This window comes from Bos indicus x Bos taurus, chromosome 7 (assembly GCF_003369695.1).
Source record: "Bos indicus x Bos taurus breed Angus x Brahman F1 hybrid chromosome 7, Bos_hybrid_MaternalHap_v2.0, whole genome shotgun sequence".
Lineage (NCBI taxonomy): Eukaryota > Metazoa > Chordata > Mammalia > Artiodactyla > Bovidae > Bos > Bos indicus x Bos taurus.
This window is the reverse complement of record NC_040082.1, coordinates 90,109,315-90,231,087: the sequence shown is the minus strand read 5'-3', so window position 1 is coordinate 90,231,087 and position 121,773 is coordinate 90,109,315. Positions and strand designations below refer to the sequence as shown.

Genomic DNA, 121,773 nt, shown 5'->3' with positions numbered 1-121,773 from the left:
AAGGCAGAGGAACCAGAGATCAAATTGCCAACATTTGATGGATGATAGAGAAAGCAAGGGAATTCCAGAAAAACATCTACTTTTGTTTCATTGACTACACAAAAGCTTTTGACTATGTGGATCACAACAAACTGTGGAAAATTCTGAAAGAGATGGGAATACCAGACCACCTTACCTGCCTCCTGAGAAATCTGTATGCAGGTCAAGAAGCAACAGTTAGAACCTTGCATGGAACAAAGGACTGGTTCAAAATTGGAAATTGAGTATGACAAGGCTGTGTATTGTCACCCTGCTTATTTAACTTCTATGCAGAGCACATGAAGCAAAATGCTGGGCTGGATGAGTTACAGTGTGGAATCAAGATTGCCAGGAGAAATATCAAAAACCTCAGATATGCAGATGATACCATTTTACTGGCAGAAAGCAGAAAGGAACTAAAGAGCCTCTTGATGAGGGGGGAAGAGGCGAGTAGAAAGCTGGTTTAAAACTCAGTATTCAAAAAACTAAGATCATGGCATCCGGTCCCATCACTTCATGGCAAATAGAAAGGATAACAGTGGAAGCAGTGACAGATTTTCTCTTCTTGGGCTCCAAAATCACTGCAGATGGTGACTGCAGGCATGAAATTAGAAGACTCATGCTTTTTGGAAGGAAAGCTATGACAAACCTAGACAGTGTATTAAAAAGCAGAGACATCACTTTGCCGACAAAGGTCTGTATAATCAAAGTTATGGTCTTTCCAATAGTCGTGTATGGATGTGAGTGAAAGTGAAAGTGCTGGTTGTTCAGCTGTGTGTGATTTTTTTGTAACCTCATGGACTGTAGCCTTCAAGGTTCCTCTGTCCATGGGATCTTCCAGGCAAGAATACTGGAGGGAGTTGCCATTTCCTACTCCAGGACAACTTTGGGAGGGGGCGTTATTTACCCTGCCACATTTTTGGTTTTGGCACTGTTTTGTATTATGATTGCAGTGGGCAGATACACAAATTTACACAGTGATAAATTTGTATAGAACTTATATACCCACGGACTAATGACTACAAGTAAAACTAGTGAAATCTGGATTAAGCTGGTATATTGTTGTCAATGCCAATGTTCAGTGACGATATTACACTAGCTTTGTATGTGTGTGTTCTCACGTCAGTACTTTAAATATTATGCACATCAAATTATGGTAAAAAGATGACTATGAACAAGATGCATTTGTGCTCAGTCACTTCAGTCGTGCTCAACTCTGCTCCTCCATTCATGGGATTCCCCAGGCAAGAATACTAGAGTGAGTAGCCATTCCCTCCTCCAGGGGATCTTCCTGACTCAGGAATCAAACCTGGGTCTCCTGTCTTAGCGGGCAGATTCTTTACCATCTGAGTCGCCTGCTGCTACTGCTAAGTCGCTTCAGTCATGTCCGACTCTGCGCGACTCCATAGACAGCAGCCCACCAGGCTCCCCCGTCCCTGGGATTCTCCAGGCAAGAACACTGGAGTGGGTTGCCATTTCCTTCTCCAATGCATGCAAGTGAAAAGTGAAAGTGAAGTCTCTCAGTCGTGTCTGACTCTTAGCGACCCCCTGGACTGCAGCCCACCAGGCTCCCAGGTCCATGGGATTTTCCAGGCAAGAGTACTGGAGTGGGATGCCATTGCCTTCTCCGTGAGTCACCTGGGAAGCCCCTTAAAACACAGCCCCTCTATTTCCATCAGCACCCCACTGCATTATAGCCGACCAAGTTTATCTCCAACCATCAAGTGGGGTTCTTCCAGTAGTTCACTTTGTGACAGGTCATTAAGAATATCTTCTCGAATCTGGACTTCCCTGGTAGTACAGTGGTTAAGAATCTGCCTGCCAACACAGGGGACATGGGTTCGATCCCTGCTCCGGGAAGATTCCACATGCTGCAGACCAACTAAGCCTGAGCACCGCAAGAACCGAGCCCATGCCCTAGAGCCCGTGCTCAGCAATAAGAGAAGCCACGCGATGAGAAGCCCATACATAGCAACAAAGACCCACCACAATTAACATAAAAAAAATTTTTTTTAAGGGATATCTTCAAATCCAGTCATCTGATTGTTACCTCTCATAATATCCGGTGAAAGGTTTGAGCTTGGAAGAACTGGAAGATGCTGAGCCTGTGCTGCTTCGAATTCCATCTGCAATTTTAGTGGAACAAAGGGCCTCTGGATGTTTCTTAGTGTGGAAAAGTTCATTTTATCTTGGTTGGGCTGGAAAGTTTTTTCTGGCCATTCAAGAGGATAACCAGGCAAAAGTTCATTTTTTCACACAAGGAAAATCCTGTGGAAGAAGATCATGACTTTCAAAAAGTCCACTTGCTGGAAACTCAATAACTGGAATCCTGTCGTTTGGCTGAGATTCAAGTCCTCTGGCAGGAATCTTCCACTTCCTTGGGCATAGCCTCCTTGTGTATGTGTGTGTGTTTATTTATTTATTTATTTTCTTTTTGGCTGTGCTGGGTTTTTGTTGCTGTGCACAGGCTTTCTCTAGTTGCAACAAGTAGGGGCTACTTCAGGCTTGTCATTGTGAAGCGCAGGCTCTAGGTGGGCGGCTTCAGTCACTGCAGCACGAAGGCTCAGTAGCTGTGGCGCACCGGCTCAGTTGTCCTGTGGCATGTGGGATCATCCCGGACCAGGGATCAAACCCATGTCTCTCGCAAGGCAGATTCTTAACCACTGGACCACCAGGGAAGCCCTTCTGTGTGTGTTCTGCATGCAGTTACAGTCAGGAACAACTGGGTGAAGGGCACACTGCCATCTTCCATATGATTTCTTACAGCTGCATACGACTCTGCAGTCATCTCAATGCAAATGTCTATTTTTAAAAAACTAAAAAAAAAAAAGAAAGTGACCACACCCTTCTGCTTGTGGGACCTTAGTTCCCTCACCAGGGATTGAATCCACAACTACTGAAGCCTGAGCGCCTGCAGCCTGTGCCCTGCAACAAGAGAAGCCACTGCAATGAGGGGTCCTCACACTGCAACGAAGAGTAGCCCCCGCTCACTGCAACTAGAGAAAGCCCAGGCAGCAACGAAGACTCAGTGCAGCCAAAAATAAAAATTAAAACAAAAAAAAGATAACCAACAAAGACCTACTATGTAGCACAGGGAACTATATTGAATATCTTGTAATGATCTGTAATGGAAAAGAATCTGAAAGAGAATATATATATGTATAACTGGAAAAAGAGCTATAGGTATATTCATACATACAAATGGACTTCCCTGGTGGCTCAGATGGTTAAGTATCCTCCTGCAACGCAGGAGACCTGGGTTTGATTCCTGGGTTGGGAAGTCGCCCTGGAGAAGGGAATGGCAACCCACTCCAGTATTCTTGCCAGGAGAATTCCATCCACAGAGGAGCTGGGTGGCATATAGTCCGTGGTGTCACAGAGTCAGACATGACTAAGCGACTAACTTAACTTTTAATACATCCAAATAACTGAATCACTTTGCTGTATACTGGAAACTAACACAACATTGTAAATCAACTGTACTTCAATTATTACAACAACAACAAAAAAAGGACCCTCAGAGCTGAAAGTGGGTTGGGTCCGACTCAGCACAGACTGCCCCCTGGTTATCAGTCTCCCCACAAACCTGCATGTTCAAGATTCCAAGTTCACAGAGGTACACAGGCCCAGCTTTTGGGCGTGGCATCCGTTATCTGCTTCCTTCAGCCCTGGGTCTATCTCCTCTCACTCCCAGAGCTTCCCTGGGGCTGCTCACACCCGGCATGCAGTCCCAAGCCTTCTGGAGTCAACACAGCGCCTGGCCCACGGGGCAGCTCAGTGTGTGTATAAGCCCGAGCCACCCAACATGGTTGTTGATGGTGGCCCGCAAGCCAGGCAGGTCCGCTGTTAAGCCAGATCTCTGGGATCAGCTTTTGAACACGCAGGAGGACAATGGAAAAGTGCTATGTATTTATACTGTGTATGAGATAGGACTTCCCTGGCAGCTCAGTGGTAAAGAATCCACCTGCCGTGCAGGAGCCACAGGAGATGTGGGTTCCATCCCTGGGTCAGGAAGATCTCCTGGAGGAGGGCATGGTAACCCACTCCAGTGTTCTTGCCTGGGACATCCCATGGACAGAGGAACCTGGAGGGCTATCGTTCATAGCGTCGAAAACAGTCAAACACGACTAAAGTGACTTAGCACACTAACACACGCCAGGGTTCAATCCCTGCTTCTCTGGGAACTAAGATCCCACAAGCCCCAGGGTACAACCAAAAAACAAAAGATAGGGCTTCCTTGGTGGCTCAGTGGTAAAGAATCTGCCTGCAATGCAGGAGACAGATTTGATCTCTGATCCAGGAAGATCCCACATGCCTCAGAGCAGCTAAGCCTGTGCGCCACATCCCCTGAAGCCCACAAGCCCCAGAGCCAGTGCTCCACAGGAGAAATCACCACAATGAGAAGTCTGCATACTCCAGCTAGAGAGTAGCCCCCACTCACCGCAACTAGAGAAAGCCCGAACAGCAAGGAAGACCCAGCATAGACAAAAATAAATAAATAAATTAGTTTTTTAATGTCTGTTTTTTTTTTTTTTAAGATAACCAAAAAATATTTACTATACAGCACAGGGAGCTCTACTCAATATTTGTAATAACCTGTAAGGGAAAATAATCTTAAAAAGCATGAAAATATGCATATGTATCACTGAATCACTTTGCTGTACACCTGAAGCTAACACAACATTGTAAATCAACTAGACTCCAATAAAACTTAAAAAATGAAAAGTAACAATTGGGATATCAGCTCCAAGAGGCCAGAGACTGCTCGTTCTCGGTGCCTGCCATGCAGCAGATAATAAATATTTGCAAAATGAATGACTGAATGTTTACATCAGCCATTGGCCTATCAAAGAGACTTCTCTGCTGTGCGTGGTATGTTGATGTTTTTCATTCACGGACCTCATGCTTGTTTGTTTGTTTTTGAATAATTATTTATTTTTTATTTTATTTATTTATTTATAAATTTTGTTTTATTTACTTTTGACTGTGCTGGGTCTTCCTTGCTGTGCAGGTTTTTTTTTAGTTGCAGTGAGCGGCGGCTGCTCTCTAGTTGAGGTGCACGGGCTTCTCATTGCAATAACTTCTCTTGTTGCAGAGTGTGGGCTCCAGTTGTGACTTGCAGGATCTAGAGCAAAGCCTCAGCAATGTGGCTTAGTTGCTCCAGGGCATCTGGAATCCAACCCATCTCATGCACATGCAGGCAGATTCTTTACCACTAAGCCATGTGGGAAGCCCGTATGTAATTTACATATCTAAGTCCATTTATCTAAATTGTGGTGTTCAAGGGGCAAAGGCTCAGGTGGTAAAGAATCTGCCTGCAATGCAGAAGACCCAGGTTCAGTCCCTGGGTTGGGAGGATCTCATAGAGAAAGGAACGGCAACCCACTCCAGTATTCTTGCCTGGAGAATCCCATGGACAGAGGAGCCTGGTGGGCTACAGTCCATGGGGTTGCAAAGAGTCAGAAACAACTCAGCAACTAACACTTTCACTTTTCAAGGGACATAGGAACGGGATAAGCCCAAAGGGCCTCAGAACAGGGGACAGAAAGTACCAGGCCCTTCTCGCCAATTTGTTTGCTCCCCAGCTATAAAAACAAGCAGACAATCCTTGTTCAGCGTTACCTCGCCCTGGCTCTCTGGAAGCTGGCCTGCTGCTCCAGTTGCGACTAATAAACTCTATTAAACTCTAATTAACTCTTAACTCTAATAAACTCTCTTTCCTTCTGTGTCTCGTCTGAAAATTTGTTTCCAACTCTCACATGACATAAATGAGAGCACATTATTGAGTCTGTGCCTTGCTTTCTTCGTTTTTTTTTTTTTTTTTTTTTTAATTCAGTCCTGTATTTATTTACTTTTGGCTGTGCTGTGACTTCCTTGTTACGTGGGTTTTTCTCTAGTTGTGGTGATCGGGGGCTGCTCTCTAGTTGCAGTGCCTGGGATTCTCACTGCAGTGGCTGCTCTTGCTACAACGGGCTCCAGGGTCCTCCGGCTTCAGTAGTTGCGGTGCATTGGCTTAGCTGCCCCTCAGCATGTGAAATCTTCCCAGACCAAGGATCAAACCTGTGTCCGCTGCATTGGCAGGCGGATTCTCAACCACTGGACCACAAAGGAAGTCCTTCAGCATCTATTTTGTGCCAAGCATGGAATAGCAGTTGGGGATCCACTTAGTGAGTCAATGCATATTGACTCACAAGAGACACTATCAGGAATTTTGTGACCGGGCCATGACGGGAATATTTACACCCCAAGAATTGGCAAACACTGCAAATCAGGGTTTTAAATTATTTTTTCCAGGTTGTTCATTAACTGGCACACCATTGTATCTCATCATGGAGAACAAATTAGACATAAACCCCTGCTCTCATGGTGCTTATATACTAGTGTGTCCTAGTGGCGAAAGCAGTAAACAAAGCAATTAAGTAAAATGTACAGTAAAATATGGGCTTCCAGGGTGGCTCAGTGGGAAGAATCCACCTGCCAATGCAGGAGACCTGGGTTTGACCCCTGGGTTGGAAAGATCCCCTGGAGGAGGACATGGCAACCCACTCCAGTATTCTTGCCTGGAGAATCCCCATGGACAGAGGAGCCTGGCAGGCTACAGTCCATGGGGTCACAAAGAGTTGGACATGACTAAACTGAGTGAGCACCCACACACAGTAAAATATAGATGCTATGGAGAAGAATAAATCAGGGGACTGGGTAAAGGACTGCAGAAAGTGAAAAGTGAAAGTGAAGTCGCTCAGTCGTGTCCGACTCTGCGACCAAGGGGATTGTAACCCACCAGGTTCCTCCATCTATGAGATTCTCCAGGCAAGAATACTGGAGTGGGTTGCCATTTCCTTCTCCAGGGGATCTTCCCGACCCAGGGATCGAACCCAGGTCTCCTGCATTGCAGGCAGACACTTTAACCTCTGAGCCACAATTTCAATCCAAGGACTGCAGCGGCTGAGGTAATTAAAATGCTCAGGTAGGCTTCCTGGAGGAAGTAACATTTCCGCGAAGGAGCAAACACTTGCACTTGAAAGAGTGAACAAAGGTGTTTGGAGGAACACGTCTTCCAGGCAGTTGGCACAGCATACACAAAGGCCTCGGGGCAGGACTGTGTCTGGTGTGTTGGAGGAACAGCGGGGAGGCCGTGTTTCTGGAGCAGAGTGGGCACGAGGCAGAGAGGGAGGAAAAGAGGGCTAGGAGAGGACGGGCAGGTCGTGCGAGGGCTGCAAGAGGACTCAGGCTTTTTACTCAGGGAGGTGGGAGCCCTGGAGGGCTGTGGGCAGAGGAAAGGCGGTGCCTGACTCAGGCGCTCACACGCTCCCTCTAGTGGCTGGTGCGGGGAAGACAGACTGTGGAGATGAGGATGAGAGCTGTCGCTGGTGCTCACAGGCGCCCTCAGGTGGCTTCCTCGGGGAGGACAGAATGTGGGGGAATGGAGAGAGGTTGGGTGGGGGTGTCCAGGGTGGAGGCCACTTTACTGGTCCAAGTGAGTGATGATGAGAACTGAACGCTGAGGGAGGCAGAGGAGGAAGTTAGTGGTGTTTTTTTTTTTTTTTTTGCCATTTCAAATAATGTGGAAATGAATGCTTTTTTCACTTTTTTTTTTTACTCTTAGTGAAATTCCTCAAAATGGATTTGCAGACTCAAAGATTCCTCATTAAATAGTTAAAAACACTTTTCAAATATTTAAGGATGAAATGCTGAAACATGGAGAATAGAAATTGTGCTCATTTCCCCCACCACCTATTTTTTGAACAGTTTATAATGAAACCTTTCAAGTACACAGAAAAATTGAAAGACTTTTACAATGAATTGTCATATGCCTACTGTCCACTTTCTCAATGAACACTTTGCTATTTTGCCCTATTCTGTATTTATCCATCCTTTTATCCATTCATCAGTATATCTCACTTTTTAATGCATCTCCAAACAAGTTGCATACGTCACATCCATTAGGATGGCTACTATCAAAAATAAAATAACAAGACTTCCTGTTTGCCAAAAGTTTTACTTTCCTTTTAGGTTCAAAGGATTCCTTAAGAAAAGAAACCACTTGTCAAACACACAATAAACAATTCCGATATTTAATAGAGGATTATTTGATTTAATTTCAAGATGCAGCCATTAAAAAAGGGAAATAGAGGGCTTTGCTGGTGGCTCAGTGGTAAAGAATCTGTCTGCCAATGCAGGGGACATGATTCAATCCCTGATCTTGGAAGATCCCACATGCCTCGGAGCAACTAAACTTGTCCACCGTAGCTCTCTAGAGCCCAGGAACTGCAGCTACTGATGCCTGTATGCCTAGAGCTCTGCAACAAGAGAAGTCATTGCAATGAGAAGCCTGAGTACCACAACAAAGAGTAGTCCCTGCTCACTGCAACTAGAGAAAGCCCATGCAAAAACAGCAAAGACCCAGGGCAGCCAGAAATAAGTAAATAATTTTTTTTTTTTTCAAAGAAAGGAAATAGAAACAACAGAGAAAAGTAACAGCACACACATCACCAGATTCGGCTGACCAACGTCCAAACTTGAACAGCGTTAGGAAGTCCCTTGTTAACAGGATAGGTCCCAGGTGGTGGGTCCAACCAACTGGTGAGATTTCAAATTGCAGTTTCAGGCACATCCACTTCTAATCCCAGGCAGAAAATGATATCATCATCAGTTTGAGCGCAAAATTTTAGCTCCAGTTTTTCTTTGAACTTTTGCAATGCTGTTTGTTTCACCTCGTGAGTCATAGACTTCTTAAACCCCAGGGGGTTGACCAGATCCTCAGAAGCTTAAGAGATTCCAGGACTCACTTCCTTTCTTATCTAAAGTGCTGTCTGGCTTGCTGTGCTTGCAGGAAGGGACAGAATCCCAGCAGTGTCTAGGCAGGTCAGAAGCAGGTCAGAGGCCTGCTCCCCTGCTTCTGAAGTCTGAACAGGACTTCCTCCATTTTAATTTCCCTAACACTTCCCTGGTGGTCCAGTGGTTGCAACTTTGCCTTCCAATTCAGAGGGTATGGACAATTCAGAGGGTATGGGTTTGATTCCTGAGAAAGAAAGATGCCAGATGCCTCTTAGCCAAAAAAAAAAAAAAAAGAACCCAGAACATAAAATGGAAGCAATATTGTAACAAATTCAATGAAGATTTAAAAAATGGTGTACATAAAAAAACAAAAACAAAAACAAAAAACAACACCAAAAAAACACAAAAACCCAGAAAATAACAAGGGTTTCTATGAGAAAGTGGAAGAATTGGAATCCTTGTTTGTTGCTGGTGGGAACATAAGATGGTGCAGCTATAGACAACAGTTCAGCAGTTCCTCAAATAGTTAAACATAGAACTACTATATAATCTAGAAATTCCACTCTTGGGTATATGCCCAGAAGATTTGAAAATAGGCAATCAAAGAGGTACACCTCTTTGTACACCAATGTTCATAGCAGCATTATTTACAATAGCCAAAAGGTGGAAACAATCCAAATGTCCACTGATGAATGAATAGATAAACAAATTGTGGTCCACTCATGCAATAGGAAGGAAATTTAAAAAGGAAGGAAGTTCTGACACATGCTACAGTGTGGATGAACTCTGAGGATAACTATGCTCAGTGAAATAAACCGGGCACAAAAGGACAAATATTGTTTGATCCCACTTGCTAAGGTTCCGAGAGTAGTCAAATTCATAGAGAGAAAATATGCTAGAGGTTACCAAGGTCTGAGGTCATTGTGAATAATGCTGTGATGAACATGGGTGTACAATTATGGAGTCCCTGCTTTCAATTCTCTCTAGGAGTGGAATTGTTGGATCACATGCCGGAGATCCTGGTTCGATTCCTGGATCAGGAAGATCTGTTGGAGAAAGGATAGGCTACTCACTCCAGTATTCTTGGGCTTCCCTGGTGGCTCAGGATGGTAAAGAATCTACCTGCAATGTGGGAGACCTGGGTTTGATCCCTGGAGAAGGGAACGGCTACCCATTTCAGTATTCTGGCCTGGAGAATTCCATGGACAGAGGAGCCTGGCGGGCTACAGCTCATGGGGGCCGCAAAGAGGCAAGAGACTGACACGACTGAGCGGCTTTCACTTTTTTGATGCTAATTTTATGTTTAACTTTTTGAGGAACTACTCTTTTGACATAATCCCTTACAAGCTCTCTTTGAGGCAGCATCCTGGAGACAAAGCGGTAAAATGAATGAAGTGACTGAATTCCAACTCTATTTCATATTTCAGAAGTAGAGTTAACTGGATGGTTAGTATAGGGAAGTTAATAGTGCTTGCTTCTTGGAAGAAAAGCTGTAACAAACCTAGGCAGTATATTAAAAAGCAGAGACATTACTTCACCGCCAAAGTCAGTCTAGTCAAAGCTATGATTTTTCCAGTAGTCATGTATAGATGTGAGAGTTGGATCATAAAGAAAGCTGAGTGCTAAAGAACTGATGCTTTTGAACTGTGGTGTTGGAGAAGACTCTTGAGAGTCCCTTGGACTGCAAGGAGATCCAACCAGTCCACCCTAAAGGAAATCAGTCCTGAATATTCATTGGAAGGACTGATGCTGAAGCTGAAGCTCCAATTCTTTGGCCAGCTGATACAAAGAACTGATTCATTGGAAAAGATCTTGATGCTGGGAAAGATTGAAGGCAGGAGAAGGGGAGAACAGAGAATGAGATGGTTGATGGCATCACTAAACGGATGGACATGAGTTTTAGCAAGCTCTGGGAGCTGGTGATGGACAGGTAAGCCTGGTATGCTGCAGTCCATGGGATCACAGAGTCCCAAACGACTGAGTGACTGAACTGAAGTGGATGGTTCATGGTGGCTCCATTCACTTTAGGTGTCAAAACCTTGTGCTTATCCTGATCGGAACTCTTCCAAATGCCATATGCAATCCAGCTGCAAATCCTGTTTGTTCCACCTTCAAAATTAACTCAGAATCTGAATACTTCTCTCTGCCTCCACCATCCCTTCTGTCTGTTTTCTTTTTTGGTGGGGAGGAGCGCCATACAGCATGTGGGATCTTAGTTCCCTAACCAGGAAGCAGACCTGTGCCCCCTGCACTGGGAGTGTGTCTTAATCATGGGACCATCAGGGAAGTCCCATAAAGTGTTTGTTAAATGAATAAATAAGTAAATGAATAAATGACTAGGTCAAGTCCTTTTTTTTCATTCCTTCCTATCTTGAGAAACCTATATGCAGGTCAGGAAGCAACAGTTAGAACTGGACATGGAACAACAGACTGGTTCCAAATAGGAAAAGGAGTACGTCAAGGCTGTATATTGTCACCCTGCTTACTTAACTTCTATGCAGAGTACATCATGAGAAACACTGGGCTGGAAGAAGCACAAGCTGGAATCAAGATTCTCAGGAGAAATATCAATAACCTCAGATATGCAGATGACACCACCCTTATGGCAGAAAGTGAAGAGGGACTAAAAAGCCACTTGATGAAAGTGAAAAAGTTGGCTTAAAGCTCAACATTCAGAAAACGAAGATCATGGCATCTAGTCCCATCACTTCATGGGAAATAGATGGGGAAACAGTGGAAACAGTGTCAGACTTTATTTTTTGGGCTCCAAAATCACTGCAGATGGTGACTGCAGCCATGAAATTAAAAGACGCTTACTCCTTGGAAGAAAAGTTATGACCAACCTAGATAGCATATTGAAAAGCAGAGACATTATTTTGCCAACAAAGGTCCGTCTAGTCAAGGCTATGGTTTTTCCAGCGGTCATGTATGGATGTGAGAGTTGGACTGTGAAGAAAGCTGAGCGCCGAAGAATTGATGCTTTTGAACTGTGGTGTTGGAGAAGACTCCTGAGAGTCCCTTGGACTGCAAGGAGATCCAACCAGTCCATTCTAAAGGAGATCAGCTCTGGGTGTTCTTTGGAAGGACTGATGCTAAAGCTGAAACTCCAATACTTTGGCCACCTCATGCGAAGAGTTGACCCATTGGAAAAGACTCTGATGCTGGGAGGGATTGGGGGCAGGAGGAGAAGGGGACGACAGAGGATGAGATGGCTGGATGGCATCACCGACTCGATGGACGTGAGTTTGAGTGAACTCCGGGAGATGGTATTGGACAGGGAGGCCTGGCGTGCTGCAATTCATAGGGTTGCAAAAAGTCGGACACGACTGAGCGACTGAACTGAATTCCCATTTAATTGGCCACGCCCCTGAGACTTGACCACGCCCCAGGAACAAGCTGCGTCGCGTGCCGGCCTCACCTCTCGGCTGAATCGGGACAAACCATTTCCATTCGTCGTATCGGGTGGGGAGGCCGGAGAGAAAATCTCTTAAGTGGAAACGATGGAAGCTGCCCTTTTATTTCCCTGAGAAGTGCCCGTAGATTCCTCCTGATGTGTGAGTGAGCTATGGCACCGTTGCTAACTCGCGCTTGCGGGGCCACTCACGCTGCGGAGCCTTAGATTGGATCCTCCCTCAGTGCTGCGTTGGTGCCGTCTGGCCTGGTCACGTGGGCGGCAAGATGGCGGCCCCCAGAGCGCTGTAGCAGTGTCGCGGTTGGTGAAGTGTTGGTGGCAGCGGCCGCGGAGCGGGTGGGTCCTGTAGATCCTCCGATCTGGTAGCTCACTGGGGTGTTCTGGGGGCGAGGGGGACGGGGAGGACGCCTCACTGGGGTCCCGGCGCTGGGATTCTTTCGCTGGGGAGTAGAAAGGCCTCCCTTCTGAGAGGTCCCGGCGAAGTATTTCGCTCCAGTTCTGCAGACCCTGTCTCCGGGGATGCGCGTAGTGAAGAATCAGCGCGCGGGGGAAGGTCCCATGTTGGGTGACCTCTTTCTCGGGGTTCTGGGAGAACCAAACTGTGAAGGATCAGGTACTGGGGGACACCCGTAAACGTGTCTTGTTGTTCAGTCGCTCATTTGTGTCTGACACTTTGCTGCCCCATGGATTGCAGCATGTCAGACTTTCCTTCACCATCTCCCGGAGTTCGCTCAAGCTCATGTCCATTGAGTCAATGATGCCATGAGACATCAGTTCCTGGGAGTCTCTTCCATGGAGCTTTGGGGACCCGGTCGTCGCTGGGGGATCCTGGGAGCAGCCCCGAGGGATGCCGTGTTGGGGCGACTTGCCTCTTAGCGGCAGCGGGGGCGGGGGTTTAGTTTATCGAAGGTCTTTTTGTTGGGAATTCTTGGTTTAGAGGGGGCGGATTTCGGGAATTCCGAACTTCCCTTCTTCCATCCCTTACTCACTCTTCATTGAAGTCTGTCTTAGTTGTGGCGTAGGGGATCTAGCTCCCTGACCAGGGTTCAAAGCCAGGCCCTGCATTGGGTGCTCACAAAGTTAGCCACCGGGCCACCAGGGAAGTCCCTGATGATCCCTGTTTTGAGTGCCACCTCCTTTGATGGTCACCTGTGCTCACACAACTGCACCTCCCTTATTATACCAGGTTGGCCCTAATGACTCCGCTGGGAGCCATACCCTGCTCGTAAGCTTCACGAAGTGTCCTCACTGGTCTGGAGGATGAAGACCAGCCTCAGCTGCATCCTTTCATTTTAATCCTTCCTTTCAACCCCGAGTTTGTGGTTTAGACCTTGACTCTGGAGCCCAGCTGCCGGGATCTCTAACTCTTCACTGGGTTCCTAGGCAAGTGCTTCACCTCTCTGTGCTTGGCGGCCCCTCCTGTAAAACACTGACGACCGCGGTGCTTGTCTCAAAGGGTTATGGAAAGGATGGAGCGAGTTTAGGAATGTAGGGGCTTAGAATAGATGACTGTCAAAGTAGCACATCCTGTGTAAATGTCAGTTGCTATTATTGTTATGGTCATTGTTCTTTAAAAATTTTTTTTTGGATGTAGATCATTTTTAAAGTCTTTGTTGAATTTGTTAAAATATTGCTTCTGTTCTGTGTCTTGGCATTTTGGCCACAAGGCATGTGGGATCTCAACTTTCCAACTAGGGATGGAACCTGCACCCCGTGCGTTGGAAGGTGAATTTTTAACCACGGGACAGCCAGGGAAGTCCCTTACGTTTCTTTTTTTTTTTTTTTAAGTTATTATTTATTTTTTGGCTGTGCTGGGTCTTCGTTGCTGCGTGCAGGCTCTCTCTAGTTGCGGTGTGTGGGCTTCTCATTGCGGCAGCTTCTCTTGTGGAGCGCAGGCTCTAGGGCACTCGTGGGCTTCAGTGTGGCAGCACTCTGGCTCAACAGTTGTGGCTCGCAGGCTTAGTTGCCCCACAGCATATGAAATCTTACCGGGCCATGGATCACATCAGTGTCCCTTGCATTGGCAGGCAGATTCTTAACCACTGGACCGCCAGGGAAGTCCATGGCCATTGTTCTTATTAATGAATTGTGTGCTGGGAGTACAGGGGTGACTAGCACTCAGTCCCTGCCTTCAGAGTTTTAGCAACTGAACAACAATAACATAGGATCTTAGCTCCCTGACCAGGGATGGAACCTGCGTACCCTGCACTGGAAGGCGGATTCTTAACCACTAGACCACCAGGGATGTCCTCAGCAGCTCTATAAACAGTAGTAACACTATTTTTCAGTTTCTGTGGGTCAGGGGTCCGGGCCTGGTTTAGCTGGGTGGCTGTGCCTCTGATCACGCGTGAGGTTGCGTGCAGACCCTGGCTGGGCTCCGCCATCTGAGGGCTGGACTGGGGCTGGGGGAGCTGCTCTCAAGCCGCCGCTCTCACCTGGCTGTTGGTGGAAGGCTTCAGTTTCTCCACCATGTGGGCCCCTGGAGCCACAAGGAGGAAGCCACAGGGTCCCTTATGACGCTCCCAAGTCACAGTGCCATTTCTCCCATATCCCGTTATTCACCCGGGTCAGCCCTATCCGCTGTGGGGTCGGGGGCAAGGTCCACACGGTCCACAAACACCAGGAGGTGAGAGTCCCTGAAGGCCATGTTGGGAACCAGTCTCCACAACCCCTCTGGCTGCTGTGTGGCGAACAGACCAGCAGAAGTCATTGGTGAGGTAGATAGAGGCCACAGGCCCAGAGAGGAAAGTGCCTTAGGGAAGGCCACACAGCAGGTAGGCAGGGCCGGACCCAGGCACCCAGGCTGTTCAGCAGTTTGGAAACCACCCTGCTGAGGTCCTAACTCTGAGATGAACAAGTCAGCTAGCAGCAAACGGCACCTTGACCTGGCATCTCGGTTTCCCCTCCCATCAGGTTCTCAAGCTTGAGAGTCCCCTGGTTTAGCCCAAGGAGGAGGAAGGCGGCATCGCCATGGTGACGGAGGAGGAAGTGGAGGCAGTGGGGCAGACGCTGGTTGACCCCGGGCAGCCCCTGCAGGCCCGCTTCCGGGCACTGTTCACACTGCGTGGGCTCGGGGGTCCAGTGGCCATCTCCTGGATCAGCCGGGCCTTCGATGATGACTCAGCCCTGCTCAAGCATGAGCTGGCCTACTGCCTGGGCCAAATGCAGGACCGACGGGCCATCCCCGTGCTGCTGGACGTGCTGCGGGACACCCGCCAGGAGCCCATGGTGCGCCATGAGGCAGGTGAGCAGACGGGGTGCGGGCTGTACCTGGTGAGCGCTGGAAGGGGTGGGTGGTGAATGCCTTTGACCATCTCTGCCCCATGTCTCAGCTCTACTGCCGAAGCACGAGAGCCAGGTAAATCCCAGGTAATGGGTGGGTGTTGCCTCGAGCCAGTCTGGCTTTATGGGCCCTGAGATGTGAATTTCACGAGTCATAAATTGTGATCCCTTTTTGTTTTTATTTTTTTGGTCGCTCCATATGGCGTGTAGTATCTTAGGTTGTTCACCAGGGATTGAACCCGCACCCCTTGCATTGGAAGCTCAGAGTCTTTACCATTGGACTACCGGAAGTCCCTGATCTCTTTGATTAAAAGAAAATACACAGACAATGCGGGAGACCTGGGTTTGATCCCTGGGTCGGGAAGATCCCCTGGGGAAGGAAATGACAACCCACTCCAGTATTCTTGCCTGGAGAGTTCCATGAACAGGGGAGCCTGGCGGGCTACAGTCCATTGGGTTGCCAAGAATCGGACATGACTGAGTGACTAAAAAAAAAAAAAAGTTAAAACTGGAAATACCATTCTTTGCTCATACAAAGACAGGCAGTGGTCATAGCCAGCCAACCCAAGGTTACTCAGTCACTTCACTTACTGGACAATTTTTTATGGCCACTCCAGACGGCCTGTGGGATCTTAGTTCCTCAACCAGGGATCAAACCTATGCCCTCTGCAGCGGAAGCGTGGAGTCCTAACCGCTGGACTGCCAGGGAATTCCCTGGACAAATGTTCATGGACCATCTACTGTGGGCCAGGTGCTATTCTCACAAGAGGCTCAGATAGCCAGTGAGGGGCTATGGTTCCATTTATGATTGTTCTTGGTCCTTTTGAATATTCCCTGAGATAATCTCCAGCTTTGCCAGGCTGCCTTGGACTCCTGTCAGGATCCCAACCATTGACTCCTCTGGGAGCTCTCCGTATAGAGAAACATTTGAGCCCAAACCTCAATTTCATGTGTGTGATTTTCTGGAACACCCAGTCATGTTATGGTGCAAACGCTTACCTAAGTGTTAAGGAAGAAAATAAAGCCTGGGAGAGGGTGCCAGAGGTGTTGCCTTCTTTTTTTTTTTGGCCTTTCCATGGGATGTGTGGGATCCTAGTTCCCTGACCAGGGATTGAACCTGCGCCCCGTGCATTTGAAACTTGGAGTCTCAACCACTGAACCACCAGGGAAGTCCAGCATTGCTGTTTTTAATTGCTGGAAAGAGATCCAAGTGGAGTAAGGGAGTTGTCTGGGGAAAGGGGTTCTGGGCAGTGCAAAGGCCCTGAGGCAGGATGGTGCCTGTCTGCTGACCCTCCTTGCCCACATCACAGCTTAGAAACCTCCCCCGTGTTTTCAGGGCTCTCCATGATGGACTCGACTCAGCGGACTGTTCTTGGCTCTTGCCACCCATGTCCCCAAGTTGTAAGGGCATGCTAATCTGCATCTCCCCTCTGGGCCATGAGCTCTAGGAGTGTGGGCCAGTGTGGGGTCTGAGCCAGTTTCCAGCAAAGTCTGATATCTGGGGAAGGGACACTCATTGGTGCAGATTCATTCAGGGATGGACTGGTCCCTGCTTCAAAACTCATGGCTGGGTGGCCCACCCATACGACACAGGCAGGGGCGGTGAGGGGGAAGGCATCTGGGGCGTTTCCTAACCAGCCAATGTACGCTCTCTGCCATGTTCTTCTCAGGGGAGGCCCTGGGGGCCATTGGGGACCCAGAGGTGTTGGAGATCCTGAAGCAGTACTCTACTGACCCTGTTGTTGAGGTAACACAGCACCCCCCCGCCCATACCCACCCCCATCTCGGGTCCAGGAACTGGCCTCAGACCCTGTGTCTGGTTGCCAGGGTGACCACCCAGGGATGCCAAGAGAGGGCTGCAGTCAGGATGGACGCCGTCCACTGCCCCTTTGGGCAAAACTGAACTCGATTCACACGTGACACCCACCCTGCTCCACTGGCGCCAGCACAGCCCCCACTCGCCTCTCTCCTAGCCTCCCACAGGCAGTCCCTCCATCGTGTAGATCTCCCAACCCACCCACCTCTCCACCTCCACCCAGCCTCATCCAGTGTCTCCCTGCCGCCGTCCCTATTTTTTCTTTAAACAACAGCTTTATTGAGATGTGTCACATACCATAAAACCCACTCCCTGAAAATGTGCATTTGGGTGGTTTTTAGTACATCCGTGGGCTTCCCTTGTGGCTCAGCTGGTAAAGAATTCACCTGCAATGCGGGAGACTTGGGTGTGAACCCTGGGTTGGGGAGATCCCCTGGAGAAGGGAAAGGCTACCCACTCCAGTATTCTGGCCTGGAGAATTTCACTGGACTGTATAGTCCATGGCGTCTCAGAGAGTCAGACACGACTGAGCGACTTCGTACATCCATAGAGTTATAGAACCATCACCACTGTCTGATTCCTAGAACAGTCCATCCCCCCAAAAGGAAGCCCTATCCCCATCAGCAGTCACTCCTCCATTCCTTGCCCCAGCCCCTGACCACCAGGAACCCACTCTCTGTGTCTGTGGATCTGCCTGCTCTGCTCGTTTCCCGTCAGTAGAATCACACCCCGCGTGTCCTTCTGTGTCTGCGTCTCACTGAGCACCGTGTTCTCAGGGTCCATCCGCGTGGTAGCCGGTGTCTGGGCTTCTCTCCTTTTCAGGGCTGAGTGATGCTGCTGTGTGTGGAGCAATCACATTTATTTATCCATCATCTATTAACTTATTCTGTGCCTCAAGACTCATGGTTTGTCATCACCTTTGGGACAGTAGTCTTAAGCAGTCTGGCCTGGCCTCCTCAGGCCTGGCCTCAGGTCGTGTCTGTTGCTGGCACCCCCCGATGGTCCTGCCTTGGGGCCTTTGCACTGGCTCATCCCACCTGATGCCTTTCTCACCGGTCACCTCCGAGTGACTCCTCCTGACCCACTGTTCCCCTGTCACTCCCTGATCACAGCAGTCCATGCCGGTTGTTTCCAGCCTGGAAGGGTCAATTAGTCCAGAGTCTGTGGGCTGTGTCCCTGCTAAACCGGGAGCCCTGGGGGCTGGAGGGGGACCTGGCATGTCCACTCCCTTCCCTTCCGTCCCCAGCGGCCGCCTGTGTGCCCCTCTCCCTGCAGGTGGCTGAGACATGCCAGCTGGCTGTCCGGCGGCTGGAGTGGCTGCAGCAGCATGGTGGAGAGTCAGCGGTCCGGGGGCCCTACCTCTCTGTGGACCCAGCCCCGCCCGCTGAGGAGCGCGACCTGGGGCAGCTGCAGGAGGCGCTACTGGACGAGGCCCGGCCACTCTTCGACCGATACCGAGCCATGTTTGCCCTGCGCGATGCTGGAGGCAAGGAGGCTGCCCTGGCGCTGGCCGAAGGTGAGGAGGGGCCTCGGGGGTCAGGCTCGGGGCCCCTTGGCCCCTGTGGCCATAGTTGTCACACACAGCTGCATAGCATCCTGGGCAGTGCATCCTGGGGCAGGTACTCTTATTACCCCCACTTCTCCGTGGTGGGAGCCTAGGCCCAGAGAGGCAGAGGGACTTGTCCAGGGTCACACAGCAGTCTCAGCTGCAGTTTGGGTTTGACCCCAGGGTCCCCCGTGACCGTTACTGGTGGCATTTTCATCTCAGCTGTGCAGGGAGCCCTGTGCAAGTCTGAGGGGCTGTGGCTCCTCTAGCAGAAAAGGAGAGGAGGGGCCTCCAGGAATCCTGGGGTCCCTTGATCCCCTCCCCCACGCCTGAGGTGGCTGCTTCTGGTCCACAGAGTGCTCAGAGTCCCTCTGCCTTCCTGGAGCTTCCTGTCTAGCCAGGGAGATGCTGGGACATCACCACCACGTGGACCCCGCGGCGGGAGCGCAGAGGGGGCAGGTGTGGGTTTGTCCTGGGCGGTTAGCTGCAGTGTCAGGCGGGCTGGCCTCAAATCCCAGCTCTGCCTCCAGAGGACATCGGATCACAGGCAGGTCACTCCCGGGTCCAAGGCTGGGCCCCTCTCAGGAGAAGTGTGGCCCCTCTGTGTGGCTGTGCTGGTGAAAAGCCTGGGACTCTGCCTGTCAGGGTCACTAAGACTCTATGGAGTGTGGGGATCATGCAGGAAACGACCCAGAAGCACAAATGTATAAGATGCCTGCAAATCGCACTGGCAGTGTGGGCACAACACGGAGTCGGGGTGCGGGGGACAGGACGGGAAGGAGGCGGCCGTGCCCAGTCTGGCCTCCGGGGAGTGGGAAGGGAGGGCCGAGTTTCCAGAGCCCGATGGGCCCACCCTGCTTCCCCAGTCCCTCTGGTGGCTACGGTCCCACCTCTGAACTCCATGATTGGCGGTGGGGGTGTTGGGGAGTGCTCCCGGATTCGGGAACCTCCTTTCGTCCCCTCTCGGTCCCTCTGTCCCCCGGTGCCCCGCGCCAGGCCCCCTCCTTGCTCTGTGGTGACCCCAGCCTTCTTCCCCTGTAGGCCTGCGCTGCGGCAGTGCCCTCTTCCGCCATGAGATCGGCTACGTTCTGGGCCAGATGCAGCACGAGGCGGCAGTGCCCCAACTGGCGGCAGCCCTGGCGCAGCCCACTGAGAATCCCATGGTACGACACGAGTGTGCCGAGGCCCTGGGGGCCATCGCCCGGCCTGCCTGCCTGGCCGCCCTGCGGGCCCACGTGGCCGACCCTGAGCGTGTGGTGCGGGAGAGCTGCGAGGTGGCCCTGGACATGTACGAGTATGAGACGGGGTCGACCTTCCAATATGCAGACGGGCTGGAGCGGCTGCGCTCACCCCTCTCCTAGGGCCTCCGCGGGGCGGTCCCCCGTTTGGACTCGGCGCATAAACCATGCTGGAGTGAATCGGATCTTGCTTCCCTGTCTTCCAGCCCCTTTTGCATCTTGATCGCAGGCTCCCGGGGGCTACGCTTAAGTCACTTCTGCCACTGAGCACAAGGGGAGGGGGACCGAGGGGTTGCGGGAACAAAGCTGCGTCTGGGGGGTCGGGAGGTGGTGGCCCCGCTTCTCTAGGAATGAAAGAGCGTGGGGAAGGCACTGTGGGGAAACCCAGGCCCCCAGGGTTGGGGGTGTTGGAGCTGTGCTTTGTGGGGTGGGGTGGCCTGGAGCTAAGGGCTTAGGGAGGGCAAGCAGGTCCCAGGGACACAGCCTAGATGAACTATTAAATTATTTTTGCCAAGCGATGACTCTCAGAGTGTGTTGTGGGGCGGCTGAGGTGAGGGATGGCAGCTCTAAAGGAAAGTGTGGGGGACAAAGGCATGTGGAGAGCTCAGCTCTGACGTCTGCCCTGCCCAAGACTGTGTGACCAACCACAAGCCAGTGCTCCTGTTTCCCCATCAATTTCCTGGGCAGGAATAAAATCTGCCCAGCCAGTTCCCTCCAAGCCAGACCTCATCCTCTCCCAGCCTTTATTGGGGACATAAGGGAAGGGGTTTTGTGGTATGGCTAAGAGCTCGGGCTATGCGTTCCCATTCCCACCTCCGTCCCCTACTTCCTCCACCTGCAGTCTCCAGCAGCCCATTTACCGCTTTGTAAAATGGGTGTTAACAAGAGAACTCATTTCATGTGTGACACATTTTCACACCAAGAAATTCTCAATTTCTACATGGGCATCAGCTGGGTGTCTTACAACTCAGTTCAGTGCTGACACCATCTGCCCAGAGTAAGTGCAGACCCTCCAGGTTCAGGGGTCAGACCTGCAGAGTTGCCCCACTTCAGACGCTGGTCTCGAGCCTGGACCTCCCATACTTCTGATCGACTGGTTATAATTTGGGGCTCCCACCACCCCCTCAAGTCAGGAAAACAGTTTACTTAACTATTTATCATAAAGGAGGCATATGAACAGCCAGATGAACAGGCGCAAAGTCCAGGAGGGTCCCCAGCACAGGAGCATCTGTTGTCCTCGTGGAGTTTAGGGCGGATGCTCTCACCCGTCCGGAAGCTCTCTAAGCCCCTTCCGGTAGGGTTTTCAACATGGGCGTGGTCTGTTAAATCATTCGCCATTGGCAATTAGCTCAGTTCCCAGCCCCTCTCCTCGGGTATACTCAGTTGTGTCTCAGTCGTACCCGACTCTGCGACCCCGTGGACTGTAGCCTGCCAGGCTCCTCTGTCCATGGAATTCTCCAGGTAAGAATACTGGAGTGGGTTGCCATGCTCTCCTCCGTGGAATCTTGACCCAGGGATCGAACCCAGGTCTGTTGCATTGGAGGCAGATTCCTTACCATCTGAGCCACCCCGAAGCCCTCTCCCTGGGGTGGTGGAGCTGAAAGTTCCATCCCTCTATCCCAGAGTAGGTTCCCCATGCCACTGGGACGCCCCCCCAAGCCAAAGCTGCCCCACCTCGTCTGCATCAGCTGACACCCAGGTGTGGTGGAAAGAGGTTGCTTACGAACCTCAGAGGAGGCATCCTTCATCCCATCACTCGGGAAATTACAGGTTCTTGGGAGCTCTGAGTCAGGTGCCAGGACGAAGAACAAACAGATTTCCTGTTATCCTACAGCGTCACCCTCGGGTGCTAGCTGCGAGCCCTCTCCCCCATTTTTCCCCAGGACCCCAGCCCGTCTCGTCAACTTGGCCCTGTGGCATGTGGGATCTTAGTACCTTGACCAAGGATCAAACCCATGGCCCCCACACTGCAAGGCAAATTCCCAACCTCTGGACCACCAGGGAAGTCCCTGTAATTTAAGAGCAGAAAAACAGCCACCATCACACACAGTCCTGACCCCATGCCTTCCAGCTCTGGCCCCCATAAGCCCTAGGAAGTTGTCAGACCCTCGCCAGCCCGTTCTCTCCCAAACCGGCACCAACTAGGACTGCCCCTCAAGTCCCCAGAACTGTCCTTGCCCACAGATGACCTGTGTGTGCTAAGTCCCTTCATCGTGTCCGAGTATGTGCGACCCTATGGACTGTAGCCTTCCAGGCTTTGTCCATGAGGATTCTCCAGGCAAGAATGGGTTGCCATGCCCTCCTCCAGGAGATCTTCCTGACCCAGGGATTGAACCCAGGTTTCCTGCAGCTCCTGCTCTGCAGGGGGATTCTTTACTGCTGAGCCACTGGGGAAGCCCACAGGTGGCCTCCCAGTGTCCAAATCTGGTTGTCACATCACAGTCTACACTCTCCCCTCTGCTCCTGGGAATTTCTCAGGGACCCCGCCTCCTGCCCGCCTTCATCTGCCGTTCCTATCCTTCATTGGCCCAGGGCTGGGTCCTCAAGCACCACTCACATCCCAGCCTGGCAGCTTCATCCACTACTGGGGCTTAAATCCCATCTATGCTTCAATGATACCCACCGTTCTGACTCCAGCCGTTGGGTGGGGGTGGGGGAACGTCCTCGGAGCTCTTGACTCAGGGTCCAGTCTGCTGCTGCTGCTAAGTCGCTTCAGTCGTGTCGGACTCCTAGCGACCCCATGGACTGCAGCCCACCAGGCTCCTCCGTCCATGGGATTTGCCAGGAAAGAGTACTGGAATGGGTTGCCATTGCCTTCTCCGCAGGGTCCAGTCTGGATATCTCCAATTAGCTGATGAGGCTTCCCAAACTTAGCAGTCCTTAGACTTACTACCTCCTATAGTGGCTCCTCCTAGAGGAAATGGAAACTCCTGTCATTCCAGGTGTTCAGCCTGCCAACACCAGGGCTTGATCAGTTTAAAATCTGCCCCAGCTCTGCCTACTCCGCCTCACTTTTCTGCCTGCACCTGGTCCAGCCTCATTATTGGCCATCTGAACCAGCGCAATCCCTCTGGCCCATCCATCCCCTGGCTCCCAATCTCACCTCCAGGATCTGTCCTCCCCACAACAACCACCGGAGGGCGCCTGTGAGCACCTGAGTGAGAGCCCACCCTCACCTCCACAGTCTGTCTTTCCCACAGCAGCCACCGAAGGGCGCCTGTAAGCACCCGAGTCCGGTCATGTCCAGCAAGTCCAAGTCGGTCCTGCTCCAGGGCTTTTGCATCCAATAAACTTCTTCCATCTGGGAAGGAGATCAGCCCTGGGATTTCTTTGGAAGCAATGATGCTAAAGGTGAAACTCCAATATTTTGGCCACCTCATGCGAAGAGTTGATTCATTGGAAAAGACTCTGTTGCTGGGAGGGATTTGGGCCAGGAGGAGAAGGGGACGACAGAGGATGAGATGGCTGGATGGCATCACTGACTCGATGGACGTGAGTCTGAGTGAACTCCGGGAGTTGGTGATGGACAGGGAGGCCTGGCGTGCTGCGATTCATGGGGTCACAAAAAGTCGGACACGACTGAGCGACCGAAATGAACTGAACTGAACTGAAACTTCTTCCCTCTGGTACTGCCATGGCTGGTCCTTTCCTCCTCTGGGTCTCTGGTCAAATATCAGCTGAACATGACCTTGGCTGCCCTATTGCAAACTTTAACTTCCCTCCTAGCAGCCCTATGCTGCCCTCAAACCACTGAGGGCAGGGTGGTCTTCCCGCCCACCCCACCCTCAAACCACTGTTCACTTTCTCTTTTTTTTTAATTTAATAACATTTATTTTGGCTGCACTGGGTCTTTGTTGCTACACACAGGAGCTTTCTCTAGTTGTGGGGAACAGTGGCTTCCAGCCGCAGAGCACGGGCTTTAGGGCGTATGGGCTTTGGTAGCTGTGGCACATGGGTTCATTAGTTGCAGCTTGCAGGCACTAGCATGGGCTTACTTGCCCTGTGGCATGTAGAATCTTCCTAGACCAGGGACTGAACCTGTGTCCCCTGCATTTGCTGGAGGATTCGGAACCACTGGACCACCAGGGCCGCCCCACTCTTCACTTTCTAACACAACACAATCATTACTCTACGGTTATGCTTTTCTCAGAGTCTGTCTCACCATGTGCGCGCATGCATGCATGCTAAGTCACTTCAGTCACGTCTGACTCTCTGCAACCCTGTGGACTATAGCCTGCCAGGCTCCTCTGTCCATGGGGTTCTCCAGGCAAGAATACTAGAGTGGGTTGCCATGCCCTCCTCCCGGGGGATCTTCCCGACCCAGGATTGAACCCACATCTCCTGGATCTCCTGCAGTGCAGGTGGATTCTTTACCACTGAGTCACTTGGGAAACCCCCTATCTCTCCATCTTGACCATCAGCTCCAGGAGGGCAGGAATTTTCCCAGAAGAGGGAGCAACCTGTGCTAAGGCCCTGTGGGGGGTGATGGATGTGCAGGGTAGCACCTGGCAGTGGCTGTTGCTGAGCGAGGGAGGGGGGCAGTGGGCGGAAGTGATTTGCAATGTGATCACCCAGGCAGATGGTGGCCACAGGGGAGCCCCAATCCTCTTACCCAAAGCTCCTTAATACTTCCGCCAGGCAGGTCACCTCCGGGCCTCTCCTGCTCCGGGTGGCTGTCATGCCGGGGCTGGCAGCTGAGGAGGGAATGGACGACTGGAGCCCAGCCCCGCCACTCTATGAGGAGTACCGCCCGCCACCACTGGACACCATCCGCCTGCCCAGGTACGTGCTGTACCTGCTGCTGGCTGCGTTCCTGGTGGTGGCCGTGGCCTACGCCATTGTGGGCCATCTCATCAAGGACCTTGCCCACGATCTGGCTGGTGAGCCACTATCTACCACACCTGGCGTGGGCTAGTGCAGGATCGTGGGGGGAGGGAGGTCCCAAGGGTCTCCCGTAGCCAGGGAAGAGGGCGGAAGGTGGCCATGTCTGGGGACGCTCCTCATCACCTTCCTGTCGCAGACTGGGCTTTTGGCCCGAAGCCGGACCAGGAGGACGCCCCCCGGGAGCTGCCCGAGAGCCCCGAGGGTGAAGACCTGGAAGAATTGGACCTGCAGCTGGCTCTGGCCTGGCGAGGCGAGGAGGACGCGGGTGGGGGTGGCGAGGGGGCCCCCGCAGAAGCCCCCAACCGGGCCCCCCGCCGCCCCTCCATTGCCTTCAAAGATCCACCAGTCCGGAGCTCCTTTTGGAAGCTGGGCTGAGCTGGGCCCTGCCCTGGGGCCCAGGAGGCCAGCTCCAACCCCATTGACGGTTGTATTAATATAAAGTGGACTCATGTCCATCAGAGCCTTTTCTCCACTGATCCGCACTGTCTTGACAGAAAATATGGTCTTTCTTGGCTCGCAGGCTCCAGTGGTTGGACACTGTTATTTGCATGCTCTGGCTTCCCCCATTCTGCCAGAGCCTAACCCAGCCCAGTTTCCACCAAGCCCTGGGCAACCTGTAAACCAAAAACACTAAGGAGATAAAAAAAAATAAAATCTCACAACAATAGCGGCCAACCCTTAGCTAGAGTTGTGGGATGCTAAGCAAGCCCTTTCTGTATTTTATTTCATTCAATCCTCTGAGGTGGGACTTGCTGCTGCTGCTGCTGCTGCTAAGTCGCTTCAGTTGTGTCTGACTCTGTGCGAGACTTATCCACCCATTTATCAGATGGGAAAATGGAGGCATGCAGCCCAGACGTGACTTGGTTGGAGCAGGGAGAATTTTTTGTGGGATGAGGCCAGCCCAGCCAGCAACCTGCCTGGGGAAGCAGAGGCGTGTCCCCTGGGCTCCTGCATCTCCAGGTCCTCTCAGCTAGATTATGGGGTGGTCTGTCTCTGGGGGTCCTGACTTCCTAACTAGCCTGAGGGCACCCCGAGGACAGGGGCCTCCTTTCCTCCTGAGCTCTGCATGGGGCAGGGTACACAGTACGGACTTCAAGTGTGCCTGATGGGCTGGGCTGACTGGCTTGCCTTGGGCTCCACTAAGTGGCCCTCTTGCACTGCGGCCATGCTCAGACCTCAGGAAGGGAGGAGGCAGTGATGCTGGAGGCCTGGAGAAGGGCCAGGCCTCCCCACCCCAGTCTTCCTGCCACGTGCCTGGGCCGTGGCTGTCCCATGGCGGCTAGGGGGTAGGGTCCCCCTTCTCCCAGACAGGGCCGTCTATCTAATCAACTTAGTGATCAGGGTAGACACACAGGAGAGCTTGGGGACTGAGTCATCGGCTGCTCCGGGCCCCGTTCTCCAGGGCTTGAAGGTGGACGGTGGCCCCTCCCTTCTTGCTCCTTGTCCTCTCCCTGGAGTTGGCTGTCCACAATGAAGCAGCATAAGCTGGTGATGAGAGAGACCCTGTTCACATCCCAGTGCTGGCTGTTTCTGCCCAGCCTGGCACTCCTGGCCTCCCTGTAAAATGCAGGTGGCAAAATCTGTGGTGTGTGCAGAGAAAGAAGTGTAATGAGGTGTAAAAGCACTGAGTCAGGAAGCAAGATCAGGGCCATCTCAGCTCGGCCCCTGTGGGGCGAGCCTGGGGGCCCCGCAGGCTGGCTGTCCAGGGGTGGGACACAGAGCAGAGGGGCTGGACTCCCGAGTTAATCGTTACAATCAGGTCCAGAGTCTGTCCTCCTGGAAGGCGGGGGAGAGGGTGTGGGATGCCAACCAGGTGGGGCAAAGGGAGGGGCCCTCACTTGGGGCCTGCCCCGCCCCCAGACCTGCCTGCCCCCTTATCAGGAGCTGGGCAGGGCCTCCCCTGACCCTGACGGGGGAACGGCACACTCCAGCGCCCCGGCTGCTGGCTCCTCTGCACGATGGGGACCTTAGGGATCCTGCTTCTGCTCATGGGTCTGCTCCTGTCGCCAGTTGAGGCCCAGAAGGGTAAGGCTCTGACCTCTGGTTTGGCGGATGGGAGGAGGGGTTGGGGGATGGGCTTGGACATGGGCTTGCCCCCTCCCCACTTGATGAGAAACCAAGGACCCTGAGAAGAGAGGGGACAGGCAGAAGAGAAGGGAGGCCCGCTCCCCAACTCCCCCACTCCCTTGGGGCTTCCCACCCCATCTCTGAGCACCCCCATCTCTGAGGCACTTCCCTGCTGTCCAGTGTTGAGGACTCTGCTCTCTCACTGCCCGAGGCCTGGGTTCAACCCCTGGTCGGGGGACTAAGAGCCCACAAGCTGCGGTGTTGCAAAAACAAGCAAACAAATTAAAAGGACTTCCCTGGCAGTCCAGTGGTTAGGACTCCACACCTCCACTGCCCTGGGCACGGGTTCCATCCTGGTTGGGGAACTAGATCGCACATGCTAATGTCTGAGCATCTCCTGCACTCTTCTTTCCCTGTCCTTTCGGGGCGCCCCCACCTTTCCCTGGTGCTTCCCTGGTGGCTCAGACGGTAAAGAATCCACCTGCAATGCAGGGAGACCTGGGATTGACCCCTGGGTCGGGAAGACCCCCTGGAGGAGGGCATGGCAACCCACTCCAGTATTCCTGCCTGGAGAATCCCACAGACAGAGAGGAGCCTGGCGGGCTACAGTCAATGAGTCGGACAAAACCGAGGGACTAACACTCCACTTTCCACCCTTCCCATTTCTGAGTCCCCACTCCCCCCACCTCCCCACAGAGCGCCAACTGAAGCCCTGGCTGGTGGGCCTGGCTGCGGTCGTGGGGTTCCTGTTCATTGTCTTCATCCTCATGTTGGCCAGCCGCCTCTGGTGCTCCAAAGCAAGGTGGGAGCCCCATTCCTCACCCCTTCCCCTCCCTACTCCCAAAGTGCTGGGCACCTCTTCCACTTCATGACCCTCTCTAGTCCCTTTCCTTGTCTCCCCATTTCCCTGCTCCCCTTGCACCCACAGCCCAGTACAATCATGCAGTTCCCCCCGCTGGCTCTTGCTTCCTGGAGTTCCTTCAATCTGGGGGAGACTGAGGCTGCCTCCACTTCCTGCCCTTTATCCATCCCCACCCCTCCGATTCCCATCTCTTCTGCAGAGCTGAGGATGAAGAGAGGCCCACATTGAGGATGAATCCCAACCCGTATGAGGAAGTGGATCTGAGGTACTGCTGTGTGAGCATGTGTGTGTGCATGGGTGTGCACTGATGACCTCTTTCCGTCCTTGAACACCTCAGCCACACTCTGGCCCCAGGGCCTTAGCACCTACTGTTCTGATTTGTACACCTTTGCCCATATCTTCTGGCTGGCTCTGTCTCTCCTCCAGTCCCTGCTCAGTTGGTTCCTCCCCACAGATGCCCAACCTGACCAACAGCCTTCCTGATGCTCTCTCTGACACAGCCCTGCATCTTTCTTTGCACGTATTGCCAAATGAAATTATCTAAGTCATTTACTGGTTTCTGAACAGAACTTAGCTTTGGTCCAGGCTGTGTCCTCAGGGCCCTGCCCAGGGCCTGGCATGCAGTAGGCACTTACTAAATACCTGTTGAACAAGATGGTGGTGTGGGATAGTGCAGGGACTGTGTGCGTGTGATTTGGTGTGGGTGACTCTCCTGGATTCAGCGTCTCCCATGATCCTGTTTCCAGATGTGACTCTGATGAGAGCTCAGGGATGCGGGCAGGGCTGGAGGCTCTTATGGAGCAAGCACCCCAACTTGGGCAAAGGTTTGGGGACAGGAGTTGGAGCTGGGAGCTGGGAGGAGACTATCCTGGCTGGAAGATTCTCAGCTGAGCCTAAAATGCCTGAGGGAGGGGTCTGGGATGGACTATGCTTTGTTTAGACCCAGCTCAGCCCCAGTAAAGTGTGGTTCCTGCTCTCAGGATGTGCTGGAGGCTCCAGGTCCAATAAGTGCTCCTAATTCATAGTTTGCTCCCTGCCAGGTTCATTCCTTCCCCATCCATCCATTTACACTCCCACCCACAAATCCTCCCATCCATTCTCCCATCTATCCATCCATCCATCCACCCATCCATTCTCCCATCCATCCACCTATCCATCTATCCATCCACCCATCCATCTATCCATTCATCCATTCTCCCATCCATCCATCCATTCTCCTATCCATCCATCCATTCTTCCAATGAACAACTGAACCTTAGTTTCTGCCTTTGTGAAATGGAAATCACAAGGGTGCCTTGTAAGGGCTGTTTTGAAGATTCAGCAAAGACTTTTTGTGAAGCATTGGCACAGGTAAAGGCCTGGCACAGGTGAGGGTCTGTTAAATGGGAATGACTCTGTTTTGTTACCATGGTTTGGGGTTTTTGTGTCCCTACAGAAAAGAAGACAAGAAAGGGAAGGAAGAGAAGGAGGAAAAGGCTGAGGAGAAAAAAGCTGGGAAGGGGGAAAAGGCCAAGAAGAAAGGAAAGAGAAACTTCGGGCTGGAGCTAGAGGAAAATGAGGAGCGCAGGGACTACAAGAAAGTCAGGAACACGGCCATGTAAAGATTCAGTCACCTCCTCCAAGAAACCCGCCAGAGATGCCCCTTCCACACCCTAGAAGCAATGAACTGAACCTGAAGCCACTGTGGTGACTCCATCTGTGGTTGAGAGTACGGGGCCCTGAATGAAGAGGCTTGGGACCCTACCCACCCCCCACCAAGGAGGGCTCTTCGTGTGTTATACAGTCTATATTGTTATGATTTGTTCTATCTGGTGATTCTTCTTGCACTCGGAGACCATTCCTGGTTCGCGAGAAACCCCCAACCCCTACAATCTCACCGCTCTACCTGCTTTTCCCCACTGCCTGACATCTATGGGCCAAAACCTCCTTCCTCCCGTTCAGCTTCAGGACCAGTATAGGCCAGGGACTGGGGGAGAGCCTTTCAGAAGGGCTTCCGTTGTCCCCTGGGACTCAGTTTCCCCAGGAGGAGACAGCTTTGGGGGCTGGGAGCAAGGCCTGGGCAGCTGTGGAAGACCAAACTCCACTGTGCCCAGGTGCTGGGCAGATCAGACGCTCCCCTTGCAATCTTGATCCTGCCGTCCTGAACCCTGAACTTTGAGCCCCGAGGGCTGTCTCCTGGGAAAGCCTTGCTCCCTCCACCCCCAGGTTTTTGGCTCACGTGACTCCATTTCCAGAAACTGGGTCTTGATGGGTGGGGTGCCCCTGGGTGCACCATCTTGGGAGGGGACAAGCCTCCCCTGCTCTCTTCACTTTCTTCAGGCCCTGGACCTTGCCCTGGATGTTAACCATTTCCTAATGAGAACTTTGATAAAGGCTGGTGTTTATCATTTTATTTATTTATTGGCTGTGCTGGGTCTCCGTTGCTGCGCAGGTTTTTCTCTAGTTGTGGCCAGCGGGGGCTACTGTCTTGTTGTGCAGGCTTCTCGTTGTGTTGGCTTCTCTTGTTGCGGAGCAGGCTTCAGTAGTTGCATTAGGGCTCTCTTGTGAAGCCTGTAGCTGGGGTGGTAGCCCAGAAGGCGGGGAGCTTCTGAGACTATCCCAGGATCGGCCACCAGGGGGCAGAAAAGCCGTAAATAAAAATATATAATCTCCCTAAAAGATGCTTCCACTGAACGCCTAGCATCCTTATGGTCTCAGTCTCTGTCGGTTTGCAATTCGTCCCATTTTCCAGCTGAAAATACTGAGACTTAGAAAGAAGGACGCCACCAGCCCAGGTCTCCCTGGCTGTTGTTGGCAGCGCTGGGATGGAAGCCTAGGCTGCCCAAGGGACGGGCACATGCAGGGGCTGGCTCAGGTCAGATTTGGAGGTTCATGTCCTAGGACGGGAGAGGGTTGGGGTAGGGGGTGTTCCTAGCTGGGAGAACTGTGTTCCTCTGGGATGCTATGTGGTCCCAGGGAAGTGGCCTAACTTCTCTGAGCCTCGAGTTGGCTCCTCTTTTGCAATGTGAGGACCAGAGTTCTGACCACCAGAGTGTGAGACTTGATGGAGGTGCTGGGACTTCAGAGCCAGTGCAATGCCTGGTGGTCAGGAAATGAGTTCCCCACCCTTCTCGAGCCGCCCCTGCTGTGGCTCTGACCGTGGAGAGTGAGAGTCAGGATGGGCCTCAGGGAGACAGGGACAAGGAAGCTCAGGACCCTGAGCCCCTCCCCATGGTGCCCGGAACTCAGGGAGGGGACCCCACCTCCTACTTCCTGGGGCACCGGCCACACCCTGCCCTGGGGTGCGCTGGGCAGGCCACTTCCTTCTCCCGCCGGGGCTGCAACCCCAGAAACTGCTGGATAGGGGCGAGGACAAGAGGGCGCAGGATGGGTAAATTCTGTACGACCCCCGGTCAACTCTCTCTTCTCGCAGCTCTGGTCCCAAGGCTGGTGCAGGCCCAACCCCGTAAGGCCTTGGGAGGGAGTGGGGGTGGAGTAGGGAAAACAGTCCTAACCTGGCGGCCCCGACGCTGACCCAACCCTGCTCCCGCCCGCAGTGGCCCAGCGGAAGTCGTGGCTGGTGGGGCTGGGGGCTGCGCTGGCCTTCCTCTTCCTCATCTTTGTCCTCACCTTGGTCTATGCCGTCTGGTGCCGGGAGTCCCAGGACAGGTGGGTTCTCATCCTTCTGAGCCCCTCCCCTTCGCTTACTCTTTAGCATCTCAGCTCCGCCCCTCTCTGAGTCCCACCCCTCTAAGCTCCTCCTCGTGCCAAGCCTCTCCCTTACTAGCCCCTCTTCTCTATGAGTCCCGCCCTTCTGAGCCCCGCCCCTCGCCGGTCCCTCCCCTATAAGCTCCTCCCCTACCGAGCCCCTCCCCTCTCTGAGTCCTGCCCCTCTAAGCCCCTCCTCGCGCCAAGCCCCTCCCCTCTAAGCCCCTCCCCTCTAGGAGCCCCTTCCCTTTCCGAGCATCCTCCAAGACTGGGCAGGACCAGCGGGGTAATACTCTGATTCTGAGAGGTCCCCAGGGGGGCCTCACAGGACCTCACTGGCTTTGCTCCTGACTACCTACCCGCAAAACAAGGGTGGCTTCCTCACAGAGATCCCCCATCCCTAGGATGTGTTTCAATAGGGGGGTCTATAAAGTATCACCCCAATGCCAACACCACCCATTTCTCCATCCACCTGTCCATCATCCATCCATCATCCCCCCGACCTGTCTCCCACCTTCTCTCTCTCCTTCCCTCCTTCCATCATCCATCCCTCTTATCTGTTCATCCATCCATCCACCCACCTTCCCACCATTCATGCATGCGTCTATTCGTTCATCTATCCACACACTCATTAATCCATCCACCCATCCGTCGGTCAAGCCCTTCATCTCTCTGCCCGTCCACTCACCCACAGTTCTGAAACCCAGGAAGCCAAAGAGGCCAGAAATTAAGAGCTCAGTTTTGGCTCATACAGTTCGAGCTCCTGAACTTCCTTCGTGTTCTAAGGGGGTCAGTGTCCTAAGCTGCCTGAGTCTCGTCCCCTTCTGTGTCATGGGAACAGTGAGGGTGCCTGCAGGACTCAGAGCTTCTGGGAGAATTGTCAGAGGCCTGGAGCACTGTCTGTCCTTATTAACTCGGATTATCTGGGCTCTTCTGGTCTCCACAGCAGTGAAGAGAAGGAAGAGGAGACTGTGAGAAAGGAGAAGGGAGAGGACGACTGGGGGCTGGAACTGGAGGAGACAGAGGGGCCTCTGAACCATGAAGCAATGGCAAGTTCCTCCACATGAAGTCTTCCCACTCATCTCCTCCAGGCAGTCCTCCAGGGATGCCCCAATGCCTTCTCCACACCCTATCAGCAAAGGACCTGGTCCTGGGGCCAGTAAGATGACTCTCTGGGACTCAGAGGTCTCAGAACCCGCCCCAAATCCCTCTCAGAGGGCTCTCTGTGTGTTACCTGGTAGTCCCGTACCCCTTCTCAAGCTTGGTCTCCACCTGATGATTCTTCTTGAGCTTGGAGGGCGCCCTTGGAGAAGGAGCCGCCCACATCCCTCCAAGAACCCCCCCGCCCCACTGTCTCCTGTCTCTTTACCCAGTCCACCGCAGGCATCTTTTTACGCAGCGCCTGATTTCTTTTCCCACCTCCAATTTCTGTCAGGTTTGGATTTCATCAGAGAAGGCAGGTCCTCCTGTTGCCCAGGTGTAAGCTCTTCCAAGAGCTTTCTTTGAGTCCCAGTCCCTCTCCTTGCTGCTGTTCGCTGTCCCTGAACATGAACTTTGAGCTGGCTCAGCGTGCAGGGCCGTTTCCTGGGAGATGAAGGCTTCTCCTACCCTGTGCTGAGTCTCAGCATTCTGTCCTGCACGCTAGCACTCCCAGGGGGTGGGTTGGGGGTGCAGGGGTGGGAGTAGGGGGGCGACACAGGATCATTATCCCCTCTTCCTGTCCTGCACTCCTGGTGGGGAGGCCCCATAGAGAAGGAGCTGGAGTCCTCACTTCTTTGCTGTGTATCCCGGAGCAAGTAACTTAACCGCTCTGTGCCCAAGAGTCTAGTTCTGTAAAAGGAAAGAATAAATCCTTCTTAAGTTGTCACGAGGAACTGAATGAAATACTGCCTACAAAACTCCGGAGCGCAGGACCCAGCACCCTAAAGGCATCTAACAAGCATCAGCTTTCTGTATGCTGAAATGGTGAGGATGGGGGTAGGGGCAAAGGAGCCTGCCGCCTCAGACTTGGGGGATCCGGAAGGTCAGAGGGTGTGTTTTCAGACGACAGTTCTGGGAGCGTAGTTCTCAGTCCTCCGGTTTCCTCCAGGCGAGGCCCGGGGCTTCCGCGTGGGTGGCCGTGCGGAGGGTGGGGCGGGAAGGGAGAAGGGAGGTGCTGTCTGGGCTCCTCCCTTTCCGCAGGGGCGGGACTTCCCTACTAGGAGGCTTCTGGGGGCATTTCGGGGGCGTTTTTAGGTTTGTCGCAAGCCTTCCCCTTTTATGGCATTCAGTGGGGAGTCAGTGCTGGGACAGCCCTTTCAAGGCCCCCAAATTGTTTTACCCCAGGGGCCAATGGATGAAAAAGACTCGGCTTTCCTTGAAATTAAAGGCTAGATTGAGTTCCCCCACCCCGGCTGAGCCTCGACCCTGGGATGAACCTCCAGCCTCCGGCTGAACCCTCCATTCCAGCTGAACCCCCACCAAGTTGAGCCTCACCCGAGATAAGAGCCCCATCCCGCAAAAGAAGCTCCTTCTAGATCCCCTCTTCCCTTCTTCCCGCCCCTTCCTCCCAAGCGGGACTGTGGGGTTGGGGGTCAGCTGACTCCTCCACGCGGGACCTGGTTTCTGGAGCCATGTCCTAGGTCTGACCACAAGGGGGCGCCAGAACCTCTTCGCTGAGAGCAGAAGCGACCATCCCTTCTGGGAATGCAGCAGGGGCATGGGAAGGGTGCGCGTCCACCCGGGGGTCCTGGGATCCCTCATCCCTGCCTCCCGAATGTTTCTTCTGCCCCTGTTACCGGGCGGCGGGGTGGGTTGCGTTCCTGGGTGTCCGCGTCGGCGCACCCTACCGTCTCGGCTCACCTTGCCGTCTTTTTGTGCCTCCGTTTCCCCATCAGTGAACAGAGACAGAAACGTCCCTCCCCGGTGTGCGGGGTGGCGTGTGGTAAGATGCAAGGAGCCTGGGCAGCTGGGGAGCTTTGATTACATGTCTTGGGGTCTCTGGGGGACTGCTAGGGGGTAGGATGGAAGACCTCCCCCCCAAGAAGGGGTAGTGACTGCCCCTCACAGGCATAGCGAGGTTCCCTGATGGCTCAGATGGTAAAGAAGCCACCCGCAATGCGGGAGACCAGGTTCAGTCCCTGGTCGGGAAGATCCCCTGGAGAAGGGAATGGCTTACCCACTCCATTATTCTTGCCTGGAGAACCCCACGGACAGGGGAACCTGGTACGCTACAGTCCATGGGGTCGCAGAGTCCGACACAACTGAGCGACTTTGATAGGCATGGTACTTCCTTACCGCCACGCCCCTGTGGCTCTGGGGAGAGCTGAACATGAACGGTTCTGAGTGGTCAGCGGTGGGGTTGGAGAGACAGGGATGCTGGGGTGCTGGGAGGGCAAGCCTGGCAGGCCTAGGCAGGTGGGTAGGGCCTCCTGGAGGTGAGGGTAGAGGAACCATGCCAAGCCCCGTCCCCTTCTTTGCCCACAGCCCTCCAGGGCTCCCACCTCCTTGGGGTTACAAGTCCCAAGTCCTCCTGTGACCCACAAACCCCTGAATGATCTGCCTTGTCTCCTCCTTGCCCTCCCCTCCCTTTCGCCCCCTCCCTCTCTCCGCTCAAGCCACACAGGCCGCCTCACTGTTCCCCCAACACACCAAGCACAGTCCTGCCCCAGGGCCTTTGCATGGTGTGTGCCCTCTGCCTGGAAAACTCTTCTGTCAGATTTTCAGGGGGCTGTTTCTTCTCTCCATTCAAACTTCTGTTGAAAGGTTACTTCCTCACATGTGGCCAACTCTCCTATCCCGTACTCTGCTCTATTTGTCTCCCTGGCATTTATCTCCTCTGACATACATTTATTTTTATTGTTTATTTTCTGTTTTCCCAACTTTGAACTGTGCCACGAAGGCAGATCATTTAGGGCATTTTGTTCTCCATTGTGTCCCAAGGGCTAGGTACCCAGAAGATACTCAGGGAATCTTTGCTGAATAAATGGGGTTTTGCTAGGTGGGGGAAAAACAAGGAAGGAAGGCAGTCTGTACATTTATGGAACACTGACTATGTGCCAGGCTTTGTCCCTGGAGCCAGGCAGGAGGTGGAATTACCTGAGCTGGCACAGAGCAGGTGCTCCATAGATGCCCATGGAACTTGTTGATCAAAGGTGCTGACGAATTCCAAGACTGGTTTTCTGAGGCTACCTCCCCTTCCAGCCTCTTCCCTGCACTTTGACAAGAACCTGGAACAGCCTGAACGCAACACAGAAAGTAGGACCCAAGACAGCTAGAAAGAGTCGAAGCATAGCTTGTTTAATTTTTATACATTTTTTCTTTTTTCTTTTTTTTTTTGCATTTTATTGAATCTTTTATGGAACCCCCCCTTTTCATTTTTTTTCATTTTTTTTTTTTGCATAGGGAAACAAACAAACAAAATAATAACAGCCAGAGTCACTTTCTGTAAATGGTACTTAGGTAGGCGCGTCCGCGCAAACTGAAACGACTGCGTAATATACAAGGTTATGAACGGAGTATGATGTGGGGGCACGGGGCAGAGGAGCAGGCAAGGAGAAGGCTGGGCCTGGGTCAGCCCGGATGTCCGGCTCCTTGTCCCCCATCCCTGCCTTGGGGAGGAGGAGAGGGGAAAGGAGATGGGCAGTGGGCTGGCCTGGCACCAACCTTCTCCTGACATAGGTTCATGAGCATGGTGTGTGTGTGTGTGTGTGTGTGTGTGTGTGTGTGAGAGAGAGAGAGAGAGAGAGAGAGAGAGAGATCCGGTATGTGTGGCAAGCAGAAAGCGAGAGACAGAGTAAACTATCCTGGTAATATTGGTAAAATACAAAATGGGGGGAAAAACTCAAAAAATATATCTCCGAGGCGACAGGAAATGAAACAGCAACACCACCAAAAAATGTGAGAGAAAAAAAGACAGAAAGAAAGAAAATTCAGAGAGAAAACGAGTTTCCCTCCTTTCTCCCTGTTGCCTCCCCCCGACCACGTGGTTCTGTCCCTCAGACACCCTGCTGTCTCGCCCTCCCACCACCACCCCCCGCCATGTGTGGCCCTGGCAAGGGGGAGAGGGTGAGAATGGGGGTAGGGGCCAGGACCCCTGGACTGGAAGGGGCTTTGGTTTCAGGGGGCCTGGCTGGGATCCAAGATGGGAGGCTGGGGTGCTGATGCACTTAGGGAGTGAGCTTTGGGGGCTCACAACCGGAGGGGGGCTGGGTAGCTCCTGGCCCCTTTCCAGCGGGTCTTCTTCTAGCCAGGTGGTGTGAAGGGCGGGAATTTGCGGGGGGAGTGGGTCTTCCTCTCCTGGAGCCCATGTTCCTGTTGGATCCCGCCTCCTCTTTCCTGAGGCCTGAAGACCCCCTGGGAGTCGGGAAGGAGGACCTCAAAGCTACACCAGCAGACGTGTGAGGCACTGCTTGGGAAGTCTGTTTTGGTATCGCTGGCAACAAGTCCTGCTGGGATTGCTTTGGGTCTCCTTGCTTCACCTGGGGAGCGGGGTGGGGTGGGGGTGGGCCTCCGGGGCCAGCTCTGACCCCACACACTCTGAAATGCTTAGGGATAGATCGATGGGTGGCAGGGGGAGAGGTGGTGTCAGTTTGGAGATGCGGCTCTCAGGGAGTGTCCGAAGGGGCAGAAAGACGGAAGGATGCAGGAGATGTAGGACCTGAGGGCGTGTCTCTGGAACCTCTCTCCCATCACCCTCCCTAACCCACCCCCCTACACACAAAAAGTAAAAATCAGGGGTCTCAAAGAGAGAGAGACTCCAGGCCAAAATAAAAAGTAGCCACTGTATAATCTGTATTATGAGAAAAAAATTCCAAAATTATACATATATATATAATGTATAGTATAGCCCTACACTGGAGGTCAAAGTACCATCAGAGAAGCCAGAGGGAGTGGGTGGCTGGGGTCCCGTCTCTCCCAGAGGGCTGGATGGCTGCTCCTGGCCCCGGGATCCTGCCTCACTGGTAGCTGTCCAGCCAAATGTGTCTGCTCCTGGAATGCTGCTGTCTCCGGGGACAGAGGGAAAGTTCCGGAGCTGGGGGTGTGGGGGGGTGCTGAGGCTGAAACTGCTGCTTGGGGAGCGGCAGCAGGGCCCCCTCCCTGCAGCCTCCCTTGGGGTTCCTTTCCAGTCTGATTGTCTAGCTCAGGGTGAGAATCGGGGCTCATAATCCAGCCAGAGTGTGGGTTCCAGACCTGGGCACTGGGGACCCTGGACCCATCCTCCCTCCCCAGGTCAGATAGGGTGGGGCTGGCTTGCCACTCCACACCTCCCTCTCCACACTGGTCAGGGTCTGCTACCTCCATCCAAAGAGAGCGATGGAGGTGATCTGCATATATTGGGGAGGTCTCCCTTAGTCTTTTCCACAGCAAGGACTGGACCCCAAAGTCAGGCTAGGGGACTCTGCATGGGATGGGCTATGAGTGAGGGGGTGACGGTGGGCTTGGGAGGGGATGGGGTTTGAGATGTCAGTTTCATTAAGTGTCAAAAAAAACCAAAAACACCCAACACCCTGCCCACCTCCCTCCCAGGGCATGAGCCCCAACTGCATTGGCAGGTGGGAGCCTGATTCCTAGTGTTTCTGCCTATTCTGATGCACAGCAGGCAAGGAAGGGAGGGGCTCTGAGGCCCAGGGTGCTGTAGGGTGCAGTCATGAGGGACACCATGGTCCAAGGCAAGCCTATGGAGGAGGGGTCCCACAGGGACGTGCCACCCACTCCCCTGTGCCACTGGCTGTCCCCACTTCCCTGGTGGCGGGGGTGGAGGGGTATGAAAGCCGGAAATGGGCCCTGTGGAAACTGACAAGCAGGGCCTTGGGCTCTTGGGCCAAAGGGCCGTTCTCAAGGGCAGGGTCAAGGCCGGGGCCTGGTCTCTCCCCACCTGGCCCTGGGGCTGGCTGAGGTGTCTTTTTGGAAGAAAACATGGCGTGAGCAAAGAGTGGCAGACGAAAGCCAGGGTCTGGCTGCAAGGCCCCACCCAGCTCTGGAGACAATTCTAACATCCAACGTGGTGGCCAGGGAGCGAATGGGGACTGCCCGCCAAGCGTACGCCAACAGGAGATGTTCAAGGGGCCCAGGGACCAGGAGGGCCGGAGATGGCGAGGAGGGATGGGCCCAAGGTTGGTGGACCCAGCCTCGGGGTCTCTTGCCTGGACACTTCACTGACTGCTACTGTCTCGGCTTTGGTAGAGTTAAAGGCAGAGAAAATTGGAGGAAAAAAAAGGAAGAGAGAAAGAAAAAGAAGGCAGAAAGGAAAACAAGAGAAAATAAAACCGAAGAAAAGACAACAGCAATGGCTGGCCCCTTGGACGGGGCCTGTGACGCGGTGCCCCCCGGCCATCCCTGCCCCCTGGCGTCAACCCCCCGGCCGGGCCTCCGTGGCTGAGCTAGACCTTACAGGTACAGACAGACAAATATTGCATATATCGGGTTTGGTTTTGTCTTTTTGTTTGTTTCACACCAGACCCCCTCTGCAGTCATAGCTGGAAGACATAGTAGAACTGGGGGGGTGGGGGTGGCAGGAGGGTCCTTCCTGCCACCCCAAGGCCAGTCTATGGGGATAGGTCCTTTGGCAAGAAGGAGGGGGCTGCAGAGGGGTAGTGACACAGCGATGCGACCCTGAGCCAGGGGGATGCCAGCCTGTGGGAGAGGTGGCGGGGGGAGTCTGGCTGTCGGCAGGGTGGCCACCCCAGGATGGGGGGGGTGAGAATGCGCAGGTGCATGCGTGGCGTCTGCGGGGGGCTGGCCTGTGGCCCAGTGAGGGGAGAAACCCTTGCCTGGGGCCAGGGCACACCCCTGAGGTCTGTCCGCTGCTGTGGGCAGGGGATGCGAAATGACCCCTCTGGAGCCCGAGGATGGGGCCGGGGGGGTTGCAGAGCACCAGGGGGCACCCCCAATGCAGCAGGAGATGGGGAGACAAGAGCCCAGGGCAGGCTGGGGGCAGGGCAAACTGTGGGGTGATTGTTGCGTGCATTGCTTTGTTTTTTTTAAGCAATGTGATTTTTAAGCGTGTGATTTTTTTTTAATTCTTAATTTTTTTTTACAAATAGAAATACATCCCTTTTCAATTTTTACTTTTTATTTCATGTCATTGTTTTGTCATTTTTTCTTTTAAACTACACGAGCAGTGCATGCAGCTATCTGTGTGCGCTGATATTGTTTAAAGGTAATACTTATTCTTGGAAGGCAAGGCACATCATGTGATAGAAAATTTCGTGCAAATTAGGAAACATGGAACTTTTTTAAGGGTTTTTTTTTTTTTTTCTGTATCTTTTTTTTTGTTTTCTTTTAAAGAGAAGGAGGGTGGTGGTGGAGGGCTGGAGTGGGGGGTGGCGTAGGGAGGGAGATAGAGCCAGTATCAATTGCCATGCAGTTTCAGCCGCCGTGAGCTGAAGTCAGGAGCCAGGTCACAGAAATCCTCGACTAAGCACCATGCAAAGTTAGGAAGCTGGGGGCTGCCGGGTGCCCCTTCCCCTTCCCTGCCTACCCGCACCCTCAGGTTCCCGGCTGACAAGCTTCCGGATACCCCAACTGCACGACCCACCCCTCCTGCCCTCCCCCAGAGCGGCCCATGCTTTGGTCCCCAACGGCCACCTGCTGGAGGGGCCCTGGGGACAGACGGACGGACCAAGGGTTCTCGAACCCCTCCGGACAGTGGGAGTGCGGCTGGTGGGGAAGGGTCTTGTGTGTGGGGGTGTCTTTCTCTTTATAATCGAGTGGGTTCGCCAAGCCCCTTGGGCTGGTTTGGGGGGGAAAGTCCGGTGTCTGGGGAGGTGGGAGGAGGCTGGCCAGGCCCGGGGCACCAGGGGTTTACCAGGAGAGGGAGGGGTGGGTCAGGCTAGGAGCAGTGGGCAGAGGCCCTCCCAGGGCCATGGCTTTGGCCTAGGCCGGGGATGGGGGTCAGCATTCCCCAGCGCCAGGCATGGAGACCAGTTGGGATTCAGACAGATGGCTGGAAGGGGTCTTTGTGTTTGGGCCTGGTGACCCCAGAACACCTAACACCCTTTCCCAGGCCCCCCTTCCCAAGATGGCCATCTCGGGGAGGAGGCATGGATGGGGCCGGGGAGCTGGGGTAAAGGGGCACCCCATGTCCCCAGGTTTAGTGTTTTTGGAGCGGCTCAACGGAAAATGTTTAGCAGATGGGAGGCCCCCCTACATGGCAGCAGGGAGCCCCAAGGCGCCGACCTGCCCGCCCCCAGCTGGAGCCCCCGGCCCTGTTCTGGACCACAGGTGGCCTGGCCCCTCTCCTTCTGGCCACCCAGCGGGCGACGCCTCCTGGCTGTGCCCCACTTCGGCAGGGGGTGGGGGATGAAAGTGCAAACCGTGGTCCCCCTTTGGGCCGGGAGGCACCAGGGAGGGGCTGTCGCTCCAGGATGTAAGGCACTGGCAGAGGAGGCGTGGGGGCAGAGAGGGCACACCAGCTTCTCGAGACCCCAGGCCCCATACCCCAGCGGGGCAGGACACTGGGAGGAGGCCCAGCTCTGCCCCTTGGGCCTGCTGGGGGCGGGGTTCCATCTCTCTAGCTCTGATGGGGGCATAGCAATGAGGGGTCAGCGACTGGAAGGGGCCAGGTTGCGGGAGAGGAGGGAGGGGGGAGGCCCACGGCCACTCTCGTCCCAGCTGGACACAGGGGAGGGGGGCGGGCGGTGGAAATCAGGCACTTAAACCACTCGCTCTCACCTCCCACCTCCACGGGCTAAGTGGGGGGGGTCCTCCCCAGTTCAAGGGTTGGGTGGATAGAGAGACCAGAGCAGCCCCCAGGCCTCTCTGCTCCACCGCCCCCAGCCCCTTCCTTGGAAAAGTGCATTTCTTACAGTGTGTGCAACGTGGGGCCCTCCCAGGGTGGGTGGGGGGGTGTGGAGCCGGTGGGAGGGGGGCTGGGGTGCGCTGGGGTGGCCTCCTATGCCTGGGGTGGGGCTGGGGGTCATTTGCATAGAGACGGCTCCCAAACCCGGCAGGTGCGGAGGGGCTTCACGTGAAAGAGCAGGTAGAGGTCCACGCCTGCCGGGCGCGCCTTCGCCGAGCATCCGCCACGTGCTGTGCCCTGGCCTTGCCGGGGTCTCCCTGCCACCCTCTTCTGGCCCCGTCGCCCCCTGCCCACCCAGCCGCCTCCGCTGCCTGCTGCTGGGGTCCCTGCCGGCCCCCCAGGGCCAGCCTCCCCAGCCTGGCAAACACTGTCCTGGAGGTGGCGGTGGGCGCGCGGGTGGAGCGGAGGCCTCACTGGGTGCCCTGCCCCGTGGGCCTGGCGCGGGCTCCAGGCTGCGCTCACCTGGTCCTGGGAGGAGGCGGGTGTGGCTGGGCCTCCCTGACCGGCAGCAGCAGCAGCGAGAGGAGATGAATAACTTAGGACGATCCCGAGCGTCCGGTCCGTCCGGCCGTGGTGTCCCGAGAGTCCGAAGCGTTGTCCTCTTTACCGTCTATCTTCTTGGTTGGGTGGGTTTATCTTTATGTATTGTAATTTTTTCCCCCGTTTGTCTTTTTTTTTTTCCGTTTTTTTTTTTTTCTTTTTTTTTCCTCCTGTGTTTATGTGTCTGTGTGATTTTGTCTTTCGGCCGGGCTGAGAGTCGGCGGCGGGGCGTTCTTGCTTGCTGTAGCTTTCCACCGAAAATGTGGGCCGGGGGCCGTCCATGCGGCCCCCTGGGATTCCTGGGACAAAGGAGCAGGGCGTGGGAAGAAATCTTTCTTATCCCAGATACCAGGACTGGGTGGCCGGAGGGGGACACACAGAGAGAGAGAGAGAGAGAAAGAGAAAGAGAGATGGGGGTCAGGCTCTGTGGGCCACAGCCTATACCCACTGCGGCCCCCTCGACCCCTGGAACCTATGACCTCTGTCCCAGACTTGTGTAACCTGCTAGGTGACCCTGGGCGAGTGATTGGGCCCCTAAGCAGGGCTGCTGGATAAAACTCAGGAAGTTCAGTTACACCTGAATCCTAGATAAGCCTTTTAGTGTAAGTATATCCCATGCAACTTTTGGGATATACTTGTGCTTAAAAAAAAATTTTCTTTTTTTTTTTTTTAATTCTTTATCTGGAACTGCAATCTACCTGAACTCTGTAGTTTTGTTTGCTAAATCTGGCAACCCCACCTCCAACCCTGAGTATAAAACACGGGAGGGGATACTCCCCCTCGTGGGAGGAGGGCCACTGGTGAATCTCTACAGACAGGCACCATGTTCAGGCCCTGTGACCTGGGTTGTTTGTTTCTTTTTTACTTTTAACATTTTCGCATTTAATGGTTCCCCTAGAACCCTCATGAAAGAGGGACTACTGCCCCCCGACCCCGTTTTACAGTGAAGAAGACAGGGGCTCAGAGAGGTAAAGTAACTTGCCTAAGTCCACCAGCGTTTGAGGGAAGAAGACAGAATTTGCACTAGGGCCTGAGAAGCTACTTGCTTGTCCCCCTGCCTGGGGCTGACCCCTTAGCCTGGCCACTGAGGGGGTCATGACTTCCACTTTACAGAGGAGGAGACCGAGGCTTGGGGTCAGGCAGCCAGGTCTATAGGGACAGCTCTGGCCTGGGTCCCCACAGGGAAGCTGCTGTACAGACCCTTCCCCTGGAAATACATTCAATCCACCTGGGGAGTGGGACTGGGGTAGGGACCCCCCTGCCCCATCCCACTGAGGTCACAGCAGCGCTGTGCCCCCACCCCTGCTGTAAACCAGTCACACTCCCTCCAACCGGGCGATCAATCCCACCAGGCCGCCTGCAGCCGCTGGGCCATCCCATCGAACTGGCGCCGTGGCTCCCAGCCCCCCACCTCCAGCCAAGTTCAAGTTCATCTTGGCCATTACCTCATGTCTGGTTTCCGTTGGCAACCAGACAGATTCTGGGCGTGACCCTCCCCTGTGGTGGCCGGCCTCCCCAGGCCCTTCCTCCCTGCCTCCTCCCTTCCTAAGCTCTCTGCCCGCCCGACTCTGGCCCCCGTAATGGTGGGAGCAGGGAAGGCACCCTCAACTCAACATCCTCTCCCATCAGCTGAGGGGGAGACTGAGGCCGCATGGTGCCAACAGTGAGGTCTGGGCTCTGTCACCCCCTGGCCTGGCTGGAGCCCCCAGTGTGGCTCTGGGCACACGGCTGAACCACTCAGGCCCTCTGCTCATCTGCTGACCAGGTGTGATGGGCAGAGAAGGATTGGGGAAAAATGCTAGGCCAGGCGGACCCACCCCTTCACACAGGGAAGCGGGGGAGGCGTCAGACCCCACAGAACCCTACTCTGGAGGCCAAAGTGATGGCTGGCTCAGGGCTGCGGGGGAGGGGTGGGATGGTGAGAGATGGGGGTGGGGAGATGAAGAGGCAGGCAATTGATCAGGGAGAGATCAATTGCCATTGATTAGAGGAGGGGCGCTGATTGGGGTCAGAGAATATTGATCAGGGGGCCAGGCGCTGATGAGGGTGAGGGCAGGAGATGGAAGTGGGGAGGGGAGAAGCCAATGCAGGCTGGGAGGTGGGGCGGAGGTGGGGGGCCGCGTGCAGAGGAGAGCCAACCCGCCAGGAACAAGGAAGGTGGAGGAAGTGCTGACTGCGCCAAAGAGGAGGCCTCTACGCTCTGAGCCCTTAGCACAGGGGCTCCGAGAGGGGGGAATGGGTCTCGCGGTTCCTTCCTCCCCTTCCCTCCCTTTGGGGTCTGCCGGGGTCGGGGGACCCCTTAGTCCAGGGACCCAAGGTCCTGCCTACACAATTCTGGCAGGGTCCTCCATCCAACACCTTTGCTGCCCCCTGACACCAGCCCCACAAAGTTCTTTCTGGCTGCCAGCCCTGGCTGTGCAGACCCCGCCCTCCCTCTAACCTTTTCCATTGCTCCCCTGGGCCCCCAGGCCAAGCCCACGTTCCAGGTCTGCCAGCTATGCTCAGGCTGCTTCCCCATTATTTCCAGCCCTTGGCAGCGCTGAGCCCCCTGCCTGGACATACTTATCCTCTGTCAGACGCCAGGCTCCAACCTCTCCCCTCCCAGGCAGGGGCCCAGATGCCCCCTCCCCGAGGGTCCTCCACAGTCCCGGTCCCACCCTCTCTGGTCCCCTGGCAGGGCCTGTTCACCAAGCAGGGGGTGACCATAGGCACAGAGAAACAAAGGTTCCCCCTACCTGCCTGCCTTGATTTCCCTCCCCTTCCAGGCCGTCCACTTGGGGTGGTCCCCTCTCCCCCCCATGCAGAGGCTGATGATAGGGGAGGTGACACCATGGATGGGGGAGACCGGGGCAGGGTGAAGAGGGCAGCCCGCACCCGTCCGTTGCTTTTATTAGCTTTGGTTTCGGAAGCAATTAGGACATGCCCAGCCTCCAGTGGGGAGGGCTGTCAGGTGAGAGCAGAAGAGGAAGATCCTGGCTCCCTGAGCACTCTGGGGGCAGGGGTGTCCACACTGGGATAGAACTCAAAACCCAATTGAAAGGGGGGTGGCCTGGGGCTGCGCCAGCCCAGTGGGTGACCCTGACCAAGCAATCCCTCTGTCTGGATCCTGGCCAGGGCTCAGTGAGGCGGGACACTTAATGTTTTGGGTATGCGAGGGGCGGCCCTGGCCTTTCCATGCCCTTTTTGGATCAAACTGGTCCCCTGATGCTCCAGACACTTCAAGGACTCCCCAGGAAGTACCCAAGGCTGGAAGAAGAGACTGAGGTTCAGAGTGGGTGAAGGAGAGCTGGGCACAAGCCCTCATCTCCTGACCCCAGGACCCCCAGCTAAAGTCTGTGAAGGGAGGGAGGGGGACTGCCAGGTTCCCCCCAACTCTGGACCCCCTGAGCTGCCAGCAGCAGCCGGGGGCCAGGCTGTGGCGGGAGGTTCCTTGGGCCTCCCCAGAGTGGCCGATTCTGATCTCAGCGGAGAAGGGGGACGTGGCTACCCGTCCACCTCACCCTCACCCCTGCCCCCTGCCCATGGACTCTGTTGCAAGAGATCACTCTCTCACGGTGGCTTGAGGATCCGAATGTGACCCCTGGGGACCCTGCAAATCCCCATGCTCTATGGTTACTGGGGAGCCCCAGGATGTTTCTCTGTGCATCTGGGACTCAGAGGGGCTGCAGCAGCCGTTTTACATCCCGTGATCCCCTCCTCAACACACACCAACCAGGGAGCAGGGCTTGGGGGTACAGCCACCACCATCGAACACCACCTGCCAGCACCTTCCTGGCCTGCACACGACACTGATACAGATGCCAGATCAAAGGTGGGAGTTGGGGACACACAGGGAGGGGCTGAGGCCACCTCCTGCTTCGAGAGATGCTGGGAGCCACGGGTCTCAGTTCCAGACACATTGAGGCTTGGCCCCGCAGTGCTGTGCAGCCTCAGGCAACTCACTCCTCCTCTCTGAGCTTCCTTGTCTTGTCCTCAGCCAGCCTTGGTCCCCCCAACCTGGTGCACACTCAGTGGCAGTGATGCCAACCCCACCTCTGCTGTCTCCCTCCCACCTCGCGGGCTGGAGCCTGGGGTGGGGGCCTGCGTGCTCTACCAGGAGGCCCCACCCCCCTGCCATGGGCTGCCTTGGTTTCCCCAGCTTCCTCTGGCATCCTGGGATCCCTTGCCACCCCTTGCCTCCCTCTGGCCGGCGTGGGAGAGGATGAAGGTTGGGGGTCTGAAAGCTTGGGCTGATGCAGTATGTGATCCTGGGCAAAGCCCCTCTCCTCTGTGAGCCTCAGTCTTCCCATCTGTACAAATAGGACTGGGGCAGTGACAAGCCCAGCCCCACATCCCCTGGCGGGATTTGGGGCTTTACCACATCCCCCGGTATGGGCTCAAGGCCCTGAAAGGACCTGGCAGGTGGGTCCTCCAGCCACGTTCAACAGCTGCCATGCCAGGGGTACAGCTGGGGGAAGGCTCCCTGCACGCCCGGCCGGCCCCTCTGCCCTGCCCCTCCCACCCCCCCGCCAGCCGGCCTCTTGGCCCCTACCTGTGCCTGATAAATGCCCGCTGGATCCCTTGGTCCTAATCCCACAAAGGAACGGTTTGCAGGGGACGTGCCGGGCGTAGAGTAGGCTGCGAGGAGGAGAGAGACCGAGAGCCCGTTAGCGCGGGGGTGGCGCGGGAGCACCAGAGAGGGTGGCCGCTGCTCAGGGTCAGACAGCCAGGCCTGCGCGCCCAGCACCTGGCACCTCTGAGCTGGCCGCCCTCCCCCGGACGGTCCGGGCACCCCGAAAAGCCCACAGGCTCAGGCCCCAGGGGTCGCGCAGGCAGATGTCTGCCGGGAGGGAAGGCGCGGGATGAAAGATTCATAATCCAGAAACCGCCTGTGAATTATTCAGAGAGTTCCAGTGCCTGGTCCATCCTGCTCCCGTGGCCTGCCTCCCGCCGTGTGGGGTGCCATGAATTATTGAGGGCGTTTTATTTATTAATTTCCCTCCTGGAGAGGGCTCGGGGAAGGCTGGGTGCACACACGCAGCATCTTTATATTTTAATCTCACTGATCACGCTTTGTGGGTGAGGCAATGATTCGAAATCCAGGCTGGGGTGTGGGGAAGGGGGTGGCGGGAGTGTCCCCATGTGGTCTCCACTCAAGCAAGGGTAAGTGGAAGGCAGTGAGGCTTGGGGAGCTTGCGGGGGGAAAGCAGGCTGGACCTGCAGTAGAGAAGTTGGTACAAGGCAAAAGAGAAGAAATCCACGTTCACTCCCCGTCTATTAAGTGTCTACTGTATACCACGCAGTGGGCAGCATTCCAGGGTTAACTCAGTGGCCTCAACACAGCAGACAAGACTCTTCTGCCCATTTCACAGATGAGGAAGTAGGGCGAGAAGGTGATGACCAGCCCCCCATGCCAACTCTGTGCCCTGCACCTGCCTCCTGCTAAGTGTTCTCCCTGATCTGTTTCACTGATTCGCTCCGCACCGCCCCTGGTGACTGTCCCATTTTGCGGCTGAGAAAACTGAGGCTCAGAGAGGGGAGGACAGTTGCCCAAGGTCACACAGGGAAGGAGCTTCAGGGGTGGGATTGGAGCCCAGCATTCCAGGGCTGCGTACTGGTGTTTGGAGAAAGATGTCTACATGTGAGGTGCCCTGGGTCTTGGCAGGCAGTGGATTCTGGGGAAGAAACACTAGGGGTGGGGGTGCTGTGTGTGGGGAGCGGGGCCGACAGGGCCCAGAGGGAGGGCTGGCCCCTCCTGCTGGGGCTGAGGAAGCTCCTTTGGGGAGTGAGGGAGAGAGACATTAAAAAAGATGGGGTTCAGGGAGAGACTGGGGGCAGAGCCATGGCTGATGGGGATACCTGGACCAGGGTAGGGGCGTCCACTGGGGGCTGGTGAGCTGTAATCTCTCCAGCCACATCCTGAAAGTGGAAAGCTCGGGAAGGTTAGGAGACCCGGCCAGGGCCTCCCACTAGGCTACCACCCAGACCTACATCTACAGGGCAGAAAGTTCTAGAAGGCAGGGCAGCCACCCCAGGCCTCCTGGGGACAGATGGGCAAGCGGGGACTGTCCAGCCTGAAGGTGTGGCCCAGTCTGGCAGCTAGGAACAGAGCCCGCTGTGGCCAGTTTTCCCTGAGAATCCAGGGGAAATCTGGAAATTTTACGTGAAACGTCCTGACTTTAAAACAGCAACCATCATAACAGAGTCCCCTTTTTCACAGACAGAAGGCACCTGGGGGCCGGGTCTGGCCCTCCCGCCTCCAGTTTGAGATCTTCCCTTACTGCTTGTTGTACAGAGGAGGGTTTGGAGCCTGGGTATGGGAGTGGGGGTGGGGTGGCACATATGGGGCCCCAGGCCACTCAGCCAGCGGAGGCAGACCCCAGACTCGCCCCCAGCCATCTCCTCAGGCTGCCTTGGCCCTGCATGGACCAGGCCTCCGTCTGGGGACCCACCAAACTCGCCGGCACACACCGGGTGGGCCTAAGCCCCCAACCCCAGCAGCGGGGCCGGGGAGGGGAGGGGCCCCTGGGGGACGCCTTCCTGGGTGCTTACAGGGCGAGGTCGGCGACGAGCTTCCTCCCTCGGAGGTGGGTTTGGTGGCAGGGGGGAGCGCCAGCCGCGGCAGCCCGGGGGGCGGGGGTGCCAGCATCTGAGCAGAAAGGCAGTGACTGGACATTTTGAGCTGGCCACTTCCATTTAACTGGGGGGAACAGAGAGACAGGTGGTTAAGGCGGCGGGTGCCCCCTCCGCCTCGGGCTGCTATCCACCCTGGGGCTGTGGATGGGCCTGGCCGGGACGAGTTTGGTGGGTGCCCGGGGCTCGCCTGGCCCCGCAGGCCTCCAGCATCCTGGGATGGCTGTATCATCGCCGCCTCCTCAAGCCACTTCATGCCCACTTTCTCCTAAACAAGATCAGCACCACCAGACTGCATGGGCGGCCTGGACACATCTCCCCGCGTTTGCCACGAGTACCCCTTCATCCATCACCTCTCCCACAGTCCCCAGGTCCAAAAGCCTCCGAACATCAAAGCTTTGGTGGACGTTTGGCCAAAGCCGGCCTGAGCTCAGCAGTAATCATGTCTGATTTCGGGGTCGTCCACTCAGACATTTGAAACAGACTTAAGTTCCCACTGGTCTGACTCCAGGAGCTGCGGACCCAGGTGTTTGCAAACAGAAGCTGCCCAGTTGGAGGAAGGGCCGCCTGACACTCATAAACGATGCCCAGGGGTCCCTGGGGTGGTCGCACCGCCCCACACTCACCGGTCCAGGCTGCTGACTGGCCGGGTCACAGGCCAGCGAGACGAGATCTTTGAGCGGGTCCTGGGGGTTGAGGTGAGGCGGGTAGCGGATGGCCGTGTGCGGGAAGTAGGTAGAGGCCGTCTGGGGCAGGATGGAGGTGGTGGGGAAGTGCAGGGCTGAGGACGGGTGAGGGCTTCGGGCGATCCCTGCAGAGATTGGGGGTGGGCAGGGGTCATCAGGGGCTCCCACTGGGCTGCCCTGTCTCAGAGTCACCGTGTTTATGCAAGTGGGTTACGCCTACATCTCCACCATGAGCCCATGGGGGCCTGGAACCACCCCTTTTACAATTTTTATTCATTTTTTAAAATTTACTATTGTTATTTTGCCATGCTGCGTAGCTAATGGGATCTTAGTTCCCTGACCAGGGATTGAGCCCAGGCCTCGGCAGTGAAAATGTGGAGTCCGAACCACTGGACCACCAGGAAATTCCACCGGCCCTTTTGTTAAACAGAGGACGACTGTAACTCTCAGAGGGACCGTCCCCTGTTCTAGCCACACAGCAGGCAGGTGGCAGACCTGGGGGTCTGAGCCCACACTGACTGGCCCCACAGCCCGCACCTTGACCCAGGGCTCAGCTAGCTCTTTCCATAAATGGAAGGTGGGCCCATTTTTTTAAAAAATTGAGATATCATTTGCACACTATAAAATACACCCTCTTAAAGTGTACATTCACTTTCTTTTTTAGCGCATTCACGGAGCTGTGCAACCATCACTATAATCTCTCTTAGAATATTCTCATATCCACCAAAAGAAGCCCTGTTCCCATTAGCAACACTCCTATTCCCTCCCCAGCCCCTGACCACCAGGAACCCACTCTCTGTGTCTGTGGATCTGCCTGCTCTGCACATTTCCCGTCAGTGGAGTCACACCCTGTATGTCCCTCTGTGCCTGCCTCTCTCACTGAGCATCGTGTCCTCAGGGGCCATCCACGTGGTAGCAAGTGTCAGGGCTTCACCCCTTTTTATTGCTCAGTAACAGTCCAGTGTGGCATTTGCTTTTTTTTTTTTTCTTGTTCTAAATAATTCAGTGACACTTTTAATTCCAGAACATCATCTTTCCCCACAAAAGAAGCCCTGTATCTATTAGTGGTCACTCCCCTTTATTCTCTCTCTCTGGCCAGACAGTAAATATTTTTGGCTTTCCAGGCCATAGGGCTTCTGATAGGGCTACTCAACTCTGCCCTTGTCACCTGAAAGCTGCCACAGATGATGTGTACATGGATGGGTGTGGCCCTGTGCCAATAAAACTTTATTTACAAGAACAGGTGGCAGTTGGGGGCCCTGCTTTGCTGGGTCCCAGTCTAAATTGCTGTACTATCTTGACTTTTGCCTCTGTCCTGTATACATACCTGCCTTTGTATGGCACTAAATCATTATTATCACAACCAAGGGACAACAGATGACATTCAGGTTCCTGTTTAACTCATTCTGATTTAACTCATTTGGTTCTACGGACAGCCTTGGGTGGGGGACATTTAGGAGCCCTGATGGACAGGTGACTGGCTTAGCTCAAGCCCCGTGGTGGCTAGAGTCCTGTCTCTGCTGCTGTGAGTGTGATGCTGCCCATGTGGGTGGCCAGGAGTGCCCATATTCCTGTGTGGCCTGTGTGCGGCCTTCTTTTTTTTAAACTTAAAAAAATTTTTTTTAAATCTTTTTGCCACACCAAGCATGTGGGATTTTAGTTCCCCAACCAGGGATCAACACATGCCCCCTGCAGTGGAAGCACAGAGTCGTAACCGCTGGACCGCCAGGGAAGTCTGTGTGTGACACATCGTGTGTCCTGTGTGTGACACACCATGTGTGCTGTGTGTCTGCCTCTTTTTGTGGCAGTCCAACCCCGGGATCTGTCCATGGGTCATTTGGACAGATGTGACCCATGACAGGTCATATGTCATACTGTATGGGGAGCAGATTGGGAGGTGAGCCCCTGGCTGCACCTCTTGGTACAAAAGGGGAAACTGAGGCCTCCAAAGAGTCAGGCCTGGGTGCTCTCTGCCACAGCACCTGCAGGCTTTCTTGCCTGGATGGGAGGCTACAGCAATAGGACTTGTGGTCAGACAACTGGTGGGACTTCCCTGGCTTCGAGGGCCCTGTTGAGATGGCCCAGCCACCCCTCCACTCCCGGGGCCCGCAGTGCTCACCACTGTGCACGGCGATGACAGGCCGGTGGTGCTGGGTGAAGCTGGAGAGGCGAGGTGAGTCCTGGGGAGATGGGCTGTTGAAAGGAGACTTGTCCATCTCTGTTTTCTTCACTGGGGATGAGATGCCTGCGAGGAGAGCCAGACAGTCAAGGGCCTGCAGGCAGGGTCTCTCCACTCCTAGGACCCTTGGGCCTCCCCGTGGAGCCTCTGCCCATCATTCCACCAGCCACTTGTGGGCGAGAGGCTGGGAACCCATTGCAGAGAGGGCAAACTGAGGTTCAGAGCGGGGCAGGGGGCCACCCAGGGTCATGTGGCCCACGGGGATGAGGGGCCTAATGCCCCATGGGCCCCTGGGTGACAGAGCCTGGCTCACATCTTCTCTTCTTCTAGACGTGGGTGAGCTCAGGGCTGCCCTCACCCCCTGGGGGACGCCAGAGCCCTGGAGAAGGCAGCAGGGTGGGCAGAGGGGAAGGTCTGGTCCAAAATCCGAGTGGCTCTGTGCTTGTGCCCCTGGCATCCTTCCTGGGGGTGCAGAACCTTCCCTGTGGGGTCATCGTGACTATTAAATGAGATATGACAGGTAAAGTCGTCAGACCAGGATCCAGCACAAACCCATGCGCTGGAATCACCTGCTTCCATTCCTCTGCAGAGAGTGGTCTCACTACCTACCCTGAATGCCCTGGGGGAACCCAGAAGGTCTCCAGCTCAGCCTCAGTGAATGAAACAATGGTATAAAGTAAGTGGGCCCTGTTTCTGCGGTCTCCTGCCCATCGTTCTGTGAGCTGACACCTGCATGTGTCCCTAGCGCTGTCCCATCTGGGACACCTGGGGCACCCTCTTCCCTGAGGCATTTCATCATAGGGCGCTTCTGGTTGCTGCACTAGCACCGCTGGGGGTGGGGGTGGGGGTAGGGGTGTGAGCCCGATCCAAGTGTCAGGCCCATTAAGGGCATTCAGGCCACCAACTGCTTTTGCAATTACAAAGACCACTGCTCTTGATGGCTCTGGGTGTGCACCTGCTGTTGTGTGTGTGTCGGGGTGGGGGGGGGGTTGGTGGCATGTCCTGGGATGGGGCTGGCGGTCCAGAGGGACCAGGCAGCCAAGCAGGGGCTTGGGAGCAGGTCTGGGCTTTCCCAGGGATAGGAAGAGTTGGCAGGACCCAGGGCAGGGTGTGTGTGTGTCCCTGCAGCCATGGAGGGGGTGTGTGTGCACACACGCATGTTTGCATGCACAGTGGGCACCTGGCTGGGGCATGGCTGTGGCAAGAATGAGGTTAGGGCTGTGAGACGCTCACTTAGGATCTCCTAGAACAGCCTGTCCCTGCATGGAAATAGCCCAGCCCAGACCCACCCCCAGCCGCACCTCTGCAAGGCCTTTCTAGAGCTTCCAGGGCTTGAGGGAGCCAGGGCGTGGGGTGGGGGCAAGGAGGCACCCGCATTGCAAGAAAGAGTCACCCTCATGTTCCGCACACCCCATCTGATGCTCCTGCATCTGAACATCTCTAGCTCGTCCAACAAACACACCGGGAACAGCCCCACATGTGCAACCGTGGCAGTCAACACGGTGCCTGGCCTGGGTGAGGACCCTAGGCGCCCCATCAAAGTAAGCATCTCTCCACTTAGCAGGTGTGCCCTTGACCCCTCCATCCTGATGCAACCAGCCAGCTTTCTGTTCAATACACATATGTATATGTCCTCTTTGAGCATCCCTATGCCGCCAGTGGAAGATACACACCTAACTGGAGACAGGTGCCAGTAGGTGCCCCGCTCCCCTCAGCATCTTTCCACATGCTTGTCACACATGCCTGTCTGTCCCCCATTTAAGCACACACTCTTCATCTAACAGGTAGGCCTGTACCTCCCCCATCTGAGACCCACAAACTAGCCCATACCTCTGCAGCCCACCGTGGTGGAGCCTTCTAGTCTCCAGGGCCCACAACACAGCATGGGCAGAGGGTGTGCAGAGTGGATAGGTGGGCAGGTGGAGCACAGTTCTGGTAGGAACCACCACCACTCAGTGGGCACTTACTATGTGGGATGCTCTCCCCAGCACTGCTGATCTCAGCCAGTCACCCTCTGTAGAACCATCCTGGGCTCTGTGGGGTGTGGAGCAGCCTCCTCGGTCCCACCCACTCAAAGCCAGGAGCACTTCCAGTCATGATGACCAGACATGTCCCAGAGATCACCCAGTGTCCCTTGGGGGCACAGATGACCTGGGTGAGGACCCTCTGTGAGACCCTGGGGAGCCACAAAGTGGTGGAGCTGGGACTCAAACCCAATCCATAACCACAGGCAATGCTCTGCCACCCCCCACTGCCCCCCTCCGCTGCAAAGTTAAAAAAGGGATGAGGTAAGCCAACCCCCCATTCCCACAATGGAATAACTGCCTGTGAAGGGCCTATATCCCCTGGCGAAGGGCCACAGAAGCAGCGAGAGCAGAGCACTCTGGGATCCCCTCTTTGCCAGGCTTGGCTGAGTAAGCAGGGAAGGCCTTGGGGAGGAGGTGGCCACGTGAATAGGCACTCTTGGCATTCCTGGCCTGGGCATGGAGTGTGCAAAGGCCTGGAAGCTGGTATAGAGGGCCTGAGAGATGTGGCTGCAGGGGTCTTGCCTGGGTGGAGAGGGGGGTCTTGCCTAGGCAGGGGGTCTTGCCTGGACTGGGCAGGGTGGTCTTGTCCTGGAGGGGCTGGATCCCCCTGCCACCCGCTGCAATAGGCCTTTGCTCTTTTAAGGCCCTGGAGTGTGGAGGCTGGGGTTGGGGAGTTAGATGAGCGCTGCCTGCTGCCCATGGAGGCCACAGCGGAGGAAGGGAGAGACTGCTCTAATCAGCTTAACCCCCTTAATGAACAGCTAATTGGGGGCTGTCTAGACAGGAAGCTGGAGGAAGTCAGGAGGAGGAGAAAGAGGAGGAGGCATTGTAAGAAGGGAAGGAGAGGAAGGGGGAGGAGGAGGAGGGAGGAAAAGACAGAATCCATCTCGCCAATAGACTGTGAGCACCAGGAAAGCAGGGACAGGCACACACTAGAGATTTGTGTGTTTGTGTTTGTGTGTGATGCCCACTGAGATGCCCACAGAAGGAAGCAAGTTTGTCATTATCTGAGGCAACCAATGGGAGCTCCAGGGGGACTGACCCCCTCTGGCATCCCCTTCTGGCTCTGTGATTCCCTATCACACACCAGAAGCTGCTACAGGCTTCCTTCTTGTCCTCCCCTGTCACGGCCATGTCATTCTCAGGGCAGGAAGGTCAGATCCAGCCCTAGGGACTCTCTCCAGTACTCCCTTCCTTTTAAAATGCTGTTTTTCTTTTTTGAGCATCCTGTATTGAAAGCTGGGCTCTTTATTTCCAGCCTTTCTCTTTTTTTAATCAATAGACTGAAGGCTATAATTTTTCCTCTCAGGACTGCTATGGCTACCCCAGCACAGGCTGTCTTTCAGCTCTATAAATAGTATACACTTTATATGTAGACAATCTCTTCAATTACAGAGTTAATGAGAAGTGCTTTTGAGTTTCCAATCAGGAAATGACAGGGCAGAAGTTCACTGTCTCCCAATATCTACTTTATCCTTCTTTCTTAGTAACAGAACCATTAATTTGAGATGGCACACGACTGCCCCAAGTAAAACTACATTTCCCGGCATCCATCACACAGCCAACTATGGCCTTAGGACTAACTCAGGGGCTCAAAGACAAGCAGAAGAGCTAAGTGAGTCTTCTGAGAATTATGTTTAAAGGGGGAGGACATGCCCATACTTGACCTTTCTTTCCTGATGGCTGGATATGATACATGATGGTTGGAGCTCCAGCAGTTACTCTGGACCACAATGTAGGAATAAAAACCATATTCAGTGCTGCATAATGCAGGAGACTAAAAGCCTCACATCACACTTGCCCAGGGCTGCTGATGGCTGGACATCTATTTGAGAGAAATGTACTTCCTTTTGAGTTTTCTATTATCTGCAATCAGACCTAAAGCTTATTGAATGCAGGTCTTTATAGAGACAAACTTGAGAGAGAGAGGGAACTCAAAGCGACAGAACCATAGAGACACTCTGATTCATAAATTAGAGCCTAATAGAGAGAGGTCCCCCCAGCATTTGGTACTGCTCTGGGAGCACACAGTGAGGAAGAGGGAGGACCCCTGGGACCTCAGATGTCACAACCAGCTGTGTTACAGACTGATTCAAAGAGATGGAATTTTATAAGGACGTGAACACCGAGAAACCCTCCTGTTTCCTGGTCACTTATCACATGCTAGATGATTGCTTTATTCACATTCCACCATGTCCTCTTTTCAACTCTCCAAAAGAATGATCGTTCTCATCTTCCCACTTTGGAGATGAGGCAACTGAGGCTCAGAGAAGTTAAGTCACCTGTCCAAGGGTACACAGCCTACACAGTGAGCAAAAGGCAGGGCTGGGATTTGTACCCTTGTTTCTCTGATGCCTGAACCTGCCTTTTTTCTTCCTTCCTTCCTTCTTTTCTTTTTACTGAAGAATAGTTTATTTATGATGATTCAGGTATACAATAAAATGATTCAATTTCATATATATATATATCAGATTCTTTTCCATTTTAGTGAATCTGCCCTTTTAATTGTAATCTTAGGTTACTTATCAAGGATCCTATAGGTATGGCACTTTGTATAGACAGATCTCTATAAGACATCAGGCTCTATGCAAGTAGGGAAGAGGGAAACAGGAAGAGGAGGAGGGAAGAAAATAAATTGTAAAGGTATACTGGGTACTTATTATGTGTCAGGCATGTTTTAGGAACATTAGATGTCATAAATTTACTTAATCCCCACAACAACCCTATGGAGTGGGTAATGTAGGCATTAACACCCCCATTTTACAGATGAAGAAACTGAGGCACAGACAGGTGGGGGCACCAGGAAGCTGCTAAGGGTTGGGGGACTCGAGTCCACCATTCATAACCACTAGGCTATATGATGGGGTGAACCCTTGATAAGGGAAAAGACATCGAGTAAAGCCAAGCTTCTAAAACTGGGGGACAAGAGAATCTGAGGAATGCCAGGGACGTCCTCTCCACAGGCCACTCTGCAAACCACTTCCTTTATGGCTAGCGCTAGCTCACTAGAGAGCGGAATCTTAAGGTGAAAGAAACTGCCTCTCTTTTTTTCCCCCTGGCTGCGCCCCGCGGTTTGTGGGATCCAACCAGGGCCCTCTGCAGTGAAAGCGCCAAGTTCTAACCACTGAATCGCTAGGGAATTCCCATAAAGGGATTCTTTAGACGACAACGACGGTGGAGATGGAAACGCCAAAGAAGGGAAGCCTTTGGAGAATGCCCTTGGGGAGACGGTTAGTAAACAAAGAATCCGGAGGAGCCAGCGCTCGACAGAAAAGAGCCTCTATGAAACAGCTGACCCTACAAAACAGGGGCCTCATGAGAGACACATTCTAGAGAGGACCCTAGGAAGACAAAGGAGCAACAAGAAAACCTGCCAGGAAAAGGATGCTATAAGAGAAGAGGGGCTCCTATGGAACTGGAATCCCCCATACCAAGCTCCCGTGGAGATGCGAATCTTGGTTGAGGGGAAGGAACTCCAAAAAGGACCCCCGTGAGTAGGCAACCTATATATCAGGACCCTCTAGCGGCGACCCTATATTGGAGGGTCTATGGGGAACCCCAAGAAGAAGCACCCTGCTGATCGAATCTATACTGAGTCAATTCTGTAAAGCAAGAAACTCACAGAGATAGCCTGTTTACAGGCAGAAGGCAAGAAAGCCGGCCAGAGTGGAACCAAAGAGCTCCGGGAATGCAAACCCGGAGTTTACGTCCAGCCGAACGCAACCCGCGCGACTACAATCCCCAGGAGGCCCCATGGCTCCAGGCCGACTCCCGACTCTCTGGCGCCCGCGCAGTGCCTGTCGGAATACGTAGTCCCAGCCGCGGTAACCCCGACCGGAAAGCCGGCCAGCTCCCGCCACCAGGCCCACCTCCTTCCATGTCCTCCGTCCAGTTGCGGCTGCTACTCGTGGGAGAACTGGGCGAGGTGTAGTAATCGCCGCCGGGGCTCGTGTCCACGTCTTCCTCCATCGAGCCGGATTTGTGCCGCTTGCTCCTAAAGGGCGAAGGAGGAAGCCAGCAGGGCGGTTACCACGGAGACGCAGGGGGCCCAGCAGACGTCGTTACTTCCGGCCCTTGGGGTGGGGCGGGGCGAAGAGGGTGCTATCGCGAGACTGCATGCGAGCCGCGGACTTGCCCCTGGCCCTCAGACAACACCTGTTACAATCTGCCCGTTACTTGGATGGGACACCTGGGACCAGAGACAGGGAGGGACTCGGCTGAGGTCCAAGCTAGAAAATTAGCAGAGTGGAGACTAAAGCCCAGAAGACCTGGCTCATCTCTTGAGCTGCTGTAATCCCCAGAACAACCTGGTAGGATCATGATCCCGTTTTACACATGAGGAAACCGAGGCAAACATAATGTGTGACTGGCTCACAATCACATAGCACATCTCAGCAAGAATCACTGGCTGTGTTCTCATCTCAAGGGCTGGGCCTGTAGGGCTCTAGGCTGCAGGAGTCTAGTGTGGGGTGTCAGGACTGGGGAAAAGAGTCACTTGGGTCCTGGATTTTTAAGGATAAATAAGAGTTTTCCAGGTGGAATGTGGAAACAGGGAAACGAATGAACCAGCTGGGGCTGGATGGAGGTGGGTGGGTGGGGTTATGGAATGCCCAGAGGTGGGGCCCGGGGGACATACCCGCTGGAGGATGTGCTGGGTAGCGTTCTTCTCATGCCGGTGCTGGCTGGATTTAGGTCATATGCCAGGTGTCCCTGCAGCTCCCCCAGGGAGAAGTTGGGTCCTGTTCCAGTCACCACAGGTGCTGCAGAAGGCGACAGAGAGGAGGGTGAGGGAGGGAACAAGGTCCAGGGCTGTGATTTGCCCTGGAGGGGTGGGGAGAGCCCTTTGGGGGCTGGCACTAGTTTGGCTGAAACTGCCCTAAATTCTATGTATCAGAAGAACAAGGCCATTGAGAGAGGCCAAGGTCACACTGTGAGGCAGAGACATAGCCTGAGCCAGAGGCCAAGCTTCCCAGCATTCTGAGGCCAGGCTCTGCTGATCTGGATGGGGAGGGAGATGGTTAGGGTTAAGGTAGGGTGCTGTGCTGTGCTTAGTCACTCAGTTGTGTCTGACTCTTTGCAACCCCATGGACTATAGCCCATGAGGCTCCTCTGTCCGTGGGATTCTCCAGGCCAGAATACTGGAGTGAGTTGCTGTTTCCTTTTCCAGGGGATGTTCCCAACCCAGGGATTGAACCCAGGTCTCCCACATTGCAGGTGGATTCTTTACCACCTGAGCCACCAGGGCTCCCTGAGGTGTGGATTTGAAATGGAGGTATCTGGGGGGTGGGTCCCGAAGCAGGTCCATAGGTAAGGCAAAAGGACAAGAGGCAAAGCGGATTGGGAAATCCTCTGGGGTCTCCTCCTTATGGAGTGAGGGAGGCCCCCAGAGGGGGGATGTTGGGGCGGAAGTTCGTTTGGCCCCTCCACCCAGCATCTAGAGTCCTTCCTGGGGAAGCGCATGTCAGCCTGACCTTGGACTCTGGAAAGGGCCTGGATACTGCCCTTCCTAGGAACCTTAGTTTAGTGATAGGGGTGGCTGGAGAGGACGAGGGGGAGTGGGGCAGGGATATGGGTTCCTTCTTCCTCCCTCCCTGAGTCCCTTTCCCCCTGGGAGCCCCCATCCCAAAGCTACGTCTTCTTCCTGACAGCTGCTCCCCTTCCCTGGCAAGTCCCAGAAGAGGGTGGGCGGGGACACTTACTCCGGGACACTTGGATGAGCTCAGTGACACTGAACACACCGGAGGTGACGAAGCTCTCCTGGAAGTCGGTGGTGTCTGGAAAAGAGACAGAGGACGGGGCTCAGCAGGCATCTGGTTGAACCGTGTCTGTTACCTGACCTTGACACCTCTGGGCTGCCCAGACTCTGGGGTGCCTGACCAGGCACCCCCGTCTCCCCCATTCTCCTTGACCGCAGGGAGAGGATGGCTGTTTCAACCCCTCCAGGCTGAGGAGGAGTCCTCTGCCCTAACGCAGCTGGAGCAGATCTTCTTTCCTGAGTCTCTGCTCCATCCTTCTCAGCGCAGCTGCAGCCAGCCTCCTGTCCTCCAGCCTCCCAGCCTTCCTCCAGGGTCTTTGTGGCATGGTAGGCTGCACACATGAGTGGAGGCCAGACCTGGGTTCACATCCCAGCTAGGGTTCCCACTTTGGTGTGTGATTCTGGACAAGTCACTTTACCTCTTTGGTCTCAAAAGTGGGGACCATACACCCCATCAGCTTGGGTGATTGTGAGATATGAATGCTACAACCCAAGAGGGACCAGCTCGGTCCTTTTGCCTCACTTATCGCCCCATGCAACACTGCAGTCTTTTAGCTTTCTGCTGCCAGGCTGAGAGCTCTGTGGCATTCCCAGTTCCTGGACCAGACCTAGAAGACAGCAGGGGCTCAGAACCATGGGCTGAATGGAGGGTCCACAGGCAGCTGTTAAAATCTCCAGTGTGCCTAGACCCACTCCTGCCTAATTTAAAGGCAGTTTCACTGTTGCAGGGGCTGTCTGGACACTTGGACAGCCTCCTCTCCAGGATGGGGTGGTTTAGACCCATTTCATGGATTTGGAAACTGAGGCTGGCCCCAAGAGGGCAGGAGCCCTGACCCACATGGAGAGCTGGGAGGGAACAGGCCTATCCTGCCCAGAGGCCCTCACAGGCAGGACCCACTCTCTCAGCAAGTGTTTCCCAGGCACTTCCTGTGTCTGCCTCCGAGCTGGACACTGGGGAAACCATGGGGAACAAGACTAACGGGCCACTGCTCTCCAGGACTCCCAGTCTGGAGTGGGCAAAGGAAGTCACATAAGAGCAGGAAGTCAAAAACCCTTCTACATGAATGTTCACAGCAGCATGATTTACAGTAGCTGAAATCAGAGAACACCCAAATGTCCATCAGTGATAATGGATAGACAGAATGTGGTCCCTCCACACATGGGAGCATCACTCAGCCATGAAAAGGAGACAAGCCCTGACACTTGCCACCACATGGACGGACCCTGAGAGGACCCTGAGAACACGATGCTCAGTAAGAGAAGCAGACACAGAAGGACACACAAGGTGTGATTCCACTGATGGGAGAAGATCCAGAACAGGCCGATCCACAGACACTGAGAGTGGATGAGTGGTCACCTAAGGAAGGGGAGTAGCTAATGGAGGTGGGGTTGCTTTGGGAGTAATGAAAATGTTCTGGAACTAGACAGGTAATGTGTGCACAGTTTGGTGAATGTACTTAATACCACCAAACAGTGCATTTTAATATGGTTAAAATGATACATTTTATGTGTGTTGTACCACAATTTAAAAAAACTTTTAAAGATCATTAAGTCAAACATGAGCTGCGTCAGGGGGTAGCGAGGCAGGCAAGGTGGGGGAGCCTGATGGGGAAGAGACCTATTTTGCACAAAGGGCTCAGAGAAGGCTTCCCTGGGAGGGTAACATTCAACCAAGACATCAGGGTAGGGGTGGAAAAGAGAAATGTGAGTTTAAATTTGAGAAGTGCCCAGACAGCCCCTGGCACAGTGAAACTGCCTTGTGAGAAGTTGGCTGCCTTGATTAGGATGATCTTAAACTCAATGTTTTGCCACCTGCCTGTGGGCTACAATGTTCCCGGCAGTGGAGATGGCTTATGTAAAGGCCCTAGGGTTGGAACATACGGCTTTTTTTTTTTTTGGATGCACCACACAGCGTGTTGGGATTCCCTGGTAGCTCAGCTGGTAAATAATCCACCTGCAATGCAGGAGATCTGGTTCAATTCCTGGGTTGGGAAGATCTGCTGGAGAAGTGATAGGCTACCCACTCCAGTATTCTTGGGCTTCCCTAGTGGCTCCGCTGGTAAAGAATCGTCCTGCAATGCGGGAGACCTAGGTTTTATCCCTGGGTTGGAAAGATGCCCTGGAGGAGAGACTGGATACCCATTCCAGTATTCTGGCCTGTATAGTTCATGAGGTCGTAAACAGTTGGACATGACTGAGTGACTTTCACTTTCACACAGCATACGGAAAATATCTGACCAGGAATCGAACCCGCGTGCCCTGCAGTGGGAGCGTGGAACACTGGACCATCAGGGAAGTCCAAGTCCTTGGGGTGGGGATACACTTGGTGAATTGGAGGCTGACAGGGCTGGAGTTGAAGGAGCCGGGAGAGCGGTCAGAGTAGAGGTGGCAGCTCTCGGTTTCGAGGCGGTGGTGGGAGCAGTTCTTGTCCAGGCCTCTAGGGGGCAGCACTAGCCGCAGGGAGCGCAGAGCCGTGGCGGGCTCCCCCGCTGTCCATCACTTAAGCCCCCTCCTTGCTTGCGAGCTTTGTGTCCACCATTTATTGAGCAATTACTGCCTGCCCAGGCCCATGATGGAAGGCTAGGACCACAACATTCCCGAGGAGGACAGGGCGGTGGCTCCCAGCGTCCAGGGGAAGTGGCCATGGCCATTTCCTGCTGACCCAGCTGGCCAGCTGCTGTCAGCACACCCCTCCCCCCTCCCCCCACAGGGGTTTCCTGTTTGTGCAGCGCTCGCCCAGCTCCATCTCCAGGGGACTCCCTGGCGGGCGGGGAGGAAGTGACTTCCTCCACCAGACGCTGGAGCTCCCCGTGGGACCCGGCCAAACGCCGCAGCCCCCGCCGCCTGCCTCGAACATCTGGCTTGGAAGGAGGCACGTGGGGATCACAGGAGGCCAAGGAGGACTCAGGTCACAGATGGCCAGTGAGATGTGGCCCCGGGGCCTGTGAACCTCCTGGAACCATCCAGCCTCCCTGTGCATGCCTGTGACGGATGTTCCATGGGGGATGCCCTCATCCACCGGGTGTTTCTTCCCCTCTCCCTTTTCATCTCCCCTCTGTCCTGTCTCCTGGTGTACTATCTCTCTAGCTTCCCTTTTCCTCTCTGCTTTATCCCTCCTCTCCTTTTTTTTTTTTTTTCTTTCTATCAATGTTTTTTGAGCATGTGCTGTGTACTGTGTCCTATTCTAGGTACTGAGGACAGGGCAGTGATCAAGACAAACACCTCTGCCCTTTAGGAGGGGATGTTCCACCAGGTGAGATAAGCAAACACATATGCAATCACTAAGCAGCTAAGCAAATACATACGCAATCACTAACTTCCTCTAAAGGAACTAAAACAGAGGGCTGGGATTGAGAGTGGCCAGGCGGCTTGAGCTAAGGAGCTCAGAGAAGATCTCTCTGAGAGGGAGGCATTTGAGCTAAGACTTGGGTGATCTGAGAGAGACAGAGCAGTTACCTGTCCAGACAGAGGGTACAGCCTGTGCAAAGGGCCTGGGACAGGCTGGTGCCTGGCATATTGGAGGAGAAGTGAGGAGGCCCCCTGTGGCTGGACCAGAGTGACAAGGGGCAGAGAAGGAGGAGGTGGGAGACGGAGGGCATGGGGCAGGTTGTATAGGGCCTCCTAGTCTGCAGGAAGGACTTGAGCTTTTACCCTGAGGGCTGTGGGTGGGGGAGGGGCAACACATGACTCAAGTGCTCACAGGAGCCCTCTGACCACTTCAGGGAAGACAACACTGTGACAGACAGGAGCCAGGGGATAGAGTAGAAGCAGGGCCTCTGCAGCTTCCAAAACCTTTCTGTCCTTCAGGTGTCTGCTCCCAGCCCTGAAGCAGGCAAATTCTCCTGCTTCCTATCCCCCCACCCCAACATGGAACTGACTTGTCCTACTTATTCATTAAACATCCTGTGAGACTGTTGGGGGAGCACCTCTGAGTGCAGATGCTGGAGTTCAGGGTCATGAGTTCCAACCCCAGCTCCCTGGATGCCCCTGGAAGGTTCATATGCCTCTTTGGGCCTCAGTCTCCTCCTCTGCAAAATAGAACAACAGCAGCACCTATTCCAGGAATGACTCAGGTACTCACACAGGACCACACAGAACCCACAAAGGGTGCTCCCAAAATTACTCCTAAATAAAAGATGGGAATGCAACCATGCCCTCCACCCCGCCACCTCCAGACTCACCCAGTGTGATGGGCTTGCTGTCCTCCTGGTCGGAGCCCATCCCTGCCCGGGGACTGCCACTCTGCTCTGCATCTGCAAAGAGAGGGAGGGGGAATTGGTGACGTTGCCACAGGGGTCCCCATCCCGAAGGGAGGAGGCGTCAGCCCAGCACTAGCTGGGACCAGCACCATGGAGACAATGGTCTGGAGCATGGCGTTCCCTGGCTGCTGCCACAGAGGGTCATGGATGTCTTTCGTCACTGGGGTCACAGGTGAGAACCCAAGTGCAGGAGCTGGCTCAGTCATAGGAAGTGCTCTCTGAGCCTCAGTTTCCTCTTCTGTCAAGTAAGGATAACTCATTTAATCCTGCCTCCACTGTATGAGGTGGGAACCCTCATGCCCATTTTACAGATGGGAAAACTGAGGGCCAGACAGGTGAGTCCTTGACCCCTCAGGCCCACTCCCATCTTCCTCTGCCTTCAGAGTCCCAGGAGCCCAGCCCATGGTCTTAGGTTGCTATTCAGGGTCCCCAGAGAGGGGGCTGAGGGGCACATTTCCGCAGCTGTGATGTCCCCCTCCCCTGCCCAACTTGGGGGCTCCCTCCCACTCCGGCGCCTGCCCCCCCATCTTATCTAAAAATAATCAGGCTCCTTGGCAGCCGGGTGAAGCAGACAGACGCTGAGCTCAGCGTTATTGGCTCCGGAGAACTAGATGGAGGGCGAGTCACGCCAGCCCCCTCTGCAGTCCCCACCCCCACCCTCCACCCTGGGTTGGGGGCAGGGGAGCACTTGACCAAGCCCAGATGGACAGAACCCCTACAGCCCTATTCATTTATGTCTCAGGTCAAGGACAAAGGTGGCCGGAAGCACCATCAAATGACGGAGAAAGAATCAGGCCCCTGCCACCTGCCATACTCCAAGCCCAGGGCTGTTCTCTGTGTGACCTCAGGCAAGTTGCTTACCTGCCCTGAGCCTCAGAGTTTTCTCTTTCAAATGTGTGAAAGCATTTCACAGGCCCGACTGGGTTGGCAGGAGGTGGCAAGGGGATATTAACAGTATATATTAAGCACTTAGGGCATATTGAGCTCTATATACACGGTAACATCTATCCCATTATTATTATTGTTATTTTTAAGTCCCTAAGATGACTGTAGATATGGTGCTTCGTTGTTCTCATTTCATACCTTCCCTTAAACCATTAAGAGCTACTTCTCTGGCATTATTAATGTACCCATTTTATAGACAAGGAAATAGATGGTTAGAATGACGAAAAAGTGCCTGCACTATGCCCCTTGTTGTTTTTTTTTTACGGTAGTGTATCATTTTATTTTACTTACTTTTTAATCCTCCCCCCCCCCCCCCCGCCAACCAGGGGAGCAACTTGTGGGGATCCTAGTTCCCTGGTCAGGGATCAAACACATGGTCCTGGCAATGGAAGCACAGAATCCTAACTACTAGCCCACCAGGGAAGCCTCCCCTTGTTAATTTAATTCATACTCTGCACATGTATCCAGACATGCAGCGCGACCAACATAAACTGCTTGGCATCTGCAGTTCGGTGCCTGAGTTCCCATCCCAGCTCTGGGAGCATCCGAGGCCACATGGTCCTGGGGAGGTCACTTCCCCTCCTGGGGCCTCAGTTCACCCAGGGTTGCTGGGGATAATAGTAATGATGACACTGCTCACAAGAGTTACTGAGCCCGCGCCATCTGCCTGGCGTGGAACCTGCAGCTTTGTACACACTGTGTGCTGAGCACCTGCTGGCAGCCAAGACCGTGGATGCTGTAAAAAGCCCAGGAGTGCCCCACCACCACCCCGCCTCCACGTCCCATCCACGACAGAAGCGCGTGCAGGCAGCCCTCCTTGGCTTGGCTGAGCAGCCCCCTGTGTGGCCAGCTCGGCTGGGCAAAGCTGGGCAGCAGCAAGGGGATTGTGCCCGGCTGGGCCCCACGCCCCATGGCAGCTCCCGGGCTGGGCAGCCAGCGGCCCCTTGGAGCCAGCCTATCCTGCTTGAATGGCCGCGTGGCTGGGCATGGGTGGCCACTGTTGGGAAGGGCCCAGCCTGGGCAGCCAGCCGTCGGGCTCCAGGCCTCGGGCACAGACCCTCTTCGAGAACCGGTGCCCATACGGACTCAGCGGGCAGCGGTGCCCGACTGGCACTCAGGCGCCTACCGAAGGAGGTGGGGGTATTTCCCAAGTGCTGTCTGTGTGTTCCTGCTTTGGAACCAGGCAGCCGGGCACTGCGGGCCTCTCCCTGTGCCTCACTCCCCACATCTGTGAAATGGGCACCATTACAGCGTCTCCCTCAGAGCTGTGAGCCCTTCACCCACCAGAGGAGAGTTTCATTACTGTTGTTACTCTCTGGTTGTTTCTGCCTTGGGTGCCTTTACTTCCTATGGATTGAAAGCCATGGCGCTAGGCTATGGCTGGCTCTAGTCTGGCGCCCTTATCCTTTGCTCTTGACCTCAGGCCGGCCATATCATGTGTCTGAGCCTCACCTTCCTCATCTGTAAAATGAGGATTTAACACAACCCACTTCCCAGTGTTTGTCAGGTCTCCATGTCAGCTAATAACAATTGTAAAATGTTGGTGCCAAACCGACATTCAATACATGGTTTGGGGGACCTAAATGAGAGTGTGTTTTTAAGTTTCTTTCCTTTTTTTTTCTTATGGAAGAAAAATTGGTTAAGGCCTTTCTTTCTTTTGACTGCACAGCATGCAGAATCTTAGTTCCCTGACCATGGACCAAAACCACACTTCCTGTAGGGGAAGCATGGAGTCTTAACCACGGGACCACCAGGGAAGTCCTTTTAATTTAGGTTTCTAATTGATCATTGCTAAAATTTAGAAATGGAATTGGTTTGGGGGTGTTAAGCTTGTTGGAGAAGGAAATGATAACTCATTCCAGTAGTCTTGCCTGAGAAATCCCATGGACAGAGGAGCCTGGCGGGCTATAGGCCACGGGGTTGCAAAAGAATCCAACATGATTTAGTGACTAAACAACAACAACAACATTTTGTATCCTGCAACCTTGCTGAATTCACGTATTAGTCCTAAGACTCCACCCCCTTTTTTTTTTTAATAGATTGCTAGGGATTATCTGTGTAGACAATTGTATCACTTGCAAGCAGAGCTAATTTTATTTTTTCCTTCCCAATCAGTATGCCTTGATTTTTTTTCTTGCCTTATTGCGCTGGCTAGGCCTTCCAAATGGAGAAGGAAATGGCACCCCACTCCAGTACTCTTGCCTGGAAACTCCCATGGACGGAGGAGCCTGGTAGGCTGCAGTCCATGGGGTCACTAAGGGTCAGACACGACTGAGTGACTTCACTTTCACTTTTCACTTTCATGCATTGGAGAAGGAAATGGCAACTCACTCCAGTGTTCTTGCCTGGAGAATCCCAGGGATGGGGGATCCTGGTGGACTGAGGTCGATGGGCTCGCACAGAATAGGACACGACTGAAGTGACTTGGCAGCAGTAGCAGCAACAGGCCTTCCAAAACCCTGTCGACTACAAGTAGTGGGAGCAGGTGTCCTCGTCTTGCTTTTAACCTTAGAGGAAACCCATTCAGTCTCTCACCGCTAAGAACTATGTTAGCTGTGGGTTTCTGCAAATTCCTTTACTGGGTTGAAAAAGCTCATTCCCCCGCCACCCGCCCCCCCTGCCACCCCCTCCCCTGCCTCTCTTTCTCTCTGTTTCCTATACTCCTGGGAGTTTTTTTTAATTTAAATAAGTATAGTTTCTAAATTATATGATGCTATACTTATATGACATCTCATTAAAAAAATTTTAATTGACTTTTAGATTGTTTTGAAATATACACTACATGTACTCTTCCATTTAACTGTTTCTCAGTGTACAGCTTAGTGGCACTAAGTAAATTCAGACTGTCTTGTGACCATCCCACCATCTATCTCCAGAACTTCCTTATCTTCTCAAACTGAAACTCTGTTCCCATGAAACACTGACTCTCTGTCCCCTACCCCAACCCCTGGCCCCCACCATCTACTTGTTATCTCTATAGATTTGACTCCTTCTGTGTCTGGCTTCTCTCACTGAGCATCACGTCCTCTGAGGTTCATCTACATTGTAGCAGGTGTCAGAACCTCCTTCCTTTCTATTATGCCATCTTATTTTTAACCATCCCTAAAAACCTCAAACTATTTCTCACCCACCTGCTGACCACTTGCCAGTCATTTGGCTTCTGGAAACTCCAAATCTTCTGGAGCTGTCCAGTGTGGGAGCCCTGAGCAACGTGTGACTTGAAATTTAAATCGGCTAAACTGAAATTAAATGCAATTTTCAGGACTTCAGCCATGCCAGTTACCTTTCAATACTGGACAAACACACTTGGTCAGTGGTGACTGAACTGGCCAGCACTGAACATGCCATCATCACAGAAAGTTCTATCAGGCTGAGCTGCTCTGGATATTTCCATGAAAAATCAGAAAAAGAGCACAGATAATTCTTCCACTTCCTTTCTACTTAGAGACCCAGAGTGGATAATGCCTAAAGGCTGGCTAATGTCTGACATCCCAGTCCCCAAGTGGGCAGCTTTCATTTGTTGAGCTTTTACTGTGTTATGAGCTTCATGGCACTATCTGACTAAATCTACCCAGTTGATGAGGTTTGTAAACTGAGTCCCAGCTCAGAGAGTCTATATTTCGAAGTTGATGTCTATGGAAAGAAATTGCCTAGCACAGAGGGACTTGACTAGGACATTCCTGCTCCCCAAGACGATGTCTGGGGACATCTGTAGTTGTCATGACAGGGGAAGGAGCTCCTGGTATTGAGGGGTTGGGCCAGGGATGCTGGCCTGGGAGAATCCCACTGAGAGTTGCCCAGTCTCTGATGTCTGGACTGGGGAGGGAGTCCAGTCCAGATCCAACCATTCTCAGTAGAAGCAAAAACTGGCTCTTGGGGCAGGGAGGGGGCTAAAAATTTATCTTTTTTTAAATAAAACACAGATATATAGACATAGATACAATATATAAATAAATATATAATATACCTGTGCTATTAAAATTTCATGAGGTTCACTGATTAGGGAAAAATCTGTCTAAAAAGGCTTTTTGTGTGTGTGCTAAATCGCTTCAGTCTTTTCCAACTCTTTGTGACCCCGTGGACTGTTGCCCACCAGGCTCCCCTGTCTATGGGATTCTCCTGGCAAGAATACTGGAGTGGGCTGCCATGCCCTCCTCCAGGGGATCTTCCCGACTCAGGGATCAAACCTACAGGTTCTTTACCACTAGTGCCACCTGGGAAGCCCAAAAAGACTCTTTAGGGGGAGGTAGTAATGAAAGAAAAGTGTCCCGTACAATTTTAAAGGGCTGTCAAAAGAGAAAGAATATGCAGCAGAAACCGGAAGTGACCTACGTGGTCTGAAGCATTTACTTTATTCAAAGTCTGCCAACTTCTGCTGTGAGTCCTCGCACAAGTGCCTGACATCTCTGAGCCTCCATCTCCTCATCTGTGAATCAGGGCTGAACTGCACTACTATTAACCTCTCTCCTTTGAGCACTTGGCAAATTGACTGCCAAGCACCTTTGGGTGCCGCCTGCCTGGGGGAACACAGCAACAAACAAGAGGAGCAAAATTCTCTGCCCTCATGGTACTGATGTCCTAATGGTGGAGTGCCAGGCAATCAACAAGGAAGCAGATTAACCAGGAGTATATAATTTCAGCTGGGTCAGGTGCAAGGGAGGTCATTCAACCCAGAGATGAGAGTGGCAGCCCCTGGTGGGTGAAGGGCTGTGACTGGAGCTCCTGGGAGGGTCATCAAGCCCACATCATGTGAAACGGTACATTCCAGTAATTAATACTTAGTGAGTCACCCCTTTAGCTGTGTTGGGAATGCATGTTTCACCTCCACTGACTCGTCTAATCTTTGAAACTCTCCCAGGAGGGATGTGTGGTAATCACCCCCATTTTCCAGATGGGGAAACTGAGGCACAAAGCGAGGTGGCGACATACGCAAACTCACACAACACCAGGTGGCAGCAATGGAACCTGGGGTCAACGCCCAGACACCCTGAGGCCTCACGTTTGGGTCCGTGGAGGGACTAGGAGGGATCCAGTGGGGGCCCTTGGAGGGGGGCTCAGAACAGACAGAACCCCTTCTTTGTTAGTAGTTTGGGGCGATTCCCCCGTGTTTGAACCCTGTTGTCTGACCAGATAAAGCCCCTAGCTGGGGGTCCCTTGATGCTCAGCTTTTTCCAAAGTTCTTTCTGTTACTAAATGTGGTGTTGGGACAGCTGGGGGCAGTGAGGAACAGCCATTTCACTTATGCCAACAAGCCCCTCATGGGAGAAGAGCCCCCAGACCCTAATGTCCATGGGAGCAGATGCCCCAGACCCTGCTGCATGGGTCAAGGAAATTTCAGAGCACCCTCACCTCACTGAGCAGAGAGCTAAGGTGTAGAGTGAGAAGATAGGAGATGATGATGCTAAATAATAATAATAATAATAAAATATTGGCAACAACCAAGCACAGACAGCCTACCAAAGGCCAGGTGGCAGGCTGTGCATTTGACAGTCCTGTCTAACACCCTGCAGCAATCCTTGACTGAGGCTGACAACCACACGTGACCCAGAGAGGGTAAGTAAGTTACCCAAGGTCACATAGCAAGGAAAGCCGATGGGCCAACCCGGATTTATGTGCTCCTCTCTTAAAGAACCTATCCGTAGAAAGCCATCATTTAAAGAGATACATGCACCTCAGTGTTCACAGCAGCACTATTTACAACAGCCAGTACAGGGAAACCGCCGAAGTGTCCACAGACAGATGAGTGGGTAAAGACCATGTCGGGTATATACACAAGGCAATATCATCTGGCCATGAAAAGAATGAAGCAAATGCCACGTGCAGCAGCCTGGATGGACCTAAAGATCATCACACCAAGTGAAGTCAGACACAGAAAGACAAATATCGAATGATGTCACTCACATGCAGAATCTAATATAAAAGATGATATAAATGAACTTAATTTACAAAACAGAAACAGATTTCAAAAATAAAATTATGGTTACCAAAGGAGAAACGTGATAGGGAGGAATAAATTAGGAGTCTGGGGTTAACATACACCGTGAGTGCAAGAGTGCTAAGTCACTTCAGCCGTGTCTGACTCTTGGCGACCCTGTGGACCGTAGCCCGCCAGGCTCCTCTGTCTATGTGATTCTCCAGGCAAGGATTCTGGAGTGGGTTGCCATGCCCTCCTCCAGGGGATCTTCCTGACCCAGGGATCAAACCAGCATCTCTTAGGTCTCCTGAATTGGCAGGTGGGTTCTTTACCACTAGCACCACCTGGAAAGCCTTAACTTATGCACGAGTATATATAAAATAGATACACAACAAGGACCTACTGAATAACACAGGAAACTGTACTCAATATTCTATAATAACCTATATGGGCAACAAATCTGAAAATAACAGATACATGCAAATGTATACCTGAATTGCTTTGCCGTACCTTTGAAACTAACACAACACTGTAAATCAACTATTCTCCAGTAACATTTATTTTTAGAAAGAGGGGGCCAGGGGAAACATCCTTGAATGTCTCATTGAATTTTATATCATGTCGATTGCTGGCTTTAAGACATTTGCCTGTTGACAAGCTTTCTCCTGACCTGCTGCTGTCCCCGGAGTCCCCCACTGCCCATCCCCGAAGACGTGATTTTCTGCAGCCCCACTCAGATCAGACGTTCGATCTGGCACTTGGTGCTGCTCAGATTACATTCCAGACTGTGTGAGAAAAACGTGGACACTCCAGAGAAGTACCACAGAACCAAAATGCACATTCTTGACCTGGGGAGTGGGGCACCTACAGGGGTCCCTTGGGTGTCCACAGACTCCACCTGACCCTGGGGTTTGTAGTCAAAAAGCCTGAGCCTTGCTGTGGGCCTCTTGGGCAGCTGTGGGACTCCTCAGAGTCTTTCAGGCACCCTGGGGTCATGAAGAACAGGCTGTGGGGCCCAAACTTGTATGATCCTGGAGCGTGTTTTAGAAGCTGGAGTCCTGGAGCCCTCCTGTGTTGGAGACTCAGCCCTGATACAAGTTGGCCTGTGACCTCGGATGAATCAGGCCTCTCTCCCTCTGAGCCTCAGTTTTCCCCATCTATAAAGTGGGCTTTCTCTGTTGCTGCCTTACTTTATATGGGTGTGAGGCTCAAATCAGAGGAGACTCAGGAGGGGAGGGGTCCATCACAGTCTAAAGGATAAATACTGTTTGTGTGACAGCATATTTCCAAGCTCAGAAGTTACATGAACTTTGTCCCTCCTCTGCCCACAGCCCTCCAGGGCTCTCACCTCCCTCGGGGTAAAAGCCCAAGTCCTCCTTGTGGCTCATAGGCCCTGCACGACCTGCCCCATCCCCTCTCTCCCCTCCCCTTCTACTGTTCTCCCCATTGCTCACTCTGTTCCGGCCACACAGGCCTCCTGGCTGTTCCTCCAACATTGTCCTGCCCCAGGGCCTTTGCACCGGCTGTGTCCACTGCCTAGAACATTGTTCCCTCTGTATCTACGTGGCTCACATTCTCTCCTCTCTCTGGGACCTTCCTGAAAGGTTTCTTCTCTGAGAGACACTCAAAGCTCTCCAGCACCATTCCCAAAGCGCAGCTAACCATGCTCATGCTAGTATAAGTGAGACTGGCCCTGGACAGACAGCGGATGTGTCTCAAGCGACACCCTGGCTTGGCCTGGCACCAGTTCTCTTGACTTCCCAGGTTCGCGGGGTGTTTGTCGGCAGCCGGAACGTCATCACCTCCCGTGGCCTTTCCTTCAAACAAACACATGATCACAGCGGCAACAGAAATGTAAACTGGATCCCATTGACAGCGTGTACAAACTGTTCTTTCCTGTCCGTGGCCACGAGCCCAAATTTGGTCTGTCCTAGCCCGTGACAAAGGCGCCGCCATGGCCTCCGGTCCAGCCCTTCCCGCCCTGGAGCACCCACCCCCCTCTGCACCAAACAACTCTTGCTACTATCCTGGTGGCTGAGACTCCAGCAGTTCCTAACTGGGAGGTCCAGACACCGCCCCGGCATTCATCTCCCAGATGTTTACTGACCACCTATGCTTGCCGGGCACTGGGGAAGTGGCAGGGAGCCAAGGGAGGGGAGACAGACAGGAAGTGACCCAACAGAAGGAGACCGAGATAATTTCGCTGGTTCTAAGTTCCACCGAGGCAATAAAGCTGGGTCAGGGGACAGAGAATGGCTGGTGGGGGCGGAGGTGACTTTTAACCAAAAAGTCAGGCAAAAACTCTTTATAAAGACATAGGGAAGGGAAGGAGCCAGCTGTGTGGAGAGCTGAGGGCAGATGGCACGGCAAGTGCAAAGGCCCTGGGGCAGGAACAAATACAGGATGTTTGAGGAACACAGCATCTGGCCCAAACGCAGTACACAAAGCCAGGAGACCTCAGGCCACTCAGGGCACCACCCCCCATCCTGGGCCCTGTGGGAAGCTTTGATTTTGGTTGCAAGGGTGATGACTGGATCTACGTTACATTTTAAAACGTCTCTGGCTATGAGGATGTGGAGAAATTGGAACCCTCGTGCATTGCTGGTGGGAACATAAGATGGCGCGGCCGTGGTGGAAAACAGCTTGGCACAGGTCCCTCCAAAAGTTAAACATAGAATCACCATGTGACCCACGCCTATGTCTATACCCCAAAGAACTGAAAACAGGGCTCAAGCAGATACTTGCCCACCCATGTTCACAGCAGCTAGACTCAGAGAAGTCAAAAGACAGAAACACACCAAGAGTCCATCAAAGCACAAAGGATAAACAAATTGTGGTCCAGCCACGAAATGGAATATTACTCAGCCTTAAAAAAGGAAGGAGGTTCTGGCACCTGCTACAATGTGGAAGGACCTTGAAGACGTGATGCTTATAAGAGAAGCCAGACACAAAAGGACAAATACTGTCTGGTTCCACTCATACGAGGTCCTAGAGGAGTCAGATTCACATAGAGAGGAAGTAGATGGTGGGGCCAGGGGCTGGGGGACGGGAAAGGAGTGAATGTTCAATGGGGACAGAGTTTCAGTTTCAGAAGATGAGAAAGTTCCGGAGATGATGGTGGGGATGGTTGCAGGACAGTGTGAACAGGCTTAATACCGCTGAGCTACGCACTCATAAATGGTTAAGACAGTGAACTTTATATTATATATATATTTACCATAATAAAGCAAACACGCATTAAATCTGGCTGCTCAGTGATTTCTGCACTCTCAGAGGCTGGAAGTCCAGGGAGGAGGGGTGGACAAGGATCCCAGTGGGCATAACAGCTTGGCCTAGGGTAACAGCCAGGGGTGGACAGAGTGGGTCACACTTAATTCATCTTTTGGATGTAGAAAGGACAGGACTTGCTGAAACTATGATTACACCCACTTAAACCTGGCAGGATACGGAAGAGCCTACGGTTCCCGTTCAGGCCCCACAGTGCATCCGCTGGGCTAGCCTCGGCTGCCACAGTGAGCTCGCACACGGGATTTCTTGTCCAACCTCAGCGGGCTTCCAAATGGAGCTGGCTCTGCTGGGCTGCCACGTCCGCCTCCCAGCACTGGCCAGCTAGAGAGAGAACCAAAGCCAGGTCCTGGAATTCCCAGCTCCTGGGTGTCACCGGTCATTTTTAAACATCGCCGGCCAAGGTTCAACTTTGTCCTGGAAGGCCACACTGGTCAGGCGACCCTGGTCTTCATCCTCCTCGTTCTTGCCATGGAACCTTCCCTGCCCCTCTTGCTCTCATGCCAACTCCAACCATCTTTCCAAGCCCGGATCTAAAATCTCTTTTGGAACACCCTCCTTTCGTACTTTGTCCCACTTTTGTCTGAGTTCTCATCACACTGGACTGAGCCTGGGTCTTTTTTTAATTAAAAAAATAAAAAAATATATTTATTTGGCTGCACTGGGTCTTAGCTGTGGCATTCAAACTCTTAGTTGCAGCATGCAGGACCTAGTTCCCCGATCAGGGCTCAAACCCAGGCCCCTAGCGTTGGGAATGTGGCGTCTTAGACACTGGACCACCAGGGAATTCCCAAGTGTGGGTCTTTAAACGTATGAAAGTCCCAAGTCCTTCTTGTGGCCCACAAGGTTCTGCATGACCTGCCCCATCCCCTCCCTGCTCTCCTCTCCTCTCTCTCCCCCTTGTTCACTCTGCTCTAGCCAAATGGGGTCCTTCCTAGTTCTCCAACATCCCAGGCATTGGTCCTGCCTCAGGGCCTTTGCACTGCCTGGAATGCCTTTCTTGCAAATGTCTGCTTGGCTCAAGAGCTCTTTATTCAGGTTTCTGTTCAAGTGGGGTTTCATGTCCACAGGACCTGGCCTTGATGCTCTGTAAGTTTGGGGGTTCACACCCTCGTGTCCCTCCTAAGAAATGTGACCATGGATTCCCGGATATGTCCCATAATCTTACAACCTGCTTTGTGTCCCAAGCCTCCACCTGCCTCCCGCATGAGTCTCTGTGCAAACCCAAGCATAAGGGGAAAGGTTGATTCTTTCACTCAAGTATTGACCACCTACAGTATACCAGGCTGTGTCCTAGAGTCCAGAGACACAGCAATGTACCAAAGAGACACAAAGTTCTGCCCCATGAAGTTTGAGGTCAAGGTTTCTTCTAGGCCATCTCGAGGAAGGCCAGATCAGTCACAGCAGGAAGGCTTCAAGCTAAACTGAACCTGGACGTCCCTGGTGGCTCCCACGGTTAAGAATCCATCTGCAATGCAGGGGACCTGCATTGACCCCTAGGTGGAGAAGATCCCCTGGAGCAGGAAATGGCAACCCACTTCAGTATCCTTGTCTGGGAAATCCCCTGGACAGAGAAGACTGGTGGGCTACAGTCCATGGGGTTGCAAACAGTTGGACCCACTGAGCGACTAACAGACTGAACTTGGACTTCCCTGGCAGAATAGCAGGAGGAAGGCCCAGAACCGAAATTACTCTGGGCTTCAAGGAATTCTAGTACAAATCCTGAGTCTCCCTGGGGACACCCTGTCTTGCACCTGCAGGCTCAGGACTGCAGAACTCCCAAGGCCAACAATCAGGAGAACTGGATGTCAGTCTCACCAATGCTGTGTGATCTCAGCAAAAGTACTTTCCCTCTCTGAGCCTCCACATCCTGATACAGAGGTTCTAAACCACCCCCTGGTGGCCCTCCTACAGGGATATTTGGATAAATCAAAGGGGAAAAAGGCAAGATGCTAGACATCCTCGGCCCTCAGGGGGAAATCTGGACAAAGCGTCCAGGCGGAGAAGCAGAAGGCCACGGCCGGGGTGACCTCCTGGGCGCCGCACCCCGCTCCGCACCCCCCCTCCAAGGCCTCCCCCCGCCTTGTCCTTCCTGACCCGCCACGTTCCTCGAGTCTGGACCACACTTTCCATCTCCCTCTGCCCTGCTGCCGGCCGCCTGGGCCCCAGCCAACCTGCTTCGGAATCACTTTCAAAGAAAAGTTTCTTTTTTCTTCCCACCCAGCCCGGCTCTCACCCCCGCCTGCTCCGCGGCCTGGCTGTGGGCCCCGCCGGGCACTGGTGGACACCTTGCCAGCGGGTCAGGACAGCGGCCGTCCACCACCCCCCCGGCCGGCCACAGCGCCAGGCCTGGGAGGTGCTAACGCGTGGCTTTGGGCTGAACTTGGGGCATCCGGTGGGCTCTGGGGGGCTTTGGCACAAGCGGTTTGGGGGTGTCTGGCCCGAGAAGCTGGCAGGGAGGCCCCCGTAGGCCGCGGGGCCCACTCTGAGGCCTGCAGGCCAGGGCTCGTCCCACCCCGGCCGCTCTTGGCGGCCACGCCACCTATGACATCAGCGCTCTGGCGGCCATTTTGTCAACGCTTCCTCCCAGCTTCCAGATGCTTCTCCGACCTAGGCGGCCATTTTGTGGGCGCGGGAGGAGCTGGCTGGCTGGGCCTGGAGTCCGGGATCCCCTGGGGTAGGGGTCGGCGGCGGCATTGGTGGGGGGTGCTGAGCCTCCTCTGCGGCCTCCGCGGGGTTAAAGGCTCTTATGCCAGGAGGGCGGCGTCTGTGCCAGGCAGGGGTAGGAACCCGCCTGCTGCCACCCGGGGCCCGGTGCCCCCCGCCACTCGCTCGGCACAAACCAGACTCCGGGTGGCACCAAGGATGTGAAAAACAAGGTTAAAAATACCCACACGCGCAACACCCGCCCTCCCCCCCCCCCCCCCCCCCCCCCGCCCCGTCCCCTCCAATGTCAAATGTGTCAGCGCCACCCGGGGAGGGGGGCAGACTTAAAATAACTCGCTGTTTACATTTGGAGTGAATTCCTGGCTTCGCCCGCAGCCAAGCCAAGGCCTCGGCCTGCCTCCCTGGCAGCCCCGCCAGGGGTTGGGAGCTGTGGAGCCGCATGTGCCCAAGGGCTGAGCGCGCACGTGTGGCCGCGGGAGGGGACGCGGCCCCGGAAGCCGTCTGAGGCCACGCGGTGGATGGAGGCGGCGGAAGCCCAGAGCATCCCCCATGCCAAGAACGGGGTGGGGGCGCCCGGCCCCTCCCAGTTTCCCTTCTTTCTGAAGTTTCTCGGGCTTCGCGTCACCAACTCAGCAGCCCCAGGGAGGGGTGGAGGAGGTGTTCGGGGGAGGCCGGAGGCTGGCAGCCTGGGCCAGGGAGGCAGGCACCAAGGGGAGGCCTCCAGAACAGGGCAGAGGCCCGCCCTGAGCTGTGTGCCCTTGGGCCAGCACTCCCCCTCTCTGAACTAAGACTAGGTGCTCTCCCCAGTGTTGTCTGGGGGGAATCACACCCGCAGCAAATGGGGAGCCTGCTGACTACCTCAGTTTCCTTCTATGCAGAAAGTAGATTTTGAGATGCAAACCTTTCAGACTGCTGGGAGCCCCATCTTCCAGAGGGGTCAGAGATGGGAAGGGACTTGTCCCAGGTCTCATGTCGGTAAGTGGACAATCGGATGGGAACTCAGTTACTCTGGTTCTGGTGTCCACATTTGTAACCTGCTGCCTGAAATGCAGGAGGAGGTCATAGTTGGCGTCCTAGTTGGTGGGGAGACTTTTCTTCCCTGCCTCTTCTGTGGCCTCTCTTCATGAAGCCTGGCATGCAATTGGTGCTCAAACAGTGCTTACACATAGCTGGCAGTCAACAGATGTTTGTAGACAAGTGAGTGTGAATATTCCTGCAGAGCCTGGCACATGGTAGGCACTCAATATGTGCCTATAGCATGAATAATTGGGATGATCCTGCTAGGGCATGGTATACAACAGGCACAAAATAAATGCTTGTAGGACATGGGAATCCCCTGTTGGGAAAACGGGGATATTCACAGGGAAAGACCAGGTTTAGGAGTGTAGATTCCAACCAGTGGTGATACAGTGGATTTCCACAACAGGCCAGGGAAGGGTATGAAATGTCATCCAAGCATTGCCCATCTCAGGCCCCCCTGGTCTTTTGAGGATCAGCAGAAATCCTCTTTTGCAAAGCCCACCCAACTGCTCCAGGCCTAGCTATCAAAGGCAGGACCTCAGGGCAGGAGGAACCCCCCAAAATAATAGAAACTTGGCTTGGGGACCCAGGAAGGCTTTCTGTTAGAGGGCACATTGGAGCTGGGGCCTTGATGTCTGAGTAGGAGTTTGCCAGGTACAGAAGGGGCTTGTAATGACAGAGTATGAAATACATTGTCATACATTGTAGAGACAGTGTATGAAAATAATGATAATCATAACTGCCATTTATTGAGTCCTTATATGCCAGGAGCTGCATGCAATCACCGGAGAAGGCAACGGCACCCCACTCCAGTACTCTTGCTTGGAAAATCCCATGGACAGAGGAGCCTGGTAGGCTGCAGTCCATGGGGTTGCTAAGAGTCAGACACAACAGAGCGACTTCACTTTCACTTTTCACTTTCAAGCGTTGGAGAAGGAAATGGCAACCCGCTCCAGTGTTCTTGCCTGGAGAATCCCAGGGACGGGGGAAACTGATGGGCTGCCATCTATGGGGTCGAACAGAGTCGGACACAACTGAAGCGATTTAGCAGCAGCAGCAGCAGCATACAATCACAAGAGCTATGTACAGATTTACAGAGGGGCAAAAGAGGTCTCAGGGAGGTCAAGCAATTGGGTCCAGTGCATGCAGCCAGGACTTGAACCCACGCAGAGATTTGGCCTCACTACCTGCTGCCTCACTGAATGTGTCTGGGTCTGGCAGAGACTGGGCAGGCAGCACATGGTGGGTGTGTAGCAAAGACAGACAGCCCTGTCTGTATGGGGTGGGCCAGACTGTCCAGCTTTAGACATTCTGCAGGGCAGAGGAGGACCCTAGAGGCCTGCTTTCCCCAGAGAGAGAGGGCTGCAGTTTCTGGGAAGAGGGGCATGGCTCCTACTGCCTCTCCTTGGCCAGAATGGCCCCAGTGAACCCAGGAGCCTCCAAGAATCTCCTCAGTCAGCACCTAAGGGAAACCAGGGGGGTGGAGGCCAAAGACCCTCCATATGTCACCTCAGTACCCCAGGAGGAAGGTGTCCAGGCAGAATCTCAGGCTGGCCACATAAACCCTGCAGCCTCTACTTGGGTGTCCAGTTATTCCCACTGACCCTCACAGTGTACCCATTTCATGGATCCAGAAACTGAGGCACTGGAGTGGCTTGGAGCCAGGCTATTTGTTTCAGGGACAACTCCTTGCCCAACTGACTGTGTGACTCCAGGTTAAGCCCCTGGTTCTCTCTGGGTCTGTTTTCCCACATGGCACATGGGGCTGGGACAGCATAGTAACAGTCTAAACAGCTTTCTGTGCTGGCCTTTGACCAGGTGTCACAGGGCTTCTGTACTTTCCAGATAGTGTAGAGGTAAAGAATCCACCTGCCAATGCAGGAGATGCAGGTTCAATTCCTGGGTCTGGAAGATCCCCTGGAGAAGGAAATGGCAACCCACTCTAGTATTCTTGCCTGGGAAATCCCATGGACAGAAGAACCTGAAGGGCTACAGTCTGTGGGGTCACAGAGTTGAATATGACTGAGCGACTGAACATGCAACATGCCACAGGGGTTCCATAGCTGTGGTCTCATTTTACAGGGACAAAATGGGCTCAGATGGGGGAGTCACTTAGTTGCCCAGTGGCCCATCTCAATGAGCATCATGGGTTTCCTCATACCTGTCTCCCATGTCAGGCATGGGGGAGTGGCACTTTCTGCCTCCCAAGCCTCCTACATTATTGCTATTGATTCCTGAATTGGTGCCCACTGTGTGCCAGTGCTCCTGGAACCCACGGAGCAGTTACAGACGATCATTCCCATTTCACAGCCAAGGAAACTGAGGTGCCAGCCCAAGCCTACCAGGTGAGATCAGGAATAAAAAAACGGGAACAATGCAGCCATGCAAACAGAACACCCAGCTTGAGGCTGGGGGCCCCACAGTTGCCTGCCCAACTCACCCAGAGCCCTGCGGGCCACCTGGGGAACCACTGACCTATCCCCGCTTGCCCACAAACAATATCCTGACTCCAGGAGAGGGCCCTGGGTATGTCTGGGGGCCGACCTGCTCCCCCTTTTCCCTGCCTGAGTCCAGGCAGGAGGCAAGGGGACAGGAGGGCCAGCACCAGCCTTGGAAGGGGCCTCATGATCCAAGTGACCGTCCAAGTGAAGTGCACGGTCTTGCTCTGCCCAGACTGACCAATGCCACTGAATTCTCATGCTTCTGGAGTCCGCCTCTGCCTGGCTGGCCCCTGGCCATCCCTGGCCTGGGCCGGAACCAGCCCTGTCTTCTCAACTCCCACCCTTGCCCCCCAAAGCCTGTTCTCCCCACAGTGGCCAGAGGGCGCCAGTGAGCACTGAGTCAGGCCCTCCGCCTCCTCTGCCCACAGCCCTCCAGGGCTCCCACCTCCCTGGTGGTAAAAGACCAGTTCCCCTCCCTGTCCTCCCTTCCTCCCTGTCTCCCCCTCGCTCAGTCTGCTCTGTCCACCCGGGCCTCCCGGCTGTTCCTCCAACCTGCCAGGTCCAGTCTTGCCCCAGGGCCTTTGCACTGGCTGTGCCCTCTGCTTCGGGTGCCCTTCCCCCAGTTCTTTGCACAACTGGTTCCTCCTCACCGCTCAGGTCTCAGCTCAAATATCAGGTCCTCAGACAGTCCCTCCCCAAATAGTCCATCACTCTGTATTCCTTAACTTTATTTTTCTCGACAGCCCTCATCATGAACTTGTTCTTTGTCCATCTCCCCCACATGACTGGGAACCTCACCAGGGCTGGATTTCTGTCTGTCTTGTTCATGGTGGTGTCCCCAGGACCTGGGAAAGGGCTTGGCACACAGTAAGTACTTAATAAATATTTATCAGCTACCAAGAAGTTGTACTGACTGAGTGCATGCAGGCCCCATGCTATCTTAACCCTTCACACGTCTGAACTCATTTCCCCTGGGCAACCCTGAAAGGCAGCGTGTTTTACAGATGGTGATATGGAGGCCCAGAGAGGGTTGCCATTTTCCTGCGGTCATACAGCAAGCAGGTGGCAGGGCCAGCACCCCGCTTAAGACCCACTGCCTTACTTTGCTGATACCCCCTTGCCCAGATAGGGAAACTGAGGCTCAGGGACAGAAGGGACTAGCTGAGGGTCAGAAGCAGAGTGGGCTCTGTGCTACCTGGGAAAGAACAGAGCGATGATGAGCAACATCAACAACAATAATAATGATGGTGCATTCTAATGATTGAGTCGATGAGAGTTGATAAAGGGTTCCCTCCATGGGTTGGTGCAGAGTCCTGGAGGGGAGACTTGGGGGACGCCAGCCCCTTTAAGAGCCTCCCCCTCCCCAGATGGGGCTGGCCCGGCCTCCCCTTATGTAAGCAGGCCAGCTGCCCTTGCATAACCCGGTTACATAAGGAAGCAGGGAACAGGCTTGTCCATCCGGCAGCAACCTGTCCCAGGCTGTCTGAGGGGCCGGCCTGGGGCATAGGAGCGCCGAGGCCGCCCAGAGCAGCCAGCGGGTACAGCCCAATTCAAGGCCTTCTAGGTCGGCCCCTGTGTGGAGGATGTCCCAGACTCCCCCAGCCACAGCATCCCCTGGGCAGGAGAAGTGAACGATTTCCAGCCTGAAAGTGGACAGGGGATATTCCCATTGCTCTGAAGGGGAACTGAGGCCCAGAGAAGGCAAGCGAGCAGCCTGCAGCTTCACAGCCCCGGTAGAGAGGGTGGAGGTGGCAGGGCTGACTGACACCTGGGCCACATAACGTCTCAGCGCCTTTGTAAAATGCGGCTGCAGACAGGACCTTTCTCAACAGGGCCTGGTGTGCAGCTGGCACTCAATAAATGCAGCCTGAAACTCAGCTGCAATTAAAACCCTTTTAACACTGTTAACCAGCCTAACCCTTGCCTCATTTGACATTTGAGAAGCAGAGGTAACGAAGAAAGGTGAAGAGGTAACTGCCCAATCCCAAAGGTGGGGGAACACCACGAGGCTCAAGCAATGCCATGAGCACAGAGGAGCACCAACTGTGTACCAAACCCTGACCCAGATACCATTCCATCTGCCCAGTGGCCGAGAGAAGAGAAGGCATTTTTCCCAGATGAAACCCACACGCCACCAGGCACATGCAGCCACCATCTGACCATGTGGGGCTGGGATGTCTGGATGCGATGCTGCCCACCCCCACCCCCACGCAGGCACTTCAGTTCCTCCATCTTTGGGAGGCTGGGGGGTAGGGCTTGGGAGCAAAGCGGTGGCCCCCTCCTTTCCCCTTTCTCTGGGCACTGGCCCTTTAAGCCAGCAGGCTGCCAGGGCTTGTCCTGGAGTGACCCCAAGGGGCGGGTGTGGTCAGGAACAAGGGGCCCATTCAATTGCTGTTGCCGCCTCCGGGCAGCCCACAGGCTGGCCTGGGGTGGTGAGGGGAGGAGACTGGCCAAGACCGGGGGAGAGAGACCGGGGGTTGAGACAGACAAAGAGACAGAGACCCAGACAGGGAGACTTTGGGCCTCGGCTGCATCTCTTGCCTCCCTGGTTCCACCACATCAAGGGTTTGAGGCCGGCCTACTCCCAGCCAGGCTGCAGCCCCAACTTGATCTAGCTGAGCCTGGCACCTGCTCACCAGCACCCAAACTCTCTAGGCCCAAAGGAGGGATCCTAGGACATTCTAAGAGAGGTCCCTGACATACCCCAAACAGCCCCTTCTTAGGGGACTCCTGTATTCCCTCAGATCTGCCAGTGAAAGTGAAAAGTGAATGTGTTAGTCACTTAGTCATAACCAACTCTTTTCGACCACTTGTGGACTGTAGCCTGCCAGGCTCCTCTGTCCATGGGATTCTCCAGGCAAGAATACTGGGTTGCCATGCCCTTTTCCAGGGGATCTTCCCGATCCAGAGAGTGAACCCAGGTCTCCTGCACTGCAGGCAGATTCTTTACCACCTGCGTTCGAATCCTGACTCTACCATTTAGCTGTGTGGCCTCAGGTTGTTGTCTTAACCTCCCTGGGCCTCAATTTTCCCATGTGCGAAATGTGGTTCATGATAATCCCTACCTTTGTGGGATTAAGGTGAAACAAAATGGTGTGAATAATCCCTGATATGTACTGAGGATTTACTTCTTAGTAAGCCCTCAGTATGCCTGCAGTTCCCCCCCATAATGCACCCCGACATCCCAGACACATACAGACAACCCCTTCCTCCTGCCAGAGGTCACCAGGGTCAATTAGAGCTGCTGCCTTCCAGCGAGGACCTACTATGTGCTCTGTTCCCCTACAGCCTCTGGAAACACCCCGGGTTCCGTGTCCCTACATGTGATAAACAACAGACTTTTATTGCGGATTAAACAAAATCCTGACTTATTCCTGGGCCCCTTAGTCCCAGCTTCTCACAGTCCTGCTACCAAACCTTTCCCCACCAAGGGGCCCCCATTCAAGCAGGCAGCCCCTGCCTCAGCAAGTCTGGAAAAAGCCTTAAAAAATCTCCCAAATCTACCTCTGTCTCCCTCTGTAAGGGTTTTTTCTAGAATACTCTGCTCAGTCACTAGACGTCTGAGGACAGGCTTATTCAACTCTGACCTGAACGTTCTGTATCCCTGCCAGAAAGAGAATTCTAGAACTTGCCCTGGATGTTCTAGAACCCAAGTTGAGAAATTTCAGAGCCCGTCCTTGGACATGAGAAAATCCCACAGGTGGAATTCTGGAAATTCTGGAATTCTGACCATGTGGCTCTGGGAGAATTCTAGAATTGTCAAATGAAGATCCCAGCGTTGTTTGTTTGTTTGTTTTAATATTTATTTGGCTGCATCGAGTCTTAGTTTGCAGCATGTGAGATCTAGTTCCCTGACCCGGGATCAAACCTGAGTCCCCTATGTTGGGAGCATGGCGTCTTAGCCACTGGACCACCAGGGAAGTCCTAAGATCCTAGCTGTGAAGGGTCTAAAACAGGCCTTGGGAACTCCAAAACTTGTCCTGTGGAGGATCTAGAACAGACCCCCTGCCTCTCTTGAAACCTCTTTCCCACTTGCAAGCCATTTACCCTGAGGTACCAGTGATATTTGCTTAGTCATGACCAACTCTTTGCAATCCCAAGGACTCTAGCCCACCAGGCTCCTCTGTCCATGGGGATTCTCCAGGCAAGAATACTGGAGTGGGTAGCCATTCCCTTCTCCAGGGAATCTTCCTAACCCAGGGATCGAGCACAGATCTCCTGCAGAGCCCCCCTTGTCCCCCTATCCTGACGCCCACACAAGACAGCCTGGGACAGAAGGCGGGATAGAATGGACCTGAGGAAGGACCCTCTCTGGGCCTCAGTTTCCTGATGTGGACAAGAAACGCAGTGTTCCCACATGCCCCCTCCCTTGTCCCTCACTGACTCTGACCATCTGTGACTTCCTGCCCACACCCAGCTGGAGAGAGAGGGGCTGGACTGGCAGCTGTCTGCGGAGGTGGGGGGTGCCCGGAGATGTCCCTAGCTGCCCTCAGCCCCCCCTGGCTGGCTGGGCACAGGGCCAGAGTGGCAACTGCAGCCCTGCCACACTGGGGTGGCCGCCACAGGTGCATCGAGATGCTTCCCGCTTTCTGCGGGCTCCACACCTCTCGGGTCCTCGGGAGCCTCAGCAGGTGTGGGCGCGCAAGCTGGGCACCCCAGCAGAGGTGCTCGGTCCATGGCAGAGGGGCGATCTACTCAGGAAAGTGTTACTTGCTCAGTCCTGTCCGACTCTTTGCAACCCCATGGACTGCTGCCCGCCAGGCTCCTTTGTTCATGGGTTTCTCCAGGCAAGAACACTGGAGTGGGTAGCCATTCCCTTCTCCAGGAAAGAACTTAAAATTTCTGAGTACTTATGCTGAGAGGTTCCTTTCTCAGAGACTATAACTTAACTTCAGTCTCTGAACACTGCCTCCACTCAGCCTGCAGATGAAGAAAGCAGAAGCCCAGAGATGGGCATTAACTTGCCCAAGGTTGCTCAGCTGGCCAGAGGGCAGAACTGGAGCTGGAAACACAGTAATGGTGATGATGATGATAAAGGCAGTGATGCTCAGTTGTGTCCAACACTTTTGTGACCCCGTGGACTGTAGCCTGTCGGGCTCCTCTGTCCGTGAGATTTTTCAGGCAAGAATACAGGAGTGGGTTGCCATTTCCTTCTCCAGGGTATTTTCCCCACCCAGGGATTGAACCTGGGTCTCTTGCATTGCAGGCAGATTTTTTACCAACTGAGCCACGAGGGAAGCCCTAATAGTAACTATGATTATATTACCATCACTGGTTTTGTTTTTATTACTTATCATTGCATAATAATAGAGGATGTATATCTTGCCTGGAAAATCCCATGGGTGGAGGAGCCTGGTAGGCTGCAGTTCATGGGGTCGCTAAGAGTTGGACACGACTGAGTGACTTCACTTTCACTTTTCACTTTCATGCATTGGAGAAGGAAATGGCAACCCACTCCAGTGTTCTTGCCTGGAGAATCCCAGGGACAGAGGAGCCTGGTGGGCTGCTGTCTCTGGGGTCACACAGAGTCGGACACGACTAAAGTGACGCAGCAGCAGCATTATTCATTATTACTATCATTTTTTAAAAATTTTGAAAATGAAGCCTAGTTGAGTTACAAATTATCACTAACAACAAAGAATTTTTTTAAATTGTGGTAGAATATCAATTGGAGAAGGTGATGGCACCCCATTCCAGTACTCTTGCCTGGAAAATCCCATGGGTGGAGGAACCTGGTGGGCTGCAGTCCATGGGGTTGCTAAGAGTCAGACACAACTGAGCGACTTCACTTTCACTTTTCACTTTCATGCATTGGAGAAGGAAATGGCAACTCACTCCAGTGTTCTTGCCTGGAGAATCCCAGGGACGGGGGAGCCTGGTGGGCTGCCATCTCTGGGTTCGCACAGAGTTGGACACGACTGAAGTGACTTAGCAGACTATCAATAGCATAAAATTCTCCTGGTGGCTCAGCAGTAAAGAATCTGCCTGCAATTCGAGAGACCCAGGTTTGATCCCAAGTTGAGAAGATCTCCTGGAGAAGGGAATGGCTACCCACTCCAGTATTCTAACCTGGAGAATCCCACGGACAGAGGAGCCTGGCGGGCTATAGTCCATAGGGTTGCAAAGAGTCGGACATGACTGAGCAACTAACACCACCACTTCCATTGTTATTTTATTTATTTTTTGGCATGTGGGATCTTAGTTTCCCAACCAGGGATTGAACTCATGCCTCTAGCATTGGAAGCACAGGGTCCTAACCATTGGAACCACCAGGGGAGTCCCCCAAATTCACCACCTTGGCCATTTCTAAGTGCACAGTTCAGTGGCACTGGATACCTTCACATTGTCTTGCAACCACCCCCACCATCATCTCCAAAACTGCCTCATTTTCCCAAAGGAAAACTGTCCCCATTAACTGACCCCGCCCCACCCAGAGCCCCTGGCCCCACCATCTACTTCCTGTCTCTCTAGATCTGGCTCCTCTAAGACCTCCTGTGAGTGGAACCAGACAGTGTGTCCTTTTGTGTCTGCTTCTCTCATTGAGCATCATGTTCTCAGGGTCCATCCACGGTGTAACGTGGGTCAGGATCTCTTTCCTTTTTAAGGCACCAAATTATGTTTGAGCCTGGAGGAGGGCATGGCAATCCACTCCAGTATTCTTGCGTGGGGAATCCCATGGACAGAGGAGCCTGGTGGGCTACAGTCCACGGGGTTGCAAAGAGTCGGACACAAGTGAAGTGACTTAGCATGTATGTTTGAGCACCTACTGTATGCCAGGCCCTCTCCTAGCACTCTTCATGCATTATCTTACTTAACCCCATATAGCCCAGCGAAGCAGGCACCATCTGTTTCACGCCCTTTTCAGAGGGAAGGCAACTGAGGCCCAGAGCAGTGATGTCACCTGCCCAAGGCCACACGGCACATGAGCAGTGGGATCTCAACCTGGGCTGTCTGGCTACAGATGTCATCCCTACCTCTTCCTGACACGGGGCTCCCACCTGCTGCATTAGCAGCATCCTTGGCACCGCTAACCAGGAGCCCAGAGGCCTCCCACCACCACTATAAATACATCATCAGCTGGTGTCTGGACCTCACCCCTGGGCAGTCACCTCCCCTGCATGGACAGACAGCTGGTCCACCTGGCTTCCCTGCCCTGGGGGAGTCCAGGCTGCGAGGAGCCCCTCACTCCTCCACCACCCAGACACCTGGCTTCCAGTGGGGGCCCATCCTCGGTTACAGGTACCCCGGCTGGTTCTCTAGATGCTCTGAGGTTCTTCCCCACTTTGCCTCCTGGGGCTGGGGAGAGGATCTGGGAAGGAATTGAGCATTTATTGAGCACCTGTTTTATGCTATCTAGGGGTCACTGACTCCAATTGTCAATGCAGTGGACACAGCACAGTTACTTTTTCCACTCTCCAGGTGGGAAAATGAAGGGTCAGAGAGAGGAGTACATCTCACATAGCCTGGAACAAGTGTGGACACAAATTGTGTCCATCATACAAGCAAATGCCCACCCTCACATGCTCTCCTGTCCACATCCATCCTGTCTCCCCCGGCACAGTGTCCTGGGCTGGAATGGAGATTAACAGGGGTTCGAAGAGATGAGGGACCCTCCCTCTGTCAAGGTCCAGCTTGCTTCTCTCTGTGGCCCCACAAGGCCCTACCTTCCTGGCTCAGCTCTCCTCCAACCTCAGAACAGAGAGGGCAGGGCTCTGCCCTAAGTCACATAGCAAACCCAGGCAGGGCTGAAGCCAACCCAGGCTCCTTCGATCCAGACCCTTTCTCCTGCCATCCGAGCCCAGGCTGCACTTTTTGAGGATCCTGGCCCCCAGGCTGGGGCACGGTAGGCACTTCAGGGAGGTTCACCAATATTCATTCATTTGTTCACTATGTATTCTGGGCCAGCTCTCTTCATCATCTGTACAACTGGGAGGGTGTGGTTCCATTCAGTAACCCCAAAAGCAGTTTTCCGTTTTTTCCTTTAGTGGTTTTGAGGACTCAGGATCTGTGGGTTCTAATTCTGCTCTACCTCTTAGGAGCCGTGTGACCCTAGACAAGTGATTGACCATCTCTGGGCCTGTTTTCTTACTGAAACACGGGAGTAGGTAATAGTTGCTGCCTCCCTGGGTGGTGAAAGTGAAAGTGTTAGTCGCTCAGTCGTGTTAACTCTTTGCAACTCCATGGAATGTAGCCCACCAGGCTCCTCTGTCCGTGGAATTCTCCAGGCAAGAATATTGGAATGGGTGGACATGCTCTCCTCCAGGGGATCTTCCCGACCCACGGATCGAACCTGGGTCTCCTGCATTGCAGGCAGATTCTTTACCATCTGAGCCACCAGGATGGTCTCCCTGGGTGGTGGAGAGAATTAAACCAGATGTGGGGCAGGCTCAGCATCGGGTATGCAATACATGTCCGCTGTTACTATCATCTGTTGCTATGATTGCTTCCCAGGTTTATCCAAGAGGGGTGGGGACCCCTCCCCCCTCGATCCTTCTGCCTCCTTCCTGGGCACCCTGGGCAGCCCCTTGAGCAGCTGTGATCTTCCCAAGCAGGCCCCTGCCCACAGTGCCGTTCCAGGAGGTTGGCACCGAACAAGGCGGGAACAGGAGGCGGGAACGGGAGGCCAGCCCACAGCGGCGTCAGCAGATGGGCACCATCTGGGCTGGCGGCTCAGGGCGGGCTGGCAGCTGCTGGAGCGGGCGGGCCTGGCAGCCCCTCCCCCGCCTGCCCTGGCACGGTGCCCGCCCGCCTCAGGTTTCTTAGGCCGCCAGAGGGGGCGGGGAGGCCTGGCTGGGCTCTGGGGCTGGGCAGACAGCTTCTCTCTCTGGGCCCTGCTTCCTCCGGGCTCCTTCCCAAACGAGAGGCTGGGGAGGAGGCCCGGCCTTCCCACTGCCAGGCAGCGGTCCTCAGCCCCACCCTCCAGCCCTTGTGCTTGGGACCATTCCAGCCCCAGGGCCTTTGCACTGGCTCTGCTCCCCCAATGGCCTGACACACTCTCACTCAAATCTCCCTGTGGCCCAGCCAGAGTACCTGCCATGCCTCTCCACGCCCCTCCCTGTCCTTAGCTTTTTATTAATTTAACTGAGAATTGTCAGCTTCCCCATCTCCTGCTCAATGGCACATCCACCCACAAAGGGCAAGCAAGCAACAAGCAGCCCCACTGTCCCAAGGCAGAGCTCATGTCACTCCCCTCATCAGGGTCCCCCAGCTGTCCCCTAGGCCACCCTCAGGGCACACACGGAGTCCACTCCTGGAATCAGGGCCCCGTGTCTGCAACGATGCCAGATGGATGCCCAAGGCAGCCAAGTTTGGCCCAAGGTGGTGCCCTGGGCTCTGAGGAGCCTGGCAGCCCCAGCGCCAAAGGGATCTTCTCCCAGCTCATCCCCACTCTTCGATCCTCCAAAATAAACCTGGGGAGGGAGGCCTGGGATTCCTCCTTGGGGTGGGGCCCCAGCAATCCATCTGACAGCCCCAGGGAGAAACAGAGGCTGTGGGGGTGGGGGGAGCCGAGCCTCATCCCCGGGTCTGGGGATAGGGGATGGCCGAGTGTGTGGGTCTCCGTGTGTCTCTTCCTGTCTCTGGGTCCCCCTGTGTCTCTGGGTCTCTCTCACTGTCATTCTGTTGGCCCCGAGGCCCCACATCTGACACCCGAGGTGGTACCTCCTTCCAGACGAATGGCAGGTACCCATCTCAACATCCTGCCTGTGACCTGTCCCAGAAGTCAAGCAAGGCCTGCTTTCCCCACTCCCCATCAACCCCATGGCCTCCCTGCAGGGCTGGTTTGAGTGGCCACTGCGCTCTGACCTTGGCCCAAACGCCCTGCAGCCCTGAGACCCACAAGGGGAGAGGAGAGAAGAGATGGCCAGTTCTCTCTGCCATCAGATGACTGCTTGGCTAAGAACAGAGACGTAACTCTGGTCCAGATGGGGATGGGGGTCCTGCGATAGAAGTCGGGGAGCTGGGGCTCAGCAGGGGGTTCTGGGTGGCAGCCTCAGCTTGGGAATCCTGGAGGAAGCTCTGGTTAGTAGAAGCCTAGAACACAGACCCAGCCCAGAGGTGGCCAAGCCACATAGACTGGACACCCACATCCTACACTGCAGCTTGCTTCTATCCCCTTCTGCCACTGAGCATGGAGGGCTAGCAGGGGTACCAGCAACAGAAGTTGTGCTGTGCTTAGTCGCTCAGTCGTGTCCGACTCTTTGTGACCCCATGAACTGTACCCCACCAGGCTCCTCTGTCCATGGGAATTCTCCAGGCAAGAATACTGGAGTGGATTGCCATGCCCTCCTCCAGGGGATCTTCCTAGCCCAGGGATCGAATTCAGGTCTCCCGCATTTCAGGTGGATTTTTACCGTCTGAGCCACCAGGGAAGCCCAAGATTACTGGAGTGGGTAGCCTAACCCTTCTCCAGGGGATCTTCCCAACCCAGGAATCGAACCTGGGTCCCTTGCATTGCTTGCGAATTCTTTACCAGCTGAGCTACCAGGGAAGCTCCGGCAACAGAAGTTGCCCATGTCCAAACCCTAATTCTGCCCTTTTCTAACTGTGACCTTGGGCAGCGCAGGTAACATCTGTCAGGGTACTTTTTAGTTTCCTTCTTTTGAGGCTTCCGTTTCCTCATCTGTACAATGGATACGATTCCTGCCTCACAGGCTTGCCATGAGAATGGAAAATAATTGCTAAGTCCTCAGAAAAACTGCTTGACAGAAAGAAAGTGGCACTGGGAGTTGGGGTTTAGAAGCATAAGTAGGAGTCTTCCAGATGGGAATGACATCCACAGCAGAGGGAACCATATGGGCAAAGGGATGGAGGTGGGAAATTATAACCCTAGTAAGGATGATGATAATAATGGTCCAAGAAAAAAATAAATAACTGTCCACAAAGTCTTATTCCTGTGTTGGGTACTTCTCTCCATGACCCCACAGGGGTTATTTGTCGAACACTTTTATCATAAGAAGCAAACATTCCTACAGCTATTTTTGATTGTCTCATTTTAAAGACAAGGAAAGCAAGCACAGAGAGATTCAGTGACTTGTTTTGGGTAACCCAGCCTCCAGGCAGTCAGGCAGGAGGCTGAGCTGGGGTTGGGCTCCCTGCCCAGCCCTCGAACCCGACCCTCACTCCGGGTCAGCTGGGGCGTGTTTGAGTGACGGTCCCCTGGGATGATGGAGCTGGCTGGAAGCAGGAGAGGGTTCAGCCTTGACCTTCCCCAGCCCTCATGCGAGGAGGCTGACCAGATCGGCTAGCAAAAGCATGGCCGACGGACATGAAGGTGTCTGTGGAGGCCTGGAGGCCCCGCCTGCCTGCTGAGCTGAGTGGGGGAGGGGGTCGATGGGGGAGGGGAGGCGCCCGGAGATTGTGCTGACGCCGGCAGAAAACTTGCTTCAAAATTTTATCAGCTCAGCGCGGAGGAGGTGGGGGTGGGGCTGGGCGCGGAGGATGGATGTGGTGGGAGAGACCGGGACCTGCATGGTAATGAATGCTGCAGCCCCCAGGCTGCCCGTGCCCTCCCCTCCCCCCATCACAACGACCTCAACAGTCACCTTGTCTACCCCTCTGCTTCTGGAGAGGGGTGAGGGATGGGGCAGATGGGGTCAAGGTCAAGGAATCAAGGTCAAGACTGGGAACTCTGGCCTGGCTTTACCCCCTACACACCATGGTGACCAGGAGACCTCATGGAAGGCTCACAGCACCGCTGGGAGTTGGCCTGGTTGTTCCTCCCACTGTACAGAGGAGGAAACTGAGTTACAGTCCAGAGTCACACAGCCGGCACAGGACACAGGGCAGGGCCGTGATCAGAAGCTCGGCGGTCCTGCCTGGAGTCCCCACTTCTTCTCTTTGCCCCACCCCCGCTCCTCCCAAGCCCTCCCCAATCATTTCTGGTTGTCTGATCAAGTGGGTGCCTGTGGGGCTACCGGTGGTGGGACTGGGTCTCCAAACCGAATGCACCCACCTGACACGCTCAGGCAGCCCGGGTGTGTGCAGGTTCACGCCCACAAGGGTACCAGGCTCAGCTTGGGTGGGAATAGCAGGGCACGGGACTTGTGCTAGTTAGGTTCTCCAGGGCACACCTGATTCCATCCGCATGAAGACAGTCACAGCTGCCACCCGCCACACAGTAGACCAGAGTTCAACACGCGACACACACCATCTCCAAGAATCTCCCCAGGCCCAATCCAGGTAGGAACTTGGATAACTTCCATGTGACAGCTCCACTGGGCACACCACCAGGAAGCAGTGGGTCAGTGAAGCCCACTGCCTGCTCAACCAGGCCCTGCCCACGACCACCAGGACCTGTTGACGTTCAGGACTGGGCCACCCGTCCAGCCTCTGCACTTCTGCGCAGGCTGCTGACCCCCTGGGAGAGCCCCATGCTCATCACTGCCCAGTCATCCTGCAGAGCTCAGCTCAGGGGAGCCTCTTTCTCCAGGAAGCTGTCTTGGGTTTCTCCATCCTCACAAACCCCACTGGTCTCCATGTGGACCATTTGACCACAGAGCCAGCAAACACCAGAAACACCCAGCTAGAAGGGCAGGAGTAGGGAACCCCAACAACCAGAGAGATTGATGACACAGCTCAAGTCACACAGTGCCCCAGCTTTCCACTTGGCATCAACATGACACCTGTCAGGACTCTGGGGAAGGTCTGAGTCAATCAACCAGCATTCAGTGGGCCACCCAGCACCCTTCCAGCTTTCCCAGGAAGGATAAGGCTGCCCCTCTCCCACCTGTCAGTGGCCCATCCTCACCCCTGTTGCCAACAGACCTTCTGGGACAGCATCTCATTTCCTGTGGCCTGCCACCCCACTTGGACCCCCAGGACACACCTGCCCCCTACCTCACTCTCCCCATGAACCAGATCTCTTTCCCTTACACTTCACATGGCACGTGCCTACTCCATCTGACTTTCCCAGCACCTGCCTCCTCCCTTTGACTTGAAGAAGGCCCGCCTCCTTGCTCAAACCTTGCGAGACACGCCTCCCTCCTTGGACATCTCACAGGTCAGCCTCCTCCACCCCCACCAACCCCCGCGCAGGCCACTGGACCTGCTTCCTCGCTCAGACCTGTGAGCCTGGTTCATGCCCCTGAGACAGGCTCATCCCCAGCTCTCTCCACCTCCAGCCCCGTGCACGCGAACGCCCTTACTCACCTCGCTCCCGCACGAAGTAGGCCAGGTAGAGGTCGAGCTCCTTGACCGCCACGCCGATGTGGTGCGGCTGCACGCAGAGCACCGGGTGGCCGCACTGCGCCGCCTTGACCAGGCGCTCGCCGTCGGTGCTCTCCAGGGGGATGCCCTTGAAGAGGATGACCATGACCAGGTCCAGCCGCCACACCTTGTCAGCCTGACGCAGGCAGTCGATGCGGCGCATCTTGCCCTTCTGGTCAGGGTTGGAGAGCACACAGCCCGGCGCCTTCTTGCCAGTGATGGCCAGCACGAAGTCCTCGCGGCACTCGGGCCGGATGTCCTTGCGCAGCTTGGCCAGCAGCCGCGATGCCCACTTCTGCTTGACTTCGGCCTTCTCACCCAGCAGCTCGTCCTTCACCGCCCGCTCCTCATCCTTCGACATCCGCTTCTCATGCTTCTTGAAGTACTTGCGCTTCCGCGCCTGCAGGTTGAACCAGGTGTAGGCGAAGGCTCGGACGTGAGGCAGCAGCGCCTCGATGAAAGGGTGGAACTCATCCTGCAGGGCGGGAGAGGCCAGAGATCAGGAGGCGCTGGGGCCCGTGGACCCACTGCCCGGCCCAGAAGACTGAGGCTGCAGAGGCCCCAGGCAGACACATTGGAGGGATGGTGGAGCAGAGGTGTGCAGAAGTCCTCTGCACATACCTCCAAACTCCCAGGGAAAAAACAGGGCCAGAGGGGTCCAGCAGAAGTTCACTGGATCATCTGAGAACCCATTGCCCCGATGGGGAAACTGAGGCTCTGACCATGGTGGAAGGCACAGGCCAAGGAAGCCAGTCATGGAGGGCTGTCTTGAACTCCAATGTTCAAGGCAGGACAAGCTGAGGGTCCAAGGTGGAAACTGATGGGGACCCACTGAACAGATGGGGAAAACTGAGGTTGATAGAATAGTAGTGGCATGGATCCATTCTCTGCCTTCTAGAACTGGGGTCAGCAAACTTTAAAAGTACCATAAAGAACTGGTAATGAGTATTTTAGTCTCTGTTGCAAGACGCCACAGAGATGTGACCACATGGCAGTGTTTCTGTAAAACTTTATTTATGAACACAGAGAGTGGGCCTTGGGCCCTGGGACTGTACTTTGCAAAGCACTGAACTAGTGCGTGAGCTCAAATGTCCAAAGCAGGGCTGAGCACACACCGGACACTGACAATTCAGGAGCAGACAGGCTCATAGCGTCACTTGTCTGCCAGACCCACTGCTCGGCAGAGGAAGCTGACATGAGATGGAGGTTCAATGGCTGCCTCTACTGGCTCTTGGCAGTGATGAAAAAATGAGGACAAGATATCTTTTCTATAGCCCAGAGATACAGACAGAACCAGCTGAGGTCCACAGGCCAAGAGGTCCACAGGTCCACTGGGGCCTACTGTATGTCAGGGGCTAATGAAAGGGTGGGGTGGGGTGGGGCGGTTCCTATATAGACCCATTGCAGGGGCAGGGAGAGCTGAGGCCCAAGGAGGCAAGATCAGAATGCAGCAGAGAAAGGGGAGCTCAGGCATGGAGATTCAGAGCTGGAGAGAGGGGTTCCTGGGGGCCAGTTCACCCTAGCCTGCCCCCCACAGACCCATTCCACAGATGGAAAAACTGAGGCCCGAGGAGGGCCAGAAACCTGCCCAGAGCTGTGATTTCAACACCCCCGCCCCCACTGCCTGAGTGGGGCTACTGAGCAGTCACAACACCCATTTTACGGATGAAGAAACTGAGACCCCAAGAAGAGACTCAGTCACAAGGAGCAGAGCTGGGACAGGAAGCCACACCTAACCAACTTCTCCATGGAAACAACAGCAGCCCTCCCCACTGTTGGGCCCCTAGGAGAATAATGGGGCCATGGGAGGCCCCTTTCCTCTTCTCTGGGGGTGGGAGGAGGCTGTCTCATTCTTGCCATTTTCAACAAGGGAAACTGAGTCTGCAGAACATCCCTGGGATGTTCTCAAGGGGTGAGAATTTCTCAAGGGGTGAGAAATTCAAGGAGAAAGGAAGAGAAGAGAAATTTCAATCCCTACTCTTGCCTGGGGGCTGCACTGGGCTTCTTGAATGGAGGTTACGTCTCTCCCTGGCATGTGAATCTCATTATCTGCCCAGCTCTCCAAAGCCTGCATTATGCTATTATTATTATTGTTATTATTGTTGTCGCCGTAACGATTAGTTGCTTACAATCTTCTAGCGGCAGGAAAAGGCCCGAGGCTCCACTATGCCTTGCATGACGGGGAGGCTAAGCTCAGAGACAGGCAGAGACCTGACTGAGGTCCCGGAGGCTCTCAGGGTCTGTGTGAGGACACGAACCAAGACCCTGTCTGTCCCTTTCTCGGAACAGCCTGCTCTCCATGAGGCAGGGGTCTCTCGGGAAGATGGTGACACAGTTGCTCTGGGCTACCAGCTGGTTTCCAGGTGGACGTGGCCAGGCTCAGTCCCACCTCCAAGCCTGGATGCACATGGTACTCCCCGCCCCAGGTGCCCCCTCTCTGTCCTGTACCCCAACTCCCCTGGGCCACCTGTACCATGGGTGCTGGGGGTGGGAGACGACCTCAGATCTCCTCTATTACTGAGGGTCTGAAAATAGCCTTCTGTCCTCATGGGGTGGGGCAGGATGGGGTACTGTTTGTGCCAGCCCAGCCCCCTCTATGCCAATGTCCCCCGACATGTGAGTCACCGTAACAGCTGTGGCAGGGACTGGACCTTACAGCCCCTTTCCCCCACCCTACCCTGCCCTGGCTGACCTGCTGAGGGGCTGTCTCCTGCCAGGTCCCCTCCAACCTCAGAGGCGCTTTTCCTGTGTCACCATGTCACCCAACATGCCAGCCCCAGGGGTGGGGAGCGGCTCGCCCAGGGTCACACAGCTGATCTGCAGACCTGGGTCCAGAGCCTGGGAGTCTGGCCAGAGAATCGGGGCAGAGAATACATGGAGGCATGGGGCACTGTCCCCCATGGAGGGAACACCATGGTAGAAGGAGGCCTGTCATCCGAGGCCTGGAGCTTATTGGGGGAGTGATCAGAGGGAGCTGGGAAGGGGCAGTTGGGGTGTCAGCCAGCTGAATGGGGGTGCTATCTCCTTCTAGCATAGGAACCCCCTTATCTGCCCGGCTCTCAAAAGCCTGAATTATGCTATTATTATTGTTGTTGTTGCTAGGATTATTTTGGGCCCAGACCCTACCTCTCCCTGAACCCCTGTGCCTCTGAGCCCCCTCCCGTTTGATGAGTTCTCTCCTTTTCCTTCTCCTCCCCTCTCCAAGCCCCCTCACCCCTGCCGATGCCTACCCCCTCCTCCCTGGGCCCTCTCTGGGGAAAGATGCCAGGGAGGTGGGCAGGGGCGGGAGCCCACGTCACTGGTGACCCCAGCTGGTTCTGGAGGAAGGAAGACAAACAGCCTGTAACTGGGTCATGGACCTGCTGCCTGAGCCTCCACGTCCTCCCAGGGAGGTCAACCCAGGCGAGAGGCAGGCCTGTCGCTCTCTTTGTCCCACAAGACCTGTGACAACCAAGGCCTCTTCCCCAGACACTTCCCAATGCCCCCACTGGTTGACAGGGCGAGGGAGACAGCCAAGGAAAGCTAGAAGCCAAGAATCCTCCTGAACTCCTACACATCCCTCAAACCCCATCTCCAATGTTCCTTCCTTCAGGCAGCCTTTCCTGCTTTCCTCAGGGTTCTCTCAGACCTAGCCTGGACCACACAGCTGGGCATTTTCAAGTCCAGCTCAGTCGGTCTCCCCTAACCCTGAGGCCCAGGGTTGAGGCACCTGCTGCCAGCAGACTGGAGGGAACAAGCTTGGGTGACAATGGCCTCCATTTTCACCTTCTGTATGATCCAGGAACAGATCGCTGCCATACCTTGGGCATCAGTTTCTCATCCTGTACAATGGGCAAAAAGGGACCTGGCACCCTGCTGGGGATCAGTGGGGAGCTTATTCACTGCTCTGGTAATCACAGATGCAAGGTTAAGGAAGACAGCAAGAAACCCCAGAAACCTTACTTGGCCCACTGGGACTTCACAAGCTAAAAAGTGTAATAAAATGTCAAGCTGGACTTCCTTGGTGGTCCAGTGGTTAAGACTCTGTGCTTTGACTGCAGGGGACATGGGTTTGATTCCTGGTTGGGGGACTAAGAATTCCAAAAACCTTACTTGGCCAAAGAAGACAGCAGCAGCTGGCAGGCAGACACTTGGGTCCAAGCCCTCGCTGGGCACTATGGACTGGCCAACTGTGCTCTGGGCTGTGTCCCTTACTGGGCCTCCCCGTGGCTCACCCACTCTGAGAGTCCAGGACAGCAAACCAGGATGTCAAGCTCCAATTTCCAAACCAAAAGTTTTCCACAAAGCATTTCTCTCCTCAGTGACTCAACGAATGTTACTGAGAATCTCTTGTCCACCTCCTGAGTGCTCATCTCAAACTCCTGTGCATCCTTCAAAACTCAGGTTCCAATGTCCCTTCCTCCAGGTAAGCCCACTGTTAAGTGTCGAACAGCAGAACTCATATTTGAATGCAGGCCCATTTGGTGCCAGACTAAGTGTTCTTGCTAGTGATTCCTCCTTCCAAGTTCAGAGCATCATAGCTTATGAACAGCTCTTATCCAATGAGGGAAAAATACATTTGATGTTCCAACAAGTATCTCTTGAGTGCCAGCTCCATGCATGATGCTGGGGCCCAGCAGAGCCCTGGGCTCAGCCCTCACCTGGATCCTGATTTGGACAGGGATGGATATTAAACAAGCTAGGAAATGTAATAAAATGTCAGGTTGGACTTCCCTGGTTGTCCAGTGGTTAAGACTTTGCACTTCAACTGCAGGGGGCATGGGTTCAATCCCTGGTTGGGGGACTAAGATCCCACAAGCTGCAGCCAATAAATAAATAAAACAGGGAATTCCCTGGTGATCCAGGGGTTAGGACTCCACCTCCACACTCTCAATGCTGAGGGTCTGGGTTTCACCCCTGGTTGGGGGACTAAGATCCCACAAGCTTGGAGGTGTGGCTAAAAAAATAAATAAATGAAAGACAGAAAGCAAAAGAAAGGAAGGATGGAACAAAAAAGAAAATGTCAGGTTGAACAATGTGCTCTAAAGAAATTTAAAGGAGTTTGTGGGGGGCGGTCCAAGGAGTCCCCTGGGGATGGTTCTTTTTAGTTGGAGGTGGTCAGGGAGGGTCTCTCATAGGAAAGGACACTTGAACAAAGACCTAAAAGATGAGCATCCATGGTAGGAGCTTTCCAAGTGGAGAACACAGCACATGCAAAGGTCCTGAGGCAGGATCATGCCTTATGTTTGGAGAGAACAGGCGGGGAGGACAGTGAGGCTGGAGCAGAGTGAGTGAGAGGGAGAGGAAAAGAGGGCAGGCAGGGAGGGGATGGGCAGGTCAGGCAGGGCCTTTGAGGACCTCCTGGGAAGACTTTGGGTAAACTAAGTCCAGGGAGTAGAAAACCTGGCAAAGTGACCAGTGAGTCTGAGCCCTGAATCTCCTGACTTTACTCTCTGTGCCCTGGGGTCCTGGGTGGATGCTGAGCCAGAAGGTTCGGGTGTGAGGGAGAGAGACAGGGAGCAAGGCTGAACATTTACTGAGCTCTCAACTCTACAAAATGGGAAAAATTGTTGTACCCACTGTCCAGAGGGAAAGACTGAGGCACAGAGCCTTGAAGCCACTGGCCCACAGCCACAGAGCCAGGAAGGAGCTGAGCTGGGACTTGAACCTGGGTCCCATGACCTTGAACTTCCTGATCCTTGGCCCCACTGCCAGCTCCCCCAACCCCCCGAGCTCAGGGTCTGGTCATTCCTCAGGGCTTCCTGTTCTGTACCCCACCTGCTTTCTCTGAATCCCATGTGGGCCCCTTCTGCTGCTCAGCCCTGGATCACATGCCACCTCCTCCTCGGGACACCAAAGCAGCAGCCAGGTCCTGCCATCCCCTCACTACACTGCAGCCCCTCGAGGGCGTGGCTTTGATCTGTTTCTTCACTGCTGCTTCAATGGCATCCAGATTAGAAAGCACCAACTTCATCTTCTGCTTGTTCCCAAGGCACACACCCCAGTCGACGAAGGAAGCTGGTTCCCATGTGGGTCTGGTCAAACTCAGGGAGACCCTGTACAGGGCTAGGCAGGTAGGGGAGGAAAGACCAAGAGAAAAACCCTGGTGGTGGTGGTGGTGGTTAGGGCTCAAGGTTCTGGGGAGTCACTGTTGCCCCTGGCTCCCAGCTCACCCTGAGCAGATAGTGACAGAAGGCAAGGAGGACGAGCCGGAAAATGCCTGTGGGGTGTTTAATCCAGTTATCAGTTTCTGTGCTAAGTCACTTCAGTCGTGTCTGACTCTTTGCCACCCCATGGACTATAGCCCACCAGGCTCCTCTGTTCATGGGATTCTCTAGGCAAGGATACTGGAGTGGGTTGCTATGCCCTTTGCCAGAGGATCTTCCTGATCTAGAGATCGAACCTGTGTCTCTTGCATCTCCTGCCTTGGCAAGCAGGTTCTTTACCACTAGTGCCACCTGGGAAGCTGCAGTTCTTAGTTTAGTGACAACCATCATCACAGCCAAGCTTATTTGGCACCGACTGTATACCAGGCCCCAAGCTAAGGTTGAAGCATGCAAGGAAGGACTAGGTCACCTGCCTAGAGATACACAGCCACTTAGGCAGGATCTACATGCATATCCAAGGTCAACCTGGGTTCCTGCCTCTTGATCCCAGGCAGGGCACATACGTGTGCACATCTGTGTGCCTACACGTGTGGGAGTGTGAGCTTTGGGGACGGCACACCCAGGGTTCACTCGCACCCAGGCCACGAGCCAGTACACGTGTGTGCGGTCACTGCGAACCCGCCTGCTCATGGGACAGGAAGCCCCAGGACATTTGGTGGGTCCCATCCGTTAGGTGGGAGACAGGAAGGTAGGTCAGCTCAGGCAGAGAGCGAGCAAGGAGGGGAGGAAGGGAGAGAACGCTGACTCGCTGACTCGGCCAGAAGCCCAGTGTCGTGATTTACAAGGCACCCGACCCTGACGCGTTGAAGCACCTCCGCTGCAGAGGAGGGAGGGGAAGAGACACAGACTAGACTCAGAGAGAGACAGAGAGAGGGAGAGAAACATGGGGCGAGGTCGTGCCTTGGACAGGAGCCAATCGGAGACCACCAGACCACAGGTCGTGGGGGGTAACCTCAGGGAGCACCCACCTGCCCAGGCCTGACCAGTCAGGTGGGCAGTGGCTCCAGTTCCAGACTCACCAGCCATGCTGTGCCACCCGGGGGCAGGCCCTAGCCCTCTCTGGTCTTGGCCCCTCTCCCAGTCCTGAAATGCTGGGAGACCCAGCCCCCAAATTCCAGCAGAGCCTCCATGAACTCATACTAGGCTGGCACTTCATGCCTTCTGTGCCCTGCCACAAGCCGCCGCCACATACATCTGGCCCATAGGAGGCGCTTAATGAAGATCTATCATATTCAATCAAGACAGAGTCCGGGACCCTCTCCTAGCCTCAGTCTCCCCACTGGAGAAACAGTGATTTTTTAAAAAAGAGTGTTGCCCCACCAGGCAATGGGGTGAAGCAATGAAGGGAAGAATGAATGAATGAGGGGGGCCCTGGCAGCCGGCACTGCTGTGGCCACGGCCCAGGCCCAGCCTCAGCCCCGGGGAATCCTGGGCACTGCAGCCAAGAGGGATTTGGCCCCAAACCCGGAATAACTAACGTGGCGGTAGAGGCGGGCGGGAGGGAGGCAGGGAGGGAGGCCCAGAGCGGGGCAAGCGTGGGGAGGCCGGCCTTCCCGCCGGCAGGATTTATGGAAGTAACGGCTGCTCCACACAGTTCCTCTTAAGAGTAAAAGTGAAAAGCGTTTGAGTCACCATTGAAACAAGGACGGCGCTCCCAGAATCCTCCAGGGCCGCCTGGGCCGTGGCCGCACTACCCCCACCCCAGGTGGGCAGGACCTTGGGGGCACAGGGCGGGCTGGCACCGGAGCAGCCCGGCTCCCTCCCTTCACACACCCCCATCCAGTCTCGGCTCTGAGAAGATCCGGGTCGGATCAGCTAAAAGGGAGCTATTTTCGGATGGGCTCAGGTCGTAAAATTAGTCAGTAGAGGAGGGGAGACAGAGGCCCAGAGATGGAGAGGGAGAGAGACAGGGAGAGATGCAGGCAGTCAGAGAGAGGTGGGTAGGGCGAGATTAAGATGCAGCCAGGAGTGGGGGTCCTCCGTGAACAGTCTTTCCAGATCCCCCAGATGGAAAGCCCAGACCAGACTGAGCCTGCATGCAGCTTTTGAGATTACACCGAGGCTGTGCTGAAGGGGGTCCCAGGCATCCCTCCAGAGTGAGGGGCACCCGTGGGAGAATAAGCAGAGGAGAGGGATCCCCTTGCCTCTGGGTCACCCCATCCCCACCCTGGCCTGGGAGCTCCCAGGTCCTCTCTCCACCGGACTGTCTCCCGGTCGCCCTGTCCTTTGCACACAGAACCTCAGGTATTTTTCATTACCATGTTTCCACCGAGAGCCTGCCTGGCTGATCCTTGCCCTGTGCCCGGGGAAAGCCAGGCCCAGGGAGCAGAGGAAGGCCAGCTCTGCTTCTCACTGCCACCCCCCACCCCCAGGCAACGTGGACCAAGGCCTGTCTCCCAAGGAGTCCTGATGGGGGAATTCCAGGGCGCAGTGACAATAGGCTGCCGTCCAATCTCCTCGCCTGGAATAGCCTCCCTGGGCTCAGCCCCCCTGGGCGGTTCCCAGAGGGAGGGAGCCAGCAAGCGCGGGAAGGACGGAGGGGGCGGGGGCACCTCGGGGCCACCCAGGCCACCCCTTGAGGCCCAAGGTCACCCAGCAACCCTGACTAGGACCCTTATGGTACTTGGTGAGCTTTAGGGCAACAAGCGGCAGAGGGGAGCCAGCGATGACGGCTTTGGGGAACACCAAAAATTGCTCTGAAGGGGAAGGGAGGTCTGGAGAGGGGCAGGGACATCCCCAAGGTCACTCGGAGGATAAGGGGTAAGACAGGCCCTGAGACCCCCTTGGCATGGGCCCTCACATTCCCTGTGGGGAGCCAGAAACTGCGGGGGCTGGAGGGGGCCTGTGAGAAAGAGCTTGCTATGCGGGAGGGGCACCCCAGGATCGTGAATGGTGGCGGGGGACGCCCAGCAGAGACTAGCATCCACGTGCTCCCCACACAGTAGTTTGTCCTCAGGATAGTCGGTGGCCCGCTGGATGCCCAGCTTCTGCGGCTCCGCACTTGACACTGCCTTTGCCTCCAGAAACTGCCTCCGCAGCCACTTGTCACTTTGAGGGAAACTGAGGCCGGACCCCCATGTGTTAAAGACATCCAAGGACGTGGGGTGGGGGCGGAGCTGGAGAGTGGAACCAGCAGACCTGGGAGGGTCCCCCTGGAGGAAGCTGGGGGAGAGAAGGGGTCCCCTGGGGCAACCCCGGGCACAGCCGCCCCCTCCCCACACACCCCCTGGGTCATTGCACAAGGGCCGAGCCCGGGTAGCCTGGGAGCGCGGCCAGGGGTGAGAGGCTACACGAGGGGGCAGGGGCAGGTGCCGGGCTGGCGAGGGCGTCTGCAGCGCCGCAGTGCCCGGGCCAGACCCGGGCTCGCCCGGCCTCCCGGCTCCTCCCGCCGGCGGCGGCGGCTCAATAACCCACAATCGATGCAGCGAAAATATCGGGCCGGGGTTGGGGGCGCGCGGGGAGTGGGAGACCCGACGGGAAGTTGGAGCACCCCCTCCCCCCACCGCTGGTGCCTCCAACTTCGCGTGCCCCCTCCCCCTCCGCGCACACGTGGGCCAATAATGGGGGGAAAGGCGGCCAGGGCCGGGGTGGCGGGGCACCACCTTATGGGGTGGGGGGGCGTTCGTCCCCATATCAGAGGGGTTCTCCCCTCCAGAGTCTCCTGGCATCCAGGGTCCAACGGGGACCCCCTCGATTCCTCCTATGAGCAGGCCTGGGTCCAGTCCGGGGGTTCGCACAGAACCCCGCCTTTGGCCTTCTCCCGGGCACCCCTCGACCTTCCCGGGTTGGGTGGGGGTGCGCCTCCTGCGTCTGGGGAGGGCGAGACTGCAGGGTGAGCCCCCACGTCCGCCAGGGGGAGAGGTCCCGTGGGGCACGCAGGGCAGGCGTCCCGGGTGAGGGTCCCGGCCCATCCCCCCGCCGCCTACCGGACCCTGGCCTGAGGCGGGGGCGGGAGGGACGCGCGCCTTTTCCGTCCCGCCTCCTCGGGCTTCCAAACTCTGGGGCCTGGTGGCGGGGGGCGCGGGGCCGGGGCACCGGGGGCACGCACCCGGGGCCGGGCGGGGGGCGTACCTGGGTCAGGCAGAGCGGGGACGAATACATCCCGGGCGCGGCGGGAGGCGCAGGGCCGGCCGGAGCGGGCGCGCTGAACTTACTGAGTCATTTTTCCAAACCCCCCCCCCCCCCCCCCCCCCGCGGCCGCGGCCGGCGCGCTCCTCGCCGCCTCCTCCCTCGGTCTGCCTCCCTCCCTCCTCCCGCGCTCTCCCTCTCTCCTGCGCCCGACTCCCTCTCTCTCTCCCTCTGTCTGTCTCTCTCTCTTCCTTTCCAGCACCCCCCCGTCTCTGTCTCTCTCTGTGTCTCTGTCTCTCCTCCCTCCGACAACCACCCCCCTCCCTCCCCCAATTTCTCTCCCCTCCCATCCCGAACCTCCCACTTCTCAATATCCAACTTTCAAAGAAACGAGGGGGGTAAAAAAAGAGCGCGAGCGAGAAAGGAAAGCCGCCCCCCACCCCGCGCTCCCCATGCCTCCTGAACCCCCATCATTGCTTATGATTACGAATTTCGAGCCGCCCTGTGCCGGGGCACCGGACGGGAACCAACGGGCTTGCGCACACCCCAACCGCAGCGGGTCCCCCTGGATCGCCCGCCCGAGTCGGGTGGGTAGGGGTTGGTGGCTCTTGCGGGACATTTGGGGGCCGAAGGTGGATTTTGAAGGCCCCCCCCACAACCCGCCCCAAGCTGGCCGGGAAGTTGGAGAAAGGAGCCAAGGTGGGGGGAGGGAAAGAATGAAGAAGTGACGTGTGCAGAGGCCCGGCGCGAGCGCGCTTTTCCCCTTAAAGATGTACAACCCGGGGTGCATGGCGGGAGAAGGGGGTCTTATGGTATCCTCTCCCCCTGACAGCCCCGGGAAGCCAGACGGGGACTGCAGTTCCCAGGCAGAGGGACTTGGCTACAACTGCCCTTCCGTAGCCAGAAGGGCCCCAACCAACAGGGGAGCCTCCAGAACTCTGCTCTTGCTTCCTCAGCCAGCACCAAAGGAGAACTGGGAGCTGGGTGGGTGGGGTTTGGGCCTCCCCTATATGTTTCCCCAGTACCCCAGGAGGAAGGTGTCCAGGAAGACCTCAGGCTGGCCAGATAAACCCTTGCAGCCTCTTCCTGGGTGTCCAGTGATTCTTACTGACCCCCACCCACAGTGGACCCATTTGACTGGATCCAGAAACTGAGGCACTGGAGTGGCTTGGAGCCCAGTTACCTGGCCCCTGAGCCCACATGGCAGGCTCTGTTGTTCCCCCTCTGGAGAACAGACCTGCCCTCCTCCAGTCTGAGCCCCCAGGGAGCCTGAGGACCTGGCCTCACCCCTCCCTGTGTTCATCCTGCACACCCTCCCAGCCTCTCTCAGGCACTTCTGCCACCTCAAAGAGCAGGATGCTCCCCCCTTGGCATCCTCCCCTGTGAAGTGCATGAACAGTGCCCACCCCCTGGTGTTGGTCAGCAGAAGAACAGCACTTAGAAGTGCCTTGACCTTCTGTTAAATATGCACTGAGATGCTCTTAGAAAGCTTGGCCATTCTGACCCATCTCCAAGGACAAATGATAACCCCTTGCCAACTTGGGGCAGCTGCCCCATGCCCAGAAAGAATGCTTTTCCCCCATGTTATAGGGGAGGAACCCGAGGCCCGAGGAAAGGATGCTACTGACCTGGGGCCCTGGGGTTAGGCCAGAAGGAAGCAGGATTCACACAGACACGTACACCCTCCGTCCTGCCGGCTCCCCCTGCTGTGAGTGACAGTCACTCAAATGGCACTTCACTAATGTTTTGTTTTTCTAAATTCCCACTGTGCAACCATGGGGGGCATTTAAACCTCAGGATGAAAGAGAGAGACAGGTGTCTAGGAATCCAAATGCCAACATAACAGAAAGCAATATTTTATTATTTTGAAAACCATTGTGAACACCTGGAGGGCAGAATCCCCAATTCACAGACATTTTCAAGTTCAAGTTGCCTTAGGAGCTTTCTCCCAGGTGGCTGCGACTGCCAGACTGTTCCCAACACCCACTCGGCATGCAGCCTTCACCAGGTAGTTTGGGTTACTCTGGAACGCAGTTTGGAGAGCACAGACTCTCTCTGTCTCTGTCTAAACCTCAGTTTCCACATCTGTAAAATGGTTACAATAGATGCAACTCTCACATTTTGGGAGGTTGGGCAGATCGGAGTCCTTGAGATAAGGTGTGGAAAGACAGTATTAATACATTAGTGGTGGCGGGTGCAAGTTCACAATTGAGAGTGAAGAGTTCTATCTGTCTGTCTATCTATATCTATCTAGGCTTCCCAGGTGGTGCTAGCTGTAAAAAACCCACCTGCCAATGCAGGAGACATAAGAGATTAAGGTTTGATCCCTGGGTTGGGAAGATCTCCTGGAGAAGGAAATGGCAACCCAGTCCAGTATTCTTGCCTGTAGAATCCCATGGACAGAGGAGCCTGACAGGCTACAGTCCATGGGGTCGCAAAGAGTCAGACATGACTGAAGCGACTTAGCAATGCATTTGTCTGTATCTATCCATCTATATCATCGAGTTCAGCAGGAAGGGGTCCCTACAGTGTAAACAATAGGTCCACAGCAGGGCAGTTTTAGTGCAGGGTTACAGCCTTGGGTGTATGTCTCCTTTAGCCAGGAGCCCAAAGTGCCTGTGCCTCAGCTTCCCGTTCTGAGAAATGGGGTGATAAAAGTTTCTACCCCTCTGGCCTGTTGTGGGTAAACCTGCCAATGTTTGGAATGCACATAGTGTTTTTGAAACAAAACAATTGCTGGATTGGACCTATGTGTGAAACATCTGGGGAGGGGGGCACTGCATGACTTTAGCTCCTGGCGCTTTGGAACATAAGTTAACTCATCTGTTTAAAAATGCTCTCCCCATCACTCACTCTTAGGCTCCTCTGTAACTGTCCCAGCTATAGATGCAGGAGGGTGTTGACTGTCACCCTATAACACTAATGCCAACAATCTGGAACCAGCTACCGTGTCCGTCCTCGTGGGGACCAGTTCAGCAGTGCCACCCAGAAATACTACACAGCTCCACAAAAGAACAAGGGACTTCTACCTGGAGACGCCTCCAAGAAATACCCTGCAGCCCAGGGCTCCTCCCCACTCAGCACTTCAGACCATCCTCTCTGATTGGGCTGTCCTGAGCACTGTGCGGGGGGGTGGGGGTGGACAACAGGAGCCCCGCCCCCCAGTGTGACAACCACGGGTGTCCCCAGACCTCACTCAGTGTGCCCTGGGGAGAACCTCTGCTGTAGACTCAGCAAACAGACTCAAGATTGCATTTGGGAATTTTTTTTTTAAAGAATATACATATATCCTTTATGAGAATGTGTATCTGTTACATGTGTAGCTGCTCAGACAAAGCTGGGTGAAAATAGGGCTTTTCTGGAGTAGGGAGTCCCACAGGGTGGGGGTGACAAGGAAGGTTTGATTTTTACTCTGGGCACTTCTCCATCCTCTTAAGATGTTCATGAGTGGCTTGTGTTATTAAAAGGCAAACTTTTAAAATGTGAGTGGAATCCACAGCAAAATTTTAAAAAGCAAGAGCAGCTCAGGGAGGAAAGATAAGAGCTGGAGCCGCCTGGGAACCCCCCAGCTGCCATACGCAGCAAACTGAGCTCCAGCCAGGGGGGCAGGACCATTCCTCCTCCTACCTTGCAGGGCATCCTGTGTCCCCATTTTACAGATGAGAAATTGAACCTCCAGAGGGGCATGTTAAGGTCCTCAGCCTTGAGAATTGATGGTGGGATGACATTGAGGCTGACACAGACATACAACACAGAGGCACACAAACACACCGAGCATGTCACGAGAGATACACAGATGTACAGAAACACCTCATACGGAGACACACAGATTCTCGCATGTCACACAGACTCTGACAGATACCCAGACCCAAGGGGACACACACACAGACTCACATAGACTCACAGAGAGACACACAGACCCATACGAGGGCATGCACAACCCCAAATACAACACAAGTGCAACCAGCCAGAATCACAAACTCAGACCACAACACAGCCATACATGCTTAGGAGCACACGCACCCATAGGCAGAACGCCTCCCAGGATTATACACCAGCGCGCACACACACACACACATATTCACTCAGAGGCTTCCCTGGTGGCTCAGACGGTAAAGAATCCACCTGCAATTCGGGATCCCTGAGTTGGGAAGATCTCCTGAAGAAGTAAATGGCAACCCGCTCCAGTATTCTTGCCTGGAGAATCCCACGGACAGAGGGAGCCTGGGAAGCTATAGTCCATGGGTCGCCAAGAGTTGGACACAACTGAGTGACTATCACACACGCACACAATACATGCACAGTGACACACAACACACTGCATTCCTGCTCCTCCCTCATGGCTGCCCCCCCCCCAAGTTACCCCCACAGATGGAGTCTTTGCTCTCCAGATCTTCAGGGACCCTGGCTTGTACATGGAGCTGGGGGAGGGCGGGATGGGCTTGGCTCCTCCCCCTCCCACAAATGCAGGTGCCTGTTTGTGTGTCTGCTGCCTGCCTGTGTGTGATTGTGTGTGCACCTGTGTAGGGGCAGAATTCTATACATGTGTGGCTGTGAACAGATAGCTGTGAGGGTCACGGGTGTGTGCTACTGACTGCGATTACACGAAGGTGTTCCCCTGCACACCTGGTGACAGGTGGGGAGGGAGGCCAGTGTGGTGGAGGGCAGTGCCTGGGGGTGGGGGGTGGGGGAGGGCAGCGTTTCAGCGCTGGCCGTGGGTGTACGGGGTGGGGAGCACAGGCTGTGGAGGGGCCTGAGGGTGGGGGAGCTCACATGAGCTGAGGACCCGAGTACTGGGTGTGGATGATTCCGTGTCACTGTGGGACCCCTTTTTTTCCCCTTCCCAAACAACACCCCCAAAAGGGATGCAGGTTCAAAGTAAGACCCAAAGACTCGCGCCTAGTCTTGGGGCTTTTATATTTAGAAAATTATATAAAGCGCCCTGGGGTGGGGCGTGGGGGCGCGGTGGGGATTCCCCTGGAGGGGAGAAAACAACACTGCGTGCCCATGCGTCTGGCCCGTCCCAGACAAGTGCTGGAGGCAGGGCTCGCAGCGCGGCTCCCTGTCCATCCAGCCCAGAGGGTCTCCTTGGCCACTTCCCTGGTCCAGACCTAACCCACGCGAGCTTGGGTAACCATCCATCCCTCCGGACCTCCTCAGAGGAGGAGTGGGGACCCCCGCTGCCCCGCCCCTCTCTGGGCCAGGTCCCCGCGCACGCGCAGCCCCTGGCGGGAGACGTCGCCGCCGAGTGATCGCGTCCCGGCGCCACCTCGCGCCCAAACCTCAAGCTGGGACCACCTGGGGACGCGCGGATGGGGGACCTCGAGGCAGGGGGAGTTGGAAGGAACTGGGTGGGGAGTGAGAGGAAGGGACAGAGCTTTGGCAAAGTGAAGGAAGCCACCGTCCCCCACCTGGTAGCTCGGGTTAGGGGGGAAAAAGGGACTGGGGGGAGTGGGGGAGAAAGCGTAGACCCATCCTCAGAATAGTCACTCAGCGCCAGTCAAACGCACACAGTGACACCGAAATGTCCCCTGAGACGCAGTCACACGACACAGCTCCCCACTCAGTGGCAACCCCCTAACCCCCCCTCCCACTCACACGGGGACACCCCCACGGTCATCCAGGGACATCACATTCCCCGGGGACACACAACCCAGACACGCTGCTTCACAACACCGCCCCACGGGGACGCATGGCACAGTCGCCCAGTTACCCCAACACGTACACACTGTCCCATAGTTGCACAATGCTCTAACAACACGCAACACAACACACACACAGCCACGTGGATGCGCAGATACACAGATTCGTAAAGGAGAGGACCCCACGCCTGGGGACCCACGGACAGGGATGGGACCACCTAGCCGCACAGACCCTCGAATGCACCCCCAGGGACCCGTGTTGACCCGTTGCAGAGCACAGGGGCCCCAAACGCAGCCCTCGAGTGCGGATGCCACAGACACCGGCGGACCGGACACCGGAACCTTCAAGTGCAGCTACCGGCGCTTGCGGGCCTGGGGCGCGCCCGGCCTAGACCCTGTGACCCCTCTCGGCTGGGACCCGTCGCGCGACGCGGCAGGGCCGGGGTCGGCCCGGGGGCGGGGCTCAGGCAGCGCTAGGGCCAGCCGGGTGGCTGCCCCTGCGCGGCGCCGAGCGCGGCCGCCCGCCCGGCTCCAAGTTCAAGGCGCCCGGCGGCGGCCGCTGCGCGCTCTCCGCCCCTCTCCGCAGCGGCCATTTTCCGCTAGCTGGCGCGCCGCGCTCGCCCGGGCCGGGGCAGCCCGCTGGGGCCGCCGCGACCCCCGGGCCGCAAGGCCCCGGCGGGCGCCCCCTCCCCGACCCGGGATCCCCAGCGGGCTGCGCGCTCGGGGGTCTCGTGCCCGGAGCCGCGCCCTCCCGCTGGGCCAAGGAGGGGGCGGAGGCCTGGCCTGGGGGGACCCTCTCTCGGGAGCCCCGCCCTCCCCTCTAACTCCGCCGCGCCCGTGAGGGGCCCCCCACTTGGGGTCCCCCGCTGCTCCCCGCGCGCCAGCTCCGCCCCCAGCCGCGGGGGGGTGGATCGGCGGGCGGGGGTCCCGGGGCGGCGGGCGGGAGGGGGGTTCCCCGCATCGAGCCCCTCCCCCGGGCGGCCCCCGCCCCCTGCCCCCCTAGACCTCGCAACTTTCGCCGGGAGCCCACGCACCACCCCAAAAACTCCCCCGGCGAAAACGAAAGTGGGGGCGGCGACGTACCATGGCGCTGCTGCGAGGAGGCGAGGCCGGCGCCGGAGCGAGCGCGCTCGGTCCCCGGCGAGGGGGGGCCGGAGGCGGCGGGAGGAGGCGGCGAGGGAGGGCGCGCGGGGGAGGGAGCGAGCGCGCTAGGGAGGGGGCGCGCCGTGCCCGCCCCCCCGGCTCAGGACCCTCCCCTCGGCCCGCCCTCCCCCCGGTCCCGCGCGCCGCCCGCGCCTCAGGCCGCTCCGCGTCCCGGCCCCGGCTCCGGCGGCTCAGGCTGCGGCTCCATCCCCGGCCCGGCCCGCGCGAGGGGAGGCCGGGAGAACGGTCGCGGCAGCGGGTCGTTGGGCCCGGGTCGGGCTCGCTGCGGCGGGAGCGGATCCACCTTTACGGCGCGCGCGCGCTCACACACACACACACACACACACACACACACAGGCAACTGGGGACACTCGCGGCCCGGGCCTCCTCGACTCCGACACCGACACAGAAAGCACAGCGACGCGCCTGAGACGTGTTACAGACACACACAGCCTGCGGGTGTCACCTAGATACCCCGGGGCCCACGCTCGGTTCGGTTCTCGGACGCACACCTTCTGCAGGATGCCACCAACACAGACACACTCACAACCTGCGGGTGTCATCCAGATACAAGGGGACCCACATGCTCACAGTCTGCAGGGTGTCGCCTAGACACCCACAGCCTCCACGCTGTCACATACACAAATTCACAGCTTGCGGGGTGTCACTCAGCCACACAGACTGACAATCGCAGGAAGACACTTCAGACCTCGGTCTGAGCCCCATGCCGACCCCACGACCCCTCCCTCCCAGCCATCGCCGCAGCCACCCTTGCCCCCAAGTGCAGGTGTCCCGGATACACAGACACAAACACGCACAGCGGGGAGACGGGACAGATGGGGACACAGACAGACTCGGACAGCGAGGGTGACAGACCTGGGGGGCAGGGGTTCCCTGGGGATCCCGCAGGGGCTCCAGGCGGGGCGGGGGCGGGGAGCGCGCGCGGCGGCTCCGTGGGTGTTGGGGGGAGCAGGTGCCCCCTCCCTGGGTCGGGATTAATGGCGAAGCCTCCGCAGCGGGGGAAGGGCCGGACCGGGGAGGGTCAGCGCCCCCGCCCCTGCCGCGCGGGCCGCTGCGGGCTGGGAAGCCGTGCCGCAGCGCCCCCCCACCCCCACCCCCACCCCCACCCCACTGAGCGCTCTCCCGCAGTCCCCCTCCTCGGGCAGCCGCAGAATAGGCACCGCCCCCTTCTCCCCGCCTCCTCCCTGGCTCTGCGTCTGGCGCAACCCCGGGACGATGCGAGGGGGGCTTGCTGAGACCTGGTGGGGTGGAGGCGATTCTGTGGCCGTCCTTCCGTCTGGGTTCCCCCCTCCCGCCTGCGACCTCACTTCCCCCAGCTGGGGCTCGGGGATTCAGGGATCCCTTTGGGGAAATGATTCCCAGCTCCCACAGGGAGAGCGCCAGGGCTTCGAGTCGGCGCAGGCAGCACTCCGGGAGCAGAATCAGGCCCTGACTGCCCTTCTAGAGCCCTAGCTGACTCTGGGGGCTTCTGGAAGTTCATTCTGTGTCTTGCTGGGCAAACCGGGGGCCGGCCAAAAAATCTCAGGCAAGAGGTGCTAACAACAGCCCTGCCAACATAGTATATGTTCAGTGGTACGGAAGTAGCCTATATCTCAGGCGTCCAGGGAGCGTTCGCTCTGGGACGCTGAAGTTTTCTTCTCTCTTCTGCACATTCCTCTCCCCACTTGAAAAAAAAATGTTTGGCCGCACCCAGCGGCATGTGGGATCCTTGTTCCCAGACCAGGGATCGAACCCCTGCGTCCAGCATTGGAAGGCAGAGTCTTAACCACTGGATTGCTGGGGAAGTCCCCCTTGCCGGATTTTTAAGAAGAGAGGGAAACTCAACAACCAGCATATCAGAAACCCAAGGGTCCTGATCCTGACGTTTCTAACCGGGTGCTTCGCAGGTCGGAATGGGGAGGTTCTGGAGGGGGCCTTCCGTCTTACACACGTGGAGCCAAAGAAAGTAGGGCGCATACCCCAGCTCTGGCTCTGGAGAGGAAAGGGTGAGGAGGACAGAGACCCACTGCTCCCAGCTCCTCTCTAATCGGCCTCTGTTAATCCCCGGCTTCAACACTCCACTCCTTCCTTGCCTCAGGGAATTAGGTACCTGGGAGGAGAATAGGGGAAAGGAGACGAGGGAAGGGGTGGGTTAATGTCAGCCAGACAGAGATTCGGGTCTTGAGGGCTATCATGGAGGCCCGAAAGCTGCCCCCGTACCCGTCATTTTGCCCACAAGGCCATCCTTGGGTCTGCGGGCATAGAGTTAAATGCTTTACACAGGACTACCTACTCATTTACTCTTACAGCAGCCCTAGGAGGTGGGTGCTATTACCTCTATATCCCCATTTCACAGATGAGGAAACTGAGGCTCAGACCAGGTTTTAAACTCTTGCCCAGTTTCATCCAACCTGTAAGTGATAATGGTCCAGAGGACGCTTTCCTGACAATGTATCTCCTAATTTTGGCTTCTTTGGCGATCTGCATAAGCTGAGATTCTCCCAAATCATCAAGTCTTGGTTCCTTTTTGCTTAACAGTGCTTCTCTCCATCTATCTCTTTCCTCTCACATTTTGCTATAAGCAGCAAGGAGAAACTGATCTGCACCTTCGACAATTGGAAATTCCCCTCTGCTAAATATCCAAGTTCATCACTTACAAGTTCTGCTTTCTGGATAACTGTAGGACACTACTCTGTTAAGTTACCACCACTGTATATAAAAGATCTCCTTTCTCCCAGATGTGTTGACTTATGTTTCTTCCACCCTAGAACATTCCCAAAAGACAGACTGATTAGCAAACATATTTAAAATGTCCAGCCTTATAGAGACCAAAGAAAGTATAACAATAAGAACTTCCCATGTTTTGGCACTCATCAAGATCAGTAAAGATTTCTGAATTGATAAAACCCAGTGCTGGTGAGGATGTGGTAAAACAGGCATTTTCATAAATTACTTGGAGGTAAAAGTATATATGAACTGGGAAAGCAGTTTGGCACACATGGTAGAGGCCTAAGACAAGTTCAGACCTTATGGTTCAATTTCTGGGAGTCTATCCTGAACTTGGGGAAAGGTATGCCCAATGATGTTTATTGGCACAGACTTGGGCAAATTGCTATAAATCAATGTTTCTCAGCCTTTTTTTCATTATCCCTCCCTGGTTGTTTTAGACAGTTTTTCCTAATCACCTCTTATGAAATTTTAATACCACAAATATACCGAATATTTGTTTATATAGTATATGTATAGCTATGTTTTCTACCTGAAAAGCGTAAGATTTTTTTCACTCCCCAAGAACTGATTTTTGCCTGTGCTGAGAATGCATGCTATAAAGAATGGTATAGCCTTCTGATGGAGTGGTACAGTCCTTTAAAAAGAAGTTTCAATATGAAAAAGGCAGCCACCCCCAAAAGAAAATGAGGAAAGCAAGCAAATGATGACACATGGGTGGCCAGAAAGTGCATGAAGGTTGAGGAGATGTCTGACCTCTTTAGGGATCAAGAAAATGCATGACAAAGCCACATCAAGGTCCAATTTCATCCCTGTATCATCGTTCCAAATTTAAAATGTCCAACAATATCAAATGTTGGAGAGGCTGTGGGTACACAGGACTCCTCCACACTGCAACCATTTTGGAAAGCAGACTGATATTAATCACAACACTGAACATTCATGTGCCACATAACCTAGCCATTCCTCACCCAGATAAATACCGCAAGAAACCCTGACTTTTTGCCCCAGGAAATATGCCCCCAAATGTTCAGTACTGCACTGTGAAGAAGGCAGACACCCAGAAACAACCCAAATTCTCATCTCTAAAAAAACAGAGAAATGCATCCTGGGAAATTCACCCAATGGCATAGTAATCAGCTAGAGTGGTGTTCTCAGCCACAGGCAAACAGTAGGGATGGACTTAGCAATATTACATGGAGTGTAACAAAAACTCCCCAATATTAGGCACAGCATGAGTCCCTCTATGAATTTCAGTTCGGTTGTTCAGTTATGTCTGACTCTGCAACTCCATAGACTGCAGCACACCAGGCTTCCCTGTCTATCACCAACGCCCAGAGTTTGCCCAAACTCATATCCATTGCGGAGAAGGCAATAGCAACCCACTCCAGTACTCTTGCCTGGCAAATCCCATGGACGGAGGAACCTGGTAGGCTGCAGTCCATGGGGTTACTAGGAGTTGGACACGACTAAGCGACTTCACTTTCACTTTCCACTTTCATGCATTGGAGAAGGCAATGGCAACCCACTCCAGTGTTCTTGCCTGGAGAATCCCAGGGATGGGGGAGCCTGGTGGGCTGCCGTCTCTGGGGTCGGACACGACTGAAGCGACTTAGCAGCAGCAGCAGCATGTCCATTGAGTTGGTGATGCCATCCAACCATCTCATCCTCTATTGTCTGGTTCTCCTCCTGCCTTCAATCTTTCCCAGCCTCAGGGTCTTTATGAATTTAAGATAACTAAAATGAGACAACATTTTTGGGGAATACATATTTGAGGTACAGTTATTTTCAAGCAAAGAAAGGAAACATTCCAGATTAAGAAGCGTAATTAACTCTGGGGAGAGGAGCCCAAAAAGTAGGATGGGGGAGAAACATTTCTGAGGTGTGAGTTGTTGTGAAAGTTCTGTTTATCCTAGTGGTATTTATTTTGAGGATTTAGGATATTTATTCTATTAACAAACATTTAAATTTACTAATAAATGGAACAATGATAAGTGCAAGTTGTGAGTCAGGCTGGGATTAAACTCATGCCAGCATCTAAAGCCCAAATAAACAGCAAAATCACGAACCCAAAATTAGGATGTGCTGAGAAGAGACTGTCAGCTCCATGTTAGGAGAGGGGAGGGTGTCTGCTTGGTTCACAGCTGTGTTCCTGATGCTGAGAACAGTGCCTGGCACACAGTGGGGGCTCGGTACATATTTGCTGAATAAGTGAAAGTCTCAGGGGGTAATGCCTGTTTAAAATCCCATTTTTAAAAATAATCACATGTGTGTATCTTAAGTCTTATATATAAAAAAATGTATCATATAAAATGTATATGTACTAAACATATAAACACATGCATAGGAGCCAAAAGACCCTGATGCTGGGAAAGACTGAGGGCAGGAGGAGAAGGGGGTGACAGAGAATGAGATGGTTGGATGGCATCACTGACTCAATGGACATGAGTTTGAGCAAGCTCCAGAAGATAGTGAAGAACAGGAAAGCCTGGTGTACTGCAGTCTATGGGGTCTCAAAGAGCCGGAGATGACTGAAAAACTGAACAACAACAACATGTATAATTATTATTAATTATATAATTTATATTTATACATTATAGAATATGTGTATGTATTAAATGTATATTTAAAAGATTCATACACACACACACTAGGGTTCCTCAACCACAGCACTGATAATGAACTTATCTCCAAGATTTTTTGTTAGGCAGAGGGAGAATAAAAAGAAAACCCAAATTGCTGAATGTTAAAAACATGTGTTCAACACTTACATAAGAACATGAAGAAAGCCACACAGTCCCAAAGCTGCAGATACCATCCCTGTGTGCAGGTGATAGACTTAGCCCCATTTTACAGATGGGGGAACAGAAGCCCAGAGAGTTACTTCCTAACTACTCTAAATCACTGATCACTCAGCTCTGCCTCTGGCACAAAAGCAGACCCAGACAGTAAGTAAACGAATGGGTGTGGCCAAGTGTCAATAACATTCTTTGTGTCTGGCTTCTTTCACTGGGCATAATTATTTTGAGGCTTATCCTCATTGTCCCTTGTACCAACAGCTCATGCCTTTCTATCCTGGGCTAGTGTTCCGCTGTCTGGATATGTTACACAGTGTCTATCCGTTCACCTGCTGATGGACATCTGAGTTGTTTCCAGTTCTGGACTCTTACAAATGAAGCTGCTATGAACCTCTGGGCACAAGCCTTCCTATGAACATTTGCTTTCACTCCTTGTGGTGGTAAAGGTCTGGGAGTAGAATGGTCATAGCCAAGTGCATTTATATCAAAGTCTTCCATGGCCATAAGCTTTCATTCCTCTTGGGCAAAGATCTCACAGCCAAAGATTGGATCCCACGGTGGTAGGTGTGTTTTTGACTTTATAAGAACCTGCCAAACTATTTGCCAAAGTGGTTGCACCATGGGACACGCCCTCCAGAGGGAATTTCAGTTGCTCTACATCCAGTGGCCAAGACTGAACAAACATAGGAGCAGATGCATCATTGCAGACCTGGTGAATGATGGGGAGAGTGCCAGTCAGATGGCAGCAGGGGTGGGGGAGCAGGCAAGGTGAGCCATAAATCCAAGGCTTGCTGGATTCTGCAGAGTCCTGCTGCCCCCAGCCCCATCAGGTCCAGGTGCAAAGCAGCTACTGGTTTGGACCCTAAATCCATTGGAAGGACTGATGCTGAAGCTGAAGCTCCAGTACTTTGGCCACCTGACATGAAGAGCTCATTGGAAAAGACCCTGATGCTGGGAAAGATTGAGGGCGGGAGGAGAAGGGGGTGACAGGGGATCAGATGGTTGGATGGCATCACTGACTCAATGCGCCTGAGTTTGAGCAAGCTCTGGGTGATAGTGAAGGACAGGGAAGCTGGTGTGCTGCAGCCCATGGGGCCACAAAGAGTCGGATATGACTGAATGACTGAACAACAACCTAAATCCATAACAGGATTGTACCCAGTGGTTGTCACTTTCCTGTCTTGGCAGTGATGACCAGTTCTCCTGGAGAATCTCAGAGTTCAGGGCCTGCCTTTGGGAGGCCATAGGTGGGAGTGAAACATCAAAGAGTTGGCCCTAAGTGATCTTCAGATGTACCTGGTGGGGACAGTTTGCCAGTGAACCAGAGAGGCTTTGAATCCTTGCTTCTTTTGCTACAAGGACTACAGCTTCTGGATCTCTACCTCAAGGCACAGACAGGAGCTGCCTAGCCTGGGTTCAGATCACTGTAGCGTGACCCTGGGCAAGTCAACTCAACTTGCTGAGCCTCAGTTTGCCCATCTGTAAAATGGGGGAGGGGAACACAGTAGTCATTGTTGTTCAGTCGCTCAGTCGTGTCCAACTCTTTGCAACTCCATGGACTGCAGCAAGCCAGACTTCTCTATCCTTCACCATCTCCATGAGTTTGCTCAAACTCACGTCCATTGAGTCAGTGATGCCATTTAACCATCTCATCCTCTGTCATCTGCTTCTCCTCCTGCCTTCAATCTTTCCTAGCATCAGGGTCATGCTGAGGATTAAATAATTTGATATTTGCCAAGTGCTTAGAATGGGAGAAAGCAATGGCAACCCACTCCAGTGCTCTTGCCTGGAAAATCCCATGGGCGGAGGAGCCTGGTGGGCTGCAGTCCAGGGGGTCACTAAGAGTCAGAGACGACTGAGCGACTTCACTTTCACTTTTCACTTTCATGCATTGGAGAAGGAAACGGCAACCCACTCCAGTGTTCTTGCCTGGAGAATCCCAGGGACGGGGGAGCCTGGTGGGCTGCCGTCTATGGGGTCGCACAGAGTCGGACACGACTGAAGCGACTTAGCAGCAGCAGAATGGGACCTAACACCCAATGAATGATGGAAGGTGTTTGTTTGTAGCAACAAACCAGCTGAGACACAAGTCTGTCCTCTGCAGATTTGCCTTAGCAACTGGGAACAAACTAAGTGTCAAGCCATTGGCAATTGTGGAGGAGATGGCATAGGATGAGGCAGTAAGGCAGGCTCTCAAGAATCCTCAGTGGTGTGAGGGAAATGCTGGCTGTTTGAAGTTAACAGAGGTGGGGTTGGGCCAGATTTAATAACAGTAGCAAACACTCCTGGGTCAGGCTCATTTTGTGCCTACCACAGTTCAAAGGAACCCAGGGCTTGCAAACTTTTCCAGCCAAGAGCCAGAGAATGACTATGTTCAGCCTTTCAGGCCAGAGGATCTCTGTTGCACCCACTCGCTCTGTCCTTGTAGTTTAAAAGCTGCTGTGGACAACCTGTCAATCCATGGGTGTGGCTGGGTGCCAACAAAACTTTATTGACAAACACCAAAACGTGAATTTCACATCATTTTCATGTGCTATGAAATAGTATTCTTATGATTTCCTTCAACAATTTAAACATGCTTAGGGACTTCTCTGGTAGTCCAGTGGCTAAGACTTCAACCTCCTAATGCAGGGGGCCCGGGTTCGATTTAGTTGGGGAACTAAATCCCATACTGCAACGAAGATTCTGCATACCACAAATAAAACCCAGTGCAGCCAAATAATTAATTAATTTTAAAAATAATTATTACAAAAAAGCTTTAGGTCAACGGCTGAACAGAAAAATCTAGCCCTTGAGACGTAGTTTGCTGATCTCTGCCTTAACTCATTGTCATGGCTGCGAGTGGAAGGTACTGTTATCATTCCCATAGTACAGATAAGGAAACTGAAGCACAGAGAAGTTGAGGGAGTTGTCCAAGGTCACACAGCCAGTAAGCTTTTCAATGTTTCTGCAGGAGGTGTTACTTTGATGGTGGGGCGGGGGGTCCAGTCTTCCAAACAGAAACCACCATCCCTACTTTCCCAGCCTTCACACAGTTCCCCCACAAAGCACCATCCTTCCCCTTTGAATCCTCTGGGTCCCTGGGAGGTTAACTGTAGCAGGTATCATTACCCCCATTTTATAGATGAGTAAATTGAGGCCCACGGGTGGCCTTGAAGCCCTAATAACAGCTTTACATTGTGTAAGCAGCCATTTCCGGCTATTAAGCCATTTCATCCACAAAGAGCCCTCAAGGAGGGGGAGGGAAACCCTTATTAGCTTGTGTGAAAGAAGAAACATCACTAAGGCCCAAGGAAGGAAATGATTTGCCCAGGGTCACACAGCGGCTGAGCTATATGTGCAATGTTGGGGCTCCTCCATCACTGCTGGTGCCTGAGGCTCTCACTGGTTCAGCATCTGCCTCCAGTGATAGGAACTAGATGCCTGACCTTTGCATTCATTCATTCATTTGGCTGCACCAAGTCTTAGTTGAAACGTGTGGGGTCTTTAGTTGTGGCATTTGGTCTCTTATTTGAAACATGTGGGATCTTAGTTCCCTGATCAGGGATCACATGGGGGGACCCTACATTGGGAGCATGACGTCTGAGCCATTGAACCACCAGGGAAGCCCCATGACCTTTGTATTCTTTGTCTTGTCTCCATCCTCAGGCCTTGATTTCAGCCTGGCACAAACTAGATCCCCAGGGCTGCAATGTGGGTGAGGCCAATGTGGCACTTATCGAGGGGTGTGATATCTAAGATGGCACCAAAAGCTCAGTCATCAAGATAAATAATCTTTTAAAGTATCTTCAGAAGATCTAGGAGCAACAAAATGTCGCAATTAAATAAAGTCAGGATTGGTATTACTGAATTTTTTTTTTGACCTCAGGCTCCAACCTCAGGCCTGTAGGTAGGCAGGGATGGAAGACCAGATTCGAGGAAGACCAGATTCGAGGCGGCTTGGGGAGACCCTGAGATGGATGCAAAGGGCACCCCAGGCCAAAGGAACGGCCTAAGCAAAAATGGGGGGAGACAGGGCAGCAGCCAGGCATGGACCTTAAAGGCCAGGTCTGCTGTCCTTTGAGGCGGCTACCCCCGATTCTGAAAAGGGGGTGCAGGCAGAGGATGAAGAGCACAATCCTCCCCACTACCTGCCCCCCCTTTCCAGCTGCCGAGAGTGCAAGGCCAGGAGTATGATTCAGAGTGGCCCGGCCTAGGCTTAGCTCCAATCCCTTCCTCCTGCCAACAGCTCCCTCTCCTCCTTTGGATTCTGTTGGAAAAAAAACAAAAAACAAAAAACCTCTCCCTCCCCACCCCACCCCCCACCGCTGCCGGGAGGAATTTGACATGGCAGCAGGCCCAGGCCTCCGCCCTCCCCCAGGCAGTCCTCTGCCAAGCACGACGTGGCCACACCGGGGAGGACCCTATGAGGATGGCACTCTCCCCACCTTGGACACAGAGGAACTCCTGACTCTGGTGAGCCCTCTAGGGGGCCCACCCTGCCCCTCCAGGGCTCAGCCTGGCACTTCGCTCCCTGCCAGGCTGGAGACCATCTGTTCATCATTGAAATCTCAGCACTGGGTTTGGTTGGCAGAGATTTCTGGAGTTCCAGGGCAGGGACCCTGGGCCCTGAAGGAGCAGAGGGCTTGCCCAGGTCTTGGCCCCCTAAGATGGGCCATGCTGGGCTTCTGTGCTGGGTGGGGTTTGAGACCCCTCCATACATCTGCACACACACACACACACACACGGTTCCGTTTCCTCGGTCCCCCCAATTCCGGGAATAGGGCCAGAACTGAGTCCCAGCCAGTCACCTAGCAAGACCTCACCAGGCTGCCAGGCCATGAAGCCTTCCCACAAACACAAATACACCCACCCTGATTACTCCCCCTCCTCTAATTCAGAAAGCAAATCCCAGGTGAGAGCCAAAGTGGCTGCTGGCTGCTGGAGGTTGTTGCCCAATTGCCAAAGTATGGGGGGGCTCTGTCCAGACTCTGGAGCCTTGGGTTCTTCTTACCACATCTGCTTTTCCCTCTCTCAGCCCAGGGAACCCTGGGGGCTCCCCCAGAGCTGGGGGGTGGGGTGGGGCAGGGGTGGGGCAGAGGGGATACTGGAAGGGGCTGGGGGCTGAACTGGAACATATGCAGAGGGGTTAAAGATAGTCTTCTTTCATTAATTCATCTATCAACATTGATCCAGCACCTTCTGTGTGCCAGGCACTGTTCTGGGCACTGAGGATGCGGTAGGGGACCAAAAAAAGGGCAAAATTCTTGCCCTCATGGAACTGATGGTGCAAAAGGGGAGATAGGTGGGGAGCAAGATGTGTAAGGGGAATGTACAGTGTTGGGTGGTGATGAGTAAGTTGGAGAAAAAACAATGAGAGAGATGGGGACGGGAAATGGGCAGGTCAGGCTTGGGGGTGCAATTTAATAAGCTAAAGGAGGTGGAGAAGAAGCCATGTGGGTGTCTAGAGGGAGAGGGGTTCAGAAGGCATAGCACCTGCAAAGGCCCTGGGGCAGGTCCACAACTGGTGTATTGGAGGAACAGAAAGGAGGTCCCTGTGGATGGAGCAGAATGAGCGAGGGAGGAAGGGAGGGCAGGAAGAGGGTGCGGCAGGTCGAGCTGGGCCTCCCGGCCTCAGAGAGGACTTGTACTGTTATTCCAGGTACATGGGAGCCCTGGAGCGCGCGGAGCAGAGGAGGGGGCGGGGCCTGACTCAGGTTCTCTCGGGCGCCCCCTAGCTGCTGCGGGGAGCACAGACCGAGGGCACAGGTGGCAGTCGGGGCCTAGGATGAGCGATGAGCTGGGTCCAGGTGGGTGGTAATGGGGGCTGGGCTGGATCAGGTGAAGGTTGTATACCTACTATGTAAAACTAGCTATTTGCTGGGATGTTCATTAGCTCCACAGGTACGTATTGTGTGTGTGCGTGCTAAGTGGCTTCAGTTGTGTCAGACTCTGCGACCCAATGGACAGTAGCTTGCCAGGCTCCTCTGTCCATGGGATTCTCCAGGCAAGAATATTGGGGGTGGGTTGCCATTTTCTCCTCCAAGGGATTTCCCCAATTCAAGGATTGAACTCCGAAGTCTCTTACGTCTCCTGCATTTACAGGCAGGTTCTTTACCACTAGCGCCACTGGGAGGCCCAGAGAAAGGCAGAACTGCACCCCAAATCCCAGTGTTTAAGTGGCACAGCATATCTTATCAGTGTCTAAAGCCCTCCAGGGCTCCCTGTTGCCCTCAAGATGAATAAGTCTTCCCCGCGGCCCATGAGGCCCTGCATGACCTGCCCCTTCTCCCTCTCTCCCCTTCACTCACTCTGTTTCAGACACACAGGCCTCCGGGCTATTCCTCCAACACACCCGGTCAG

The 121,773-nt window shown here is 54.5% G+C and overlaps 4 protein-coding genes across 14 annotated transcripts; 3 read left to right on the top strand and 1 right to left on the bottom strand.

The window, feature by feature from the left end:
* The first annotated feature begins 12,256 nt into the window (after positions 1-12,256).
* Positions 12,257-20,606, top strand: DOHH (deoxyhypusine hydroxylase). 5 transcript variants are annotated; one of them, XM_027547197.1, is made up of 6 exons: positions 12,257-12,544; positions 13,395-13,591; positions 15,122-15,452; positions 17,161-17,237; positions 18,582-18,822; positions 19,894-20,606. In XM_027547197.1, exons 3-6 carry the CDS (start codon positions 15,179-15,181, stop codon positions 20,211-20,213), a joined length of 912 nt encoding a protein of 303 aa, XP_027402998.1. In that variant the 5' UTR covers positions 12,257-12,544; positions 13,395-13,591; positions 15,122-15,178; the 3' UTR covers positions 20,214-20,606. The 5 variants fall into 5 exon arrangements, with proteins under 5 accessions (XP_027402998.1, XP_027403000.1, XP_027402997.1 ...); XM_027547199.1 differs by lacking the exon at positions 13,395-13,591 and having other exon boundaries at positions 12,257-12,570; XM_027547196.1 differs by lacking the exon at positions 13,395-13,591 and having other exon boundaries at positions 19,894-20,604.
* A 4,083-nt stretch (positions 20,607-24,689) lies between these two features.
* Positions 24,690-30,299, top strand: LOC113895701 (small integral membrane protein 24-like). Of its 2 annotated transcripts, none has more exons than XM_027547194.1 (5): positions 24,690-24,872; positions 25,111-26,999; positions 27,738-27,843; positions 28,103-28,168; positions 29,339-30,299. In XM_027547194.1, exons 2-5 carry the CDS (start codon positions 26,933-26,935, stop codon positions 29,502-29,504), a joined length of 405 nt encoding a protein of 134 aa, XP_027402995.1. In that variant the 5' UTR covers positions 24,690-24,872; positions 25,111-26,932; the 3' UTR covers positions 29,505-30,299. The 2 variants fall into 2 exon arrangements, with proteins under 2 accessions (XP_027402995.1, XP_027402996.1); XM_027547195.1 differs by lacking the exon at positions 24,690-24,872 and adding an exon at positions 24,883-24,970.
* A 58-nt stretch (positions 30,300-30,357) lies between these two features.
* On the top strand, positions 30,358-33,457 carry LOC113895700 (small integral membrane protein 24-like). 2 transcript variants are annotated; one of them, XM_027547193.1, is made up of 3 exons: positions 30,358-31,348; positions 31,440-31,551; positions 32,540-33,457. In XM_027547193.1, the coding sequence occupies exons 1-3, from the start codon at positions 31,114-31,116 to the stop codon at positions 32,655-32,657; spliced, it is 465 nt and encodes a 154-aa protein (XP_027402994.1). In that variant the 5' UTR covers positions 30,358-31,113; the 3' UTR covers positions 32,658-33,457. The 2 variants fall into 2 exon arrangements, with proteins under 2 accessions (XP_027402994.1, XP_027402993.1); XM_027547192.1 differs by having other exon boundaries at positions 32,537-33,457.
* Positions 33,458-35,955: 2,498 nt separating this feature from the next.
* On the bottom strand, positions 35,956-109,971 carry NFIC (nuclear factor I C). Of its 5 annotated transcripts, none has more exons than XM_027547186.1 (11): positions 103,125-103,223; positions 92,851-93,382; positions 63,352-63,423; positions 59,115-59,189; positions 58,052-58,175; positions 57,285-57,409; positions 51,329-51,454; positions 49,150-49,334; positions 48,443-48,590; positions 46,443-46,528; positions 35,956-42,265 (listed from the first exon to the last, which is right to left on the bottom strand). In XM_027547186.1, exons 1-11 carry the CDS (start codon positions 103,152-103,154, stop codon positions 42,248-42,250), a joined length of 1,521 nt encoding a protein of 506 aa, XP_027402987.1. In that variant the 5' UTR covers positions 103,155-103,223; the 3' UTR covers positions 35,956-42,247. The 5 variants fall into 5 exon arrangements, with proteins under 5 accessions (XP_027402987.1, XP_027402991.1, XP_027402990.1 ...); XM_027547188.1 differs by lacking the exon at positions 103,125-103,223 and adding an exon at positions 109,847-109,971 and having other exon boundaries at positions 42,023-42,265; XM_027547190.1 differs by lacking the exons at positions 48,443-48,590; positions 103,125-103,223 and adding an exon at positions 109,847-109,971.
* Positions 109,972-121,773: the final 11,802 nt, after the last annotated feature.

Bases quoted from the DNA above. Each gene is read 5' to 3' on its own strand.
- DOHH (XM_027547197.1), top strand. From the start codon at position 15,179: ATGGTGACGGAGGAGGAAGTGGAGGCAGTGGGGCAGACGCTGGTTGAC. The intron at 17,238-18,581 runs GTAACACAGCAC...CTCTCCCTGCAG, and splicing joins CTACTGACCCTGTTGTTGAG to GTGGCTGAGACATGCCAGCT. The intron at 18,823-19,893 runs GTGAGGAGGGGC...CTTCCCCTGTAG, and splicing joins TGCCCTGGCGCTGGCCGAAG to GCCTGCGCTGCGGCAGTGCC.
- LOC113895701 (XM_027547194.1), top strand. From the start codon at position 26,933: ATGGGGACCTTAGGGATCCTGCTTCTGCTCATGGGTCTGCTCCTGTCG. The intron at 27,844-28,102 runs GTGGGAGCCCCA...TCTCTTCTGCAG, and splicing joins CTCTGGTGCTCCAAAGCAAG to AGCTGAGGATGAAGAGAGGC. The intron at 28,169-29,338 runs GTACTGCTGTGT...GTGTCCCTACAG, and splicing joins TATGAGGAAGTGGATCTGAG to AAAAGAAGACAAGAAAGGGA.
- LOC113895700 (XM_027547192.1), top strand. From the start codon at position 31,114: ATGGTGCCCGGAACTCAGGGAGGGGACCCCACCTCCTACTTCCTGGGG. The intron at 31,349-31,439 runs GTAAGGCCTTGG...TCCCGCCCGCAG, and splicing joins GCTGGTGCAGGCCCAACCCC to TGGCCCAGCGGAAGTCGTGG. The intron at 31,552-32,536 runs GTGGGTTCTCAT...TGGTCTCCACAG, and splicing joins TGCCGGGAGTCCCAGGACAG to CAGTGAAGAGAAGGAAGAGG.
- NFIC (XM_027547186.1), bottom strand. From the start codon at position 103,154: ATGTATTCGTCCCCGCTCTGCCTGACCCAG. The intron at 58,176-59,114 runs GTAAGTGTCCCC...CGCCTTCTGCAG, and splicing joins GCTCATCCAAGTGTCCCGGA to CACCTGTGGTGACTGGAACA. The intron at 48,591-49,149 runs GTGAGTGTGGGG...TGTTCCCCCCAG, and splicing joins CCAGTCAGCAGCCTGGACCG to TTAAATGGAAGTGGCCAGCT.